The sequence below is a fragment of the Oryx dammah genome, unplaced genomic scaffold (assembly GCF_014754425.2).
Source record: "Oryx dammah isolate SB20612 unplaced genomic scaffold, SCBI_Odam_1.1 HiC_scaffold_11, whole genome shotgun sequence".
Classification (NCBI taxonomy): domain Eukaryota; kingdom Metazoa; phylum Chordata; class Mammalia; order Artiodactyla; family Bovidae; genus Oryx; species Oryx dammah.
Genome location: NW_024070195.1, coordinates 19,143,600 through 19,287,778, shown reverse-complemented (window position 1 = coordinate 19,287,778; position 144,179 = coordinate 19,143,600). Strand labels below are relative to the sequence as shown.

Here is a 144,179-nt window from a genome sequence, read left to right as displayed (position 1 = left end):
CTCTGAGAGTAAGTGCCTCCTTAAGTCGTGCATCCTAGGTGCTTCACTTGCCTCACCTCAGTCCTGCTTTTTTTGCAGCATCCTTACCCTCTTCTCATTAAAGGCTGGTAGCAACCTTCCATTCCCCACCTGCTATTTTTGACCATGAAAAATGTCTCCAGACACTGGGGGAGCACCATCGCCCTAGCTGAGAACCACTGATATAGCTGCAAGCACAAGGATTTGTTACAGACTGAGGTTCTAATCCACAGGTTGTCTGGCTGGAGGTTGGGTATAAAAAGTGCTTCTGCTCAGCAAGGAGTGACCTTATCAGGAGCAGACACCTAAAATACCCCAGAGATGCTCCCTCCAAGCAAAAGAGGGCTCGTCTTCCGTCTTGACGCCAGTAGTAGCTCAGAATCCTTAAGCTACTGCTTGATAGCTGAATACAAATCCTTGATATAGGAATGGCAATTGAAGTCAACCTTGGATGCCTAGGGTCAAGGTGTGAAGTATGAAAGTTCATTGCATGTCACAGGGTTGGGGTCTTGCAGCTGAGATGTGGGGCTTGGGGGACTCTGAGGACCTGGGTTCCAGTTCAAGGGCCTGGCATTTAATCTCTGAATCATGTACCCTCTCTGAATCTTCAATTATCTTCATCCATAAAAGAAAATAATGAAAATACCTACCTACAGAGCTCCCTTGAGGATTAAATTAGATCTCATATTAGCTCACAGGAAAATAACTAGTATATTCTTTAATTCATGCAGCAAAGTTTTGCCCTAATGGAAGCTTTCTGCCAGTTAAAAGAGGGACCAATTATATGTGTTTTTAGTATTTATTTATTCACTTATTTGGCTGCCTCAGGTCTTTGGTGCAGCATGCAGGATCTTTTGTTGCAGTGAGGGGCCAATTAGATGTTGTAAACGAATTTGTAAGTACAGCAAGTCACCTGGGCAACGTGTACAAGACATGTTGGGAGACTGTGTTGTAAGGACCACTTGACTTCCTGTCGGCTGTGTGAGCCTCATCACTCTAGCCAGGGCTCAGTCCCTCGGCAGCAAGATGAAGGGGTTGGAGCAGGTGGTCTTTAGAGTCCTCCTCCCTTCCACTGTGATTCTGTGCGTGGTGGCAGTGGACAAGGTGTCTTTGTCCCTTACACTGCCCTTGGGCAATATCTTAGTCCAAGGATTCCCCCCACATCCTTCTCTTTTCTTAGTGCCCACTTCCACCCTCCCACACTCAGCCTCCTTCCAAATCACTCCCCAGAACACGGTGAAAATGAGCCAATTTCCCGAGCTGCAGCATGCTTCTTTCCCAGCCAGAGTTCTGAGATTGATAATGATGAGACTGGCTTAGGCTTTGCTGGCTTTCCTCAAAGCCTTTCTCAAAGACTGACTAGCTCCCCTGATTCTATAACACTTCCCAATGACTCCTTTGGTCAATAACTTGAACCAACTGTAGTGCCAGGAGGGAGGAAAGCACTCACGCCCCTCCAGGTGGCTTGTCCCCAGGGTGTTCCGGGTAACAGGTGGTTACAGGGGAGGGTGATGGTCTAGAGTAGCTTCACCCCTAGACTCCCCCGAAGGACTCATCATGAGAAAAGAAGCAGACCTCAGGGAACTTCCACCATGTGCCAGATACTCTGCCCTTTAATCCTCCTTGACAGGTAATGGCATAATCACATACTGAATTAAATACAAATCTTTGCATCCCAAATCCAGAGGGAGCCAGGTACAGCACAGCGACTCCATCAAGCTGGTTACTTGAACTTATCTTCCCTGGGCTGTGGGCTGTGGACTCACCCAACGGTGCTGTACCCTGGATCATGCCTAGTTCTCCATCCTCCTTCCCCTTTAGGCAGAAATAAACACAGGGATGAGCCTCCCGTGTAACATGACTTCATCGTACATAATTGTCAGAATGAAAACCTCCTGGTTGCATATTTGCACAATGCCAGTGATTACGGTGATTAAATCAATCAAGCCCAATTTCATAATCATCAAATGTATAATTTCCCAACTCGACAGGGCCCCAGCACATGGCATCCCAGCTGTCTGATACAGGAATCAAAAACACAGTATTAAACAAAACATTTGGGGCTAGATTTAGGTAATTTGGTAAACTTAATGCCATATTAATAAGGGTGATAAGACAATAAAACTCCATGCAGATTTTGTATAATGATAATGAAATATCTGGTTTGTGATTTCCCCAGTGGTGACTTACTTCTGTAGCTCAAGTGTGAAAAATACTCCCACTCCGCCAAGAAATTGCCCTGCTGAGTGCTTTATTCCCAGAAAGAATCATTCAGTCAATCATATGTATACTTTAATTATATTATTATTGTTACCATTATATAAGGAGCTTTGTAAGATGCCTTGGCGTGGGTTGTGCAGAAAGCTTGATGGCAATCTGTCCATCTGACTTTTATGTGCTGATTGATGCCTCAGGGGTCCCAGGCTAAGATCTTGAGCATCAAGATTTCTTTAAAGCATTGAGAACTTGAGATGGGAAGCATGACTTCACAGGCTCTATTTATTCTCCATAGCTAGAGAGAAGAAATTGTACCAGAGCCAAGGGAGGAAAAAGAAAGATTATATATTGCTTATTGTGCCTTTCACCTAATCCCGTTCTGTTTCTCTACATGAGGCAATCATTTTGCTTCATGCTGCGTTGATTGTGTAAAAGTTTCCAAGTACTCAGTTTATTCGGTTGTGATCATCAGAGATCCTACCAATTTCTAGAGTCTGAAACTCTTGCAAGACAGAGGAAAATTAATTTATCCAGAATTGTGATGAGTAATTTTGAAGGTTACTGATTAGAGTAGGGAAAGGGCATATGGAGGAAGGGGTTTGGGCAGTGGCCATCAAAGTTTAACTTCTAGACCTTGGTAGAAGTTATAGTGGTATTTGCCTTATACTAATTCATTAACTATATATTTGTTTTGCATATTTTTCTTTATGTTTTATTTTACAATAAAGCAGTCTTGAAAAATCACTGATCTGCAGATAATTTGTAAAAGCATTCCCTGTCTTAACTGGATTGAATGACCTAAAGATTTCTCCCTGCAAGGTAGGCAGAATGATGGTTCCCCCCACAGAGATGTTCGTGTCCTAACCCACAAAACCTTCCGGCCTCCTCTGCTGAGGTCTCCATAGCCAACCAAGGAAGGGGTTAAATGTTGGAGGACTAGATATTCCTGCCCCAGTGGAATTTGGAGCTCAAATTCTCTCCCACCTGGCCTCAAACAGAACAAAGGTATTATGAACCATTCTTCCATTTCCAGACCACTGAATCCTAAAACATCAAGCAAATGCAGCTATTGACTTCTAATATTGCTCTTGAAGATTAACGGATGTACTTCATTCTCTAAATTGTGAGATTTTCATAGAACTAATGTGGCCTGAATTGTCACATTTTTACATCCACCCATCGACAATCTCCTGTTTTAGCTCTAGGTTACCCTTTCTCAAATGCTATTCTTTAAGTAGCCTCAAAACTTAGTACAGTAAACAAACATGAAGTCTCTTTTCTCTTACCTCTCTCAGGCAATGTATAATACCATGAAAACCAAATAAAAAGATGGACTATGAAAGAAAAGTATGCTTTCTTGAGATCAACTGCCTCCTTTAACAATTAACGATGTCTCTTGGCATGTTGAATAGATTAATTAATTAGAGATTGCAGAGTCCTTTAAAAACCACAACTCTGTATCTGTCATAAATATTATGACAGACTAGTATATTAAGCATTGTTAAATGATGCTAATATTCTTCCTTTTAGCATCTTTCAAATAGGTCCCTTAGTTTTTATTCCCACAGCCCCTGCCCTAGATACAGGCCTTATCATCCCTTATAATTAGTGCCCGCGACCTCCAAACTCTCTCCTCACCAAACCACAATTTATGTCACAAAAAGAACAATCCTAAAATAGTTTTATTTGTCTGTCCTGCAAGGCCTTCGGTGGCCACATGGAACCTATAATTATAAGTCCAAAGCAACTTATTTAACCAGCAAAACAGTAGATGGAAAAGAATTCCAGTTGCAAGATACTCTTATTTTCCTTATCTGGTGCTCAAGGTCATTACCGCACTATGCCATTGCATATTGCCCTGCCACACCCTTTGAGAACCCTCCACCTCAAAGGCCAGTTCACACAATGAGTTAAGAGCGTGGGTTCTGGCACCAGACTGCTTGGGTGGGCATCCAGCCTCTGCTCCTTGTGGGCTGTAAGACCTAAAGCAAGGAGATTCACTTCTCTGGACCACACTTTCTTCATTTATAGTGGTAACGTTAGTTGCTCAATTGTGTCCAACTCTTTGCAACCTTATGGACTGTAACCTGCCAGACTCCTCTGTCCATGGAATTCTCCAGGCAAGAAATCTGGAGTGGGTAGCCTTTCCCTTCTCCAGGAATCTTCCTGACCCAGGGATTGAACCTGGTCTCCTGCATTGCAGGCAGATTCTTTACCATATGAGCCACCAAGGAAGCCCTCTTCATTTATAAAACAAGGCTAATAAAAGCACCCACTTTCCTGGGTTACTCTGTGGATTGAATAAATTAATACATAAAGTTCTTAAAATAGCACCCCTGCCGTACAGTAAGCACCAAATATTAAATAGGACTTTTGTTACTTAGTGTTGTAACCTCAGGACTTAGCACACAAATGGGGAAACTGAAGCTTGTAGACTTTAATGACTTGCCCTAGAGCTGCCTGATGAGTCCAAGCTGGAGTTCCAGTCTACACATTTGGCTTCAGAGCCCACTCTGTTGACAACCACATTATCCTGTATCCACCTCATCCCCTGGCTTCACAGAGCAGGGACTCCTTAAACCTTGCTCCAATTGCTTACTAAAATATCTTGAACATTCTAACTTCTCACACACAGTTTGCCTGGCCTGGAATACTCCCTTCTCCTACAAGTCTCCCCAGTTTCTTACCAGTTCAAAGTGTTCCACAGAGTTCTTCTTTCTTTGAATTTTCATGCCTCTTTCACTGCCTGTAAAACTCACTGGCACTGACCACATCCTGTCTTGTTTTGTAACTTGTCTTTTTTATGTGCCTTGTTTCTCCAACAAGACTGTAAATCTATTGAGGATGGACTTTGTTTGCCTTATGGTTCTTTGTGTTCCCAGTGGGCGCCTTGCCCAAAGCAGACTCTCCTTAAATGTTTGCTGATTGATAAATGGGCACAAAAGCAGCTAGAAATGGACAAAGCATCCTCTTATTCTCACCACTGCCCCTTTCAGGGCTTTAGCACGTCCTGACTGTGAAAGGAGGAAAGGCTTGGGAGATGGAGGTTAATAACAGGCATCCTCCATATTCTTCCCTTATGTCTGTCACATCTGGTATGTTGGCACAGAGGGAGCATCTGCAGATGAGCTAAGTACATCCTTTTCTGGAGGTGCAAGAGACCTAGAGAGGCATCTTTTTTTTTTTCCCCCTCTGAATTTGGAACCATATGAAACTTAGAGAAAATAGGCAGAAGAAAATAAAAATAACACCTGTATTACAGGAAATGCAGACACATTTCCAATGTAAATAAAGACCAGGTTGGACAGTGTGGCTTAGATCTCTTGGCCAAGTGATGGGTTCATCTCCATCCGCCCTTCTCCCCAGAACTGGGCAGACTTACCCACCCGGTCATAAGCAGCACTGGACACTTCTAGCCTCCCCCGTGGGACACTGCCCTAGGACAGTTTAGTGTGTGGTAGAACAGAGGACACAGAGACAGCTGGCTCTAAAGAGGAGACAAAGAGGATGGTTGGAGCATACTCAGAGCCATCTTCCAAATTCACCCATCGGCTCAGTCACTCCTCCTCCACTGAGAAGGCTGAATGAGGGCGGGATGAGGACAGGGGCATTTCTCTACTGTGTGGCCCTCTACGTGGAAATACAGAATCAAGGGAAGGGAAGCTCCCCTGCGATAGCCTCCATCTGTCTTCACGCATCAGGTTTAACCATCATTTCCTTGGTCAGCCAGAAGTGAGGCCACCCTCTCAGGAAGACTAGTCAGCAGTCTATTAGAGCAATCCATCCTGCTCTCATAGGACCAATCCCCCATTCAGTTCAGTTCAGTCGCTCAGTCGGGTCCGACTCTTTGCGACCCCATGGACTGCAGCACGCCAGGCTTCTGTGTCTCTCACCAACTCCCGGAGCTTACTCAAACTCATGTCCATCATGTCAGTGAGGCCATCCAACCATCTCAGCCTCTGTCATCCCCTTCTCCTCCCACTTTCAATCTTCCCCAGCATCAGGGTCTTTTCAAATGAGTTGGTTCTTTGCATCAGGTAGCCAAAGTACTGGAGTTTCAGCTTCAACATCAATCCTTCCAATGAATACTCAGGACTGATTTCCTTTAGGATGGACTGGTTAGATCTCTTTGCAGTCCAAGGGACTCTCAAGAGTCTTCTCCAGCACCACAGTTCAAAAGCATCAATTCTTCAGTGCTTTGCTTTATTTATAGTCCAACTCTCACATCCATACATGACCATTGGTAAAACCATAGCTTTGACTAGATGGACCTTTTTGGTAAAGTAATGTCTCTGCTTTTTAATATGCTGTCCAAGTTGGTCATAGCTTTTCTTCCAAGGAGTAAGCATCTTTTAATTTCATGGCTGCAGTCACCATCTGCAGTGATTTTGAAGGCCCCAGAAATAAAGTCTGTCATTGTTTCCATTGTTTCCACATCTATTTGCCATGAAGTGATGGGACCGGATGCCATGATCTTAGTTTTCTGAATGTTGAGTTAATCCCCCATTACCAACTACTTTTCCTGAGTGGATACTCCTAGGACCTGTCATGGGCCTAGATTTTGTTCTGAGAACATTCGGGAATGAATAAGAATAATATATTATTATGGTTAAATTATTTCCATGGCCACCTGTGAAGGGTTGCGTTTTGTCCTCCCTTCCATCTTGGGTATTCCTTTGGAAAAGGTGTATGGATTCATTACATATTCTACTGTATTGTCTATAGATTATAAGATAAAGTCAAGCATGTATCTGCTGATACTTTTTAAGTTGACCTGTCTTCATACTTAGAAATGTCTCTTAATAGTAGGCTTCCCTGGTGGCTCAGATGGTAAAGACTCTCCTGCAATGCAGGATCCCTGGGTTGGGAAGATCCCCTGGAGAAGGAAATGGCAACCCACTCCAGTAATCTTGCCTGGAGAATTCCATGGACAGAGGAGCCTGGCAGGCTACAGTCCATGGGGTTGCAAAGAGTCAGGCATGACTGAACAACTATCACCCACTTTGTCTTCCCCAAAAGACTGAAGTCCTAACACAGTACCTCGGATGGTAACCATATTTGGAAATGGGGTTATTATAAGTGTGATTAGTTAAAATGAGGTTATACTGGAGTGGGGTGGGCCTGAAATCCATACCCTTTTAGAAGATACAGAGACACAGGGAGAGAGTGCCATGTGACGACAGAGGCAAAGATTGAAATGATGTGTCTGCAAGCCAGGGAGCACCAAGGACTGACGGGAGTCCCCAGAAGCTGGGAGGAAGCATGGACCAGGCTCCCCTCACAGTCCTGCCGACACCTTGACTTCAGACTTCTAGCCTCCAGAACCAGCAGAGAATCCACTTCTGTGGCTTTAGTATTTTGCTAAAGCAGCCCCAGTAAATTAGCCTACCTCCCTGTATCCCCAACTGAAACTCTTTCTCACCCCAAACTCTGTGCAGACACATTCTTAATGTAATTCATCAACATCAAAGAAATTATGCTCCATTAAGGCATAGATTGCATTTCTTGGGAATGAGAATTCTCAATAGCTAAATTCTGAGAAATCTTTAATTTCTTCTTTCCAAAGTTTTATTCTTTTTTCCTGGCTCTCAAAATAAGGATTCAACAAACTGGGAAATAACTAAGAAAAAGAGATTTATTTTGTTTTACTTATCTTATGCTTATAAAAGTTGCTTATTTTGGCTTTCAGAAAGAATTTTATTTCCATTTTACATGCAAATAGCCTTTTTTCTGTGCAAAAAGATCAAATGGATTTTAATATCATATTCATTTTAAGCTTTGTCAGCATCCATCCATCCTTAGACCATTTTCAATTAAGGTGTATGTGCAAATTCTGTTTTGCTCACTTCAACATTATTTAGTATGTGCATTTATGTGACTACCAGACCACAGTTATTATTTAGAGTTCTATTTCACTGTAGGACCTAGTTTATTTATCCTTCATCAGCTTCTTGGGCATTGAGATATTTTTCCATTTTTGCCTATAATAAATAACTTTGTATTTTTGTATGTATCTTTGTATGTACTTTTTTCTACTCCTAGAGTATTTCCTTAAGTTTTTTCCCAAAAGATCTCACTGGGTGAAACCATTAGCAGTGTTACCTGTTACCAAAATACTTTCACCAAAGACTGATACAGTTGACAATACTACCAGCAATGTCCTCTGAGGCAGTTAAGCATTTTAAAGTTTCATTTGGCAAATGTATAATACCAAACATTATGTGCTTATCCATAAACCTTGACAAGATTTTAAAATTGGCATTATAATCAAATAACTCTTGGAGCTAAACTACATTTATTTCCTACCCCAGCACAAGAGTAACTTCTCCCACATATCTGACACATAACATCCTTAAGGAAATTATTAGCTATTTTTAAGGAGCTTCACTTTACTTTTACGCTGAAATTCAGTGTTGCTTAGTTCTGCTCTCATAAACTCTAAAACAGTAGGACTTGAGAGGAGACTGGCTGTTTTCACAGGGAGGAAAAGATAAAGGAATGAGTTGATCTTATGTCAGAAAGGATCCCCAGCTAAATCCAACTCAACTGAAATGTTTGGATCATATGCTGTTTCTAATGAGCTACTGCTTTTTCTATTAAAAGGAGGAGAATTGTGGATTTGATGTTTTTTCTTTCTGTCTTTCGGTAATTTGGGGAAGAAAAGTATAAAGAATAAAACTATGCATGTCAAGACAATTCAGATGGGGGATTTTCAACAAATGGTGCTGAATAACCACATGCAAAAGAAAGAAGTTGGACTTTTTCCTTACACAATATGCAAAAACTAACTCAATTTGGACCTTAGCCTAAATGTAAAAGCTAAAACTACAGATTTCCCAGCAGAAATTGTAGGAACAAATTTTAATGACATTAAAGGATTTAAATCTTTTAATGACTAAAGGATTAGGCAATGGTTTCTTATAAAATACAGGTAAACAAACAAATGAAAAATTTTAATTACATCAAAATATAAAATTTTCTGTATCAAAGGACACCGTCAAGAAAATATAACCCACAGAATAGGAGAAAATACTTGCAAATCACACATCTCATAAGGGGCTTGTGTCTAGAATATGTAAAGAATGCTTACAAAGATAAATAACCCAGTTTTTAAAATAGGCCAAGAATTTGTCTAGACATTTACCTAAAGAATATCTACAAATAGCCAATGAAAAATTGCCCAACATCATTAGTTGTTAGGGAAGTGCAAACCAAAACTACAGTGAGATACCACTTTACACCCACTGGGATGTGAAGACAGACAATAGCAAGTATTAAAGAAGATGCAAAGATGCTGAAACTGTCACACATTGCAGGTGGGAATATAAAATGGAGTGGCTTTGGAAAACACAGTTCCCCACAAAGAGGTATACAGTCAGTGTTCATGGCTGCAATCTTCTCAAAAGGTAGAATAAACTCAAATGCCTACTAACTAATAATGTATAAACTAAACGTGGTGTAGTCATACAATGGAATGTCATTCAACCATTAAAGGGAATGAAGTACTGTTACATGTTTTAACAAGAATGGACCCTGAAGACATTACACTAAGTGAAAGAAGCAGACCACAAGACTGCATATTATATGATGGTATTTATGTGAGATGTCCAGAATAGAAAAATCCCACCATTTCTATAGAGAGTAGCTAAATGGTTGCCTGGGGCTGGGTGAAGTGCAAAAACTTCAATAGGGAGTGACTACTTACTGGTACAGGGTTTCTTTTTGAGATATTGAATGTGTTCTAAAATTAGGTTGTGGTAATGGTTGCACAACTCTGAATATACCCGAAACCATTCAACCAAATACTCTAAATGGGTACATTTTATGGTACACAAAACATATCTCAATAAAGCTGCAAATTTTTTAAAAATTTGCCTAATCCCACCACTAGACATAATGTACTTAACATTTGCCACATCTGTAAACTTTGCAGATCTCGCTCAATAAGGGTTTAGTGAGTGGTGAAGGAGGATGTCAGGTTGTGATTAGACTCTAGACAAGTTATCTTTTCTCCTCTGCATATTAAGTCTTGTTGTTATTTGTTGTTTAGTTGCTAAGTCATGTCGGACTCTTTTGCAACTCCGTGTACTGTAGCCCTCCAGGCTCCTCTGACCATGACATTTCCCAGGCAAGAATACTGGAGTGGGTTGCCGTTTCCTTCCCTAGGGGATCTTCTCAATCCAGGGATCGAACCTGTGTCTCCTGTATTGGCAGGCAGATTCTTTACCACTGAGCCACCAGGGAAGTCTAGTCTGTTTATTATCTGCATTTGAACCAAAGCTGTAGATGGTAATATGAGAGAATTACTAGGTTAAGTCAAGGGCCAGACTGTAATCACTGAATCCCCTTCTTTTCACTGTTTCTCTAAGCAGTGAAACAAGTTCAAGGAGTCAAACTCCTTTAGAGGAAACATCTGAATCCACCTGTTTGTTTCTCTTCATCTCATTTCTACTGCTCTACAAGCAACATCATTTCTCACCTAGATTGTTGCAAGAACCCCTTAAACAGTTGACTCTGCCCACACTCTTGCCCTCTTTGACATCCATCCTATACCCAACAGCTAACCTTTCTCTTGCTTAAAACTTCTCTGCCTCCTCTGATATTTAACTGCAGTTAACATTTCTGTAAAGGGACTCACAAGATGATGTACTTCTGTTGACCCTTCCAACCCCAGGACCTTTCACCTCCCTCCTACCCTACCCCACCCTCTATCCCAAGCACACATCATTTCTTTCAGTTTCTAGTACATAACATTCTCTATTGGTCTCTTTTCTAGGACTTTATACTGTGGCTCTCTCCAGCTTAACAATTTCTACCCCCACCTCCCTCTCCCCACTCGCAGTTCCCACCAGGAGTCTCTGTTCAATCTACTCCTCATTCTTTGGGAATCATTTGGATGTCTCTTTCTCTAAAAGTCTTTCCTGACTCTCACGGCCCTTGCTAAGAGCTCTCACAGAACCCTGTACTTCCCCATAATAAATAACATTTATTGCATTAAATGGAAATTGACTATTGACTTACCCCAACCCCCTACTTACCAGCTAAGAGACTGTAGGCAAGCTACTTAACTTCTTCATGTTTTCATATGAAAACTGGAGACTAAAAAAAAAAAAGTACCTACTTTATTGCCTTGTTATAAGGATTAAATGAGATATTTCTAAATCATTAAGAACATTGCCTGGCACATAATAAATCTAGACTTTAAGCCTCAAGAGATGTTTAAAATCTTATTTACTGTTATATTCCATATAAGTATCATTGATTGAACAAGTATAGCAATCAATTCACCAAGTTAATATACAGAAAACTCAAAGCTAGTTCAGATTTTCAAGATCCAGGAGAGATAGCAAATACTAAATAAAACAAGTTTCCAGGGAAAGCAAGAGAAGATAGAAGCAAGAACAAAAGTAGCAGTTAAATCACTGGAGAAAGGTTACTCAATGAATAAAACTTGGAGGGCTGGTTAACCATTTGGAAGAAGCTGAATTGAGAATTTATCCACAGCATATAAGTAATTCTGCACATAACTATGAATGGAAAATGAAAATCTTAAAACAACCATGTGTAAACAAAACTCAGTATTTGTCTGATTGTGGGGTATGATAGATCTCTATAAGCGTGACATAGAAAGTAATACTTCTTTTTTCAAAATTTATTTATTTTTAATTGAAGGATAATAGCTTCCCAATATTGTGTTGGTTTCTGCCACACATCAGAATGAATCAGCCATAGGTATACATATGTCCCCTTCCTCTGGAACCTCCCTCCTGTCCCCACAACCCCTCTAGGTTGTCACAGAGCACCAGGTTTGAGCTCCCTGATTCACACATCAAATTCCCATTGGCTATCTGTTTTACATATGGTAGTGTATATGCTTCCATGCTAATGTTAAAGTAATATTTCTCATTAAATATTTAACACAGGAATATGTTTTCTATAAGCTTAGAGCTCTGTAGATGAGTTGTTAGGAATTCAGCCTCCAGAGGCAGACTGCCTCCATCCAAATCCTAATTCTATTGGTTACTGTGATGTAAATTTGGATAGTGTACTTACTTCTTAGAACCTGGGTCACCTCATCTAGCAAATGAAGATTGTCATCATAATAGCAACTATACAATGTGTTATGAGAATTCTATGAGATAAGATTCATATATCAAGAATGACATAGAGTGATGCCTAACAGAACCTATTTTTTCTTGTAGTTTTACATATATGTATATTTAATTGAAGTATAGTTGCCTTACAATACTATATTAATTTCAGGTGTACAACATAGTGATTCAATATTTTTATAGATTATACTCCATTTAAAGTTATAAAATATTGGCTGTATTCCCTGTGCGGTACAACATATCCTTGTAGTGACTGAACGTATTTTAATAAAATAGACATATATAAAATTATGTCAGTTGGTTACATCTGAGATGGGGTTATAGGTATTTCATTTTTCTTCCTTTTAGCTGTACTTTCTAATTTTTCTACAATGAGCATGTACTGCTTTTAAAATAATAAAAATATTTTTTTAACTTTCAAAAATTATTATAAAATCTCATTGTAGGAGACTATTTGCAGTCATGCAAGAAATATTCATCATCTATTGTAAGAGGAAAAAGATTTATAAAATAGTATTTACAGAATAATTTACATTGTGTGAAAATACTTATTTAATGTACAGATGGTCTGTATTTCCTCTGAAATAAATAAGACACAAAGAATGACTTAAACTTTGAAATAGCTGTGGGGAATAAAAAAGGACTGATTAGAGATGTATCTTTTTATATCTTTTAAATTGGCATATAATTGCTTTACAATGTTATGTTAGTTTCTGCTGTACCATGTGAATCAGCTATGTGTATAAGTTTATCTCCTCCCTCTTGAGTAGAGATATATCTTTAAACAATGTGTGAGCTGAGATGAAAGGCTTACTGTATTAAAAAGTTTACAATAATAGTATGAACTGTTTTGGCCCTTAGTGCTCAGAAGTGCAGGTCAGGAAACAGAGACAGACTAGCCTAAGGCTGATGAGAGGTGACAAAGGAAAATATCATGCATGGGAGAAGGTCTAGAAGGTCATGCACCAAAATACCAACTCTGGTTATTTCCAGCTGTTGGGATTATGGTTGTATTTTAAATTTCCACCTTTAACCTCACTTGTCTTTCTCTCTCCTCTCTCTTTAGTTGCTAAGTTGTGTCTGACTCTTACGACACCATGGACTGTAGCCCACCAGGCTCCTCTGTCCATAGAATTTTCCAGGCAAGAATACTGGAGTGGGTTGCCATTTCCTTCTCCATGGGATCTTCCTGACCCAGGGATCAAACCTGGGTCTCCTGCACTTCAAGCAGATTCTTTACCCACTGAGCTACTGATTAATTTTTGCAAAAAAAAAAACCAAAATGTGAAATTATTAAACTGTGCAAGCAAAAGTAAACCCTCTCTGCAGAACCTCTCATCCAGAGGGAATCACTTGTTAACATTTTGGCCACCATCTTTTTCTCTAAGTGCATGTACACACATGTGGCAGGTTGTCACCTATAACCTGCTCTCTAAATCAGAATATAAACGGTCACAGCTCCTAGTTGGTTTTTTTTTCCAGCTATTTACTTAAGTCCACATATGCCACATTAGGAGGAAACCCCTTAAGTTCTGGCCAGCTTCCAAACTGTCTAAAAATCTCAGGGACTTTCTCCTTCCAAAGGGCATACATTTTGCTATCAGTGCCAGGAACTGTTGGAAGACGTCATCAGTCCAATTTATGCTCTTCATTTTGTTGCCATGTGATGTTGCTGCTGAAGACAGGGCCTGCACAGTTCAACAGATGACGCCTCTTACCTGATCACCCAGTAAGGGGTCCTTGATCGCCCCCGTACTCACCCACCCTGCTGGGGTGTCTCAGCTTGTTTTCCATTGCCCAGTCAACACCTTGCCAAGAATAACAATTGTGCCAGGGTGTTTAGGTCTGAAGACACTGAGTAGAGACAGAAAATATTATTGAAAGAAAGAGCTGCATGCTGAGTTCAAACCAACCCCACTCTGTGTATTCTGGTGCTTGTGTTGAATTCAGGTCACCACACTCTCCTCAAGGTAATTTTATTCCAGGTGGCGGGGGGTGTCTTACTGTGCTTCCCCACTAATTCTAACACCCAGCATTTCCCCTGCTGTGACACCACATCAAGTATAAGGTTACTAATTGTTTACATATGTGTACATCTTCTTTCCCAGACCAAAAAAGGCTCTCACAAAGCAGACAGCCAACGTTACATTTCTCTGTCCAGTGTCATGCTAGAGCCAACTCATGCCTGCTAGCAAAAGTCAATTGTTAAATTTTCAGAAATGTTGTGAGCTGATTGTTACAAACAGCTGTTATATAAAGTTAAGTTACATAAATGTACAATTGAATATATTGACAACAAACTTAACAATTACCCAAAACTTATCACTTCCTGCTGCTGCTGCTGCTAAGTCGCTTCAGTCGTGTCCAACTCTGTGCGACCCCATAGTCGGCAGCCCAGCAGGCTCCCCCGTCCCCAGGATTTTCCAGGCAAGAACACTGGAGTAGGTTGCCATTTCCTTCTCCAATGCATAAAAGTGAAAAGTGAAAGTGAAGTCACTCAGTCGTGTCCAACTCTTAGCGACCCCATGGACTGCAGCCTACCAGGCTTCTCTGTCCATGGGATTTTCCAGGCAAGAGTACTGGAGTGCGGGGCCATCGCCCTCTCCATATCACTCCCTAGTTACCTCCGTATAACTAAGGAATACCTACACACTTGAGGCTTTTGCATCTATTGTACCTGTAGGATTAAAACACAATATCATGGTGTGCTACCGTGTGTCACTTCCCAGCTTTGTGTTCAGTGATGCCATCCATGTTGGTAACTTGAAATCAGTCACAGTGGGAGTATTTCCACTATGAAAATCAACAGATACTGCCAATCAGCTCTCCCCTACCCCACCCAGAAGCTAGTTCTTTAACCTTTACCAGCATGTCAGTGATAGTCTGTGTTCCCAGCAGCTAGAATGGCAGGATGCCCAATGAATCTTGGGTGGATGGATCGATGGATAGATGGACAGATGAATGCATGGATGATGGGAAAGAATAATGAACAAGAGGCAAGTTTCAGAGCCTTGGAGACAGAAATAACACCCACGAGAGGATGTGAGCTAGGTGGGGCATTTAATTTTCTGCTCTTTTCCTTGCAGCCTGCCCAGCCAACAACCTCAGTTCTATTTCCTTCTTTGTTGGTTTCTCATGTTGTGTTCTTTCATATTGTGCAAAAGAGTGCAATATAGTACAGAAAATGTAGTCATCCTATTTCTGAACTCAGTGTTGCTTCACCACATTTCAAAAGAGGCATACGTTTTTCATTCTAGCTCATTCCACTGGAGACAGTGGTGTGGCAACGCACACTGCAGAATACAGGAAGCTCCCCATTTACCACTCACTACATATTTACCGCTAGATCCAGCGGAAGGTAAGCAAGGGTGGAGTCCTTTGTGGCAAGGTTATTTTTACCACAAGTTCCGTTCACATGTGCCATCTATCCCAGTGAGTACAAAGAAAAGGGAACTAAGTATTATTACTGAAGCAGAGTAGTCTGTGTGTTAGGTTGGGGCCAGTGAAAATCTTATCCAGAAAATACAAGAAGGAAGAAAGGAAGGAAGGAAGGAAGGAAGGAAGGTCTGAACTTTTTCTCACCAAAATTTCATAACATTCCCACGAAATTACTCTTACACCAGTTTTTAATATTTCTACTAAGAGTCTTTTATATAGTTTTATTTTATGGTTTAAAAAGAAGAGAGGAACCAAGAAAAAGAACTACAGAGGCATAAGCCTAGGCAAAGTGGTGAGGAATATTTATTATAAACACCTTGCTCTGGAATTCCTTATTAAACACCATGAAGGGGATCCTTTTATGGAAGTCTTACCTTTGTCAATAAAATATGAAGATGTCTCCTCCCGTGGTTGACAGGTAACATTGTGTAAGACATCTAGTTAACTGTAAAGTGCATGGATTAGCTAATTAATTTACATGAGAAAAATCAGTCCCTCTGGCACCAGGGTACAGGGTCTGCAACACAGGTTCTTCCAAATGTTCAAAACCAGATCAGGTCTTGTGTGCTTCCAACCCTGATATTGGGAAATGGGGTAAAGTTCGTTCATGGGCAGAGCTTTGTTCCCAGCCATCCTAACACTACGTGACCCAGTGGCCACCTGCTGCTCTCCCGGGGTCCTCCCACACGTTGATAGGAACCTTCTAAAATCTCTGATCTCAGTGAGATCAGAGAACTTCAAGGAATCCTTTACTCATTCATTTAGAAAATGTCTGCGGAACACTGGTTCCTGCTAGGCTTGAAATGAAGATGCCAAGGTCTTATTGACCTTTGCCCTCTGGGAATCTCCCAGTCTAGCAGAACAGACTAGATTAAAAATGAATATATGACCTACATCCTGCAGCTTCTATGCTTGTTGTGTAGTTAGCTGTGTATGCTCATTGTTGTGTAGAGCTTGTTGTGTATGCTTGTGCTATGTACTATGACACATCAGAGGTTAGCATAGCAAATGAAAGATTTCTGAGAAATCAGCCCCAGTGCAACGAACTCTATTCACCCAACTCTGTCCCCTTTGCCTGTGAGATATCTCCACAGTGGGTTTTTTTTTTTTTACTTGAATATATTTTCAGGTTAATGGAAGAGTTCAGTCATCCCTTGAAAACTTCTCTGGCATGGCTTCCCCAGTCTTGACTCACCCGTTTTTTGAAAGTGTTTTGACTTGCTCTAGCAACTCTGCCCATCACATGTGCCCTGCTGCCTAAGGACCTAGATCCTTTGTCCTAAATCTTCCCATCAATAACTTGAGGGCAGTCATACTGAACTCTCTTAATTACCTCATCAAAAACTCGGAAGAACAAGAGACAGATACTCCTCAATTCCTTAGGAGAAACATGCCTTCACTGGCATTAGACTTATCATCATAAAGAAAACCATGAGATCCTAGGGAGGTGTAAAAGCTAAAACAGGGCCCAAATTTTCCCAAGGGTGAGGAAAGGATTGTGGGTGAGGAGGGAGGGAGGAAGAAAAGAGAAAGAATCTTCCTTTTAAACACGCGTTATCTCTCCCCTCATAGAGTTACCTGGTCCAAACAGGAGCTTAACAGAATCAGTATTATCAGATAATATCTGTAATCAATATTAGTTCTTGCTTTTGCAAAAAACTTTTCTTACAGAAAGTCCAGTGAAAGAAACACTACCAGGTGCTACTCCAAGAACACCTGGTGCTTGGCTCAGCACCCTGATCCGTAGGAAAGTCAGGGACAAGTATAGGATTCTGAACGTAACAACCAAGCCCTGTGTATGAACCAGGCAGCTGGTTGCATGTGAAGGTTTTGCCACCAGGTCACATTTAGGTCAAGAAGCAGAACTTCCCCCTCTACTCCCTCTACCACACCACATGCAGTCTTTGACACCTCCTTTTTTTTTTTTTTTTTTGTACTTTGTTAAAACAATGAAATTTTATGAGAAATTATCTCACTTATCAGCTGAGATATTAACATTTTCGCAGTGGGTACCCCTCCATGAGGTGGACTGGTGCTGCAACCCCCTGCCCCCACCGAGGGCAAAGGTGACTGTCCTCAACTCTCCCTAACCTCTGGGGGCCTTTTTTCCACCTCAAGGTGGTTCAGGAAGCAGCTGCCTGTCACCCCACCACCACTCCAGGTTTTCATGATATTAGCAGACAGGAAGTTGACATTCACACTGTTTCTGCCACGTCTACACAGGACAAAGCCTACCCACTCACATCCATTTATTTACCCCTGATCCATTTTCTCCAAATTTGCTTGCTGCTTCGCTGACGGAATGACTAGAAGGCTGGCCCAATGGAACCATTTCACAAAACCTGACAGGAAGGTTATCTGAGGAGCACAGAGACCCTTTCCATTGAGACCCTTCCCCTATACTGAGGCTGAACTTTTAGGGATTTTGGTTTATAGCTCTTGGGCAGCTCAAGGTAATGGAAGAAGTCTCTAAAACCTGCAGTAGAAAATGACTTTCAGAACCTCCCCACTCATGACAGTTTCATGAGGCTCGTGTTTTCGCTTTTGATGCCTGTGTTTTGAAGGGCTGGCTGCCTTCTGCTCACCTCGCACTAGAAGCTGCTGTACCTTTTTCTTCTTGCTTTCTTTTTGCTCCTCTGGCCTCATCATGTCTTGGTCTCCTCCTCTGGTCTACGCCCTTGTTTATAAGTCTAAGTTCACTGATTCAGCTCTGTCTGTGGTCTGAGAGAGGATGGGTGGCATTTTCAACCTGTTGTCACACCCAATATAGCACTAGGGGAAAAAAAAGGTCTCATTTTGAAGAGGTAGGTAAGAGGGATTGACACAATTGTGAAGAGACAAAACAAACCATAAATTGTTTTTTAACACCTCTCAGCGGAAGAGAAATCCAAGAGCAGGAACCAGAGGGAGTAGGATGGAGAGGAGAGGAAAGGGGAGCCCAGTGCCTCAAAATAAAGGCCCCTCGGTCATGGCAAAATTTCTCCATGGGCAACCTGAACTCACAATTAAAGAGGAAATTTTTTTTTGAAATGTGCATACTGATTAATAACTGCAAATTCCTGTGTGCAATAATTTGAGAGAGCTTCCTCCTGGCGAGGAAGCTCAGCTCATCCCCTCACTGCTCCAGGTTATGACAGTGGTCACCTACTGCGCTTAGAGTCACCGCAACTTTTTCTTCTGCTCCTCCTCCTACCCCTCCTCCCCCTCCTCTCCTCCTCCTTTTATCTTTTCTCTCTCTCTCTTCCCTTCCTGCATCTTCCTCTCTCCATCTTCTCCTTCTCCTTCAGCTAGCTTTTTCTTTTAGTTAGAGGCAAGAGACTAAATCGTAGCCCTGTTTTTTCCACTGAAGTTCAGAGCGGCTCAGTGACCTATCAAGCGCCCGCGTTGGATCACCCTCTTTCTCTGCTAGCTCAGTGGTATATTTTGGGCACACTCTTTTCTGGGAGGGAAGCAGATGGCGCTACCCCACTTCTTTAGAGGGAAAAGCCTTGAAACCACTGTCAAGCTGATAGATTGGGGACCTGGAAAAAGGGTTTGTTGTTATTGTTCAGTCACTTGGTCGTGTCCAACTCTTGGCGACCCCACGGCATGCAGCACGCCAGGCTTCCCTGTCCTTCACCATCTCCCGGAGCTTGCTCAAACTCATGTCCGTTGAGTCTGTGATGCCATCTAATCATCTCATCTTCTGTCATCTCCTTCTCCTCCTGCCTTCAGTCTTTCCCAGCATCAGAGTCTTTTCCAATGAGTCGGCTGTTTGCATCAGATGGCCAAATTATTGGAGCTTCAGCTTCAGCATCGGTCCTTCCAATGTATATTCAGGATTGATTTCCTTTAGGATTGACTGGTTTGATCTCCTTGCTGTCCAAGGGACTCTCAAGAGTCTTCTCCAACACCACAGTTCAAAAACATCAATTCTTCAATGCTCAGTCTTCTTTATGGTCCAACTCTCACATCCATACATGACTACTGGAAAAACCATGGCTTTGATTATACGGACCTTTGTCAACAAAGTGATATCTCTGCTTTTTAATACACTGTCTAGGTTTTTCATTGCTTTTCTTCCAAGGAGCAAGTGTCTTTAAATTTTCTGGCTGCAGTCACCATCTGCAGTGATTTTGGAGCCCAAGAAAATAAAGTCTGTCATGATTTCCATTGTTTTCCCCATCTATTTGCCATGAAGTGATGGGACCAGATGCCATGATCTTAGTTTTTTGAATGTTGAGTTTTAAGCCAGCTTTTTCACTCTCCTCTTTCACCTTCATCAAGAGGCTCTTTAGTTCCTCTTCGATTTCTGCCATTAGGATGGTGTCATCTGCATATCTGAGGTTACTGATATTTCTCCTGGCAGTCTAATTCCAGCTTGTGATTCATCCAGCCCAGCATTTCGCATGACGTACTCTACATATATGTTAAATAAGCAGGCTGACAATATACAGCCTTGACGTACTCCTTTCCCAATTTGGAACCAGTCCGTTGTTCCGTGTCCAGTTCTGTTGCTTCTTGACCTGCATACAGGTTTCTCGGGAGGCACATAAGGTGGTCTGGTATTCCCATCTCTTTAAGAATCTTCCACAGTTTGTTGTGATCCACACAGTCAAAGGCTTTAGAATAGTCAGTGAAAAAGAATTAGAAAATGGGAAGTTTGTCCCTCCTGCGCAGGACTGCACTCTTATTCAGCAGACAGGATGCATTGATTGTCTTTCCTTTTACCAGGCTTTGTTTGCACCGATCCTTCACTGAGGAAGGAGCCTGCTAGGAAGCAAAGGAGGAGTAGTGATTTTTTCATCCGTGATTCTCTATTTTCTCCATCCAAATAGTTCAATTCATTTAGGTCTTTCTGGGTGGCTTACAAAGCAGGTCTGAAGCTCATCTAAGGTGAGTCAGGAACCTGGGAATCAGTTTCAGTGTGCCGAGGGCTTATCCAGGGCCTGCTTCTGCCCTGCAGTGTTCATATAGCACCCAGAGCCAGATTTCTGAAATTCAGGAGGGCTGACATTTCAAATCAAGGAGTGTTTTGGATATCCTCCCACAGAACCTTTTAAAAAAAAGATACAATCTGGAGGTACTTTCCTCCCCAGAGAAGAATATTCTTCCCGTAGCGTCATGCTTTCCTTTTCTTTCCCCTTCCTTCCTTCCTTCCTTCAGTGTGGTTTTTGAAAGAACTCTTTCCCCAGATTGTTTTTCTGTCCTCTGTATAATCAGGGGTCATGGAGACATATCTATTAAAGGGAAGCCACACTGGGAAGAGTTTTCAAACACATTTAGCCAAAATCAGAATACAGAAACTCCCAAATTTCAGCTTCTTACTTCTGTTGCTATCCTGGAGGAGAAGAAATTCTGAGGCTGAAGAGAAACCAGTCAGGAGATGATGAATGGGTCATAGCCCACAAAAACAGTATGTGCAAATGAATGGAGCTCCCAGGCCCTCCCTCTGCAGATGCCCAGACACCATGCGCTCCAGATTCCAAAGCTTTCCAGGGTCCTCGACGCCTGCTCTACTCATGGCAGGACTTGCACCAGCATCTTTAACTGTCTAGAAAACCCAAAGTACATTTCAGAAAACCGTATACCTTCATATATCTAAAAGATGTTATTAGTTTTAAAAGTTACAAATGATGTCATTTATATACAGACATGTCATTTAGATGATCGTTAACATACTAGACTTTTTATTTTTTTAACACCAAAAACGTTTTGTATTGGTATATAGCCGATTAGACTTTTTAAAAAAGAATTTCTAGTTTAAGGTCATTAGTATCTTAGCTCAGTATATAAGTCAGGCAGGTAGGATAAATCAATATTCTAGAAGGACTCTTTTAAAATTATTATTTATTTCTTTATGGCAGTGCTGGGTCTTTGTTGCTGCCCCAGGGCTTTTCTCTAGTTGCAGTGCACAGGCTTCTCACGGTACTGATTTCTCTTCTAAAGCACAGGCTTTAGAGCATGGGCTGGGTAGTTGGGTGCACAGGCTTAGTTGTTCCGACACATATGGGATCTTCCCGGACCAGAGATCAAACCCGTGTCCCCTTCATTGACGAGTGTCTTATCAACTGCACCACCACAGAAGTCCCAGAAGTATACTTGTCTCATGAAAATCTATCAGGAAACCGATGGCACATTTTATTAGAAATATTAGATACGTCCCAGAAGGTGCTGCTGTTCCTACCACACAACAAAGTTTTACTTCAGCCCAAGTTTGGGACAATTTCCCTTCTTAAAAATGTAATTATTTTTATACTTGAAATTCTTTTCTGATCATTCTATCACATTTCTCTGTTAGAAAAACTATGTGTACACATATTTTCTTTTTTATTGAGGAACAATTGGTATATGATGTGTGTTAATTTCAGGTATATAACATAGTCGACATTTATATACATTGTGAGATGATCACTACGATAAATCTAGTTATCATCTGTCACCACTATAAGTTATTATAATACTGAGTGCATTTCCTATTCTGTATATTACATCCCCATGACTTATTTATTTTTATAACTGGAAGTGTGTGCCTGTTAATCCCCTTCACCTATTTTGCCCATTCCTCCCACTCCAACTGCCCACCTCTGGCAATCACTAGTTTCTTCCCTGTATCTATGAGTCTGTCTCTGTTTTGTTTTGTTTGTTCATTTGTTTTGTTCTTTAGATTCCATATAAGTGAAATTTAGATTTCATTTAAGTGAAATCATACCATATTTGTCTTTCTCTGCTTGACTTGTTTCCCTTAACATACTACACCCTCTAGGCTCATTCATGTTCTTGAAAATGACAAGATTTCATTCTTTTTATGGCTCAGTTTTGGAGAAGGCAATGGCACCCCACTCCAGTACTCTTGCCTGGGAAATCCCATGGATGGAGGAGCCTGGTAGGCTACAGTCCATGGGGTCACTAAGAGTCGGACACGACTAAGCGACTTCACTTTCACTTTTCACTTTCATGCATTGGAAAAGGAAATGGCAACCCATTCCAGTGTTCTTGCCTGGAGAATCCCAGGGACGGAGGAGCCTGATGGGCTGCTGTCTATGGGGTCACACAGAGTCAGACACGACTGAAGCGACTTGGCGGCAGCAGCAAGAGTATTCCATTGTGTATATAAACCACATGTTCTTTATCCATTTGTCCATTAATGGGTATTAAAGTTGTTCCCATATCTTGACTATTATAAATAGCACAGCAATGAACACGCAGGTACATATATGTTTTTTGAGTTAATGTTTTTGTTTTCTTCAGATAATCTCTATCTTCTTGTTGATATTTTCCATTGTGAGACTTTCTTCCCATGTTTAATTTCCTTTAGTTCTGTAAATGCATTTTGAATAGATGATTTAAAGTCTTTGTCCTAGTAAATCTAATACCTGAGCTTCTTCAGGGACAGTTTCTATTGATAGGTTTTATTTTGTTTTGTGTGGATGGCTCATAATTTCTTATTTCTTTGCATGTCTCAATTTTTTGTTGAAAACTGGACAATTTAATTAATATTATTTGGAAACTCTGGAAATTAGATCCTCCCCTTTCCCTAGGATTTTTTTTTTTATATCTATTTATGTATTTGGCTCCACCAGGTCTTAGTTGCAGTATGTGGGTTCTAGTTCCCTGACCAGGGCTTGGACCTGGGCTTTCTTCATTAGGAGAGCAGAGTCTTAGCCACCAGAGAAGTTCCCTAAGGGTTTTTTATTGTTGTTTAATGACTTTTCTGAACTAGTTCTGTAAAGTCTGTATTCTTTGTTATTTGAAAGAATAACACTGAAATCTCTGCTTAGTTACTTAGCGGTCAGCTAATGTTGGACAGAGATTTTTTTTAATGCTTGAAACCAATTTAGTCTTAGTTTTCGCCAGGTGACTCTGTGTAAGCTGGGACATACTCTCAAACTCTCACCTTATAACTTTGCCTTAACATTTCCTTCCTGCTTCTTCAGAGCCTCAAGATAAGACAGGGGTGACTGTTTATGGCCTTTGAAGATCTTTTCTTAGCATGTGCACAGCCTGGTCATGTATTCAGCCCTACACATGTTTGGTCTTCTGGATTCCCAGGAATATGTCAGAGCTTTTCAAGTCCCCTATAGCCATTTGTTTCCTCAGCATTTTTTCTCCTTAAGATTTTGGTTCACCTACTGTTTTCCCACAGTTCTTTCCATCACCCTGGTCTGCTTAATTATTCCCCAGTTGTCTCTGATTGTTTTCAACAAACAGACCCAGGAAAGAGGCTGTTCACTCTGGGCAAATCTGAGTCAAATTAAATAAAGACAGTCTTATAAATGGCGTCTTCCAGGGACCCAACAGACAAGTCAAATCATGACAATTTTCTGAAAAAGGGGCTCTAAAGAAGCTCGAAGCCCATTCCCTAACCACTCCAATGACTGCCAGTCTGCTGGTTTTCACTGTATTGTAGGCTGTTGGTTTTCAAGGCTACAGCAGAGCTGGGGAAGGCAAATCCATCCAGAATTTCATTCAGCCTGTCCTTTAGACTTTCCCAGCACCTGTAGTAAGCAACCTTGAGTGTGGCTCCTACAGCTGAGAGATACCCCTAAAACTGGGAAAGGTGAACAGGAAGACTTTGAAGCCTCTGGGAGGAATGTCATCCAACAAGATGGGTATACTCTCTTGCAACATGAAAATAGGTATATTGTTAAAATCATGTTTCTTTAGTCTCAGCTCCTTATCCATGCCATCCTGCAGTTAGGCACATTTTATGTGCATTTTTACAGTCAAAGTTACCCAAAGATAAGATTATTTCTGGCTCTGTGGGTTTTTTCACCTTCTTTTTCTTTCTTGATTCCAAACTCTCCTCACAGTTTCAATTCCTCTCTCATACTTTGTTCTTCTTTCTGTTTCTAAGACGCCTAATTGTTTCAGATTCCTCCCTGCTCTGAAGTTTTTGTACCTGAAAATTAAATATTCTGAAATACTTTCTGGAGGAGTGGGAAATTCTCCAGAAATGGGTACAGAGGGAAGATTGTGAAGCTCATCCTGTATTGAAATGAAAGCTCGCATTGGATGATGACATTTTCCCATCAGTGTGACTTCCTCCTTTAAGCACTTCACATATGGTCATCTTTTTCTAAAACAGCAAATCATTCAGAAATGTTTAGTAAATAGCCAATCATTATAACTTAAATTCTTATACTACAAAATAATATGGTAGAACATGTTGATTTTCACATGTTCAACACAACACACACATAATCATTTATGCATTTACTTAAATGTTTCCCACTGTGCCTAAAATATAGTAGATGTTCATTATCAATTTTTCAAATAGATAAATGGATGAATAATTAATGAATGAAGGAATAAATGAATGAACACAGAAATGGGCAAGTAGAGTGTCTCAAAGCAAGGACATGACCTTGACATTTGCATACGTGATACACCACAAGGTAGATACCAGTTGCTCAGAGTATAAAAGCTTTGCCATATTCTGAGTTCTGTTGTTAAACTTAGCCCATGATTGAAGTTGCTCAGGCGCGTCCAACTCTTTGCCACCCCATGGACTATAGCCCACCAGGCTCCTCCATCCGTGGGATTTTCTAGGCCAGAATACTGGATTGGGTTGCCATTTCCTTCTCCAGGGGATCTTCCCAACCTGGGAATCGAACCCAGATCTCCTGCACTGCGGGCAGATGCTTTACCGTCTGAGCCACGAGGGAATCCCAGGCTGTCACAAATCAGACTTGATTAAAATAGTTGGCTCACAGGATTCACACTATGAAAGTAAGCTTCATCCTCACTTTTGTTCTCTTCCTCACATCCAATTATCAGAGCTGTTTGCCTTAGTCACTGAAATGCAAGGTCCTTTGGTTGTTGTTTCAGACTCACCTCTCACTGTTTAGTCAAAGCCACTCTCTATAACCTACACCTCAGTAAATTGACCAGCCCTGAACACCGAGTTTCCCAAGCCTCAGTCTTTTTTTCCAGGATGGATTTGAAGGGGATCAGAATATATTGCTCCAAAATGAAGATTATTTCCGCATATGTGTGTGTTAGGTCGCTTCAGTCATGTCCAACTCTTTGTGACCCTATGGACTGTAGCCCGCCAGGCTCCTCTGTCCATGGAATTCTCCAGGCAAGAATACTGGACTGGGTTGCCATGCCTCCTCCAGGGGATCTTCCCAACCCAGGGATGAAACCCAAGTCTCTTACATCTCCTGCATTGGCAGACGGGTCCTTTACCACTAATGCCACCTGTGCTGTGCTGTGCTTAGTCACTCAGTCGTGTCCGACTGTTTGAGACCCCATGGACTGTAGCCCGCCAGGCTCCTCTGTCCATGGGGATTCTCCAGGCAAGAATAGTGGAGTGGGTTGCCATGCCATCCTCCAGCGTATCTTCCCAACTCAGAGATCCAACCCCGGTCTCCTGCATTGTAGGCCGATTCTCTACCATCTGAGCCACAAAGGAAGCCCCAACACCACCTGGGAAACCCTAAAAAAATATTTTTAGCTGAAGGCAATTCAGAAATATCAGACACAGAAAGCAGAGCTTTCTCCCATTCTGCCTAAAAACAGGGCATCAGTTTCACTTTGTAAAGGCTTTCCCCTCTTCTATAGCAGGAAAAGGAAAATGACTTTTCATTAACTGAAGGTCACTTTTATCACCAGAGATGAGATGAGCCTGCATAGCATATCTTATTAAGCAATCCACGGGTAAAGAATCTGCCTGCAAGGCAGGAGACACAGGAGACGCCAGTTCAGTCTCTGGGTAGGAAAGATCCCCTGGAGTGGGAAATAGCAACCCACTCTAGTGTTCTTGCTTGAGAAATCCTATAGACAGAGGAGCCTGGTGGGCTACAGTCCAAGGGTTGTAAAGAGTTGGACACAGCTGAGTGACTAAGCATGCACACACACATATCTATCATACATTTCCTAGTCTATTTCTCACAGTTCACCTCCCCTAGGAGCTCTAACCTCCTTGCCTTCCTTTGTCTGGTCTTCCTTCTTCTAGTTGCTTCTCCACAACTTATCACTCTCTGTTAAAATAGTATATAGCCCCCAAATCTAACCACTTCTTTGAGATTGTAAGTTTTTTCTTATGAATTCCCCAGGCATACAAACAATAAAATCTGTATGCCTCTTCTCCTGTTAATCTGTTTTTGTCAGTTTAGCTTATATATTTTGTTCATTTTGCCATTTTGTCATTTATATAATTAGATTCATATTTATATTTTTATGAGGCTTTCTTAGTCAACATGATGTTTTTGAAATGGACTCGTATGGCTGCACCCGTCTGTAGGCCATTCATTCATTTTCCGCCTTAGCCAACACGTCAAGCATATACATCTTCGCTCTCTAAGGTGAGCATGAACTTTGGGAACAAGGAGCATGTTTTCTAACACAGTGCTCTCAAGGCATTCTCAGCGGCATCCGTGGCTTGTTCTTTGAGATTGTTACCTGTCTTTTTCAAATGTCTGAACTGGAGAAGAAAAGATTGGGGAGACTGCCCAAAGGGCTATTGAGATTTTGTAGTGAACATGGTGGCTACTCACTTTCCATCTGCTCTGAGGCCTCAGCCAGAGGAATGGCCCTAAGCTGCCCTGCGAGAGATTACAACTGGGTGTGTGTGGTGACCCATGTTCTATGTCAGTTTCTTTACATGAATTAGCCTTTGTAATCCTCAAAACAAGCCAAATGAGGAAGTGTGTTAGCTTGCTAGGGCTGCCATGACAAAGCACCCCAAGTTGGGTGGCTTACATAACCAAAATTTATTGTTTCATGGTTTTGGAGGCTAGAAGTCTGAGACCAAGGTGTCATCAGGGCTGGTTCCTTCTGAGGGAGGCAAGGAGAGCCTGTTCCATAGCTTCTGGTGGTTGGCTGGCAGTCTTTGGCATTCCTTGACTTCTAGATCTCTGCCTTCATCTTCACATGATGTTCTCTTTGTGTGTCTGTCTGTGTCCAAATCCCCCCTTTTGATAAGAACAGTTGGATTTTGCGGGGGGTGGGGGGCATCCAGTTCAAGTATTACCTCATCTTCACCAGTTACATCTGCAATTATCCTATTTTCAAATAAGGTCACATTCTGAGGTACTAGGGTTAAGAACTTCAACATATGGATTTCAGTTGTGGGTGGGAGGTGAGGACCCAGTTAAACGCATAACAAGGAGATATTATTTTCTCCATCTGAAGATGAGGAGATAGGCTAAGAGAGATTATGCTCAACTTGCTGAAGTAGAATGGCTGGGGACGCCAGGGTTGCTATGGTAACCAGGTGGTTCTGAGGTGGGAGAAAATGGAGGTGATGCAGATCCCCAAGAGCCATGCGGATGCCTTGGTGACCCAGATCACTGTCAGTCACTCCATAAAGCTGTTTAGACAAGAGGCAATGGAATGAGCTTTAGAGTTAGTCCAGTCTGCCACTCACTTAGCTATGTGCTCTTAGGAAAGTTATTTAAGCTTTCCTAAGCTTACAGATGGAACCAGAGATCAAATTGCCAACATCTGCTGGATCATGGGAAAAGCAAGAGAGTTCCAGAAAAACATCTATTTCTGCTTTATTGACTATGCCAAAGCCTTTAACTGTGTGGATCACAATAAACTGTGGAAAATTCTGAAAGAGATGGGAATACCAGACCACCTGACCTGCCTCTTGAGAAACCTGTATGCAAGTCAGGAAGCAACAGTTAGAACTGGACATGGAACAACAGACTGGTTCCAAATAGGAAAAGGAGTACGTCAAGGCTGTATATTGTCACCCTGCTTATTTAACTTATATGCAGAGTACATCATGAGAATGCTCGGCTGGAAGAAGCACAAGCTGGAATCAAGACTGCGGGGAGAAATATCAATAACCTCAGATATGCAGATGACACCACCCTGATGGCAGAAAGTAAAGAGGAACTAAAAAGCCTCTTGATGAAAGTGAAAGTGGAGAGGGAAAAAGTTGGCTTAAAGCTCAACATTCAGAAAACAAAGATCATGGCATCTGGTCCCATCACTTCATGGCAAATAGATGGGGAAATAGTAGAAACAGTGTCATACTTTATTTTGGGGGGGCTCCAAAATCACTGCAGATGGTGACTGCAGCCATGAAATTAAAAGACACTTACTCCTTGGAAGGAAAGTTATGACCAACCTAGATAGCATATTCAAAAGCAGAGACATTACTTTGCCGACTAAGGTCCATCTAGTCAGGGCTATGGTTTTTCCTGTGGTCATGTATGGATGTGAGAGTTGGACTGTGAAGAAGGCTGAGCACCGAAGAATTGATGCTTTTGAACTGTGGTGTTGGAGAAGACTCTTGAGAGTTCCTTGGACTGCAAGGAGATCCAACCAGTCCATTCTGAAGGAGATCAGCCCTGGGATTTCTTTGGAAGGAATGATGCTAAAGCTGAAACTGCAGTACTTTGGCCACCTCATGCGAAAAGTTGACTCATTGGAAAAGACTCTGATGCTGGGAGGGATTGGGGGCAGAAGGAGAAGAGGATGACAGAGGATGCGATGGCTGGATGGCATCACTGACTCGATGGACGTGAGTCTGAGTGAACTCCAGGAGTTGGTGATGGACAGGGAGGCCTGGTGTGCTGCGATTCGTGGGGTCACAAACAGTCGGACATGACTGAGCGACCGAACTGAACTGAAGCTTACAGATGAAGCAGATTGCTTCATCTGTAAAATGAGAAAATAGCATCCACCTTGTGAGGTTGTGCAGATTAAAGGACATAGGACAATGGGTGAGAAATGTACTGATCATCAAAACTGAAACCTGTCCTCTCATCCCAGCCACAATAAATGGAGCTCTGGTTTACATGCAGATTTCCTACATTTTGGGACCATTTTTTTGGATATAGTTAAACACACACACACATAATGTAAATTTACCCTCTTAACAGGTTTTAAGTCCACATTTTAAGTCCACATTATGCACACCGTTGTGCAACAGATCTCTAGAACTTTTTCATGTTGCATGACTGAAACTACATCCATTGAACAACTTCCCATTTTCCTCTCCCCCCAGCCCCTGGCAACTAGCACTTTGCTTGCTGTTCTATGAATTTGACTCCTTTAGGTACATTGAATAAGGGGAACGACACAGTACTGGTATTTTTGTGACTGGCTTATATCATTTAGCAAAATGTCCTCAAGGTTCATCCATTTTATAGCCTATAACAGGATTTCCTTCTTTTTTAAGGCTGAATAATGTTCCATTGTATGTATATGCCACATTTTCATAATCCATTCATCCATTAATGGACATTTAGATTACTTTCATATCTTGGCTATTGTGAATAGTGCTGCAGTGAACCTGGGAATACAAGCATCAATTCAAGCTCTTGCTTTCAAATTTGGTGGGGAGGGGGCAGCGGTGGGGGTGGGGTGCAGTGTATGCCCAGGATTGGGCTTGCTGAATCATATGGTAATTCTATTTTTTAATTTCTTGAGGAACCCCCATACTGTATTCCATAGTGACTATTCAAGCCCATTAATATAATTTAGGTAATTAATCACAATCCTTGACCAGAAAAGTCATTTGAATGGGAATTGGGGTGGAGGATGTCGTGGAAAGATTAGAAAGAAAGGGAGAAGAGGTGATCTAGAGAAAGACTTCAGCTCCAGCTATCTGCCTCTCAGGGTATTTCTCAAGGTGGGAGGGGCACTGTTGGCATTTAGAGCTGGACAGGCCTTCCTCTCAAGCCACTATCCCATGCATTGCAGAAAGGTTACCAAGACATTAAATATCAGCCTTACCCCTAGTCATTGTGCATCCGCAAACACTCACTATTTCCAAACTCACCCCAAGGATGGTCCCAGCCCTGGTTGAGCTCAGTTAGAGGTTCCTACAGGCCCCAGGCTACATATTCTCTTTGAAAACCCTATGGCAGCCAGCACAGGGGAAAGCCCACTGCTGGTGATCAAAGGATATGGAGCAATGGGAACTGTCTTTAGCAACTCTTTAGTGATGGGGATCCAAAATGGTACAGCTACTTTGGAAGACAATTTGGCAGTTTCATACAAAACTCAACATGCTTTTACCATAGTGCTATGCTATGCTAAGTTGTGTCTGACTCTGCACGCCTACAGAGCCTGCCAGCCTCCTCAGTCCATGGGATTCTCCAGGCAAGAGTACTGGAGTGGGTTGCCATTTCCTTCTCCAAGGGATCTTCCTGACCTAGGTATCAAACTCGCGTCTCATGTCTCCTGCATAGGCAGGCGAGTTCTTTACCGCTAGCGCCACCTGGGAAGGCATTTTTACCATACAATAAGTAATCCTACTCCTTTTTATGCACGCAAAGGAGTTGAAAATTTATGTCAACACAAAAACCTGCACATAGATATTTATATCAGCTTTGTTCATAATTGCCTAAAATTGGAAGCAACCAAGGTATCCTTCTGTAGGTGAATAGATAAATAAGCTGTGTTACATCAACAATGGAATATTATTCAGTCTTAAGAAAGGAAGGATTCCCTGGTAGCTCAGCTGGTAAAAAATCTGCCTGCAATGCAGAAGACTCCAGTTCAACTCCTGGGTCGAGAAGATCCACTGGAGAAGGGATAGGCTACTCACTCTAGTATTCTTGGGCATCCCTGGTGGCTCAACTGATAAAGAATCCACCTGTAATGCTGGAGACCTGGGTTCGATCTCTGGGTTAGAAAAATCCCTTGGAGAAGGGAACAGCTACCTACTCCAGTATTCTGGCCTGGAGAATTCCATGGACTGTATAGTCCATGAGGTAGCAAAGAGTTGGACAAGACTGAGTGACTTTCATTTTCACTTTCAAGAAGAAACAAGCTATCAAGCCATGAAAAGACAAGGAGGAAACTTAAATGCATACTACTATGACAAACATAAACAGTGTATTAAAAAGCAGAGACGTCACTTTGCCAACAAAGGTCCATATAGTCAAAGCTATGGTTTTTCCAGTAATCCTGTACAGATGTGAGAGTTGGACCATAAAGAAGGCTGAGTGCTAAAGAATTGATGCTTTCATATTGTGGTGCTGGAGAAGACTCTTGAGAGTCCCTTAGACAGCAAGGAGATCAAACCAGTCAATCCTAAAAGAAATCAACCCTGAATATTCATTGGAAGGACTGATGCTGAAGCTCCAATACTTTGGCCACCTGATGTGAAGAGCAGACTCATTGGAAAAGACCATGATGCTAGGAAAGATGGAGGGCAAGATGAGAAGGAGGGGGTCAGAGAATGAGATGATTGGATGGTATCAGCGACTCAACGGACATGAGTTTGAGCAAACTCAGGGATATAGTGTAGGGCAGGGAAGCCTGTTGTGCTGTAGTTCATGGGGTCACAAAGAGTCAGACACGACTTAGTGACTGAACAACAACAACTAGGTGAAAGAAGCCAGTTTGAAAAGTCTACATTTTGTATGATTCCAGCTATGACATTCTGGAACAGGCAGAACTATGGAGACAGTAAAAAGATCAATGGTTGCCAGGGGTTGTGGTAGGGAGAGATAAATAAGCAAAGCAAGGGGATTTTTAGGGCAGAAAAACTACTTTGTATGAGACTATAATGGTGGATACATGTCATTATATAATTGTCCAAGCCCAGAGTGTATATGCTGCTGCTACTGCTGCTAAGTCGCTTCAGTCATGTCCGACTCTGTGTGATCCCATGGACTGCAGCCTACCAGGCTCCTCCATCCATGGGATTTTCCAGGCAAGAGTACTGGAGTGGGTTGCCATTGCCTTCTCCGCATAGTGTATATACAACACCAAGAATGAACCTTGCTGCTGCTAAGTCGCTTCAATCATGTCCGACTCTGTGCGACCCCATAGACGGCAGCCTAGCAGGCTCCTCCGTCCCTGGGATTCTCCAGGCAAGAACACTGGACTGGGTTGCCATTTCCTTCTCCAATGCATGAAAGTGGAAAGTGAAAGTGAAGTTGCTCAGTCATGTCCGATTCTTTGCGACCCCATGGATTGCAGCCTACCAGGCTCCTCCGTCCATGGGACTTCCCAGGCAAGAGTACTGGAGTGGGGTACCAGTGCCTTCTCCAAAGAATGAAAAGATTGTAAAGCTTGGACTCTGGATGATAATGATTTATCAGTGTAGGTTCATTAGTTGTAACAAACATACCACTCTGGGAGGGAGGGGGAGATGGAGAGTGGTGGCGGTGGAGTGGGGTTTGATAATGAGGGGAGGGCTATGTATGGGGGGAAGCAGGGGATTATGGGAAATTGCTATTACTTCCTCTCAATTTTGCTATGAACCTAAAACTGCTCTAGAAAACAAAGTCTGTTAATATATATGTACATATTTTTAAAACCCTACTCAGTAAACAGAATCACTAGAAGTAAACACCTTGGGCCAATAACTGCCCACCATCATCTCTATTTGCATTTTCCGAGCTTCTGACACCTGAGGGGAGAGGGCTGAGAAACCCCTAGTGAAGTTGCAGTTCGCTCAGATTTGTGTTTGAACAGCAGTATAGAATTTAGCACACTTTGGGTGTTTCCATATGGTGATGCCAACCACTGGTACTCACGTGACAGCTCAGCGGTTACTCCTCATTCTGGGAGGAACTGCCTTCTGAGTTACATTTTCTACTTTCTGCTTTAGTGGTAAGTCTGAAGTATCAGACTGAGTCAGTATTATTAAATGGAAGTTTTTTGATCCAAACAATTTACCAAAGATGAACTGAGTCAATAAGAGTCTACATGTGCATTAAATTTGGTTTAAGTTTTGGAAAGTTTCTAATCCTCAAATTTTGTTACAAAAAAAGAAAAATGCGACTATTACTGACTAAAAGAAAAGCTCTGTCCCTCCAACGGCTGCCTAGGTCTAACAGAGAGGCTTGCTGTCCTTCCAGATAAATTGTCACTGAAGCAAAACTGAGAGAGGAGAAATGTGAGCCCCCTCTCTTTCAACACTACCCATTGTGTTCAAATTCACAAGTTGGAAAGTTAAACGCCTACCTTCCTCTTTAAGAAAATATGAAAGTTGTTGCTAGAAAATAGAATTCATTGCCCTCAGACTTGAAGTGTTATCTGTGTTCAGCTTCAACCGGATCTGCAGCCCACTTCCAAAAAAAAAAAAAGAGAGAGAGAAAATTCTTTCTTGTCAGTGGTGAAAATCACCCCACCTGGAATGCACTTTTCAAAAGGTTCTCGAAGCCTATTCATATGAATGAACCTGCTTTCTCAAGGGCAGAGGCGGAAGCTGCCCTCTTGGGGCGCTTAGGCAACCTGGGGAAGGGAAACCGCCTCTGGGGCCAGTGAGGCTGCCGGGGCTACGTGCAGGCGGCAACGCTGACCGCTGTCTCCAAGATGCAGTACCTGGACCCCGAGGAGCTGCTGATGGATGAAGAGGATGATGTTTTTGGTGAAGGTAAACATGTCTTTCTGGCAGGAGCCTTTCTGATTGACTGGTTAGCTCTGACACTGTTGGAAACTTTGAAACAACTTGGGTAAGGAACTAGAGGACTTTGACAGCATCCCGGATGGGATGATACCCAAGGAGTGCAGCGCAAAACTGGGACAAAGGAATTTAATGGGTCTTTTAAATGCTTTTTTTTTTTTAACTGATGAAAGGTTCAGTTTAGGGTAGAAAATAGTGCTGATATGCCTTTGTCCCTCTTCTATGCTCTCTTGTCTAACACCTAAGGGAAGGAAGTCTGTCTCCCTGCTCAGCACACAGCAGGAGTGGCTGGACTAATGGACCAGGGAATGTTCTCCACGGTGCCATGCTGCTTAGCTCTGCACTGCACACGGCTCCCTCTGTTCTCTCTCTACCTTTGGATCTTTCCCTCTCTCACTCTTCCTGGCACCCTGACACCCCAGATCTGTCAGCTGCCTCTCCCTTTTCCTCTCCTTCTAGGCTGGGAGGTGGCAGCCTTACTAGTTTCTGACACCCACTACACTGCCTGGGTTTCCCTAGGTAGACCTATGTGGTGGAATTTGACATTAAAGGTTGCAAATTGAAATGGCTAACCTTGTAATCTACAGATTCCTTGTTCAACTGCTGCTTATAAGACTGGGCTGCAGGCAAGAGCTTTTCAAGAATTTGGAACTGTCAAATTAATGGTTATCTGGATTCAGGGACCTCATAAATTCATTTTTATTCACAAGAACCATATCTGGTATTACCCTATCAAGTAATTTTTTAAAGGAGCTCTGGTAAAATTTTTTGCAGTTACCCAAGTAGTTCAAGTTTATTGAAGACAAATGAAAGAGTATAGCACAGTGATCTAATCATCTAAGATGCAACCATTATTGATGTCTGTCTTTACATTACTTTGTTGTAGCCTCAGAAATATTTAAAACCATATATATATATTTTAATCACAATTTAAGACAGCTTAAAGAATATCTCCCCAAACTTCCTTGCTGTTGCTTTACTTGGCTGACAGGTAGAGCCCTCTGACTTGAAGCTTGCTCTCAGGCTCCAGTCCTCTGCTTTCACTTCTACTTACAGATGTTTTCTCTGTGTATACATACTTAGATATTTACCCCCTTCAGGAATTAGAACATGATTACAACTAGGAAGATAAGCCTAAATGGGACAATTTGGTAGTTATCTACCCAACCTTCAAAACACCAAGCCACAATTTCTCCTTTGCCTCAAAGGGAGATGGTAAAGCGTCTTCCTACAATGCGAGAGACCTGGGTTCGATCCCTGGGTCGGGAAGGTCCCCTGGAGAAGACAATGGCAACCCACTCCAGTATTCTTGCCTGGAAAATCCCATGGACGGAGGAGCCTGGTAGGCTACAGTTCATGGGGTCGCAAAGAGTCGGACACGACTGGGCAACTCCATCAGTCGTGTCCGACTCTTTGCGGTAGTGAAGTCGCTCAGTCGTGTCCGACTCTTTGCGACCCGTGGAGTGTAGCCCACCAAGCTCCTCCGTCCATGGGATTCTCCAGGCAAGAATACGAGAGTGGGTTGCCATTTCCTTCTCCAGGGGATCTTCCCGACCCAGGGATCGAACCTAGATCTCCCACATTGCAGGCAGACGCTTTAACCTCTGCACCACCAGGGAAGCTACTACTACTACAGTGCTAAAGAGCGCCACCTATAGACAGATGCAACCACTGCACTATAAATTACTAAGGCCACCTGATGCGACGAACTGACTCATTAGAAAAGATCCTGATGCTGGGAAAGATTGAAAGCGGGAGGAGAAACGGATGACAGAGGATGAGATGGTTGGATGTCATCACCGACTCAGTGGACATGAGCTTACTCCTGGAGTAAGCTCCGGGAGTTGGTGATGGACAGGGAAGCTTGGCATGCTGCAGTTCCTGGGATCACAAAGAGTCGGACACGACTGAGTGATTGAACTGAACTGATAGATTAAGTGGCCCCTCTCCGAAGGGCTTCCCAGGTGGCACAGTGGTAAAGAATCTGCCAACCGATATAGGAGAGGCAAGAGACACATGTTCAATCCTTGAGTTGGGAAGAGCCCCTGGAGCAGGAAATGGCAACCAATTCCAGTATTCTTGCCTGAAAAATTCCATAAACAGAGGAGCCTTGGCGGGCTACAGTCCATGGAGTCACAAAGAGTCAGACACAACTGAGCATGTGAGCACTCTGAAAATTAAGACCTCAACGAAGCAGGAATTGAGGAGCCTGTAAGATCTTTCTCCTGAGCAGTCATGATTATCAAAGTGATGATTTCAACCTCAACAGGCACTGTAAAGAGTCAAGTTGGGAGTCAGACAAGATTCCGACTCAAACTCTCATTTTGCTTCTTATTACCTATGTGATTTAAACAAGGTAATTGCTAAACTAAACCTCTGTTTCCTCAGTGGGGAGATGGAACAATAATACCTATTGGGTTGTACAGATTACCTTCATAAGAGATTCATAATATTTGCACGGTGCTTCACAGGTGATATACTTTATACTTTTCCAGACTGATTTTCTCATTTAACTTAATCTCTGCAGATTAGAGAGAGAATCCTTACAGTTCCTGATTCTAGCATATTTTTATCTAGCTTTTGGAGTCATGGATCATGTTTGCCTATTTATTGAAAGCTTGTCTGGGTAGTTCCTTCATTTTAAGTAAGCTCCCCGCAGAATATTAGTCAAGAGCTTCGTCTCCAGACCTACACTGCCTGAGCTCTGCCACTTAATTTACTCTGTGATTTTAAGCTGGTTACTCCACCTCTCTGTGTCTCAGTTTACTCACTGTAAAATGGACTACAAACTTCCTAGGGTGGTATATGGATTAAATATTATTAATATTTAAGAAGGTGCTAAGCACTCAGTTCAGTTCAGTTCAGTCACTCAGTCGCGTCCGACTCTTTGTGACCCCATGAATCGCAGCACGCCAGGCCTCCCTGTCCATCACCAACTCCCGGAGTTCACTCAGACTCACGTCCATCGAGTCAGTGATGCCATCCAGCCATCTCATGCTCTGTCATCCCCTTCTCCTCCTGCCCCCAATCCCTCCCAGCAACAGGGTCTTTTCCAATGAGTCAACTCTAACTCACAAAAATGGGTTCCTAGAATAGGTCAGAAAGTGATGTATAAAAGGAATTCTATACAGAGTTTTTTTCCATGTCTGGTTAACCTAGTGTCTGATTAGCCCTTCAGGTTCTTCTGTGCATGGAATTACTCAGGCAAGAATACTGGAGTGGGTTGCCATTCCCTTTTCCAAGTATATTCAAAATAGGACTTATCACAGAAAAATTGGTTTATAAACCACTTTTCAGAGGTATGATAGGGTGGAAGCACCAATAGACAAGGGATTAGAAGCCTGGATTATAGTCCTGCTCCTGCTGTTTTGCAGATGTAGGAGCTTAGGCAAGTCACTTAACCTTGTTGAGCCTCATTTTTCACCTACAGTAAGAGAGTTGATTACATATTCTCTTGGATCTCATTTGGAAAGCTCCAGCATTCTATTACGTCATCTTTTCTGCACAGTGGCATCTACCTAGAGGAATTCAAGCTGCTTGGAGGCTTCCTCCATGCTTTTGGCTCACTTAAACATGCCTAAGAAAGCAGAAAGCTTTTGGTCCAATCAGTTTCCTCTAACATAAAGGAAGGAAGAGGCCTAGGAGCTTGTTACTAAGGCAACTGTATTTCCTGGTAATGGATATACTTTTAAAGGACCCTTTCCCCCTAAAGAAACACAAATTTAGGATTTTGGTCCATTTGGTTGAAAGTATATGTAATTCATTTAGATTTATGGACCACAGAAAGCTCTGGGAAGAAAAAACATGAGTGGTGCTCACAATATGTTTTTAACTGCTTTTCTGAGATCCTGTTTGCTTCAGCTTTTGTTTTCTGTGGTTAAAGAAAATGATAAAGTTCACGTAATTAAGAACCATTGGTGTGTAACTTTGCTCTTGTTCTAGGAGAGAGTTGCATATGGTTAGTGACAAAGAGAGTAGTCACCCACCTACCCACCAGAAACCTCAGTATTTGTTTCTCTCTCTCCTTCCCTCTTTCTCTCTCTCTCTTACACACACACTCACACACAGGTTGGCTTTTCAACCATCATCATGCTATTTAGAAAATGGTTCCAATCAGGTAGGCTGTGTTCTTTGCTGGGAGAATGATTGATTTGATTACCACGCTATTGAAAAACCAATAATTGGAATTAGAGAGCTCCTTTCTCATTATTGTTTCAAACATATCAAATTAAAGAGGGCTTTCATCTGTTTTGTCACTGTGCCTTCTTGACAGGCAGTCTGGTGTATGTTAGTAGAAAGAACTGGATGGATAATAATAGTAGTGATAACTAACAATTATGATGGTGATAACAATAATAGAAAAAAAAGTGTTGTGCACAGTGGAGGCCCTTGGCCAGCTTTCAAGGACAGAACAGGATTCATGTGTGTGAAGAAACAGTTCCTCAGGTGGTGGTCTACCAGTAGCTCAGCAGCCAAAATTACTCCTTGGCACAAGTCAAAGTTGCAGTTCTTCTTTCCTTAGAACCACAAGCTTTCCCTTGCCTTTGTTTGCACCCCTCTGTTGTCAAGTGCAGTGATGAGAATAATAAAACCACCACCAGTTCACAGTCATCTGTGTAAAGTATTTCTCAGACTTATATATTTCCTGAACACTTACATGCCTGTTAGGATCTTGCTTCTGGAAAGACCACTGGAACCTGCAATGTGTTTGCCAGACCTTCAGATGTTCTGGTACAATGAGGCACAGTATAGGATTACAGTGTCTAGGGAGGTTGTATCAAACTCTCCAAAGGAGAATGCTCCCAGATGGAGATAAACTGGCAGAAGGGAGTCCACTCGACAGATAGCTTCTTGTTGGTCTTAAAGAGATCAAGAGATGCTTGGGGAAAAAAATGCTACACAGTTTTGAACCAAAGCTCTCTCCTTTCCTCAAGCCAATTAAGCCAGCATTTTTCCCCCTTTCAAAAGTAACTTCAGCTCATAGAGAGCAAGGATATTGCAAAAAGTTTGTCAAAAAGAGAATTCTAAGTAGAATAGACGCCCACTTTGTCTTTCTTTGTAAACTGCTTATGAAGCCAAAGTAGATTTTTTTTTTAAATAAGTTAACAGTTATGCAACCTGTTGTAATCTGGCATGTTTTGATATTGTTTACTGAATTACATTTTCCCTTTCCAAAATTGAAAGAAGTAAAGGAAGAAGGAAAAAAGAAAGGAAGGAAGAAGAGATTAAATAAGTTTATGTACAAAACCAATAGATTCTGAAAGTTCAGGCTGGTTTAGTCAAACCCTTTATGGGGAAAGTGTTGAGAAAGAGAACATAAAGTGTATGTGCCTTGGCTAAACAGAGTTAGACTTTTTTGTTTGATTATGCCACATTTCATAGTTATAAATATAATCATTGTAATTTGGCTGTGTTAGTCCTTTTTCAAAAATACTCGTATCTGGGGTTCTCAAATGAAACCCAAGTAAGGGATTGAAGAAGGAGTAGGAAGAGTCTACTGTACTTTCCTGGGCTGAAAAAAGTTGATCATTCTTTACTTTTGCAGTTTGCTAGATCGCTTGGATCAATTTCCATTTTCGGACTCCTGGAGAAATGCTTCAGTTGGAAGTCGTTTTCCCTACTTTATTTGTCACAGAGGCCGGAGCAGACACAGACCTCCCCACAATTATTCATGCCTGTGTGACCTATGCCTTGGATTACTACAAAACATTCCCTTCCCAGAAATGTCTAGGAAGCTTGCTTTGGCTGGTGCCAAAGAGATGGTGTCATTTCAGGGGCACAAACTAAAATAGCACATTGCACTAAAGCGACGCAGGCTGTCTTAGCCACCAGTCCACCCCTTGATTTATGGCCCCTAGTGACCTCTGGGTGACCTACTTAGATCCGGCCAAAGCCAAAAAGGGGCCCAGTATCACAAATAAAGTACTTAAAATGCTCATTTAATAATTTTATGAGCAGCCAGTAAAGTCTTTTCAGGAACGATATGAGATAGCCTTGAGTATATCTTCTATAGGACTTGAGTTGAAATACAAATATATGCATAACCACTGTTTGCATGGGGGGAAAAAGTTAGAAAAAGAAAAAAGAAATGTGTACTTGTTATGACCAAAGCAGTGACATAAATTGGGAGAATTGCCCTTGCTCCTTGATAAGAATTACTTCACTCCTGAAGTCAACATATTTTTTATAAAGAGATGTGATATATCTAGTTACCTATGCCTCACATGTTTTCCTGTGCTTAGCAAATATTGGCTCATTCCACTTCTCATTTATTTTTAGATGGCTAAGTTTTGTCTATGAATTGTTTACCAAACAGTGGTGACCTTGAATGAAAAGGTTTGCAATTCAGTTGGTTTTAGAAGGGATTTTAAAGATGGAAAAGTATTAGTTGAATCAAGTTGAAATTATTTCAAGTACCTGAAGGACAGGGAAGAAGGAAAAATAATAGTGACTGGTCCCGGCAAGCAAAAATAGAAAGAAGAAAATGAAAATACCCCACTGCAGGGGCTGGTAGGGTATTGAACATGCATGTACTTCCTTGACAGAATGTTCCAGGCTGAATTGGAGTTGGAGGCTGGTTTCTGGGGAGCTGAAATGTGGATGTGCCTGACTGACCAGAAGGGTCATGATTCCATAGCATGTGTACAATCCATAGTGAAGGGATTTGGCAAGAATCTGAAGTGTTTGATCCCTGTTGATAGATAAACCAGGTCATAAGCTGAAAAACCACTGCACTTTGTGCTGTGTAGACAAAACCTATCTCATCACTTAGCAAGAATTTCCCTTCAAGAAAAATAGAACAATTTACTTGATCACTTTTAGATATTTTTAAGATAAATATTTTGACATATATGCTGGGATAACGATCACAAAGCAAGTATAATAGCCAGTTTCACTCCAGAAGGCAAATTCATGATAATTTATACTATCATCATTCTTTCACGTGTGGACTTTCCATAGCTTACACTTTTCGTGCCTTAACCTGCTAAACAGAGGCTTCAGGTAGAAGACATTTAAGATCAGTTATGGATACAAAGTAAAAGTTTTAGGTGTTAAACTGTGAAAGTAAGGAAAACGTGAACTTTTGGCAGGGTGACTTGTCTATTTTCCCAACTGTTGTTCATTTGCTAAGTTGTATCTGACCCTTTGCAACCCCATGAACTGCAGCACACCAGGTTCCCCTGTCCATCACTAACTCCCAGAGCTTGCTCAAACTCATGTCCATTGAGTCGCTGATACCATCCAACCATCTTATCCTCTGTCACTCCCTTCTCCTCATGCCCTAATCATTCCCAGCATCAGGGTCTTTTCTAATGAGTTGGCTCTTCTCATCAGGCAGCCAAAATATTGGAGCTTCAGCTTCAGCATCAGTCCTTCCAATGAATATTCAGGATTGATTTCCTTTAGGATTGACTGGTTTGATCTCCTTATTGTCCAAGGGACTCTCAAGAGTCCTCTCCAGCATCACAATTCAAAAGCATTAATTCTTTGGCCCTCAGCCTTCTTTATGGTCTCACATCTGTTCAAGATTACTAGAAAAACCATTTGTTGTTGTTTAGCTATTCAGTTGTGTCCAACTCTTTGTGACCCCATGGACTGCAGCACGCCAATCTTCCCTGTCCTTTACCATCTCCAGAGCTTGCTGAAACTCATGTCCATTGAGTCAGTGATGCCATCCAGCCATCTAACTTTGACTATAAGGACCTTTGTCAGCAAAGTAATATGCTGTCTACGTTTGTCATAGCTATTCTTCCCAGGAGCGAAAGTCTTTTAATTTCATGGCTGCAGTCACCATCTGCAGTGATTTTGGAGCCCAAGAAAATAAAGTCTGTCACTGTTTCCATTGTTTCCCCATCTATTTGCCATGAAGTGAATGGGACTGGATGCCATGAACTTAGTTTTCTGAATGTTAAGTTTAAGCCAGTTTTTCTACTTTCCTCTTCTGCTCTCATCAAGAGGCTTTTTATTTCCTCTTCACTTTCTGCCATAAGGGTGGTGTCATCTGACTATCTGAGGTTGTTGATATTTCTCCCAGCAATCTTGATTCCAGTTTGTGATTCATCCAGCCCTGAATTTCACATGATGTACTCTGCATATAAGTTAAATAAACAGGGTGACAATATACAGCCTTGACATAGTCCTTTCCCAATTTTTAACCAGTTCCAACTGAGGGAGAGAGAAAACACTGGGTCAAGCTTTGTAAAGATTGTCATTAATAGATAACCTGGTAAACAGAGATAAAATCTTCTGCTGTATTAGGAGGCTTAACCCTGTGAAATAATTATTTCTAAATAAAATAGAAGAAAGAACAAGTTGCTGCTTTCTGGAAAGTGATGAAGTTGCGGTGTCATCTTTTCACTGCAGATCTTTCCTTCTTAGTCTTTGGATCATTGGTTAAAAGTTTAAATATTTGTACTATACAACTCAAACAGTGACAGGAGAACACCAGCTGATTTCTTCTGCCTCTTGACGTCATTCTAAAATGTCCATTCAGTGTAAGAAATAATGAGCTGAGAAATAGGAAGAAAATAATTCGACTTTCAGATCACAGATTGAGTCAGCTGGCTGAGCAGTTGAAGATAATTTTTTTTCTATCTAAATTAGCATTTGGGAAACTGAGAGGGAGCAAATATGAAAGCATTTTCTATGGTGGGATTTTCTTTGCTATTTATAACAGCGCCATGAACTGATAGAATGGCGTTTGAAAAAAAGTGTGTCAAAGAATCAAATACGCAGATACAATTTGTAGAAGGCACCTTTCACCACTTTTAGATAAATTATATGGACTGAAATATTATGAAAAACAACTTCTCTCCCTTCAACTTCTGGTTTACATGTCAAAGGTTATCAAGAGACATTTCTCAGCCCCCTATTAATCTCCATTAGCATCTCTAAAGACTAAAAAATCAATGATAATTTAGAGTCTCAATGTAAAGCAGGATAAAAAGCTTTTTCAGGAAACATTGCTGTTTTGAATGGTCTGTGCTCTACAGTCTGAGTAAAAACCATATGCTTGCTCTGCACACAGTTTCCATAGGAGGACACAGGACTGTATTGAGTGCTTCACATGCAAAAATTCTAGAGCTGCCCACGTTTAATAAATCTTTGATTTTTTTTTTAACCACTCAGATTTCCAAACTGAGGGAAGGTAGCAGGGCTGAAAGAACCAAATATCTGTACTCAAAACACCTAAGTCAACCTAATAGTAGTTTGACTTTAGGCAAGTTACCTAACCCCTCAGAGGTTTCACTTCCCTTCTTCCACTTGGAGATGATGATAATTATAGTGATGATGATGGGGGATGGTGGTCACCTGCCCCCAAAATCGCTTAATATTAATGGAGATAATGTCTGAGACCATGGGAAACCAGTAAGGGCTTCCTGGTTAGTTACATTACTAACTTAATGTCAGTTGGTTTTTCATTGTGATTTTCATAGCTGTCCCACTCTCCCAAGTCTATACAATATCCCTCTTCTACTCTCGGCCTGTGATCAACAAAGACACTAGCTGATGAGAGCAGAGCTATGGAGACTGCTCACGACAAATGCTTCCCTGGGAATAGAAAGGTGCGTCTGGCTTATGAATTAACAAGCCTGACTGCTTGCTATCTGACCTCCACCATGTGACCAAGGCAGGGCTCAGAACAACCCCATCATACAAAATAAGTACATGATTTCCTACCTTTTAAAATTTTTGGTGGGAGGGACTAACCAATCTGGTCTCCCTCTAAAAATTCTTAGAGTTTTAAAATAAGCTATGGCAGTTTTCTTGCAGAGAGAGTCCCCTTTGCCTCACTCGGGAATGCAGGAGGTGAAGAATCATATCTTCAACATTATCTTTACAATATCCAGGCCCTTTCTCCAGGGTAAATATTTACCTGCAGTAAACATACCCCAGTTACTGCCTCCCCATCACTTTACAGAGTACTTTTTAAAAAGTAACTTGATAAAGGCTGGGCTTTCTATATTTGTTAAACTGTTTCTAATTTAAAGATAACACTTATTGAAACTTGCATTATGTATATGTTAAGAGCATTTTAGAATGGTAATTAAGATTCTAAAGGAAGCCTCTACAACATTTCCTCTAGTGGTGTTTTGCTTTGTTTTTACTTCCATTGCCTTTAAAGATATTTTTCAGTGGTAAAACCTCCTGGAGAAAAGCATAGTCATCTCTTTGCATGTAAATTAAGCGCATGCTCAGTCATGTCCGATTCTTTGCGACCCCATGGACTGTAGCCCACCAGGCTCCTTCTATCCATAGGATTTTCCAGGCAAGAATACTGGAGTGGCTTTCCATTTCCTCCTCCAGGAGAACTTCCTGACCCAGGAATTGAACTCACGTCTCCTGTGTCTCCTGTGAATTCTTTACCACTGAGCCACCTGGGAAGCCCATGTGTTTACAGGAAGACAAACATTAGTTCAATTGTTTAATATTAATAATTATACTTCATGGAATAGAAAGTACATCAATCGGATCTACCCACTGTGAATTAATCACCAAATCTTTATTGAGTACCACTCAAAAAGAGTTAGGACAAGGGGACCAGACTGGTCAGGCTGGAAATGGCCCCAGCTATAGGAGGGCAGACTGAAAAGCGGTCAGCCCAGATCCTCCCCACTCCTGGAAAGACAACTGCTGGTGGCTCAGAAGCATTGTCTTCTGTTTGAGAAAAGGCAACATATCTTGTCATTTATGTTATGAACTACAGTGCAGAAGATAGGAAGAGCCCTGCATGCCTTCCTAACATCAATGATACACCCAAAAGACGGACGTTTATGCCTTTATAAGCTACTGGGCAACGTTGAAAACTGCACATAGCAAGTCAGCAGCTCATTACCCACCCCTTGACCTGAGCAGGAGTTGGCAAACCATGGCCTGCAGGCCAGACACAGCCCACTGCCTGTTTCTGCCTAGGCTGCAAGATGGCAATGGTTTTTACAGAGGAGCATTTGTAATCAGTTTGATGATCAGGAACATTGACCTTCAACTCGAATTAAACAAGATATTATCACTAAGAAAAAGAATTCCATTCTTCTCCTTAGTAGACTGTGTGTGTGTTAATCACTCAGTCGTGTCTAACTCTTTGCAACCGTATGGACTATAGCCCCCAGGCTCCTCTGTCCATGGAATTTTCCAGACAAGAATATTGGAGTGGATTGCCATTCCCTTTTCCAGGGGATCATCCTGACCCAGGGATTGAACCTGGGTCTCCTGCATTGCAGGCAGATTCTTTACCATCTGAGCCACCAGGGAAGTCCCTCAGTGGACTGGTATTACCAGAAGTGCTCAATTATTACATAAAGTGCTCAATTATTATATTTTGAATTTTGCCCATGTAAAATGTGAGATTTGGTTTCCTCTCGTTATATGTATGTAAACAATTTCCTCATTTTTTACGTCTTGGCTTCCAAAGCCTAAAATATTTACTTTCTGACTCTTTACAGAAAAAGCCTGCTGACCTCTGGTTTAGGTCATCAGGTTCCATCATTTTGCCTCTTAAGGTCATTGAGAGTTTCTTAACCATTTCTCCCACCAGCTCTTCCCCTTTTCATGTCTGCTGAGAGAGTTCTATCATTTTTAAATCCCTTTTAAGAGGAGATTTGTTCCCTCTTAAATATTCTTTTTATGAGAACGCATGTCCCTCAAATTACATTGCTGCTGTAACATCAGCTGGTAGGATGATGAAAAATTGATAGTTTAAGACAAAACCAAAGACAGGAAATGCAGGGTTGGAGAGGGTAGAGACAGTAGCATCCATCAAGTAAGGAGAGAGACAGAGGAGGACTAAGGGCCTATTCTCCATTAGGTGAAAGAAGGTAACAGTTAGGAGGCGTCCAGGGCCCCTCCCACTTACACCGCTGCATCACTTCAAGGCACTGTCCTCTTCATCTGACTCTTTGGGTTCTTCGTCCCTGAGATCTGAAATCCTTGGACCTCCTTGTAAGAGATGGTTGATGCACAAACGTGATCAGTGCCATCTTCTTGGCTTTTCCACACACGTCAGCCCAAGTCTCCCAATTCATCAAGGAGTGATAGTGCCAGACCCTGGGGCATCATTCAAAGAAACCACAAATTGGAAATATCACCCCCTTTACATTAGGAGATTAGATGGGATTAGCAGAACTTTGATCATCCTCAAAACAGTGCTGGCTCTTGCCCACTGCCCTCTTCTGTAAGGCAGATCTGCCGGTGTCCACACAGCCTGCATGTTAATTTGAGGACAAGGAAGCCTTTTCAAAACAGGCATAAAAGAGAGAGTGAAAAACACCACCCCACACACCCTTGCACATTTGGTAGGCCTCTTGGCTCCTAGTTGCTAAGCATTGAGAGGAGCTGGAATGTTCAGCACTATTAGACATCTCTGAGCAGTTCTAACTTGCTGGAGGGGAAAAATATATTACTGTTAAAAAGAGTTTGGGAGCCATTATGCACTGTCAGTGAGACTGTAAAATGGTGCAGCCACTATGGAAAGCAAGTGCAATTGCTCAAAAAATTACAAGTAGAGTTAATATATGATCTAGCAATTCCACCTCTGGCCTTGTGCCCAAAAGAACTGAAAGCAAGGTCTTGAAGAGATAGTTGTACATCCATGTTCATAGCCCCATTATCCACAATAGTCGAAAGGTAGAACAACACAAGTGTCCATCAGCAGATAAATGGGTGAACAAAATACAGTGTGTACATACAATGGAATACTATTCAGCCTTAAAAAGGAAGGGAATTCTGGCATGCTCTAACCTGGATGAACCTTGGGGACATTAAGCTTGGTGAAATAAGCTGGTCACAAAAAGACAAATCACTATATAATCGTCAATATGAGATATCTAGAGTTGTCAAATTCATAGACAAAAAATGGCATGGTGATTGGCAGGGGGTGGAAAATAATAAATAAAATAAAAGTGGCAGGGAGGAAGTGGGAAGTTGTGGTTTAATGAGTATAGGCTTCAGCTTTATAAGATGAAAAGAGTCCTGGAGATTGGTTACATATCAATGTGAATGAACTTAACACTACTAAACTATACACTTAAAAATGATTAAGATGGTAAATCTTACATCACACACATTATATTTACATATATATATCCATATTAAAAAAAATTTAGGAATAGTTATACCAAGAAACAGGAAAGAACAGGCAGTTCCTGAAAGTCTGCAAAATGGTTGCTTTCTCTTGAGCTATGTAAACTTAACAGCAGGGAACTGAATTCTCATGTGAGATAGAAATGGTTCCAGGGAGCTGACTCTGGGCATATCTGACACAATCTTAAAAGGACTGTTTTCTCCATAACAGGATGTTTAAGAGTTAGATCTGGGAATTTTTCCTACCAATGTCTGCCTAGTTGGAAATCAGTTTTAGAATCTCTGAATAAATATTTTGAGGTTAGCGCTTACTGAAGCTCTTCTAAAAAAGAGTAGCATAATTAGCAGAGGCACCCCCATCAGGAGCTTATGAACTATATAGGGATAGAAGATGGATTATTTTTTCATTCATTAAAGACTATCTGGTGATAGTCTACCATGGGCCAGATTCAGCTCTATTCAGCTCTTGGGATCAGCAGTGACTATGACGAAGCCCCAGCCCTGGTGAAGTTCTGCTGGTGGTAGAGGGAGCCAGACAGTAAACAAACAAGTGAAAACACGATGTGTCAGATGGAGAGAAGTGTTATGGAGTAAAAGTAAGTGCAGGATGAGAAGAATAGAGCCTGGTGGTCAGAGAAGGCTATGCTGGCAAATGCCCAGAGGCTTCAAGGGACTGCAAGGCTGGCCTGGATATCAGAAGGGGAAGGTTCCAGCAAGAGTCAGAAGGCCAGCATGGCTGCAGCACAACATGAGCAAGACTGAGAGCAGTAGAAGATTTGATCCAAGAGGTTCCCGGGGGCTGTGTTAGGGGGATGGACCCAGCGCTTGTACAGCCTTACAGGCCACTGTAAGCATTTGGGCTTTAGCTCTATGGGAGATGGGGAACCACTGGTGAAGCTTGAACAGAGTGACAGAATCTGGTTTGCCTCTCAAAAGCATTATCTGACTACTGTCTAGAAAATAAAAATGGCATAAAGGGCAAACGCAGGGGAGCCAGTTAGGGGAAGATGGCAACAGTCCAGAAGAGAATTGGTGGGGGCTTACTAGGCCTGATAGTGATTGAATTCTGGAGGTGGGGGTGGGGAAGGCACTAAGGATGACTCCAAGACTCTGATTCCGGCTTCTGGCTCTTTATTGAGGTGAGGAAGGCTGCTGGAGACGTAGGCTTGGGGTGGAGGCAGTATTGCCCTGATGGGGAAGTAGGAATCCACTTGGGGATAGTTGAGCTATAAACAGCGGATGACTTCATGAAGTTCCTCTCCAAGTACCCAGCATAGTGGGCACTAGGAAATATCTGTTGAAATGTTGATGATAAAGCAGCATATACATAAGTGAGGATTATTCATAGATTTATCTCCAGTTTATGGAGATTGGGCTGTTCCATAAAGCTAGGAGAATGCAATACAAACTGTGCACAAACACTTAAGGGAAATTAAAGGAAAGATGGGGGAAGGGTGGGTCATCTGGACAGGCTTCTTGCAGGTGAATATTTGGAGGAGAGGGCTTCATATCTTTGGAGCGCTGTTGTGAGATACAGAATGGTGATGGAAATGCATCTGTGAACTCCCCTTCTTCGCGTGGCCTGCCTGCATTCGGTGCTAGGGTCACCATGTTCAGATGCGTGCATTTCTTGCCCTTTTGCTCCAAGGCTGTACATCCATAGCATCTCAGCTGAAAGAGACTTCTTTAGAGGTTTTTATACATATTCTCCTAATAGGAGATAGGCTAGGGTCAATCCCATTGCTAAACTCCCTGCCTTTCTCCCCCTTCCCCAAGGAGATTATCAGTCTCTGTCAGTCACATATCCAGTTAACAGTCAAGAGCCAGCAATCAGCACATTCGCTTGAATTTTATCTCAAGCCCCAAAGAGCTGTGTCTTCAATCACTTCTCTTTATTCTAATCCTAGAGGAAAATTGTTCTTCCTCCTGTAAGATAGTCTTTTGTATCCTTGAAAACTGTTAAAAGAACATATTCACATGCCAGTAATTCCCCAGACCCTGCAATAGCCAGTCAAATGTTTGTATTCCACCACCAGGCACTTGAATTGACTAGTTTATCTATGCCAACAAGAGGCCAAGTGTATTCTAAGTGCTGAAGAGACCCGAATGTCGGCAAATTAGGATCTGAAACGCAGGGACGCATGCCCCACAGCTGTTGAACTTGAATTACTCTTTGAATGCGGCACCCAGGGCTGAGAGGCACTACTCAGAGAGGCCTGTGTGCATTCGTTCTTCTAAACCCTGCCGGTGCCCAGAGCTTACATCTTCATTCAGACTTTACAGCCGTCTTGGGTACAGGGAGCAGACTAGAACACGTGTTCAGATTTATATTCCTCAAGCAACCCCTTGAGGACAGGTCAGTGAAGGAAGAGGCTGAAATGAAGCCTTCCACCCCCAGAGTTCTCGTGCCTGCCAGCAGACAGCTGTTCCAGCCGCTTCCTGCTGCCGCTCAGGAAAGCATAACTGCGATTCAATGAAAAGTAATAGAGGGTTGCTTGGAGCAGCCCCTTACTTTGGAGATTGGCTGAAACCGAGGCACTTGGATGTGTTGCCATCGCTGTGAAATTTTCACCTCCAGCAGCCTGAGCAAGAATGACCTATTTTGAACGTGACAGCCCATGACACTTCGGCGGCGTGAATAATTTAATAGGTGCAAGAGCTCTGTCAACGCTGTGATATTACAGCAGCCCTGCCTTCCTGGCTAATTATGGAGGGTGACGGCGCCCCATCCCTTTGTCACAGCTTCTGTGACAGCGAAGCTGCCAGGGACATGGATTGTGTGTGAGCAGAAAAGGAAAGAGGGGAAGTGGGGCCAGGCCTGGTCCCTGCTACCAAAGAAGGCTTTGTGGGTCAAGCAAGCCCTGCCGCAAGAGTCAGATTTCTGCTTTCCCATCTGCAAAGCGAAACTGTGCGGGGGCCCAGGGGGTTGGAGCTTGTATCCAGTATCCCAGATCGATCAGGGAGGCGGAGGCTGGGAAAGGGTGATTTAGGAAGGAAAAGAAGCACTGGACGCCGAAGCTAGCAGGGAGAGCTAATGGTTTCCAGGCCTCAGAGAGGAGATACCAGCCTTTTAAATATGCAGCTGGACTCCCAGCCCCAGGAGCAGGAATATGAGCTGAGTGGCTGCAGAGAAGAGTGAACAGCTAGGAGGAATCTCATTTGTGGCTTCAGAACCTTTCCTTTGTGTTCTAAGCCATCTTGATTCTCCCTTCAGTTCTCTCTGGCTTTGCTTAAATGATAGCGACAGCCAGTTAACCTCAGAGACCTGTTTCCGATGTGAATTGGACTGCAGAATAATGTCCATGAAGATGGTGAAGATTAACAAGCAGCGAAAAAGTTTTAAGTAAAATGGTTTCTAGGTCCGTAATTCCTCCTAAAATCACCTTCCGAAGTTAACGGTCTCGATCTCATGCATTACAGAGGGACCAGCCTTTAGGAAGATTTGTGCATTGCTGGGGGACAGTAAGGAGAAAAGAAATTGAACAAGATTATGTGTAACAACAGATCTTGCCTAAAATTGAAAGAGAAATGAAAAAAATTAAAGGAGTTACATACAGAAAAAATATTTTTAAAAATATGAATGACTGGCTAAAAGCATGTTTAAAACTTTTTTTCAGTAGTCAATAGGCTGTTATTAATGTGCATTACTTAGGGGAGTATTAGGGAATGGATGGCTGGCTCATATGAGAATAATTCCAAGAAGGTTTATTTACAAAGAGATGACTTATGGAGGTCTGAATCAGTAGAATATCGGGGAACCAGAGGGCAGAATGAAGCGAACACCACCTGGCTCCAAAGGATGGTAGAGGAAGAAGTTTCTAGAACATGCAAGGAGAGAGAACTATATAGAAAGGCTGCCTGGGGTTGAGGGGGAGCAGTCATCTTTTGTGAAAGGGTACAGCCAGCCCAATGTGACCTCAGAGGGAGGAGCCTCAGAATTAACATCCTCACCTCACTCCTTTCCCCTCATCTAATCTCTTCTGGGGCTCCCCATTGGCCAAACCCTACTGGACATCACTGGACGTTGATGTGGTCCCTCCGTGGGGAGCGCCAGGGCAGTCAGCAGGAGTGATAAAGGTGGAGAAAGAACAGGAAGGGGCTGCCTGGGACAACCTGCAAGCCACAGGAGGCCCGGGGGACACAATATAAATAAATCACCCTGGAGAACCGTACAGACAAATGTCTTCCTTTATGTTTCCCCTGATAATGGGAGAAAAAGGAAAAAGAGTCATTATGAAGTGAAAGTCAATTTAAAACCTTAAGAAAAGCCTACGCGTCAAGCACCTAGCATTGTGTGTATTCGTGCCTGGTGGTAGGCTCCAGTCCCTTCTGCATTCATGCTGCATTATTTTATCCTTCTTTTAATGTCTTTGTGCAACAGTATTTGTTAAATTTATACTACTTACCTTCAGCCTTACTGGGTTCAGAGCTATAGGAATTTGTAAAGTTAACGTTCTACCAAAATGTTTGTCAGTCTAGAGCAGAGGTTCTCAAAATATAGTCTGAGGAGCCCTCAGGTTTCCCAAGACTCTTTCAGGGTGTTTCCCCAAGGCCCTTAACAATTTTTAAAAATACGAGAGGATTTAGGTTATGTTATATAAATAAATATGAGTTTTTTAAGTATTGAGGTATAGTTAATGTACAATATTATATGTTACAATATAATGATTCATAATTTTTCAATGTTATGTTTCATTTCTAGTTATTAAACATATTTGCTATATTCCCTGTATTGTATCCTTGTAGCATATTTTCTACCTAACAGTTTATACCTTTTAACCATGTTTCCCTCTCCTCTTGCCCTCCCCACTGGTAACCACTAGTTTGTGCTCTGTATCTGTGAGTCTGCTTCTTTTCCATCATATTCACTAGTTCGTTGTATGTTTTCGATTGCACATGTAAGTGACATGCAGTATTTGTCTTTCTCTGTCTGATGTATTTCATGTAGCATAATGCCCTCCAAGTTCTATACATATAAACATATATATATATGTATATATAAACTATTAATTGGGTGGTCTAGATTACATTATTGTGTAATGGAGCTTGAGATCAAAAAATTGGGAAATGATTTTTATAAATTAATTATTGCAGAAAATGACCACTCCTTATAATATAATAGTAATATATGAGAAATCCAATCTCAAGTTGCTGGACAGAAGGGGGTTGTTTGCTACATGTAGGACACATTTTATTTCCTGTCAGCCTTGAACATTTTGCTGACTATCTTTCACCCATGCAACTTCCAGGTCACTTGGTGCAGAAGCTAGAAGTGGGGGTGAAGGAGTGGTTTAAGAATGGATCATTTGCCTGAATGCATAGGCCTGATTTCAGACCCCCTGAGGCATCCACTCCTGGGACATACTAAAATGCTAAGGGTGTTGGCCCAAGGAGTTTCCCATTGTGCAAGCAGATATGTGTGACAATGGTAAGAAAACAACAGCACGAGATGCCTGCTCCCTTGAGGACCTTATCATCAGAACCAGGCATGGACAGAGGAGGATGGGGTTCTGCTCCCAGCAGTTTCGAGAGCAGCGAGCAAGACTCAGCTGTCGTTTGTTACATTGAAACGTACTCCTATAGGTCCAGCTCTGATGTCAAAAAATACAGGCTTGTAAACATACTTTTTCCAGGGGATAAGGTGACAGAAGGCAGCAGGGACACTATGTGCTCTCGTTCCAAACATGGTCGATAGTTACTGATGATTCTCTACGCTCTTTAATATAGAAGTTACAATGCTATAAGTGGCAGTAAGCATAGTTCCCAACATCAAGGAGTTTATAAACTGATGAGGGGATGCGTACCAAATATTTAGGCTGGAAGGAAGGTGTGTGATAGGGTCTTATTCAGGGGACACACAAGGGACTTGCAGAAGGTACAGGCAGAGTGTGGAGGGCCAAGAAGGCATCGGGAAAGGAGGCAGTGTTTGAACCAGGCTTTCTGGCTAGGCAGGGTTTTTACTTTTTATTTCCTTTTTTTAAAATTTAAATTTATTTATTTTAATTGGAGGCTAATCACTTTACAATATTGTATTGGTTTTGCCATACATCAACATGAATCCACCACGAGTGTACACGTGCTCCCCATCCTGAACCCCCTACCTCCTCCTTCCCCGGGGTTTTAGAGACAAACCTCAGAGGTAAAAGAAAACATGATGGGCAATTCTCAGCTGAAAGTTTACAGGCAGTAGAAATGGCCCGAGCAAAAAGGCAGAAGTAGAAAGTATCAAATGTTAGAGCCCAAGGAAGCTTGGTGATCAAGTGGTTCAAATCCTTCATTTGACAAGTGAGGCCCCTAAGATCACAAGGGTTGAGATTTGTCCCAAGTTTACAACCCACGTGTTTCAATTCGAAGTCCAAACACTTTTTGTAAGGCTGTTTCCCGGACACTGTCATGATAGGAAGAGCCAAGGCTTAGACTGGGTACTGTGGAGAGATGGGGATGCAGCTGAAAGGCTTCTGGAAACACACTGCAGTGCCACGAAGGCCAGGCACCTGTTGGGACCTTACCCAGACCCGTGTGTCCCAAAGTACGTTCTGAGACAACTGTAGCAGAATCGTCAGCATGCTTTTTCAAATGACTGAATTAAAAAATCAAAATCTGCTTTTTAAACTCCATCCCAGAGTGATTCTTATGCACTCCATAAACTAGAAAAACAGAAATAAAGGAGGGGAGGAGGAAGGAGCGGGTGGGATGTATGGAGAGAGTAACATGAAAGCATATACATTACCCATATGTAAAATGGATAGCCAATGGGAATTTGTTGTGTGACTCAGGGAACCCAAACCAGGGCTCTGTAACAACTTGGAGGGGTGGAGCAAGGAGGGAAGTAGGTGGAAGTTTCAAGAGGGAGGGGACATAGGTATACCTATGGCTGATTCATGTTGATTCATTATCCTTCAATTTAAAATAAATACGTTTAATTATAAAAAAAACATAAAAGGGAATAGAGAAAGATTGGTTATAGCGACGAGTGAAACGTTAGTAGAGGTGAGCAAGGGGGGAGGGTAAAGAGTTATAGTAGGAGAGAGGAGTTCTAGCATCTTCCTCTTTCATGGCAGCATTCCCAGTCATGATTTGGCCTTGCAGTTGGGTAACCAAATGCCTATGGGGGAAGGTTATAAGAGTAGACAAGGAATTGCAGAATCAGGATGTTAGATATGCTATCCACCTGGATATTAAACATCATAGTTCTGAAGAAAGATTCGATCTCAGCTCTATCTGGCTACCTCTCTCCAGGACTCGTTAACTAGATGGAGAGTAAAAGCCCAAATGCACCAGCATCGTAGGCAGAAGGAATACATAGAGAAATACAAACGGATAGAGGTGCCTAGGTAAAAGCCGATCTCTGGCACCTTGCGGTTAGAGCACTCACTTCACTTCATAATGGCAGTAGGTCTTCGGACATGTTCTGAATCCTGCATTAAATATCTGACGCTCTAAATCAGGAAACAATTGGCGGCACTTCAGATGCTCTTCTGCTTTCTTCTAATGAATTGTGCATTTACTAAGACTGATTGGTGGTGCAAAGAACAGAGCCTGGCATGGCCAATTCCGTCCCCTAAACAAAATCTGGCCTTAAAAATGCCCATGAGAGGAAAACAATGAAATTTGGTTTTCAGAAAAGACCCTTTTCAGTGCTGCTGAAGTTCAAACACCCTGTTTTATGGCACCAAAAATAATCACAGTTCCCATAGCACCCATAGTACTTCCTCTTTCATAACACCCACCGCAGCTATTTACAGCTGTCCTTACAACCAGGCTCCTCAAGATGGGTTCCATGACTTTCCTATTTATCTCTGTGGTTCCTGCCCTTAGCAGAGTGCCTGGCACCTGAGTTGAAATAATAGCTATCATTTTTCCCTGCTGCTGCTGCTGCTAAGTTGCTTCAGTCGTGTCTGACTGTGTGACTCTCTGGACTGCACCCCACCAGGCTCTTCTGCCCATTGAGTTTTCCAGGCGAGAGTACTGGAATGGGCTGCCATTTCCTTCTCCACCATTTGTCCCTTGGGCTGTTAAATTAAAATTGATACATGGATAAGGACTAGGGGTGGGGTGGGGGACTTGTGTTAAACTGTTAACTGCTTTGGAAAAAGTCATTTCTTTCCATTGGTGTGAAAGCATGACAAAGTCTCACACTAGAGATTTCTATAATATCCCCACCACCAATGCCTAACAAGCTCTGGGCTTCACTGTTTTCCTGGATGAGGTTTCCAGGGCTACACCAGTGTATCTCTGAATGCTTCAAGTGGTGAAGTTTTCAAGACAGAATTAGAGAGCTCTCACCAGAAATTAAATCAGCCAGAACTTTGATCTTGGGCTTCCAGCCTCCAGAACAGTGCGAAAACACATTTCTGTTGTCTAAGCCCACCCAGTATATGGTATTTGTTATGACAGTCCTAGCAGACTAATATAGTGGGGAAACAGAAATCTACTTCTCTTTAGGGTGGGTGTTAGACCCTGCTCTTCCCCCTGGACTTTTCCTAGGTAGTCTATTATAATCTAATCTGGTTAGTAATAGACTACTAATGCTAGTAATAGACTACTAATGCTAGTGATGCTAATCTGTAGTAGCTATTATTTCTCCCAAGACTTTTCCTGCATAAGTGTACTTCTTTCCAGGCTTCTTTCTCTAGAATGAGGTAAATGGAGAAATGTTTGGAACCACTAGACTCTACATAATTAACCATAATACAGAGTGGCAGTTGCCCAGCATCTCAGGAGATGTTAAGATCCAAGATGCTGTGAAAGTTCTGAAGTGAGAATGCAGGGAAAGAGGCAAGAGACCTGGGGGACACAAATTCAGACTAGAGTACTGAAAATGGATCTTAATGAATAGATGTGGCTGTTGGGAAATGGGGTGAAGGCTATGGGCATGGAGATAGGCTGGGGGTGGGGCTGACAAAGGAAATAAAAATATCAAGGTAAGAGTCCAGGTGAGCTCCAGAAAGGCAGAGTTATTCATCTTTCATTCACTAATTAGTAGTTAAGCTCTTGCTCTGTGCTGGGGATACCACAATATATAAGACAGAAACAGTCTCTACCCTTATGATCTCACACTGCATACACCACCTGGGAAGCTCTATGATCTCACAGTTCAGTGAAAAAGAGACCAAGGACAACTAAAAAGGTAAAGAAAACCATTTCAATTTACAACTGGTGCTATAAAAGACACAGCGCTTTAAAAAAGAATTGAGGGGAAGAATATACTTGAAGATGTAGGTGGTCAGGGAAGACCTCTCTGAGAAGTGATTTGGCACATTTAGGGAACTGAAAGAAGGCCCTTGTGACCTTAGTGACCTGAACTTAATAAGAGAGAGGCTGGAGACATAAGTAAGGCTGAAAAGGATTGACTCACCAAGATCTTCTAAGCATTGTCATGGATTTTAGATTTTATTTTATAATAAGTGAGAAATAAAGGCAGAGTTTTAAGCAGGATAATGACCACAACGTAATTTTTATTTTTAAAGATTACTCTTTCTGTATTAGTTATCTATTGCTACATAACAAATTGTCACAAATTCAGCTGTTTAAAACAGCACATGCTTATTATTTCACAGTTTCTGTGAGTCAGGAGTTCAGGAAAAGCTTCAGGCTGCAATCAATGTGTTTTCTAGGGCTAAGGTCTCATCTGAAGGCTTGACTGAGGAGAGATCCACTTTTGAGCTAATATGAATGATGGCAAGATTCCATTTCTGTGAGCTACTGAACTGAGGACCTCGGTTCCTTGTCATATGAGAGTCTCCAACGTGGCAGCTTGCTTTATCAAAGCCAGCAAGGGACAGATTCAACTAGCAAGATAGACATCAAAATCTTTTATCATCTAATCATGGAAGTGATATCTCAGCCCATTTGCCATATTCTATTGGTTAGAAGTAAGTCACTAGGTTCACACTCATGGGGAAGGGATTACCTGAGGGTGTGAATACTAAGGGGTGGGAATCATTAAGGACCATCTTAAAGTTGTCCTGCCACAGTGAAGAATGGATTCTAGGGAAGAGCAAAGTGGAGTCCAGGAGATAAGTGACACAGGCTAGAGATGAAGGATCCCAGAGAAGGATGATGGTAGTAGAGCTGGAGAGAGGTAACCAAGAATGAGAACTGTCAGAGACAGAGCAACAGGTTTTGTTGGTGAATTGAGTGTGGGAAGAAAGAAGAGGCATCAGTAACGACTTCCTGATTTCTGGCCCTCTAGCAGGGGGTTGGATAGTGGTGCCCTTTATTCTATTTTTAACTAAGATGGTTAAAAATAGAGGAGGATCAGTTTTGGTTTATGAGGAAGAGAATCAAGAATTGGCCAGCAAGAAATTAACAGGAATTTTAAATAGGTACTCGGATATCGGACCTTAGAGGAGAGTTCTGAGTTGGAAATGTAAATCTGGGAATCTTTTTTCTTTTTTTTAATATTTATTTCTTTTGGCTGTGTCAGATCTTTGCTGTGGCTCACTAGATCTTCATCGAGGCATGCGGGATCTTTCATCACACCATGTGGGCTCAGTAGTTGCAGCGTGGGAAAACTGGGACTCTTTAGCACAAGAACATGACTTAATGCCCTGAATGAACAGATGAGACCCCACTGCAGGGCCTTGAATACCCAAATAAGATGTTTATGTGTATTTAGAACTCCACTTAGTTCTCTGTAAAGTGCCTCAACCTACCTTTAGAACCACTTTTTGCTTGCCCTAATTCTAATTCTCTTTTAAGGAGGATATCCAGGTTCCATCCTCTCCCTCCTGCTGGTTTTGCTTACTTTGGTGGGAGGAGGGAAGAGTGTATCTTCTGATTTAATCCTACCTGTCCTTGTGGTCTATTTCGCCATTGTCTTAAACAATGTCATTCAGTTCCCATACTTAATTGAGTTATCACCATTTAGGTTGTAAACTATTTGAGTGGGGCATGAGGAGAGCATTCTTTCTTTATTTCCCCATCCTTTTCTCAGATCTCCACAAATGTTTATTGTATGAATGAATGTTTCAATAGCAGTTTTATTTATGGCCATTGTAGTAGCTATCAAGAGGCCAAGAAATGCTGTAGGAGTTGTGGAGCTGTTTGGACCTTTGTGACTCTCAAATTTATTGAGGCTGGAAAAGACTGGGGGTGGGGGGTCATTGAATAGGTGAAAGAGAAAGGAGGTAGAATAAGGAAATATCTGCAAAACCTGGGCTCAGTTGTCAAGTGTCAACAAGGATACAACAGGGATGAACCCAGGTCCAGGCTGAAGGGAACAAGGATGTATGACAGACAGGATGGTAGGGCCACCATTATCCAAGTTTGCAAGTGTCAAAATCCAGCTCTTGCACAAGTATCTAAAGTTTATTCAATTGTGTCACCTTGGACAAGTCACATTAACTTCCTTGAATCTTGGTTTTCCCATCCATGAAATGGGAGAATTAATACCTAATACAGACTTATCCGTCAGTTCAGTCACTCAGTCATGTCCGACTCTTTGCAACCCCACGGACTGCAGCACACCAGGCCTTCCTGTCCTTCACCAACTCCTGGAGCTTGCTCAAACTCATGTCCATAGGGTCGGTGATGCCATGCAACCATTTCATCCTCTGTCCCCTTCTCCTCCACCTTCAATCTTCCCAGCATCAGGGTCTTTTCCAAGAAGTCCTTTGAATCAGGTGGCCAAAGTATTGGAGTTTCAGCTTCAGCATCAGTCCTTCCAATGAATATTCAGGACTTACTTCCTTGAGGATTGACTGGTTTGATCTCCTTGCAGTCCAAGGGACTCTCAAGGGTCTTCTCCAACACCACAGTTCAAAAGCATCAATTCTTCAACTCTCACATCCATACATGACTACTGGAAAAACCACAGCTTTGACTCGATGGACCTTTTTTGGCAAAGTAACATCTCTGCTTTTTAATATGCAAACTTATAGTCAGGAACAAATGATACAGTGCTTGTAAAGTATCTGCTTCAGTGAAAGTCGCTCAATCATGTCTGACTCTTTGTGACCCCATGAACTATACAGTCCATGGAATTCTCCAGGTCAGAATACTGGAGTGAGTAGCCATTCCCTTCTCCAGGGGATCTTCCTAACCCAGGAACTGAACCCAGTCCTACATTGCAAATGGATTCTTTACCAGCTGAGCCACCAGGGAAGCCATCTGCTCCAGAGTCTAGGGTATAAGAAGAAAACCAATGAACGGTAGCGTTCAGCATCCTAAGGATTATGTCAAGTCAAGCTAATTCACTAGGGACACATATTAACCAGAATACCAATTATTGAACACATACAAGGAATAACTTGCCAGGAAGACTGGAATGTCCGTATCATGTGGTCAACACATTTTCTCTTCTGAAGGAAAGTCTCTTTGGGAAAAATGAGTGCTGTTAGGAACTATTTAGTCAGTTGGAAGAAGGACAGAGGGAGGTGGGTGTGTGGAAAAATCCAGCTGTCATGAAGCGTGCAGCCTGTCAAGGCACTCACTGCTCAGGCTGCCCTCCATGGTCTAAGGCAGTGACCTGGTGACCAGGGCTTGCTCTTGGGTGCCCTTTCTAGGCATCAAGCACTCTCTGCTCCTCCTGTTGAATCCTTAAGTCAGCTATGATATAGCTGATTAGGCTATGGTTTGGGTGTCTCAGAGCCCAAGTGTGAGGATGCAGTCTCATCACCACTGGGTAAGGACACAGTGTCCTCAAATGTTCTCTTTTGGTCCATATCTAAACTCACCGAGTCTCATCCAAGTTGGGAATAGGGATACACCATTGTACTTAACATACTCTAGGTACAGTTCATTCAGGATGATGAATTTACAGATAAGGAAACTGAGACCTAATAAGGGATTTCCTATTTAAGAAAAGAGGCAGAGACTGTCTCTGGGTCCTTGTACACTCCCAGTATTGGACAGTTTCCACTTCAAAGACTCTTTCCATGGAATATCTTTGCCTGTCAGCTCCACACTTTCCTAAAGAAAACAGATTATGTATAGTTCTAATCTGCCAAAACAAAACAAGACAATTCCGTTTCTCCCCATTGTTATGAGATCTCGCTGCTCAAACAAGCTCTAGCCGAGAGCCCACACAAAGGAAACATCAAGGGGGCTCTCCAACACGACTCTTGCCAGGGGCAACCAACTACACACTCACACACACACACACGCACACACACACACACGCACACGTCACCGATGTAGCCCCAGCGCATTGTTTCGATGCACAGCCTCTCTTCGAAATCCCAAAAGGTTAGCTGAAAGAGCCTTTGCTGGCCTCGGCTGTTCTCCCGTCTCCCTCCAATGCCCTCGGTCCCCTGCGCGAATTCCAGGGATAACTCCAAAGCGGTGACACCAGCCCGTGCCAAGGACCTCGGCGTGGCGGCGATCAGCTGGCCGCCGACAGCAAAGCGCAGCCTTTGGAGCTGGGCTGGAGTAACTGTCAAGCAGCTGGCTCCCCCGCCCCCTCCCCGCCCGGGCGACGCCGCGGGCCCCGAGCCCGCCCCGCCCCCGCGCTCCCCGCCCCCGCCCCCCGCGCGGCCACCGCCGCGCTCGCTCGGCGCGCAGCCGGCCCCGCAACTTCAGCCCGCGCCGCCGCTGGCTGCCGCGAGCTGAGGCTGGAGGTCGGCCGCCGGCGCCGGGGCCTGGACGCGCGGGGCCCGAGCGCGTCCCGCGACCTTTTGTCCCTTCCCCCGAGTGAGCGCGCTCAGGCTGTCTGCAGAGCCGAGGTGCGGGCGGCCCCGGGCGTTGCATTGGCACGGAGGCGGTTATTCTAAGCCGGAGACCTCAAGTGTCCCCCTGTCATGACAAGGAGCTTTCGTCTTTAGGTATGTGCACCTTTTTATTTGTTCTTTTTTTGCTTCTGATCTTGCTGACAGTCCGGGTGAGGTCTGTGTGGCGAGGGTGTCGTCGGCTTGAATGAGTGTCGCCTGTTAAGGAGCCCCTTGGGACCGGAGCATTCGGGTCTCTGATGCCCACAGGATAGAGACGCTAAGTTGCTGGGCAGTAAGGGGGCACAAGCACTTTTGCAGGCAGAACGGAGGGGTGCCCAGGAACGTGGCAGGACCGGCCCAAAAGGTAGTGAGGGGCCCGCGGCAGTGCCCGGGGACTGGAGCGTTGTTTCTGGGGCGAGGACGCGCGTGGCTGGACATTAGATGTCCGGGGAGGGGGCTTGGTGCGAGCGCTTCGGGATGCAGGTCCTAAGATAGTGGTTGCCGCCGAGCGACTTCCGGCACTGTCAGTGCCCACGGGGAGACCAGCTCGCATCTGGCATTACAGCCTCTGGGATGCTAACTTGCCCCCAGGCTGCCTGGATTCAGCTTGGCTACGAACCAGCTTCATCCCTCCAAGTCTGGAATCCAAACCGGCAGTGTGGGGTTGGGGAATGAGAACTGGGCGGGGAGCAAGAAGGAGAAATGTGTGGCACTGATGCCGACCAGCGTCTAGAAGAATGAAGGGTAAGGGGTGTCGATGCACCTGATGAGGAGCACCGGTTCAAGTTTCTGTGGTTTGGGAGATGGTCTAGGAAAAAGAAGCATGTGCACCTCCGTTAGCGCAAGACTGTAACCTCCTGTCCCCCTCCCCCAGGATGGTGGGGAGCGCATAGAGAGCCTCAGTCTAGGAGAAGGTAGCTGCTGTTGGAACTGAGACGAGCGGAAGCCATCCAGATGTTAAGGTGGGAGAAGCGCTGGGCCGTTCGCTCGCGCGAAGTGACAGCTCCCGCGGGAGCCAGAGAGCAAGTGGAAAAGCGAGATAACTGGACGGATTTTTATTGGGGGGAGGGGCGGGGGTGGTGCAGAGGGGATGTTGGCAGCGTCGAGGGTTCTTATCCTGAAGATACCAACGTGTTGCTCGAGTGAGTGACAGAGAGGAAACGTCTAAGCTCGGGGGGCCGGGGGAAACAACCATGATTGTCTTGGAAACCAGTCTGGATCTGTCTTTTCTCCTCCCTCCTCACTTGCTCTCCACTTGCTGCCAAGTTCTACGACTGTGACCAATTGTCCCCCACTCTTAAAAGAGACTGTACTTGTGCTCTGTATGGGACTGGGCATCTCCTTTGAGCCTTTGCCCCTGTGTTATTTGACACGTGATCACTTCTTCCTTTTTGTTTCCTGTCACGTTTACCTGGCTCTGAGTATGTTCCCTAGTCCTAGCCACCCCCAGTTTAGTATATTCATGCTCACTTACTTCCCCTCTTCCTCTTGCTTCTCCAGCCTTTTCGGAACAGCCTCTGATTTTTCCCTCTCACCCCCACTGTCTGCCTCCTTTGTGTCTCCATCAGACTGTTATAGCTGCTGTTCCAAGCAGGGGATGTCAGCTGTGAACACTTCAAGAATGAACATCATCAGGCTACTCTCCAGTGGTTAATTAGGAAGCAGCCAGTGGCTAACCTGCTGTAGGAACAAACTGCAGGGGTGTGTCTACTCAGGGGAAGAGCCACTAGAGGAAAAGGCCTCCCTGCTCTTCCTTACCCTTCCTAGCCCAGCCTTTGGGGTCAGCCTCTTGTGCCCAGCTCCCCCTGCCACAGAGATGCTGCCAAATCCTGGCTTTTCCCCGGGAAGCTGATGCATTTGTCTGTCCAAAAATCTGCTGCGTGCAAACATCTGAAAACCTGAAGAGTGGAGATCTGTTTAAGTAAAACGTACTGCATATGTTGCTTTTCTGAAAGGCCCCCAATGGGTGCTGCTTCTCTCTTCCTCTGCCAGTCCAGTGTGAGATTTTGGTTTTGAATATTTTATCTTCAGTATAAATATAAAGAAATACCAAGCTAGAGTGAGGAAAAACTAAAAGCCTGCACTGGGGACTTGACTTGCCTAGAATTCTGTGTACTTGAACACAAATGCTGGCAATGGCTCTCTTCTTTCTTTTGACTGCAAAGTCAGATTATTTCCAGCAGAAAAGGGACACATACATCCCTCTTCAAGGGTGACCTGGAGAAACCAGGGGGCCTGGGAAGGAGATATTTATGTCTGTGGGTGTCACTTCAAAATTCTACTCTTTAGTGTTGGAGTCCATTGACTTGGGGCCCTTCTGATGACAGTCAGCTGTCCTACCCTAAGCCTGAGGTTGCTGGGTGGATACATCCCTAGTGTGGTAAAACCCCACAGCCCAGCTGTGATACCAACCATGTGCCCAGTTGTGACTATAACCAAGTCCCTTCTCTGCTGTACTTTGGGTTAATTCATGTATTATTGACTCACCCCTCAGCATCAGGAGACTAAAACACAGACAGAGGCCATTCTGGAGGGTGAACAGTGCAGCCTGCACTTTCCATATTAAATAGTAGAGTTGGGTGAAAAACCATCCCTTGAGTTGAAGTGTTTGCAAACCAGTGTTTTATTTTACTGCTCATTGCATTCAGTGAGTTGGGGGAAAAAAGATAAAAGGCTGTCTTGTTTCTGTTCTGAAAAGAAGTCAGAGGTCTAAATTCAGTTTCTTCCTTTTCTTGGGAGGAAGCGTGGTAGAAGTGAAAGTCTTGTTTTGTTTATACAGTGGGTTCTCCTCGGGGCAGTGGCAGATATTTGACTTTCCACGTGGGCCTCCTCCGCCCCGGTGGCCAGGGGCCCGGCCTCGTGCTTCTGAACGGCTCCTTTACCAAGGTTTTTTTCATCTGCCAAGCCCAACTCCACCGAGTTGGAGCAGATAGACAGCTTGTGTTTGTGGCCATTCAACCAGAAAAGAATACCAGCTGAAAACAGACAATGAAGCAAGGGAATTGGGGGTGGGGTGGGGAGAGGAGGTACAGATAGGCCAGCAGCACATAATTGGTTCCCCAAAGGCAAACCTAGACACGGGATGGCTCCGTGAAGCCGTTGTCATATAAACACCCCATAGTGCCATTATTAGAAAGATCTGTTCAGAAAAGGAGAGCGATTATGACTACGCGCCTTTTCCTCTGGAGGGAACCCTCCTTGGCGTCATTCCCCTCCACTTTCGAAATCATATCCTTATAGACAGTTTCTCTGCACATTTTCCCCCTGAAAATGAAAACCTCCCCCATTGTGCACATGGAGGCCTTCCAGCCGATTCCACGAAACAAAAGCACTCAATGCACAGATCCTGAATGAATTAATACCGAAACACCCACACGTCCTCCTCCCTCTTCCTATCTCCTCTCTGAGGCCACCAAGTTCCTCGCTGGGGAAATGGCCAAGGTTTGTTGTTATTGTTGAGGGGTGGTGGGTTGTGGGGTTTTTTTGGTTACAGTGTACTCATCCCACTTTAGTTGGAAGTATTCCCTAAAAATAATAGATGTTTTTCTCGAAAGTGGCCAGTTACCTAGAAAAGATCGTTTTACACATGGCCTGATGCCGGGTGCCCTCCCTAGACACCACCGAGAAAAGAAACCACTGCGATTTATTTTCTTGTGCCCATCGTTTTACATGACACTGATGAGCACTGCGTGGAGGAGATGAATGTTTTCACACGTCCATCACACTAATTAAAAAAGAAAATTAGATTTCTTTTCAACAGTGAGAGCAAATGAGGTGCAATGTTTCTGTGTTGTGTTTCATAAGCTCAAAATGAGCTCTCTGCCAGATGGAGGATGGCAGTGTCTTAGACAAAGGGAATGTTTTTCACACCATTTAGCATTCAAATATAATAAAGTGATAAATATAATAAGTATAATAAAGTGATGAATAATCATTTTTATTTCTGAGATGGATTGGAAGTCCAAGTCCTAAATTACAGTGTTCTGTAATCTAAGGGAGCACTGGGATCTGGCCAGAATTAAATTTTTCATTCCATATAAAAGTATAAGATACCGATTATACCTTCTAGGAAGTGCACAGTCTGGTAGAGAAGGAGGAGGAACCCAGCTGTGTTGGACAGAGTGCCGTCCGCCTGTCTTGGTTTGCCCTGCTTACATTTGTTGTCTCAGCATAAGCATAAATGTTAATAGCACCCCTTTCACTCAGAAGGATTCTGATTGGTCACCCTAGAAAAGGGGCTATGGGAGGTCAGAGGAAGGCGAGGAAGGCTGTGACTGGAGTAATCAGTGAGGACTTCATCCATGCGCCTTTGGTAAGATTATAGATAAGTGGAAGGGAAAAGAGAAGACTCACCAGATAAGACTAGGGAGATTGTGAGCTCTCTGAGGGTACAGAGGGCCCATTTTGTTCATTCCTGGATCCTCACGGCTTACATGCTGCCTAGCAAGTCATAGGCATCCAGTGTGAACTCACTGCCTGTGACCTAGATTTAAGATCAAGATGAAGGTAGAACAGTTCAGGACAGCAAAGCAGTGTGCCTGGGAAAGGTCACATGGGCACAATTAGGAAATAAGGCTATTAATAATGGCAATGGTATTAAAACCAGGCTGGTGAGACCATCCCAAAAAACAACCTGTGTACAGAACAATACCTTACAACCTTTTCTTGTGTAAGTCACTTGTCTTTGGGGTTTAATGCTGTGGCTTTCACCTCTAGCACTGGAAATGATCTCTTTCTCCTCCAGCAAATTGTTCAGGAAGGAACTGAAGGAACAATGACTCCATTCACTTCAAACTTGTCCCCTTCTGTCCTTGTCTTCTAGGAGGACTTTTGGAAGAGAGTCAAGGGCGGAGTTGGGGGGAAGGTACCTTACAAATAACAAAAGCAACACAGATGAACACAGAGAGCACATGGTTTTTCCTTCCTCTAGTAGGGGGAATAAATCCACAGTGACAGTTTCCTGGAGCAAGTGTAAATTCCCGAGAGATTATTCCTGGGACAGCATTTACTTTCCCTACTTTTTGCTGTATATGAAGGCCTGGAGAGACTTGGTCTTGGCCTTAACTGTGACAGTCCACCTTCTAATTAATGTCCCCCCTGCTGTGATACAGAGGTTCAAGGTTAATTACCCCAAATAAATATTCCAGGATAACTACCAGTAACCCTTGAATGGCAATGCCATACTTTTCTATTATAAAGTTACTTAGCAGCATTTTAGCCACTTTGAAATGAACCATTTCTTCCAAAATTATAATACAGTTTAGTTGTCTTGGTGATGGTTCACCATCAGAAATATTTGGAGCTTAGAAAAGAGAAAGATAGACATACACAGGGATATAGCCCTGAGAATGTGCATCGGGATTCTGTTGCAGACAACAGAATCCACTCAGCAGAAAGAATGTAAAATAAGATGACTTACAAAATTGTTGGGTCAGGAAGGCCAGGGAAACACACTGTACGTCGAGCTTTCTGGAACAACTTTGAAAGTCACATTGTAATGGAGTCACTGCCTGGTCAAAATGTAGACACTGCCTGATGATTTAGGAAGCTGCTCTCTCCAGAAGGAAGCCGTCACTGCCATGGTCAGGAAACAGATAGCCAGGAAGCCACCACAGAAAAACCAGGTAGTGCATGAAGGTGATTCCCAGTGGTGACAACAGAAGAGAGGGAAGTACAGCAAAATAATGTCCCACCCCCTCAAAGATGCCCATGGCCTAATCCCCCCAAACCTGCGAATGAAGATGTTACCTTCCATGACAAAAGGACCTTTGGAAAGATGCTAAAGTCAAGCTCCTTGGGATGATCCCAGATGCTCCACCTGGGCCCAGGCTAATCTCATCAGCCCTTGAAAGCTGTGGTCATGTGATTATGGAAGATGGCCCAGAGAAATGCAGCATTGCTGGCATGCTTAAATGTGGAGCAAGAAGCCCCAAGAGAAGAAATGTGGGTGGCTTCTAGAAGCTAGAAAAGCCAGGGAACTGGGTTCTTCCCTAGAGTCTTCAGAAGGGAACACACCTGTGCTGACACCTTGATTTTAGCCCCATGAGACCCATTTCAGACTTCTGACCCCCTGAACTGTCAGATAATAATTGTGTGTCACCTTATGCCACTGAATTTGTAGTAATTCATTACATTAGCCATAGGAAGCTTAATACCACAGCCTCCCCTTCAAATCTTGTGGCAAGCACACTGGTGGAGGCACCCTGTATCATGTGCAGAATCTGAGCTACAGGGGATTCTGGGAAATGTAGTTTTCTGCTTCCAGGCTTCATTACTGGAAGTCACCAAGATGGAACTTGGAATGACGTCCAGTGCCAACCACAGATAGCCGCTGCAGCTGCCACGAGAAGGCATGGGGAGCCTGGAGAGCTACAGTGTACATGCACTGCGCCCTGAGGGACGGAGGCGTGTGGACATGGCAGAACAGAATTGGATGCCTGAGATATTTAGGAAGTTTAACAAGTGCTATTAAGTCATTAAGGCACAAGGAGGAGAGGAGGAGAGGGCCTCAGAACAGTTGCCTGTTTTACTGAACTAGAAGTTACTAACTGGTCTGTTAGCTATTGCTGGCAGGGTGGTACTAAGGAGAGATTATACATAAGTATCAGTATCAAGGATAATTATTGACATATAGACAGTCTATATGGCAAACTGTATTTTCCAAAGATGGCCTCAACAGTATCTCCCACCCTATAAGGCCCTTCCTACATAGTGACTTTGATACTGTTGCAATTGAGAAATGAGGTTTTTGTTCCCTTTCCTCAAAATCGACTCATAGAGAATTGACTTCCAAGGCTAGATCACAAAAGATTACTCAGCTTCTTACCAGTTCTTGAAGCTATCAGCCACCATGTAAGCTATCTGACGATCCTGAGGCTGCCATGCTGTGAGGAAGCCCAAACTAACTGACCGCAAGGAAAGGCCTGGGACCACCGGAAGAAAGAGAGATGCCTGGCCAGCCCTCAGCTTCTCTGGTCCCTACTACTCTGTGTCCAGCCACCATCTGACTGCAGCAGAGCCCTTTCCAGCTCCTGACTCACTGTTGTTGTTCTAGTCCATACTATCAGATGCAGAAAAAAGGTCAATTAAAACCATGATTTTTTGTTATTCCTATCACATTTCTTCACTGCAAGGTAAATAGCATGACAGTTGTCAGTAGTAGAATAACCAGATCTAAAGCCTACCTTCCTCTTGTTGAATATTGGCCAGAGAAACTCATTCTTAAAATAGATATTAGAAGCAAACAGAGGTTGGTTTGTTGGGGGAGGATTTAGGAAAAGGGGAATTGGTAGCCTTGAGACAGAATTTCAAACTGGCTAATACAGCAAGTGAATAAGCAAGACTCCCAGTAACTTCTTTTGAAAGTAGAGTTGTCTCAGTGTGGCCAGTAGAAATACCACAAGTCTTTACTTTAGGGAGTGTTGTCAAATAGGGACCTACTTAGGAGATGGAGAAAAAGAGATGAAACATAGCTGGACAAACCCATGATCAGTACAGCTTGCCACCCTGGCAAGCCCTTCCTCACCACCAGGCTGACTGCTCTTACCACTTCTTTTTTCCACACGCCTCCTTCCTTGATACCTAAAGTTTACTTCTGAGGTTCAAGGTGTCCCCTGGAAATAGTACATAATATTAATAATGCATTAGTCTAAATAGCACCTTCTATTACTGTGGGGTTTTGCAGTTTTCAACAACTTCCAGCACACCTATTGTCCTATTAAACCAGAGAACCCCATGATGTAGGCAAGACTAACATTAATAATGTCCATGGTTTCACCAATTAGGAGACAAAACAAAAGGATTAACTGGCTTGTGTAAAATCACGGTGCTAGCATGTCTAAGAGGCTGGGTTAGTAGTGCCTAGCCTTTCTCACTCTCATTCGGGGTCTGCCACTCCAGAATATCCACTCCATTCGCCTCGGTAGCAAAATCAATGTTAAGCTGGAGAGAGGGAGGGATGATTTGTTCTGCCTGCCCACACCTTCAGGCACCAAATATGGCCTGCTTGAAGCCTAATTCATTGAGAGCCTGAAGCACAACTATTTTCTCTTCTTACCTGACTAATGCTCTCAGTTTGATACCATATTTTGCAAGTGGAAACCTGTCCCGATAATGACACAAGAAAGGTCAGGTACTGCTCCCTTTGCAGGCTCCCGTAACATCCCTAAAAAAGCTTGCCCTTTGAATTTTGTCAAATAGTCTTTGGGCTAAAATAGGACAGAAATGACATGTGCTGTTACTCTTTAAAGGGTTATTTATTATTATTTCTTTTAGATCCTCAAAGTGTGTTTCTTCTCATTAAGATATTTTCCAGATGTAATTTGTTTTGGCTCTGAATGTTGCAAAATGGCTACTTTGCCACTAATGGAAGAAAACAGCCAGAGCCAGAAGAGGCTGAGGGGCTGCGTTAGCTCAGGGAGCTTTCATGTATGTGAATATACAGTGACCAAGCTAGAGATACGGAAACAATATTGAGAGAACGTGTAGTCTTAATTTAAGGAATGAGTATCTCTCCTTTACAGTCCAGCTGGGGGGAAATAGCTGCAGGTAGACCATGCACATGGGGCCTCCTAGGTCGCTCAGTGGTAAAGACTCTACTGCAGTGCAGGAGATGCAAGACATGTAGGTTCGATCTCTGGGTCAGGAAGATCCCCTGGAGTAGGAAAGAGCAACTCACTTCAGTATTCTTGCCTGGAAAATTCCATGGACAGAGGAGTCTGGTGGGCTCTAGTTCCTGTGCGACGGAGCACACAGCACACAGATCTTGCATGCAGATTCTCTTTTCTCTTTGAGTAAATTATGCAATCCTGAATGTAGACACAGGGGAGTCTGAAGTCTTTGTAATTTAAAAAATAACACCCTCCCCCCCGAAAAAAACAAGCCCAATTTCTGAATTATAGATGTGTTCACTTGTATCTCATATTGGATGTAGACATTAAGCTCCTCTTCCGTAGCGAAGCATTGAATCTAAATTAAAATGTTTTGTGTAATATTAATAATAATAGCTATCATTTAATAGCATTTCCAATATGCCAGGCACATGCATTCATTACCTGAATTCTCATAATGACCCCAATGTAAAATTATCATCTGTATTATAGATGAGAGAACTGACACTGAGCAAAATTAGTAAAGGCAGAGTTCAGTTTTAAATCTGGGTAGCCTGATATCAAGTCTGGATTGTAGCTGTGGATGTAAACATACAAAACCCCCAAATTCAGAGTTCCTATGACTGCCAGTTAGTAGCGTGTTCCGTAAGCCTGAGTTCTCCCATAGAACTAAGCTGGCTTGTGGTTCCCAGATCACTTGGCTTAGTCACTCAGTATTCAGATGGTTCATGTGATTTTCAGGTTGAGATTCTTAGTTGATATCAAGGCATTAATGAGACATCTCAGGATTCTATTGTAATCACTGAGAAGTTTTCCCGCGTTATCCAGCCAAAAGATTCATCAGTCCAGCTAAGTAGGCATTGTGCCTGCACTGAGAAGTACCTGATCATGAGGAAACAGACATTTTTCTACTGGATAAACGATCCATTCTGATAAATGACAGTGTCAGTGATAAGCCTTCCCCCCTCCCCGTTACCAGCTTTGTTCCTTACAATGCCTCAGAGTTCTGAAAATCCCACAAAAGGAGAGGGAAATGGAGAAAAAGCAATTTTGTTGTTCTATCGCTAACTCGTGTCCGAATCTTTGTGATCCCATGGACTGTAGCCCACCAGGCTCCTTTGTCAATGGAATTTTCCAGGCAAGAATACTGGAGTGGCTTGACATTTCCTTCTTCAGGGGATCTTCCCGACCCAGGGATTGAACCCACTTCTGCTTGGCAGGTGGATTCTTCACCACTGAGCCACCTGGGAAGCCCGACTTGAGAGAAAAAAGGAGTCATTCCTTCTCTTTTAGAAGGACCATTGTCTAATCCATACCCACATGTAGAGTGTCTCTTGATCAATTTTGTCTCAATTACTGAATGTAGGAAAACAAGATCATTGTTAATTCATACAGTTTAATTTATGCATAGGAGAATTATGCAGGGTAATTACCTGCAGTTGAAGGAAATGAATGGTGTCAGATCTGGTTAATCCATGCATGTTTCACCCTTCTATCCCTCTGTTCTCAGAGAGGACTTAAAGTGGTAACCAGTGTGTGATATGAAAAATTGCATTGGTTTGTTAAACAGAAGTATTTTTTGCCTTTGATTTGCATCACAAATAGAGTTCTCAGATTTGGACTGACTACATTTGAATATAATTTTCAGAACAAAAGCTTTGATTCACTGTCTTAACTCCTGTATAATCTTTTCCAGAAGTGCCCATTTTTTAAATCAGTGCAAGAGAAATTATCTTCATGCGCCCTGTGTTAGCCTGAATAAAATTTCCTTCGTGGGAATAATTCAATGAGAATGATGATTATTTTGTTTATCAAGAGTTATAGGGGATTTATAATAATGATTGCTAGTTCCCACATTGTCCAGAACCTCTGAGATCTAATGTCTTCCAAAAACTAAAACTGAAACAAGCAGCTGGAACAAATTATGGGACAGTGAGTGGACAGAGATGGAAATAGGCTCATGACTTTTGCCAAGCAATAGGTTAAAGCAAGCAAGAGCTGTTAAAGCCTCTTTGAATTCATCTATGGTAATTGGGAGGAAAATAAGATTTGGTTTTTGTTGATGTTGTTCAGTCATTAAGTCACGTCTGACTCTTTGCGACCCCATGGACTGCAGCACACCAGGCTCCCCTGTCCTCCACTATCTCCCAGAGTTTGCTCAAATTCTTGTCCATTGAGTCAGTGATGCCATCTAACCATCTGAACCTCTGCCGCCCCCTTCGCCATTTGCCTTCAACCTTTCCCAGCATCAGGGTCTTTTCCAATGAATTGGTTCTTCACATCAGGCGGCCAAAGTCCTGGAGCTTCAACTTCAGCATCGGTCCTTCCAGTGGTCAGGACTGGTCTCCTTTAGGATTGACTAGTTTGATCTCCTTGCAGGCCAAGGGACTCTCAAGAGTCTTCTCTAGCACCACAATTCGAAAGCATCAGTTCTTCAGTGCTCAGCCTTTTTTATGGTTCAGCTGTTACATCCATACATGATTGCTGGAAAAATCATAGCTTTGACTAGATTTGGTTAAAGTTTATTAAAAAAAAATTATTCTTTGTAACTTTTCAAAAACTTGAGACAGGTTATAATATCATACAATTAAAAAGAGAATAAGTATAAAAAGGAGGAACTCATGAAAATCAATATCCTAACTTTAAAGAATGAATGTTTATGCTATGATTGAGCAGCAAGTTTTGCTCTGAACTTCCCTGTAGCCAGACCAAAACAAGTATATACTAGGTTATCACTAAAGTTACTACTATCAGAAAGATGGACTTGGAGCAATTCCCTGAAGGGCAGATTACCCCAGCAATGAATTGTAAAAGAAATGTCATATGTGGGAGCTTAGACGGGGTGAAATTGAGCTCGTTAAACCAGAGCACTGCAGTGAAGTTCAGAAGTCAACACTGCACGTTGACCTTCACTCTTATTCTCTAATCCCTCCATCACATTCTCCTAAAGATACAAAAGGAACAATCAAAGTAAACTCCATGAAGAGAAAAAGAAATATGTATTTTTGGCCTTCAGTTGCTCTGTTTGGGGGGACAAAAAAGATTCAACTTTTCTAAAGTCAAGTTACATGCAGTGATCAGATTTTTGTCTTCAGACAAGGTTAACAGAAGGTTGAGGATGACTACTCCCTTCCCCACGCGCCCTCACAGGGGAGCCCAGCTGAGTGCAACTTCACGATAATCTTATTACAGCACCAGATTTCAGCACTTGAGATCTTGGCTTTTAGCAAGACCAACTCGATTAGCAAAATGAAGCAGAGCATAAAACATGAAACTTTCATTGTTTAGGTGAGGCCGTATGTCTTTTTATCCTTGACCTTGATGATAATGATGACGGTGATGATGGTGGTGGTGTTGGTAGCAGACATCTGTTTTACTGAGTATGTACTCTCTGCATTATACTTTACAGGCTTGATTTCCCTTAATGATCACAATAACTTAATGATGTAAATGTGTAGGGATGAGGAAACTGAGCAGAGGTCTTTGTTCCAAAGAGGATATTCACACCAACTGTGTGACTGCAGAATGATGGTCTAGCCACACACCGTAAACTTGAGGTGTCTATATGTGAACGTATGTGTTTGAGCTTCTGGATCCTGCTGCTTCATTGTTCTTACTTGCTGCTTCTCTCTGTTGCTTACAAACACACTGATGCAGCAATCTCTAAGATTCTGTCTCACCTAAGACCCTCTTTTAATTAGAGCTATGATGGCATGACATCGTCTCTGAGTTGACTCTCAGGAAATATGTAACCTATATATGCATGTGTTACGTTTAAGTGTACTCTCATTTACTAAGACTAATGCTCCCACCTAAACCATTTTCCTTGACTCAGTAAGTCCTAACAGAAACATAACTGATAAATTTGATACTGCCCTTCCCTGCTGAGAACATTAATTGTGACACACAGCATGGCCTGAAATCCAGCTCTGGAAGGCAGCAGAAGGGTAGGGGGTGCAATGACTGGCTGTGTCCAGCCACCTGTCCACGCTGTTGCCCCCCTTTTCTCTTCACCCTCATACCCCAGGCTGAACAGTTGGAGGGCGTCTGCTCTTGGGGCTGAAACACCCGCACTGCCGACTCGGAAACAATAAACCCATACTGCCGAATGATATATTTTTGGTGCAGAGAAAAATTTTGTCCCTCCTAGGGATCAAAATACATTCTTACATGAATGCATGTCATTTTTTCTTAAAGACATTGCCCAGGTCACATTCCAAATTCTGCCCATCCCATTGGATTGTACTCAACACCCACATTTAACGTTCTCTGTACTTTCAATTGCAAAGTCTTGAGATGAGGTTTGAGAAACACAATGTGAATGACATCCTTCAGAAGAGAAAAATGTTCAGAGCAGCTGGTTGTCTGGAGGGAGTCCACTGAAAAGCTCACAAATCATACGGTAGAAAATCAACTCTTACAGATGCCTGCTTGGTGGTAAAGTATCCTAGGATCTTGTGCTGTATTTAATACCGACTGCATTTTTTTTTATTTAGGGGGAATCAACTTTTTTTCCACCATCTCTGCAGATATTATATAGTCTCTAATTGAAGCCTAGCTCAGCTGATTCAACTTTCAAGAGACTTGAGAATGTACAGTACTTATAAATGAGCTCCTAGGTAAAGTATAAAACTCATGAAATCAGCTTCCCAGTTTTCTCTGGGAGATGCACAGGATGTCGTCATCTAGACCTCATTAAACTGGAGACAACTTGGTAATACATCCTCAACACGGTAACAATCAGAATAGCGCCTGCTCTTCACTCCTCTAAGCACTTGAATTCATTAGCATATTTAATTTTCACAGCAAACTGGGAGTCTGTTTCTTTTCCCACTTTTACAGATGAGGTAATTATGGTCTGGAGAGGTCAGGCAACTCATCAAGCCTGCATAATATAAAGTGTTTTGGCCAGGCAGGCTGAATTCTTTGGTCTCCACAGCCCTGACATGGAAGGCTTATATTTTGTCATCACAGTTGGGAAACAGAAGATTAGATGACCATGAGTTCCAGTCCTGATAGGGAGTTACTTTTGTGTCTTCACACAGTGGACAGTTTTTCTTTTAAACCGTAGGATACCCAAAGCCATTCCTTTTTTGCCATTAGAGAAGTGACGCAGTTTTGTCCTGTGTTTCTGGTGAAAACTGGCAATGCCTTTTCCAAATTTTTTTTTTTGTATCAGAGTTGGAATCAAGCAACTAAAGAACATTAATAACTCAATTTTTTGTGCATTGAAAGAATAGGAGGTAGATGTGATCAAGATTATGGCATACGGTGTGCAGAGAAAAAAAAATGAAACCCCGGGAAGATTTTATGTATCTCTGGCAAGGCTCTACCCAAATCAATTAAATTGAAACCACTGGGGATGAGGCTCAGACAATCACATTATTAAAAAGCTCTCCAGGTAATTCTAATATGCAGCCAGGTTTGAGACTCTCTAAACTGTATTATGTTCTTTCTAAAGGTTATTGATAGTTATATCCATAGGAAGGTGCAGAGGCCAAAATATAGGTTAAATATTTATTTTAATGTGGTAAATGTCTTCAAAAAAGCCCAGCAACTCAGTTTCTAACAGTGAACATGACTTTCTGGATTTAGTCATGAATTTGTTACTCCTGAATAGCAAGGATTACCCACTTGTATTTGTTGACTCTAAAATGCTGTTATTATTGTTATACTGCGTTATAATGAGCATCTCATTGTGGCAAATGGTTGAGTGAGTGAATTCATGAGTGCTCAGCCACTCAGCTGTGTCTGACTCTTTATGAACCCCTGGACTGTAGCCTGCCGGGCTTCTCTGCCTATGAAATTTTCCAGGCAAGAATACTGGAGTGGGTTGCCATGCCCTCCTCCAGGAGATCCTCCCGATCCAGGGACTGAACCTGAGCCTGAGCCACCTAAGAAGCTCATGGGGAATGGTTATGGCATAAGAAAATAAAAAATAAGAGTAACAGTGAAACAAAGGTCAGTTGTTTTTGAACTCTCTGAGCACCTGATCAGTGCTAGTCAATGATGTCTGTGAGGTCACAGGGCGTTCTGAGTACTGGTGACCCTTCTCTCCAGGTTGATGGAAAGTCATATTAAGAAACAGGCAAAAAAGGGAATTCCCTGGTGGTCTGGTGGTTAGGACTCCAAGCTTTCACTGCTGAGGGTTGGGGAACTAAAATCCTGCAAGGCTCATGTCATGGCCAAATTTGAAAAATAAGAAGGCAAAGAAAACTGGAGGAGGAATTCTGCTTTCTCAACTAAAGGAAAGTAGAGATGGGTCGAAACTCTGATTCTAGAGCCAGTTCTGCCAACAGTCTTGTTAGTACAGTTGTCTATAGATCAGTCTCCTTACCTATGCAATGGGAATCAGGACAGTTGCCCTACCTTATTTACATGCTGTTGTCAGAGTATAGATGTCAAAGCATTTGGAAAGGACCAATCCGCGGATTTGAAATGTTATTATGAATCTCCTCACTCGATGATAATAGAGATTCAAACAGCTGTGTGGCCACCAAAAGATGCACCATTCTCTTTATTTTTATTCCCCAAAGGGTCACCTGTTCTAAGTTCTTTTAACTTTGGCATCAGTACTAAATTCTTTAGAAGCCCTATATGGTGGAGAAAATGAAAGTGTGAGTTGCTCAGTCATGTCCGACTCTTTGCACCCCATGGACTGTAGCCCACCAGGCTCCTCTGTCAGTGGAATCCTCTAGGCACGAATACTGAAGTTGGTTGCCATTCCCTTCTCCTGGGGATCTTCCCAATTCAGGGATCTAACCTGGGTCTCCTGCATTGCAGGCAGAGTCTTTACCATCTGAGCCACTATATCTACCTCTATGGTGGAGAAGGCCTCTGTCAATTGACTGGAAAACTGAACTTCCCTATACAGAGATTATTTCATCTTTTCATTTTTGCATGACTAATGATCCCAGGCTCAGCGCTGCCAGTTTGCTCAGAGCCTGCACTTGTTCAAGTCCTGACACCTCAGACCCTTCTGTGGCCCTGTCCATGGTGAAAGCCTCGGACTATTCCCACACGCGTTTCCCAACCAGCCAGAGGACAGAGGCGAAATCTGAGGCTCCCGTGATCCCACAGCTCTGTTCCCTATTGACCTGCTCCATGGCCAAGAGAGGTGGTCCTAGTTCGGGGTTTCTGTGTTTACACAGATGTTGGTCCAGGAGGAGTGGAAAGTTAGGTGGGTCTGGAACTTATTAAAGCCAGTTAATTTGACCTCCAGTGTGGTCAAATTATAGGCTTCTTGTTTGCTTTGAAGTGGGATTGGGTCAGCCCACCAAGCAAACAGGCTAAACCAAATCTCCTTCTCCTTCTAGAGAAAATAGACAAATTTCCTTTCTCTCTGACTTCCTCTTTATCTGCCCTGAGATTCAAGGAGGACAGAGATCATCATGTATTGCATTCATGCTACATCCCCCATTCTTACATTCCCTGTGTTCTGAAGTGTTCCATAAAGGGGCTAAAGGCCAAGAAGTAGTTTCTGACACAGTACTTGACTGCTTCATGCTAGATGTGGGCCCTGACACCCATTCACTATTCGGGATTGCTTTCTTATATCAATGCTGGAACAGTAGACGCATTAAAATGTTCAAATGTGCACATAAATAAAGCAAATGGAATAACATATTCCTAAAAACCCATCAACTAGTGCAATGATTGTCAAGAATTTTCCATATTTGCTTCATATATCCCTCTTGTTATTGTTGTTAAAACATCTTAAAGCAAATCTAAACCATATGTCATTTCACTCCTACAAACTTCCGTGGGCATCTCAAAAGTGTAGACATATTTCTGCATGATCCTAATTCCATTTCACACCTAGCAAAATGAACAATATTTCCTTAGTATGATCTGAAGTCTAATCCACGTTAAAATGTCCCAAATATCTCAAAAATGACTTTTTTCAGTAGGTTTGTCATCACAATCAGGACAAGGTCCACACATTGCATCTAGATGTATAAGGAGGAGAAAGGACAAGATAGTAAGCAAAAAGTCCATTTAATCCTTTAAAATACTGTTTGGTTGCAAAGAAAGAACAAATACTTATGGATCCCACACTGGACCCATCAACATATGGCAGACTCCCCAACAGTATATTTCTTGAGTATCTTGTCCTTTCTCCTCCTTTTTTCCCATGAATAAATGATTTACTCAGCAGGGAGTCTGAAGCCCTGTGAAGATCTTAACCTACTTTATTTCTCCCAGACTAGCCAGAGGGACAAGGTGTATGGAGACAGTGGGTAGGACCCAAGAAAATGAATGAAAACCATTTTCTTGCTAGTGAACTAGAGACTAAATTTAAAACCCAGAGCCAAGAGAAGACCAAGCATTTCAGAGTGAGATTTGAGTCCCAGAAAATAAAAAATAGCCCTTCGAACAATTCTAATGTGACCAGAGGATGGAGTAAATTCAGAGGGAAGGGCCTAGAATAGGGTTGAAACTGGTAAGTCAGGTGATGGAATGGTGTGGTGGGGGAGACAGGTTGTCTTGGGGAAAGTCTTCCAACCCCTCTTTTTCCTGCTTTTGAAAAAGGGATCTGACTCCCCTCTAGGTGGATTGGCTAAGGACATGAATGGGCAAAGAATTACAGACGGCTAAGAGTGGAGATTAACTTGCTAGCTGACTGGGGGTGTCATGCGATTTTTTGGAGTTACGTGGGCCTCTGTGAGGGGAAGTATCCTGACAGTGCCTTTGGGCTCAGAATCCAAGTAATTCGGCATTTCACATGTGTACAAATAGGCCTGCAGTGTATTCTTTTGTCTTTGCTGTTGGGAGTCTGCCATATGTTGATGGGTCCAGTGTGGGATCCATAAGCATTTGTTCTTTCTTTGCAACTAAATTGTACTTTAAGGATTAAATGGACTTTTTGCTTCATTCCTGTTTTTACAGCTTCAAATCTTCTGGTTGGAGGAAAGAACAGTAAGAAATTATTTTACCCTCTTAATGTATCATAAAAAGGAATGTAATTCTGCTTTGTTGATAATCTGGGCATTTGCACATAGCTATACCTAACTGCTTTGCATTCTGTTTATAAATTATTTGGTTTTGGCAACCAAAAATAACTCAGCAGATGTTGTTCATATGACCACCTTCTTGGTATGCAGGAGCAAGGACCAGTAATGAACCCACTATTCCCTTTATAGTAGTTTAATTTGCTAAAATTACCATGCAGAGAACATGTGTGCGGGCCTCTGGGAAACCACACAGCTTTGAAACTGCTGGCATGTGATGGCACTTTCAAACACAGCCTTATGCTGGTTGAACCACAGAGTAACTCTCTGACACTGGTTTCTTCTGAAATGTTATCATTTGCATCCTCCTTTTTTCACCTCTACTTTGTTCAGTAATAATTCACATGACTTCAGACAGAACACCACAGGTGTAGGGAGACCAAGGTCACATTATCAGGAAAAATTTACTCCAAGGCAGGGAGAATTAACAATAGAGATAAAATTCTCCCTATTAATATCAGGTTGGCCAAAAAATTTGTTCGGGTTTTTTCCACAAGATCTTAGAGAACTTTTTTGCCAACCCGACACATAGTGATCGGAAAGTGCCAACATTCAACTGGCTCATTTCCTTGGTAAAAACATCTTTTTCTTTGTATGTTGCTTTTTAAAAAAATGGTGCTCACTTCAGCAGCAAGTATACTAAAATTGGAACAAGAGTGAGATTAGCACGGCCCCTGTGCAAGGATCACGTGCAACTTTGTGAAGCATTCTGTATTTTTCTATTACATGTAAAATAGATAAGCAATAAGGACTTGCTGTACAACACAGGGAACTATTTTTATTTATCCTGTAATAACCTATAATGGATAACAATCTGAAAAAAAGAATATAAGTGAATCATTTTGGTGCACATCTGAAACTAACAGATTGTAAATCACCTGTGCTTCAATTTAAAAAATTAAAACATAAGGTTTAACAAACATTTCTCTGCTTTTACCAGACTATAGTGCAGACACAACAGGTCATTGCTTCCTGCTACAGATTCATGCTAAATACCACTCTCCCCTTATAGATTATTAATTTTCATAATGTCTATGTTATGAGAACTTTTTCTATAGAGCTACAGTTATATAAATGAATCACTCCAATAGCTAACAATAAGCTCTTGAAGTTGATCAGAATACACCATCACTTATAGACTTCTAAAAAATCCATGACGCAGGCTGTAATCAAGAGTATCAGAATAGAGCCTGTGAATAATAATGCATATCTTCCCACGTAAATTCTTTCATCTTCCCTCCTCTGGATGAGCCCTCACTATTTTTTTACATAAAAAAGCCAAGTGAAGGAGCTTCAGGGGCCAAAGCTGAAAAGGTATCCAGGTGTTCTAACTGTGCATCTCGACTCCTTCAAAACCCCTACGAGCTGCGCTTCATACCCTCGTGTATTATATTCAAGTCTATAATAAGATGCCTGAATGCTAAGCATTTGAAGTACTGCTTTTAAAAGTGTTGTCATAACAACAGAAATAAAATGACGAATGTAACTTGAGTTTGAAAAGACTGCCTTAGCTTTAAGTCCATTGCTTTACCTAAGCAAGGCTTAACTGTCACCTCCTAGTGCGAACGAAAGCTGTGATCCTATGGCATTACCATAATTGAGTGGAGGTCTTTAGCTGTAAGGTGGCTCAATGGTAAAGAATCAACCTGCCAATGCAGGAGACACAGCTTCAGTCCCTGTGTCGGGAAGATCCCCTGGAGGAGGAAATAGCAACCAACTCCAGTATTCTTGTCTGCAAGAAACCTTGGAAGGAGGAGCCTGGTGTGCTGCAATCCGTGGGATCACAGAGTCAGACCCTACTTAGCAACTAAGCATGCATGCATGCCATCACATAAAATTGTCAGTCAACCCTCTGATAATTCCACTTAATTGCTCTGATGGCCAGAAATAAATTAATTGATCATAAGAAAAATCTATTTGTTTGATTGTGTAGGCCATATCTAAAAAGCTTTAAGATAATTCATCTCCTTTCTCTGAGATGAGCTATATCATATAGCTTAATTATAAGGTGCAGTTCCATATGCTACCTGACTCTCATGCCCATGAACAAATGTGTTTTAGACACACATGCTAGGCAAAGGAACCATGCATGGTGCATGCTTATGCTTCCCAGCACACTGCTGGGGACAATCTTCTAGAACCAAAGGGCTTTTTCTCTTTAAGGTGGCCAAAGATGTAGCTCCGTTCTAGTGAAAATAATAAAAACTGTGAGCTTACAAAAAAAAAAAAAAAAAAAGGTGATTTAGAGATTTCTCCGGTGGTTTGGTGACTAAGACTCCAAGCTTCCTCTGCATGGGGTACAGGTTCAATCCTTGGTCCAGGAAGTTCCGCATGCCAAAAAATAGTAAATAAAAAGTAAAACTGCTCTAAAAATAAAGTACAAAAAATTGTAATTTCAAACTTCTTGAGTCTTCCATTTCTTAAGATAATCAGCTTAATCCACATGCAAAATAGACACATTCAGAGATGGGAAATTTTGCTTCCCTATGCTCTAATGGTAGACAAGTCATTACACATATTCCCATAATCATAGGATGTAGAAAACCAAGAGTGAATCCTAATGAAAATTACTGACTTTGGATGATGGTGATGTGACAATGTAGGTTCATTGACTGTAGCAAATGTACCACTCTGGTGGGGGTTGATAGTAGGGGAGACTGTGCATATATAGGGGCAGGGAGTATATAGGAAATTTCTGTACCTTCTGCTCAGTTTTGCTCTGAGCCTAAAACTGCTTTAAAAAGTAAAGCCAATTAAAAAAAAAACTGTAAAAAAATGGTAATTTTAGTAAAATCAAATAACAGCAGAAGATGTTAGTACCAGTTTGGTGTATTTTGAAGTAAAGAAGCAATAGTCACCATTAGCTAGAAATGAGTTGCCAAGCTCTAGGGGTAAACAGGCTACATGCAAAGAAAGCCTAGAAGAGCTGATAACACCAGGCATGGGGCCATTTCCTTCATACTGGAGCATTGTTTTTGAATCTGATGATCAAATAATGAGGATTTGTGGTGGGTGGACTTTTTCTCAGCAGGATCAGCCAAGCTGTCTATGAGGACAGTGTTTCCAAGAAATTTCCCCTTTTGATGTGCATGGTTTTTACCGTTTTGTGTTTTTTTTTTTTTAATTAGTAAATTGACTTATTATTGCTAATAGCTTCAAGCTTCATTTAAGCACAAAATGTTTTTTCCTTTGAACCAGGAAACAGTTGGTCCTGTTTTGATGTCTACTTTGCACCAAATGAGGGTCTCTAAGTGTTTTTGACTTTGCATTTTAAAATGAGTTATGACAACATTAGTCAAAATCCATTCAACCCCCCTTGACATTTAAGCAAGTTTTAGGTCCTGAATCATTTCTCTTCTAATTATCGTGAGGCCAGCTGCTCCTCTCTGCATTTATTTAATCCACCAGAATGGAAGAAGAGAGGGTTTTCATTTTCCTCAGGCTGAAATGGTGTCAATTATATAGAAGTTCTTACAACTGACTGTTCCAGTGAGTAGACATGCAATTAACGTTTCTTCTTTACTCTTCAAATGGTTCTGCAAGACGCTGAAAATAGCTTCACAGTGCTCTGCTCTCATTGGTTTGAGGGGGGAATAAAAGAGAAAGAAAGAGAGGAGCAATAATATCAAATTTCTTTATTTCTATATATCTCTTTTGGCTTCCCTGGTAGCTCAGTCAGTAAAGAAACCACCTGCAGTGCAGGATACCCAGGTTCGCTCCCTGAGTCAGAAAGATCCCCTGGAGAAGGGAATGGCGACCCACTCTAGTATTCTTGCCTGGAGAATTTCATGGGCAGAGGAGCCTGGCAGGCAACAATCCATGGGGTTGCAAAGAGTTGAACACAACCAAACGACTAATACTATCTCTTTCTCTAAAAAGTATGTATGGTTTTATAATTAGTGCATTCTATTTGATGGATAAAAGTCAGATATACCTTCTAAGGGCTCATTCTAGACATTGATAGTAGAAAAGAAACCATTATTCCACACTAAGATTTTTACATATGTTATCTCATTTTCTCCTTGCAACAGCTTTGGTAACTTAGGTCTTATTATCCTCATTTTATTGACAAGAAAAATTGGAGCTCAGAGAGAACTTGAGTGAAACCTGAGTTACCTGGCTCCAGAGACAATGCTTTTCTATCCTACCCTGAGCATCAAAGAAGTTGGTACAGATAGATGGTACCTATGCTCAAGAAGTTTGTAGCTTGTTAAAAGAGGTGAAACATTCAGGGAAATAATTATAAAACACCGAGTCCCTGAGTATGTTAATTCCCATCAATAATTGGAAGTTTTGTCAGAAATAGAGTCACGGATGTACAAAACAAACTTATGATTACCAAGGGGGAAAGAGAGGGAGGGATAAATTGGGAGATTAGAATTGACATATACACAGTACTATATATAAAATTATGACCAGCCTAGAACCTAGACATAAAAGTTATGACCAACCTAGACAGCATATTAAAAAGCAGAGACATTACTTTGCCAACAAATGTCCATCTAGTCAAGGATATGGTTTTTCCAGTAGTCATGATGTATGGATGTGAGAGTTGGACTATAAAGAAAGCTGAGCGCCGAAGAATTGATGCTTTTGAACTGTGGTGTTGGAGTAGACTCTTGAGAGTCCCTTGGACTGCAAGGAGATCCAACCAGTCCATCCTAAAAGAGATCAGTCCTGAGTGTTCTTTGGAAGGACTGATGTTGAAGCTGAAACTCCAATACTTTGGCCACATAATGTGAAGAGCTGACTCATTTGAAAAGACCCTTATGCTGGGAAAGATTGATGGCAGGAGGAGAAGGGGACAACAGAGGATGAGATGGTTGGATGGCATCACCAACTCAATGAACAGGAGTTTGGGTAAACTCCAAGAATTGGTGATGGACAAAGAGGCCTGGCATGCTGTGGTCCATGGGATCACAAAGAGTCGGACACAACTGAGCGACTGAACCGAACTGATATATAAAATAGATAACTAATAAGAACCTACTGTATAGCACAAAAAACTGACCTCGATACTTTGAAATGACCTACATGGGAATAGAATCTAAAAAAGTGGATATATTACATATATATGTATACATATATATGTATAATTGATTCACTTTGCTACATACCTGAAATACAACATTGTAAATCAACTATAAATCAATTCAACTACACTCCAATAAAAAGTAATTGAAAAAATCAGTTAAATAAACACCAAACTTTGAAAACAATAAATAAATAGATAAGATAGAAGTGCAACCAAAAATACTGGAAATATTGTGGTTCACACAGCAAGATCCTCTGGTTGAGCTGGTTGATTTGCTCAGAAGATGCTTCAGGAAACAGTTGACTTTTGCATCAAACAGTAGTAATGGATCAAACCCACTGAATAAAATAAGAATCCATGAGTCCATCCCAACAGACCTGACAGTAAATAAAAACAAATAAAAGGATTCAAGAAAGCTCTTATAGTACAAAACAATGACTGAGTTCAAAGCATACCATTTTGCCACCATCATAATGATAATTGATTTGGGAAAAAATCATCAATGGTTGCTAAAACTTCTAGGTTAAAGAAACAAGATACTTGCATAGCCTCAAAGTACCTCCTTACCAACCACTTACCAGTTACAAAGGCAAAAATAGAAACTTTCCAGGCATCCAACACCTTAACCAAGGGATCAAAGTTGACATCAACGTTGTTCTATAAGTTTCTTCATCCATTCACATCACTTGTCTCAGTTCATCAGTGTAATATCTCATGCATGTAATTTATCATTTGGTTAGTAAACAGAAGCTGACAACTGAGAAGCAAATATTAGCCTTGCCTTGATTTATTTTAAGACAGAACACTACAAAAAAAAAAAAAAGCCAATGACTCAAATATATCCACTTTTTTTTTAAGATTAGTCAACTGTTCTGTAATAGGTACCTTGCAACCATATAATACATGGACACCTATTTTTAGGATTCATCTTAAATAATCATTTAGCATAGCAGGCTATTCACATCTGGCCCACATGCCTCTTTCAGACGGCTGAATTATACTTTTGCTCTTGACCAGTATGTGGGGGAGCATAAACAGGATGGCATTGTTAGGAGCAGGGAGTGGAGGAAGACAACCTGGGCATGATGAAATGAGTCAGGAAGCACAGTGGGGCCAGTGTGCTGTGTCTTATGTGGTGCCTACAGGGAAAAGGATCAAAACATGAAAATATTCAGCTCTCAGGTGGTTCCTTATTAATTGAGCTTTTCCTTTTCAGGTCCTGATTCCTTGGGATTTCCTCTTGCAGAAGGAATGATGACTTTTTCTGGAAACTGATAGAGATTTTCCAACAGCTTTATTGATGTAAAATTACGTATCATAAATTGAATTCATCTTAAGTATATAGTTTGAGTTTCAGGAAATGTATACAGTTGTCCAGCAATCATCACAGCAGTTTTTGAAACACTTCCACACACATATACCCACACAAAGTTGTCTCATGATCCTTTGCCTGTTCCCATCCCTGGCACCAAGCCAACACTCAGTTTAATTGTAGAATTGTCTACTTTTGCCTGCATGTCACCCCAGCAACCTGCCAGCTGACCTGCTGGCTCTTGCCTTATCACAGAAGATTAGTCTCAGTCTAAGGTGGAGACGGTATAGCTTTGTAGCTATACCACTATTGATTTCTAAGTTGACATTTTCCCCCCATGAGAAATGCTTCAGTGAGAACTAAGAAATTCTTACTTTGTTCTGAAATCACAGATGTCTCTTATATTTTCTGTCAGTAGTGGGGATCTTCCAGAATTACCTGTTTGTGTTGTGTATTGGAGAATTCAGCTAAATGAAAAAGAAGGGAAACAGACCATAAACACCTTTACTTTTGCAGGGTGAAGAGAGTGATGTCCAGCTGTTGTGTGGCTGTTTTTTAAATTTCATAATACTGGATGTCCTGCATCTCCAGCATGTACAAATGCTAATCTGCTCCTTCCTTTCCCATAGGGAAATCATTCTTGCAAGGATACGCGTTGCCTTTGACCATGTCTTAAAATCAAAAATAAAAGGCATCTATAATGGAGACTGGATTTTCCTCGGTGGCTCAGTGGTAAAGAATCTGGTTGCTAATGCAGGAGACACAGGTTCAGCCCCTCGGTGGAGAAGATCTCCTGGAGAAGGAAATGACAGCCCACTCCAGTATTCTTGCCTGGGAAATCCCGGGGACACAGGAGCTTGGCTGGATATTCTACAGTCCATGTAGTCACAAAGAGTTGGACACAATATAGCAACTAAACAGCAGCACCCTGATGCAGACTGAATGGATCCCCTTTATCATCCAAAGGAGCACCTGGATTGTGGGTCGACCTAGTGTGTGTTAGTCGCTCAGTCACATCCGATTCTTTGCAACCCCATGAATTATGGCCCACCAGCCTCCTCTGTCCATAGAATTCCCCAGTCAAGAGTACTGGAGTGGGTGTCATTTCCTTCTCCAGGGGATCTTCCCAACCCAGGGATTGAACCCTGGTTTCCTGCACTGTAGGCAGATTCTTTACTGTCTGAGCCACAGGGAAGCTCCTAAGTACCTTTTAAAAGGTAGTTGAAGAGAGAAGCCAATTATAAACCATAAAACACAGTTCTAAAAAAAAGAATATGATAGAAAAAGCAGCATACACAATTTAGTATGCACTATGCTCAAAATTATTGAGTTGAAGAAAATTGTATGCACCAAAATTCTACTGGTGGTTGTCTTTGGGTGGATAGAAACTATATGGTTCTTTACTCCCCATCCCTGCCCTAACTTCTTTTTACTTCTCTGTATTATCCTAATGCAGCAGAGTGCTTTTATGCTTGGAAAAACTAAAAATAACCTAAGGATTCCTATTTCCTTCCATGAGTCTCAGTATACTTAGTAACATTCCTTCTACTGACTGGTTGCTTTGTCCAATTATGGTTAATCAATGCTTCTAACACGTCTACTGTGAACTTGTTCATTTGGAGATTTGTGCCTGAGAGGTGATGAAAGGAGCTCACCCTGTCTTACCTAACCTTGAGGGTCCCCAAAAGGAATTGTTCATACCTGGGGAGAGAGGCTTGCTAACTCAGGCTAATCAAATTCACAAGAAAGTATAAACCAGAATACCAGTTTATAAAAATGTAAGGGGAAATGGAACTGTCACCTGGACTGAACTTTCAAAGCATTTTCCTTCTGTTTTTGCTGTTTCTGCCGGAAGCACTGTCAGGAGCTGCATGTTAGGATCTGCTGCAGAGCCCTGCTCTGTGATGGATGCCCTTCATTGCCTGTCCTCCAAGCAACTCTCCAAGGTTTACCTCTGTCATTCATTCATTTATTCTTAAGAATCAGGTTATCTTTGAGTTATCCAGGGCACTGGCTAGTTCCCCCTCTGAACTGTGCTCGTATTGGACCTTTTATTTTTGGTCCAAACAAGGCAAGAAATCTAGTGGGGTGAAGGGGCAACCTCTTGATGCCTTGATCTTTTTTATCTGCCTCACATCCACCCTCCCCAGACCCTGCCATTTCCAGACTCAGTGCTCTTCCCAAATTGCCTGGTGATTTGATAAGCTACCTTCTAATTTAAACAAACTAGGAACTTCAGGTCACATGCTGGCCCATCACACCCACCAAGGCCCAGTGTACTTGTCTCACCGTGTCATATCAGAACACGTGAAATCCTGTACTCACTTTATATCAAAAGACTCTGTTGTGTGTTCACTTGGATCTTAGCATTGCATAGCCAGGGAGAAGGCAGCGGTTTTCGCTGTATGAAAAGTGGAGAAGAGAAACAATTGTGGCTTTCTGGCTTCTGTGCTAGGAGGCTCAGCTCAGAATGGTAGGGTTCATTCAACTCTTAGTCAAAGTGCTTGGGATTCCTCCAGAAAGTCGATGCTTCCCAGGGATTATGGGAATTGTGGGGCAGGGGTGGCCACATGGTATAACAGCCTGGGCTTCCTGGGACAAAGCAAAGTAAGGAACAAACCATAGCAGCTTCACTGTTTGCCTAAGGTTCGAGACCTTTGATTTAATGCACATAAATGAATATTAGTTCTGCTGGCATTTTCAGAAAGACCAGGTGAGAAGTCAGTAACTTGAGAACTAGAAACATGTCTAGTTTCTAGAGCTAGAAAGCTGGAAAGTTTCAAGTAGCAGCAGCCCAAGAAGAGTGTTATTTTATGTGGAATTTCTTGCTTATTAGGCATGGTATTTGGTGAGTCTCAGCAATATGTACTGGGTATAGTACGTCTTACCAGGAGTCCAATCCCATCTCTAGAAGTCCTTCAGATGAAAATAAAGAAGTTGGTCTATAACTCAAAGCTCATCATGGGAACTTCATTGAGGAATCTGAATTATTAGCTTTAATCAGAATTTATGAAACCTAATACCTTATTTCTCAGAAATCATATTTCTCCTTTGCAGGACTTACAGATATAAACAACTGTATAAATAGAGCTGTTACCCATCAAAGTTGTCTTATATGTTCTTGTATGTGAGATCTCTCTCCTCTCTAGTCCCAACTCTGCTGCTGCTGCTGCTAAGTCACTTCAGTCATGTCTGACTCTGTGTGACCCCATAGACGGCAGCCCACCAGGCTCCCCCATCCCTGGGATTCTCCAGGCAAGAACACTGGAGTGGGTTACCATTTCCTTCTCCAATGCATGAAAGTGAAAAGTGAAAGTGAAGTCGCTCAGTCGTGTCCGACCCTCAGTGACACCATGGACTGCAGCCTTCCAGGCTCCTCTGTCTATGGGATTTTCCAGGCAAAAGTACTGGAGTGGGGTGCCATTGCCTTCTCCAAGTCCCAACTCTAGACAACTCTAAATGTCTGCAGTTTCAAAAAAGTATTCGGCATCATATCAATCATACATAAATCCATTTCCTTTACAAAAATTCAAACAATATAGAAAAATTAAAATGTTTCTGACTGCCACTCAATCGCACCTCTCCATGGACTGTCTGTGTATACTTTCAGAACTTTTCAATTCATGTACATAATTTTTTATTTTGTTTTCAACATTCCTGGTATCATACTCTAATTTGTTCTGAGGTAGGGGGGTCTTTCTGTGTGGGCATATTGTTATAACTGCTCAGGTTATGCCATAATATATTAATCATTCCTATAATGATTAATATTTATATCATTTCCACTTTTCTCCTATTACAGAGTTGACTGTCATTAACTTCCCAGTATATAACTTTTTGTGAAGTTGAGTATTTCTACACAGGAGATAGCAAAGAGTAGATGTGACATATTGAAGGATAAATGTGTTCTACACGTTAAATAGAAGATACTACCAGTTGTCTTCCAAGCTTTGGGTATCATTTTATACCGCTATTAGCAGTGATAATGCAATTCTATTGATATTAGTATATCAGTCCTTTCTTTAGGGGAAGGTATTGCTTCAAAGAAGCATCTGCTAGTAAAATGCAAATGACAAGAAACCAGTTTCGAGTCCTTGAAGCCTACAAATGAGTACGTAGCTTTAGGGATAGTTTTGCTGGAAGAAAGCAGGTCTGTGAGTCTAGGAAGCCAGTGAGCAGCTTGAGGACTTAAGGCTCTAGGAGGTGGGAGTGGTGTCATCAAAAAGATGATAGCAGAGTTACAGAGTATCTAGCCACTGGGGAATGGCTGAGGCTGCTGTAAGACTAGTAGCCAAGTAGTCACCCCCACTTCAGGGTTAGGGGTATGGGCAGGGGGATGCTTTGCGCACCCTTACCCATCATCCCTCCAGCTCTTCCCTTTCTCAACCTACTCCTTTTTCTCAAGAGCCTAACTTTGTGCTGAAGCCCTCAAACTTATTTTATGACTCTCCTTAGGCAGTGAGTCAGCCTCTAGGGGAGCTGATGGCAGGATAGGGATCTCAGCCTAAGCCAGCTATCAGCCAAATTCTTCTCTGATAGATAATGATCATTTCACAGACCAGATAGGCAAAACAGAACATTCACAAAACTGCTTACCCCTCTTTCTGTTCCCAGCGGGCATCCATTCAACAAGTAACTGTAATGAAAAGCGTCTGAGGACATCCCGAAGCAATTTACAAACTCAGAATTCAAGACAGACATTTTTGTTCTCAAGAAGTGTGCCTGGAGACACAGAGTTTTTTGAGGCAGAAGGCTGGTGTGTCTCCCTTTGCCTGGCAAAGCAATAAAGCCTTTCTTTAAAAGAAGAAAAAGCAGCTTTCTTACCTGGTACTGAAAAAAGGGAAGGGAGAAAATTATTTCACTATCCAACTCTAATGTTTAATTCATTAAACTTTCCAAAGAGAGGCTTATTTAAGACTCTTTTTTAAAAGTTGGATATTTGAGAAATTGTAGCAAATTGTTTTGTTTGAGTTTGAAAATTTCAACCAATTCAGCATCATTCTTTTTTTCTTTTCTTGGCTGAGCATCAGAACCACCTGCGGTCCTTTTCAAAATCCCAGTACTCAGGTCCATATCAGTTATATCAGAATGCCTAGGAGTCCATGCAATTACTGATCCAGTGGGTAAGAGGAAAAAAAATCTTTTTTGTTTAAAAACGTAATCTCTAGGAAGTCAAAACAATAACACAGTTAAAATATTTCACACACTTTTAAGTCTTTGTCCCATGACCAAAGCTTGCCAGGATGCAACAGACCTATTGGACAATAATTGAAAAAATGAGATATGAAACTGATTAAATTTGCCAAATTGAGACTTTAAGGTATGTTTTATATAACAGAATTATTGAGTACAAAAAGAACATGTTTTCCTGATACTTATTAAATTTTCTGGAACTTTTTCTTGATATTTATTATAGTTTCTTGATATTTGCTATGTTTACGTGTGATGCAAAGATAGCACAGGCCTGCTTTATGAACCTAAGAAGGTGTTTTTAATGAAAATTGGACAGACTTCTTAGTAAGCAACAAAGAACACTTAGGAGGACCTTATTAAGGATTTATGTGTAAATCATGGTTATTTTTGAATGTTGGGGTGAGGAGAGGCAATCAGAGAGTCTATTTGCACTACATTTTGTCCTGCCATTCATGCATTAGATATTAATATTATTGAATGTGCATACTTCTACATCTTCGCTTTTAAAATTCTGGAGAATGCTCCCAAATTTCAGCTTCCCTGCCCCCATCCCTAGCTGGAATGGATGGGATGCCTGTCCCACCCAGATCAAAGAGCAACCTGTTGCTCACTGCAAAGCCTCTTGCCCAGTGAGTCAGCGCCAGTGTGCATGCAAGAATGCATGCAGCCCAGAGCTGCTTTCTCCTTGGTGGCTGTGGAGGAGGGCATTTAGGAGCCTGCAGCCTCATGGGGAAGGGGCTGTTCTTTTCTCTCTGCGGAAGCAACTCATTCAGACCTCCACCCGTGACTGACCTGCTTCCAAGAGCTCTGAGCCGGTCTCAGTGATATTGGCTTTTCCATCACGTTTAGGTGGACCACAGGAGCATTCTGCTGCTGTTTTTCAGCTTTGCTTGCTTGTTTGCTAGATTTTTTAAGGGCAACTATTGATGCTGTTGGTGTCTGCCCACTTTGGAAGTCTTTAGCCTGGAGAGGGGCTGTGTCTCCTTCCTCCTGCTTGCCCGTCCCCCTCTCTGGACTGAGGTTACCTGCTAAAACAATGGTATGTGTTTTGACTCTTCTTGATATAAAAGGAATAGAATTACCTAACTGTTGTAGGGCAGTCCTTTGGGGAAACCAATCTTAGGCTTCTGTCCAGCTTAAGTTTTGCCTTTTTATTAAACATTTATTTCTCTTATTTATTTGGCTGTGCTGGGTCTCAATTGGGGCACATGGGATCTTTGATCTTCATTGCGAAATGCGGGATCTTCAGCTACGGCATTGAGACTCTTAGCTGCGTCACGTGGGATCTAGTTCCCTGACCAGAACTCGAATCTGGGCCCCCTGCATTGGGAGCTCTGAGTCTTAGCCACTGGACCACCAAGGAAGGCCCTGAAGCTGTGTTTTGACAACACATCTTGGTCAGCGGTGCTGAGTCTTTACAAAAGGCGAGCTTGTGCTTTCTGCTGTATTTTCCCCTTTACCTTCCTTGCCTCTTCTCATGGGTTCTTATCATAACCTAGATTATCACTACTCTTGTGAGTACTCCCTGGGCGCGTCTTTTTTTTCTCACTGCCACAATAGCTGCATGATCTGACCTTTCAAAATATACTTAAGTATAGAAAAAGGGAGAACAAGTTTAAGTAAGTTCATCTCTCAGGAAACCTAGTGTTTTTTGTCTTGTGACTTCCAAGTGTAGAATTCCACCCCAAGACTGAGCCGTGCTTTGAATGTGACGCAGAGCCTGTCTGAAACTTGACTTGGCCTATTTGTGTGCTTCTGCTCTTGTTATTGCTGTTCTAAATAGAGGGAAACATTACAGAGTTTTCATGATTTGGAAGGTACGGTTGAACCTTGTTTAAAAAAAAAAATCCCTGAAGGAACCCTAAAGTAACTGATAATGGTGTCTAATTTATATTTATTTATGTCTTTGAGCATTTCTTTACCTAAGAACTGAACCCTTTGGGTTAAAAAGAACATGTCATAGGAAAGAAGTCTTACAAGCATCTAACAGCAATGACTCACCTTACCCCATGTCACCTCCTATTATCGTTGGCAGGCTTAGCATGTTTTCTGTTTGAACCTGCCTGTTATTTGCCTTAATCTTTCCATTGTCTTACAGGACTACCAGCCAGACTCCCAGAAACCATGTTGGTAGGATCCCAGTCCTTCTCGCCTGGAGGGCCCAATGGGATCATCAGGAGCCAGTCCTTTGCGGGGTTCAGTGGCCTTCAGGAGCGGCGATCCAGGCAAGTCATGATGGTTCTCTCTTGGGACACAGCTTGAGACGGATGCGAACCCTGATGCTCTGAACAAGGTCCACGTCCGTGTGGCCTGGTCAAAACACACACCTGTGCTATTTTAATCTCTTTCATGAAAAAGATGTAATGTTCCCCAAATTTCTATCATTTAAGAATTGCTCCTGCAAAGGAGATGGATGAAGATTTAGGACAAGCTAGCATTACGTGTGCGTAGCTCTCCCTACCCCCACTCCACCCCCGCCCCATGTTTTTCAGATCTTTTGATACCTGTTGCTAAAGTGCCTCCAAATGTTTGAGCCCATTTATCCTCTAACCAGTAACAACAAATTTGCCTTTATCCACACATCTGCTGATACTGAGCATTTTCTAAAAATCTTTCTCAGTCTTTTAGATCATCCTTAATTGAGGTTAAATGTGTTTTCATAAGTTTACTTGTCTTCTGTCTTTACTTTGGGAATAACCAGTTCATTTACATGCATTGCCTATTTTGAGGGTGGACATTTACATATTTTCTTACAGAATAGTAAAGGTTCTTTATATACCCATTTCAGCACCATCTATGGTAGTCTTTTCCTGCCAATTTAAATTGTTCTCTTTTTTTCTTTTCACCTTTTGACCCCCTTGGCCCATTTCTCCTACCTAGCCTTCAATCCCTGCCTCTGACAGCCACCAATTGGTTCTCTGTATCTACAAACTTGGTGTTTTTTTTTTCTTTTAGATTGTACATTTATCTGACTTACTTCCTTACATATGATGCCATCAAGGTCCTTCTATGTTGTCACAAATGACAAGATTTCATTGTTGTTTATGGGTGAATAGTATTCCTTTTATTTTGTTGATGGTTTCCTTTGCTTTGTAGAAGCTTTTCGTTTTTTTTAGTTTGATGTAGTCTTCCTTGTATATTTTTGCTTTGGTTGCTTTTGCTTTTGGTGTTTTATTTAAAAAGTCACAGCCAAGACCTGTGTCAAGGAGTTTACTGCCTATGTTTTATTTTAGGAGTTTTATGGTTTCAGGTCTTACATTCAAGTCTTTAATCCATTTTGAGTTAACTTTTTTATATGGTGTAAGAGAGGGTCCACTTTCATTCTTTTGCATGTAGCTGTCCAGTTTCTGCAGCACCATTTATTAGAGACTGTCTTTCCCCCATTGTATATTCTTGACTCCTCTGTCATAAATTAATTGACCATATATAGGAGGGTTTATTTCTGGGTTCTCTATTCATTGATCTATTTCCAGATCAATTCATTGATCTCTACTGTATTTGTTGTATTCATTGATCTCTATTCACTGGTCAAAGTCTGACCCGTGCCAGACTGTTTTGATTACTGTAGCTTTATAATAAAGTTTGAAATCACCCCATACCCCTTTTTGAAGCACATTTCCATTGTATTTGGGGGATTTGCATTGTATTTGTAATTGGGGGACTATTTTTGGTATGAAGTTATGCAGTGACTGCCTCTGCAGACTGACTCTGAGGGGCAGATGTCTGTCATTCAGACACAGGCTTGGGAAAGTTATTCTTCACTTTCCCCAGTATCTCCCCTCATCTAAAACAGAACCTAGGGGAACTCAAGAAAGAAAAGACAGGTAGTGAAATAAGTAACATGGAATAAAGTTGGTCCTCAGGTTGTCTGACGTGATAAAGGTCTTGCATTCTTAGGGGGTTTATGTGTTCTGACATACATTGTCCCCTTTGGTACACACAGTGATGGCAGAGGGAGGTAACTAAGAATTAGCATGGAGGGTGCCACACTCAGAGGTCATGGCTTTCCACTTGACAGCTGGGTCGGTGAGTAGTCTGGCCTCTTAGCTTCCTAATCAGATCAGTAGTTTGGGGTTAAGTTACCATGTGTCCATCTTACCACTATAGGCTGCCTCCCTGCCACTAATAGAGATTTTGAGTTTCATGTTATACCGAAACAAAATTTATTCCATAAAATAAAGCTTAAGGGGATTCCCTGGTGGTCCAATGGTTAGGACTCAGTGCTTTCACTGCTGAGACCTGGGTTCGATCCCTCATCAAGGAACTAAGATCCTGCAAGCCTCACAGTACAGTCAATAAATAAATAAAGAATCAATAAAACTTTTAAAAAAAATCTATCCTCAGAGATACTGCAGGTTTGAATCCAGACCACTGCAGTAAAGCAACTATCATAATAAAGCGGGTCACGTAAATTTTTTGGTTTTCCAGTGCATATAAAGGTTACATTTATACTACACTGTAGTCTATTAACTGTATAATAGCATTATGTCTAAAAAAAAAAAAAGTGGACCTACCGTAATTAAATACTTTATTGGTAAAAAATGCTAACCATCATCTAACAACACAGGACTGCTGCACGTCTTCAATTTGTGAAAAAACACAGTATCTTTGAAGTGTAATAAAATAAGGTGTGCTTGCCTATAGAATTATCCCTTTGTCATGCTCTGACCCTTATTTAAGATGTATTCATTCACATCTCAGTTGAATTTGCCTTCTTTTTATGATTTTATTTATTTACGTTTGGCTGTGCTGACTCGGCTGGTGTGCTTTCTCTAGTTGCAGTAGCAGGGGCTGATCTTTAGTTGCAGTGCTCAGGCTTTTCATTGCAGTGGCTTCTCTTGTTGTGGAGCATGGGCTCAAGGCATGGAGTATGGGCTTAGTTGCTCCTCAGCATGCAGAATCTTCCTGGATCAGGGATCGAACCCATGTCTCCTGCATTGGCAGGGAGACTCTTTACCAATGAGCCACCAGGGAAGCCCCCCAGTCAAATTCAGTAGATGCATACACCTGATGTCACATAGTAAACATATTTTTTTAGCTGGATTATATCCTTCTGCCTGTTCATTATTTCTACCTAGAAGTGTCTGTCCTTGGCTTCCCATGAGGATTCAGTGATGTGACATGCTTTCATTCAGAGTGTACATTACCTACAGCCAGGCTTTGACTCTGGGTAACCACTGCCCAGCCAAACTTCCAGATTTCAGCAGTTAAATCTAATACCACAAAACAAAATGTAGGATGGCTCAGATCTATTAATATGCAAGGAAATGTTGCCTACCCCAAAAGACACTAATGCAAACACAATCTGATTAAAAGGCATTTCTTTGATCAGATCACTTTGGCTACCAGAAACTGAAGCCATTTCAGCTTTTCTTTTCTCTTTCCATAGATGTAACTCCTTCATTGAAAATTCCTCCGCTCTCAAGAAGCCTCAGGCCAAACTGAAGAAAATGCACAATTTAGGACACAAAAACAGCAGCCCTCCCAAAGAGCCTCAGCCTAAAAGGGTGGAAGAGGTCTACAGGGCTTTGAAAAATGGACTGGAGTAAGAACATCAAACCTAATGATACATTGAAACCTTTTTCCTTTCTAAAATCCTCAGGAGGGTCAGAAAAGCTAGTCTTGTAAGATAATTTTAGAATGTCTATTTCTGTAGCATGATTGCACCATAATTGAGGAAACCTTAAATGAGTCCGAAAGATAAGAACTCTGTCTGGTTTCCATCATAGCCAAACATTGAAAGAGATCTGAAAAAGTAATATATTTATATTTAACTCAGCATTGAATTTCACTTCAACAATGGTAGACAGGCATATCTGTTCTAGAGACTGCTAAAGAAGGGTTCTAAAACCTTCCCAAGTATGTTATAGCAATGGTTTGTCCAGAATAAAACTTCCCTAGTGTGTGGTGAGATGCATACAGTCAATGTCACTTGGAACTTAGATGGGATTCCGTGAGCCCAGACCCAAGACTGACTCCATAGTACTCACCCCTCCCTCTTCATTCGTTTTGCTTTCCTGCACTGCCAGCCTCATGGGGTTCTCCTTTTAGACCATGTGGATAACATCAGAGGCAACTGCTAGAGCTTTCAAAATGTGGAGAGTTTGGAAAAATGCAGAGCCTTTCCCTCACCAGCTCTGCACTCCACAGAGTAAGGTTCAGGTTCTTAATCCTCCTGTTCAGGTCAGCATCAGCACTGATTCCACTCAGTGGTCATGGAGTTCACGATCACATCTCTCTTATCTTTACAGTGAGTATCTGGAGGTTCACCAGACAGAGCTGGACAAGCTGACAAGTCAGTTAAAAGATATGAGAAGAAACTCTCGCCTGGTAGGTACTAATCATTAAGATGTTAACGCAGTGGGGTTTTGGGGTGGGAGAGGAGGCGCTGCTAAGTACCTTGTCTTATTGGATGGGCATAGGATGAGGAAGAAGCTTCAAGAAAAGCAGATCCAAGGGGCAGAGTACCATCTGCTTCCGGATGTGTATCTTAATGCTTTATTCTTAATATGTTCCAGTATTTTCCAAGCATATTTATGCAGACAAACTTTGTAATCAGGAAAAAAAAAATACTTAAAAAAACTCCCTATACCCCTCCTCCCAAGTAATATAAGGAAATGAAAAGTTGGGATTTTCCTCTGGGAGATAGTGATGCCCAGGGAAGCCTGGCATGCTGCAGTTCATGGGGTCACAAAGAGTCAGACACAACTTAGCCACTGAACACCACCACCACCATATTTTTAGTGTTGGAATTTGGAGCCCAGAACTTTTGTTTTATCTCCAGTTTTTAAAAAGTAATAGGTGAGTGATATCAGAAAGGGGAAGGAAGCTCAAGAGGCCATTGTTAGGAGAAATCAGAGGAGTCCTTGAACCGTTTTAACTACACATGGTATTGTTGGAGATTCTTACACATTTCCTCTATTCTGAATCTGTGAGGGCTTCTCTGCTTGAAGAGTTGTTTCTAATGATTTTAAATGATTCTGTTAAGTCCTAAATGATATGCCTTAATGTTCCAAGGCATCAAAAAGCCTGGGAAAACTCTACATACACAAGGTACAGATATACATGAATAGCTGTTATCTTTTTTAAAAGATGTGCTAAAATGTATATTTTTGTCCTGAAAAGCCTGAAATATGCAGGCTTAGGGACTTCCCTAGTGGCTCAGTTGGTGAAGAATCGGTATGCAATGCAGGAGACCCAGGTTAGATCCCTGAGTTGGGAAGATCCCAGCCCACTCCAGTAGTCTTGCCTGGAGAAATCCATGGACAGAGAGGCTGGGTAGGGGTTAAATTCTTCACAGAAAGTTGAAGTTTTATATTCTAATGATATTAAAGGATAAAATGTTCCCATTTATGTGGAACTCACTGTGGAGTGGCCTTCAGAGTTTTTGAATGTCCTTGAGAGTCCTCAGCGGCAACAAATGTTCCTCTTTGGAGAACAATGGTGTGCGGATGGAGGAGCTTCCAGTGGACCAAGTGTTCCATAAAAACCCTTCTGATGGGGGCTGTGGGTTTAGTGTACTGATGCTCCTGTGGTATTGTGACCGAGGAATAAACATGCTTTAAAGACAATTTGTGGAAAGCCTGTCACCACTCTCAAGGACTCTTCTTAAATATCAATTTTTATGTGTTTAAACAAGAAGCCAAGTCTTTTTTTAACACATATATCACTGCTATTTTTCATGCTAACATTAAAAAAAATTTTTTAAGTGAAGATGAATTTCTGTGCCCCTCACTATGTAAGAGAGGAGAGCTCAAAGCAAGTGAACATTTTACAGCTCCCAGGGGGCAGTGAGGACTGGGCAGGGTTCTGGAGACACAGAATATAAATAAACACTAGCTCTTAAAAATATTCTTAGTGGTATTTAAAATAACCCAGATTTTTGCTCTTTTCAAGCAAATGTAAAAAGTCCAACAGAACATTTTGGGGTTGATCATTATTTCACTGATAATGCAGAAATGCAGACAAAATCCTTCGATTCGTGTCAGTAATGGTTTTGAGGGAACTATGTTTTAACCCGGATACTCTTTTTTTTTTAATTTTAGGGTGTGCTGTATGATCTAGACAAGGTAAGTTATCGTTCTGTGTTCAGGGCATTGCTGGGGGAAAAAACCCTTTATCTTTGAGAAGTCAGCGATCTCCTCTTAGGTCCAGTTAAGGTCCTAGAGAAAGAGTTCATGCTTTTATCTAATGAGGATGGTGTAAGTACTATGATCTACAGACTCAATAATGTGTTTAAGGTCACTTTTGTAAAAATGCCACCTGGTTTCAGGGCTTCTCAGTGTGTTAATAAGTTTAAGAATTTTCCAAGGGTTTAAAGGTCCATACCTGTGTTCTCTCTAAATGGGAACTATCATATTTCATCAAATGGAAGACATCTGTGATTGGAAAATACATCATTATCTTATGTGCCACTAAGAAAAAGAGTGATTCCAGTTAAACTGTGACACATTCCTTTCTTTTCACTTAAAAAGTGTATTTTACATTTAGTGACAAACTCTCTTAGACCTATTTTAAATGAACATATTTTTTAAAGTTATATACAATGTTGTCTCTTTCCATGCCTTTCTGTATATTTGAGACCTTTGATGCTGAATCCTAGTATAATCTGCAAATATTTTAAAGGGTAATTAAATTTAATATTTATAAATCAAATGGAAGAGGTGACACATAACCAACTATGATTATCTTGAGGCAGGCACAGACAGCAGCAGTTGTAAAATGCACCCTAATTTCAGAAACATTAAAATGGGGGTGAGTTCATCTTTGAACTGATAAAATGTCATTATGAAGGAATTTAAGTATACTCCAATTTGATACTGTCCTGCCAGAAATCCAGGAAATTCAATTTGTTTGGCCTCCCTTGATGTTAAACATAAGGATTCTAAAAGCTAGCTCAAGTTCATCTTTCAGCGTGTGTATTCAGTATTTTTAAAAAATACGGTCTAAGTTGATACTAGAGAATCTTTTAAAGTAGTAACAGAGAAAGGAAGAAAGGGGAAATAGTTAACAATTTCTGGTATTTTTGAGTATGAGATAATAAAGATAGCCACACAGGGCTTTCCTGGTGGCTCAGTGGTAAAGAATCCAGCTGCCAATGCAGGGGACACAAGTCCCATCACTGGGATCCCTGCTCCAGAAACCCCCCACATGCAGTGGAGCAACTGAGCCTGTGCAGCACAGATGTTGAGCTTGTGCTCTAAAGCCTGGGAACTGCAACTACTGAAGCTTGAGCATCCTAGCACCCATGGTCTGCAACGAGAAGCCACCGCAAGGAGCAGCCCTTGCACCACGACTAGAGAACAGCCCTCACTTACTGCAACTAGGGGAAAGTCCAGGCAGCAGCAAAGACCCAGCACAGCCAAAAATAAGTAAAGTTGTAAAATAAAAACCTTTAATAAATAGCTACACGTGTCTAATCAGTGAAACTGTAAATGTCTGTACTTTTTCAAACTTCTTCTTTTAATTCCAGCAAATTAAAACGATCGAAAGATACATGAGACGCCTGGAGTTTCACATCAGTAAGGTAATTGACATTCCTCTTGTCTTTGCCTGTTTTTCAGTTCTCAGTCACTAATCAGTGTACCTTTGGCCTAAACGTAGCATCTAGTCATGGAGAATTTCTTATCTAATTGATTGCTAGCCTGATTAGCAGTTAAATCCTCCAACAGACAGTAAAGTTGGAAGGAAAAAATAAGAATGGAGAGCCTGATGATCTAGCACATTTTGCCCTCTGCTTCAGTTCAACAGATATTTAGTAAGTGTTTCCTGTGCCGCGTGCCCAGTGACTAGTGTAGAATTCAGCCTCAGTGTGGTCTGGTCAGAGATAAGATTGCACCAGACTGACCCTACGAAAATCTTCACATTTGCTTAACTTTACACTTAGGTCCCACATATAACGGTTCCGTATCCTTCCATGATAAAGAAGGAACCAAATACTTAACCACAGCTGCAGTATAGCTCCCTTAATCTTTCTCATGCTTACTTAAGTTTCTTCCACTCTTCTTCACATGGCTTGGTTTCCAAGTTCCTTTTCATCCTCATTGCTTCCCTCTGTGTACTCCAGTTTGTCAGGGTCCCTGATATCCATCCCTGAACCCTACAAATGGTTGACTGATGGTCCCACCACCCTAGCATGGAGTGGGACCATCCCCCGTCATTCTGGATACTGTCGGCAATATTGGCATAACCTAGAAACAATTTCCTTTTGAGGGCAGCTGAATCACACTATCAGCAATTCCTGTTCTCATCTGCACCCATCAGAGGCACCCACTCTTCTTCCAAGTGTGGAGACTGGAGGTTTTAGCTGTTCTCTCTACTAGGAGTCAGAAATCTCGGGTTTACTTCCATCTCTGCCACATACTCACTGGGCTGTGTCATCTAGGTGGACCTTGACTTCCCACTCTGTGTAGTGAGCCTGGAGCTGCACGTAGTCAGTCTAGATGACCCGAAGAATCCTTTCCAGTTTAGAATTGTGTGATGATTTATATGTCTGTAAACGTGTGTATGGGATACTGCCTTTGTACATTCCTACTTTGAAAGATATTTATTACCTTGGTAAATCTGAAATTGCTCCTATTTCTGTTCAACTCAATAAGTAAAACAATGACATCCATTAGAAGATATTTATGTGGCAGGTGACCTTTGAAATTACTCTGTTTAGTTGGGAAAATAGCAAGAAAACAGAATTAGTATTAGGAAAAAATGTATTTATTCATCTCATATCCATCATTGTAAGACATAACAATCTTAGTGGTTATTAAAGGTTAGTAACCTCCTATCCGTGGCATCTTATGCATGGATGCCTAACAAATCCTAACAAGTTATATTTTATTGACTCCATTTATTTGATGAGAGGCACTGCTAACTTACAGGACTTCCCTGTAGCTCAAACAGTAAAGAATCTGCTTGCAGTGCAGGAGACCAGGGTTTGATCCCTGGGTTGGGAAGATCTTCTGGAGAAGGTTATGGCAATCCACTCCAGTATTCTTGCCTGGAGAATCTCATGGACAGAGGAGACTGGTAGGCTACAGTCTGTGGAGTCGCAAAGAGTCAGACGTGACTAAGCGACTAACACACACACACACACACACACACACACACAGCTAACTTATAGGTGAGACAAATTCTTGCCTACAGCTTCTGCTTAGGTGAGTGCAACCACCTAAATCCACCAACCCCAAAGATAACTAAACCCCTGCTTAGTTATCCTTTATGTTAACTCCATCCTAAAGGTTAACTCCATTTGGCTAGGATAGACTAATATTTAAATGACAATAAATATGTATAACTGAATCACTTTGCTGTACACCTGAAACTAACATTGTTAATCAATGATACTCCAATATAAAATAAAAATTAAAAATAAATAAAAATAAAGTATTTTAAAAGTAAATGAAAACAAGAATAAACTATTCTTTAAATGCAAATAGTATACTAATCATAAGGGCTATACCAGTGGTCCAGTGAACAGTTTCCTTATTAAGAGGATTACAGTCTCAGTGTCTTTGGAAAAGAGGCTGAAGGGCCAGTCCCTCAGGAGGCCACACAGATGAGGCAGCCAGGCCTGCATCAGAAGAGGTATCAGCTCCTGTGTTTCTTAAGTCTCCAGGGGACCAGCCACATTAGACAATTTGCACCGTTTATTTAAATTTTCAAACTCCTCGCCCATCCCTAACCTACTAAATCAGCGTCTCAGAGTGAGGCCTTGGCATTAACATTTTAACAAGTTCACCAACTGAGTCTTAGTTTGAATGTATGGAAACCATCCTCGATGCCAGTCACCAGCCAATGGATCTTATCATCAGATATGCCACCATCCCTTGGGTCCTATACCTCCCTCTTATTCAGGGACAAATCCACCAACCCCAAAGATGAAAGACTGTTGTTCCTTACAGAGTTTTGACGATTCCTCTCAGAAAAGTGGAGTGAATTGTCAAAGAGCAGCAAAGAATCCTTTAACCAAGAGAATCATTTTCAGTCTCTCAACATTCATGTACTCAGCTAAGCATCACTGACATCTGTATAGAGAGAGAACTATGGAAAATTACACCATTAACAGGTAGTAGTAGTAATGCTTTTTAGTGATTAGCCAAAAGTTGGCCTTCAGGACGAAAGGGGAATCTTAAATGCTGAAATCCATCATATTCATCTCCACCTTCTTCTGAATCCACAGCTATAGCCTCCTTTTAGAGAGAACAAAGTTTGTACTGAAATGAAAAATTCAAGTAGTCCTAAGTAGATAACTGCCTCCCAGAACATAGAATATCTTGTGATATCATGCTTTTTAATCTGCATGAAAATTTCTATAGTTAACTGAGGTTGGTGTATTGATAACTGAAAATATTACAAGAGACTGTAGAGGTAAGTATCTGGAATAACTTCAGGTTTTCTCAGTGTAGGCACTGTTGACATTTGGGGATAATTCCTTGCTGTAGGGGGCTGTCCTCTGTGATGGTTAGCAGCGTCCCTGGCCTCTACCCACTAGATGCTAGCAGCACCTCCCAGATGTGACATTGGAAAATGTCTCCAGATATTGCCAGATGTCCCTTGAATATCACAGTCACCTTGGATTGATGGAGAATTACTGCCTGAGAAGTATTAAGTGACTGTCAGGCTTATCTAATGAGTATGATCAATAACCACTTGCAAAGAGTATATTATTACTTAGAAGCCTAAGCATAGAGGTATTGCAGAGAAATGTTCATTTCCATTCCTCCCATTTATGTTTTTAATTGTGGTATAATTTACATGCCAAAAATGTCACAGTTCTTATGTTTAGTTTGATAAGTTTTGACAATCACGCTTCACTCTAATTTAAAAAATAACTTACCATTGTTTTCTGTCTTTTGTTGAGCCACATCTTTACAAAAATCATTTTCGATAAATAGTCTCAAGTTCTTTTTAAAAAGAATTCTAAATCGGGATGTGTGACTATCACCTGGTGATGCTCTAAAATAAAGTGATAATAGCCCAGGATATGCAAGGTCTTCACATCAGTGTGATACTGTACACACTCTTCCAGTGTTTGTTCCTTGTGTAAAAGACTCCTGTCCTCATTATCTAAACCTTATCTCACGCGGTCCACCAATGTTAAGTTCATTTTCATTCCATGCCATTTGAAAAGAAAGCTCAGAGTAAAATCTGGTTTGAAGTAGAAAATGGATCTGAGTGGCTGAAACAAAAATGATGGGTCTGTCTAGAAAGGATAGCACTTCTACAAGAGTCTCCTTTTGAGTTCAGAAACATAAAGTATCTTGAACTCTTAGCAATGGCCTGTGTTACTTCCTTCAAGTGTGATAAATATTGATCGTGTTCTTGTTTTGTTTTGATTCTGGCAGGTAGATGAGCTCTATGAAGCTTATTGTATCCAAAGACGCCTCCAAGATGGTGCCAGTAAAATGAAGCAAGCCTTTGCAACGTCACCTGCCAGCAAAGCTGCCCGCGAGAGCCTGTCAGAGATCAACCGGAGCTACAAAGAGTACACAGAGGTATGTGCCAGCCTGCTCAGCTGCTGAACTCCACCTGTCCTGACCTGAATTGAATTGTCAAGAACCGTAGGGCTTCCCAGGTGGTGCTGGTGGTAACGAACCCAATGCAGGAGATGTAAGAGACACACGTTCCATCCCTGGGTTGGGAAGATCCCCTGGAGGAGGGCATGGAAACCCACTCCAGTATTCTTGCCTGGAGAATCCCATGGACAGAGGAGCCTGGCGGGCTACAGTCCATCGGGTCGCAAAGAGTCGGACATGACTAAAGCGACTAAGCACACAAACATCCCGAGAACCAGGCAGCCTGCAAGCTCATTTCACTCTTTAGAGAGAGAAGTTTTGCTGTTTGCATGTCTTGCATTTTCTTGAGGCCATCAGTGCAGTTTTTAACAATGTCTCTTGGGTGGTATCATTCGTGGTATTTTGATTCAGCGCCTTCTGTAAACTCCAGAGCATGTGACTGTCTTCGTCTGTGAGCTTCACCTGTCAGGCACACCCCCTCCTGGTGTCGTTGTAATAGGAGTGTTCATGGGCGTGCAAGTACATTCTATGCACAAGTAGACGACAAAGGCATGTTAAAAATGTCAGCAAATGAATGAGCCACAAATGTGCTGGTTCTGCTCATTGAAATGCACTTCCAGATTCTCTGAGGTGTACAATCCATTCCAGCTTTATCCCTGCAAATTGAACAGACCTTGTGGTTAAGATGGCTGCCCTGGATGTTGGGTTCACTAACCTCCTGCCTATGATTATTTTATTGTAAGAAATTTCCGTTCTATCATAAAGGAGGGAAGAAAGAGTCATGAACAGAAGCATGCTTTCCTGCTTTCTGACGGTCTCTGGGGCCCAGACATATGACACAGAGAGGGCTTTGCTCCTCCAGGGGTCACCTGATAGCAGTGTCTGAGATGAAATGACTGAATTATTAAAACCTTCTCACTGTCCCATGTGTCTTTGTTCAGAGATCCAATGTCATGAATGAAGTCATCAGCCTGATGAGGGTCTACTCGACAGTTCCCAGGTCTGAGCATCTGTCTCAGCCCTGGGACAGAAGGGATGTCTTAGATGACTTGCCACAGGATTATTTCCTGTGTAACCCTCCAGGCCTGCCTCTTGTCTGAACCAACTTTGTCTTTTTTCATGGCTTAAAGCAGGGCTTCTTCACCTAAGTTCCCCTTTTGGGAGAATGCTTTTTGAATGCATGAAATAAAGCCCATAGTAATTCAAAGCAAGCAAATGATATTGAAATATAGTTAATTCAGTATTGTCAGCACAGTGATCAAAATATTTTTGAAACCAAATGTGTGTACAGTACAAGACTGCTGCTTTACAAACACATCAAACTATAAGATTTAGCAACGGCTCCAATAACTACTGAAATTTCAAAGTATTGAAATGATTTCTCAGGATGCCTGCAACAGTTGATGTGACATAAACGTAGACTTTTACCAGGTCCCAGTCGTACGGCTGTGGCTTGTTTTCTCCATTCATGATATATAGACATACTAGTCAGTTAGAGGTTAGTGGAAATAGCAACATGACTTTTTCTTTTTTCCCCCATCCAAGTTGATGGAGCACAGGCTAAGAATCTCTGGCTTAGAAGCAGCCCTAGTTCAGGAGACCTCATTTCCACACATCTCTGAAGTCAAAAGAGCAGTTTGCAGTGAGAGTGGCTATTCTCAGTACACACGCCAAAGACAGAGCAGCGGCCTGTGCCTGTCCCAAAACTTTTGTAGGGTGTTGCAGAAACACCCACCCATGAAACCCTGCTCAGTGTTATGTGACAGCCTGGATGGGAAGGGAGTTCAGGGGAGAATGGATGCTTGTATGTGTATGGCTGAATCCCTTTGCTGTCTACCTGAAACTATCACCGTTATCGTTAGTTGGTTATACCCCAATATAAAATAAAAAGCTTTAAGGGAAAAAAAAAAATAACCACCCCTGGTCAGGTGCCAAGACACGACATCATATTTGCTCACAAATTCAAGGTTGTGTAATTTCAGCAAGACAAGAAGGAAGGCCAGGACATCGGTAGCTTCCTACCTCACTTGACATCAGGTGGATTTGTGTCTTCACATAACCACAAAAAACAGGGATATTATCACAAAGAGGGTTTAGGAATTGATGGTTCTGGAAGCCTTTTGCAATGGCAGCAGCTGCCTGGGGGAGACAGAAGACAATTCTGACTGTGGGTGTCCTCAGCTGTTAAACTAGCTGTCCTTTGCCCCCACCAAGTTTCCTAAAGACTCTGGTCACAGTCCTGACATGTACGATAACATCATTGATAGATTTCTAGAAACAGTAATGCATTCCTTCCCAGAGACATCCAGTGCTCAGGGGAAGAAAATTGGTTTACAAAACTGAGACTTTGTTTTCAAAACTTTCCAGCTGCACAGAGTTCAACCTCAGGAAGTTTTCCCCAGCTTTGCTGAGCTATTTGAGGTACTGACGTTTAAGAGTCAGAACCCCTAGCTTGCAAGTCAATCCTGAAGCCCTCTGCAAACAAAATCCAAATGGAAGCAACCCCTCAGCCAGGATGGGAGGGGAGTTTAGGGGAGAATGAATACATGTGTATATATGGCTGAATCCCTTCACTGGCCACCTGAAACTCTCACAACATTGTTAATCAGCTGTACCCAAATACAAAATAAAAAGTTTTTAAAAAGGATAGCATATGGACCTGCCCAGGCCACAGGCCCGAGCCCCCAAAATGTGATGGGTGAGGAGCCTGCAGATGCTGCCCCTGGGTGTCTGTGTGGGGCAGGTGGGCCGAGAGCGTGTGCAGGAGGCTGGCACAGGGCCTTCTGCTTAGAACACCAGAGGTGACAGCTGTGTGCTGTGCTTAGTCGCTCTGTCGTATCCAAGTCTTTGTGACCCCATGGACTGTAGCCCACCAGGCTCCTCTGTCCATGGGATTCTCCAGGCAAGAATACTGGAGTGAGTTGCCATGCTGTTCTCCCAGGGATCTACCCAACCCAGGGATCAGACCCAGGTCTCTTGCACTGCTGGCAGATTCTTTACCGTCTGAGCCACTAGGGAAGCCCAAGAATACTGAGTGGGTAGCCTATCCCTTCTCCAGCAGATCTTCCCGACCCAGGAATCAAACCGGGGTCTCCTGCATTGCAGGTGGATTCTTTACCAGCTGAGCTACCACCCAAAGCTTAAACTGGCCACTGCAGGAGGGCCTCCATGGGGGCAGCCCCCGGCCACAGCGCTTTTCCTCTTGATTTCTAACTGTAGCTGCTCTGTTGTTTATGTCCTCAGACACTGAGGAAGTAGGCTGGGTGGTTAGACATCTAACCACAGGCAGAGATGGTGTCGCTCCTTTGCCTCCACTGTTCCCTCAACATTAGACAAGGAGAGGACGTTTGTCAAACCCAAGAGTCATTTTGGGGGCCTCCTGGCACGGCAGCAGGAATCCTGCCTCACTCACTTGGAGTACAGTTGAACTTGTCAGCTCGTTTGACTCCAAATTATTGTAAAGAAAAATTTCAAACCTACAGAAAACTAAAGACTAGAATGTCGACCGTCATATTACTTTATTTAGACTTACCAGTTGCTAATGTTTTGCCATATTTGCTTTCCTTCTCTTGCATTTTTTCCCGTTTTTTTCCCTTTTTACTAAGTCATTCGATGGTAAGTGGTAATGTGACATTTCACCCCATAAATATTTTAGCATGGATGCTTTAATGAGAACCTGTATAACACATGTATTCTTTGCATAACCACACACCATTATCACAACTAAGAATATTAATTACCAGTCATTGAATACAATGATCTAATATCCTGTACATTTTCAGATTTCTCTTATTTGGTCCAATAATGTCTTTCATAACTCTTTTACTTTATTTACTTTCAAATCAGGATGGAATCAGAGTTAACACATTACATTTGGTTGTTATGTCTCTTTAATCGCTTTTAACTAGAATTTCTATCCCATAGTACTACTGCCTTTTTATATAATCCAGGCCAGTTCTTTTAGAATCTCCCACATTCCAGATCTATCTGACTGTTTATAAGTTAACTTGGTCTCCTGTGCTCTAAATTTCCCACACACTAGAAGGCTCATTTAGGCTTAGGTAAAACATTTTGTCAGGATTGCTCCATGAGCAGGGTCGTGTAACTCATCACAAACAGGTAAATGCCTCCGGTTTGAGCAGTGGTTGTCCACTGCTATGAGAACATGGTGTGCTTTGAGAAAAGTTCTAATGCTGGTCCCCTGTGCTCTTTCTAGAACATGTGTGCCATTGAAGCGGAGCTGGAGAAGCAGCTGGGGGAGTTCTCCATCAAGATGAAAGGTATCCTCCCCTCTGTTTAGAGAGGCAGGCGTCAGCCCTGCAGAGCTCCTCCAAGTGTCACATCACGTACTCTATTGTCCTTGTAAAGATACTAGGCCACCTTCTCTTAGCCCTCCCCACTTAATTTATTGATGCTCCAGAACCTTCTCATCCTGAGCCTTGCCTACACACTTCAATATTTACTATGACAGGATCTCAAACATACACAAACATGGAGAGAATATTACAAGAAACCCCCATAGACCCATCACCTCCATTTAATAATTGGCAAGGTTTTGCCGCCTTTGCTTCATCTGCTTCCTTGTCTTTGTTTTTCCTTTGATGAAATAAAACTCATATGTGGGAGTCTCCCCCTGTAGACTGCAATAAGCCTCTCTTAAAGAACAGGGACATCTTGGGACCTCTCTGGTGGTCCAGTGGTTGGGATTCTGTGCTCTCAGCGCCGAGGGCCCAGGTTCAATCCCTGCTCAGGGAACTAAGATCCCACAAGCTGCGTGGTGCTGTCGGGGGGAAAAAATAATAGAGCATCTTACATCACCACGTGCCAAGTATTGTCACTTCTAATAAAATGAACACACCTTTGTTATGGATCCATTCCATTGGCAAATGGCCCAGTCATCTTAAAAGTGAGTTGTATAGTCGGTTTGTTCAAATCAGGATCCACACTAGGTCCACACATTATCACTGGTCATCAAGTATCTCTTTTTAGTTTACTTTTTATCTAAAACAGACCCCACCCTGTTTTGTTTTGTTTTGTTTTCTTACCGTTGACACTACGTTGAAGCCACTGTTGTACAGAATATCCCACTCTCTAGACTTGTCTTTTGGCTTCTCGGTGTCATTGAGTTTGTTCATTTATGCTCTGCTGCTGCTGCTAAGTCGCTTCAGTCGTGTCTCAATCTGTGCAACCCCATAGACAGCACCCCACCAGGCTCCCCCGTCCCCGGGATTCTCCAGGCAAGAACACTGGAGTGGGTTGCCATTTCCTTCTCCAATGCATGAAAATGAAAAGTGAAAGTGAAGTCGCTCAGGCGTGTCCGACTCTTAGCGACCCCATGGACTGCAGCCTACCAGACTCCTCCATCCATGGGATTTTCCAGGCAAGAGTACTTATGCTCTACTTTCCTGTAAAGTGAAGTCTCTCAGTCGTGCCCGATTCTTTGTGACCCCATGGACTGTAGCCTACCAGGCTCCTCTGTCCATGGGATTTTCCAGGCAAGAGTACTGGAATGGGCTGCCATTTCCTTCTCCAGGGGATCTTCCCAACCCAGGGATCAAACCCGGGTCTCCTGCATTGCAGACAGGCACTTTACCATCTGAACCACCAGGGAAGCCCTTCCTGTAAACAACATACCAAGTTCTTCATTTTTAAATGCTTTTTAACGTTAACTCTCCCAGAGGACTGTGCATTTTCCCACCGGCTTTCTGGTATTGACTCCAGAAAGTTCTACCCTAGAAGCAGTGTCAGTTTGCACCACTAGCATCTTCAAGACAAAAAAAAAGCTCTAGTGTTAGAAAACAGAGCATCCCCCAGGTGTCAGGCCAGCAGTCCAGTGCCATCAGGGCTCTCAAACGAGCAGCCATCACAGCAGGCCCTTCTTCCTTCTGAGTCTGGGCCCTTCGCCCACTCACCGCGGAGAAAATGGCTGGTGTGTGCGCCTTTCCTCTGCTGAGGTGTCTTAGCAGCTGCATCCTGGGTTGCTAGTGGGGATTTAATCACTCTCTTGTCTACTTTTTGCCATCAAGGGAGTAGGAAAGGGGCGCTTTTTTAAAAAAGTGTTCAACAGGAAAGCTTCATTTTCCAATGAGTCACCTATCTCAGGAGAGAGATTTTTCTGTCAAGTTTGATGCCTGGAGAGCTTCTCTGTATGAGTATACCTGCCAGTCCACACGACCTTGACCCTCAGCTGCCCACACGGCTTTGTTCTTCTCTCCAGCAAATCCCACTGCCAGTCAGTCTGTTATTCAGTATGAAGTCTCAACGCTTACTTCACTGCTGACGTGCAGCATCTGTGCTTTTTCGGATTTTCGGTCCATCCTCTCCATTTTGAGTCCTCACCTGAGCCAGTGGTTCTAAAGCCACTCGGGCCCTGCCCCCCTCTCAGCATGTCAGGGCGGGGCCCTGGAATGTGTGTATTTTCCATCCTCAGGATGAAAACTACTGTCCTGGGTCAGCATTTCGCAGAGAACACTTCTCTCTCCTTCCAGCTCTCGAGGCACCAGCCACGCAGGCTAGCACCATCTAGGGTCTCACAGCTGAGAGAAATTCCCGTCACACCCATCATCGTCTCACTGTTAACACAGGCAGTTCCATATATCCTGACACTGTTATCAAATGCACCAGTTTGGGGTGGGATGGTAATTTCCCCATTTCTGCCATGGGGAACAGGGTTAAGTGACTTGTCCCCAAAGTCGCACAGTACTTTATTTTTTTGCTGCAGTGGGATCTTAGTTCCCCAGCCAGGGATCAAACTCATGCTCTCTGGAACAGAAGTGCCAAGTCTTAACCGCTGGACCATCAGGGAAGTTCTAACACAGTTGAGCAGATATGACAAAAGATTGCTCAAAGAATGTTCTCTTCTCTGTGGGATGGTCATCCTCCACCCAGCACACAGGCATCCCGGGAGAGGTGTGGGAGAAAGGGGATCCCACCCACCGGAACTGGACCTCAGGCCTGGTGGTCAGTGAGGAGGCTGTGGGGACTCTGCCATCCACTGGGGGACTGGCTGCCCAGCCGAAGAACAAATCCGCATTATGACGAGTTATCGTGATGGACGGACTGAACTTTCTGCTGGCTCCTGGTCTTCCATCACTACCCTTGACTTTGTTCTCTCCCCCTACCCAATGGGCTTCCCTGGCTTCTCTCTGGGTTCAGGGATCAGTCAAACCTGCAAGCTCACTTCCGCTTTCCTAATCTAACATGAAAACTTCAATTATTTCTATGAAGCCTTTCAAGGGCAATATCCCCATGAAAATCGTCCTTTCTCTTGATAAAAGGAAGCCAGTCACTTGCACTGCCAAGAAATCTTGCATCTTTGCAGTTAGCTACTTTATCTGTTATTAATTCTGGTAAGAAAAAATTACGGCTCCCAACATACATAGTGACATAAACTGAGGATCTTTCATAACATTCTCAGACCTGGTAACTCAGCTTCTTCCTGCCACACCCTTCCCCACTTCCTTTTTCACCCCACCCCAACCCACAACAACAAAATCATTCTGTGGGGCTTTTGGTGGGGGTGGGGTAGGTGATGGTTAAAAGCAATTGATCAAGTGCTCACTGAGCTGCTGTTGGCCAGCTGCATCCTGGTAAACAGTCCCTGGCCTTGACTTCCACACAGTCTACTGGAGAAAATGGATGCATGAGCCAGTCCAATTCAGTGGAATAAACAACCTGCCTAACCAATAATGTGGCCAATTGCTTAGAAGCCTGGCAGGGAGGGGTGAGAAGGGGGACAGAAGCAGGAAAGAGAAAGGCTTCCCGGATGTAACTTTTGTGTTAGAATAAGAGGACCTTGGGCTTCCCAGGTGTCACTGCCTTCCAATGCAGGAGGCATAAGCGACTCAGGTTTGATTCCTCAGTCAGGAAGATTTCCCTGGAGGGAGGGTATGGCAACCCACTTCAGTATTCTTGCCTGGAGAATCCTATAGACAGAGGAGCCTGGCGGGCGACGGTCCATAGGGTCATACAGAGTTGGATACAGCTGAGCAACTCCACTCCAGTACTCTTGCCTGGAAAATCCCATGGATGGAGGACCCTGGTGCGCTGCAGTCCATGGGGTCGCTAAGAGTCGGACAGGACTGAGCGACTTCACTTTCATGCATTGGAGAAGGAAATAGCAACCCACTCCAGCGTTCTTGCCTGGAGAATCCCAGGGACGGGGGAGCCTGGTGGGCTACCATCTATGGGGTCACACAGAGTCGGACACAATTGAAGCGACTTAGCAGCAGAGCAACTGAGCAAGCAGGAAAGGTCCTTGGGAGGAGAGTTGTGGGGCTCCTTGGTGCCAGATTTTAAAGAGGCTCCAGTGCCAGGCTAAAGAGGGAGTGTGCAGAGCCATCCACCAATGTGCACATGAAAAGATCTGGTCCGTTACTGAAATCAACTTCTTCTCCCGGTTATTACCTACTTCGAATTAAGTTCCAGGCAGTGTGTATGTCCAAAAGTCTGTCCTGGCCCTTGCAGCTTTCAGGGCAGGTCCAGTCCAGGAGAGGGGACATCTACAAGGGAGCCAGTATATCTGCATTATTTATGCCTCAGCATAAATCTGTCAGGCCTGTAATGGGAGCTCCCAGCTATTCAGCTATTTGGCTGTTTTCCTTGGAGTAGAAAGTGTGACTTCCTTAGCTTCAGAATGGCTCCCCCCAGTGCTAAATTTTGTTAAAATTGTCATGAATTTCCAACCAGCCTTTTCTCTGTGTACGTGCTGCCAGCCAACATGTGTGATCCTTTTTATCTTTGGAAAAGAATATCCTTGTAGATCCTTGTAGAACTAGAAAAAAAAAGGGATGCGTTCTTCTGGTAGAATGGCCCTTGAGCAAAGGAAGAGCAGGGTGGGTGACTGCTCACTGTAGTACCTGGGGCTTCTGAAGGAGGTTGTGGGAGAGCTGTTTCATCAGTCAGTCGCGTTTATAGTAAAGCATCCACAAGAGGCAGGAAGACACACCATGGAGGTAAAAGGCCCCTCAGCCCCTCACCTCCCATGTCCTTCTCTGGTGCTGACCCCTGTGGTGGGTTTTGGAGTGATCATCATGAAAGTTCTGTAGACAATGCTGCATTCATCCCTAAACCACTGAGGGACAGGAAGCTTTCCCCAGTTGAAAGTCCAAACAGGCATCAGAGTCTGAAAGAAACCTGGCCAGGTTGAAAGGATACTCACTAGGCAGTAAACGCAGCTGTTTCAGTTATGCCGTCAGTACCGTAATGGCTTACATAAGCGGACAGGACTTGAAGAAGCATAGCATAGCCCCAGGCCTGTTTTTACCTACCTACTGCCACATGCCATGATATGGTGATAATCACAGTATCAGTGTGATGGAACTACAAGCAATTCAAAAAAACTTTTGCTTTAATAACATGAGCTGAGAAGCTCAAAAACATCTGTACCAAGTAGCTTTCTCCCATTTGGATAAGTTATTCCAATACAAAATTTCTAGTGATTTTGAGAGGGGGAAAAAAAAAAAACCTTCAAAGGATTTTCACCTTTACTCTCCTTTATCCAGCAAGGATATCAGATCATTTTTTTAGGTTTTGTTTTGTTTTCTTTTCTTTTTTAACCAGGCCTCCACTGTAATTACAGAGGTAGGTAAACAGGCAGTAGATGAATTCTGAATAGTCTGTAGAGGTTTTTAGAGAGTGTTTAGGATTTTATTGGAATTGGCATGTCCAGCCAATTTGGATTTATAAAAACAAGTTGATTGTGCTTTGCTTCAGAAGTACTCAAAATAAAAGACTAGTTGTCCAGAAAACTATTAGTGAAAATTGGCTTCTTTAATTCTGCTCTTATTTCAGTAAATCTTTTTAAGAGGCTTGTTAATGTTCTTGTTAGAAACTGGTCCTCAATGGAGTGATTCTGTGGATGGAGAGGTGTGAGGAACTGATAAGTTGCTGCCATCTACTGACAGAGAGTGGTAACAGCAGGTGCTTTTTGAGGCCTCCATGGACCTTCTCTATCTCAGCCCTGGCATCACCCATGGAACTGGTGGAAAGCAGATTCATCTATCTCACAGTCTCACGACTTACCGGGGTTCTTCATAGAGGAAACACCCTTATCTGCCTGGCAAGCATCTTTCCCATCATCCCAGCAAGGAATGTCCTTTCTCGCTGAGATAGGTGGAATTCCCAACAATAGCTGTGCCCACAGAGGGTCCCCAGAAGATATTACATGAGTTTTCAAAAAGGCCTGACACTTTTTTATAAATGTGCCAGTGAGGGTTTGTAAAGAGGAGAAACTGACTTTGTGTCTCTGATCCCAACTGCTTGCTTACAGGTCTGGCTGGCTTTGCTCGCCTCTGTCCTGGAGATCAATATGAAGTAAGTATGGTGTCAGTCTGGGTGTTGGACTTGAGAGACAAGAGTCAGTTGTCGTTATTTTGCTTCTTCAATTGTCTTTTTATTTGTATTTTTTTCGTTTTGAAAAAGAAATTTGGGCCCATAAGAAAGTTTAGAGATTAGTATAAGACCTCTCATATATGGGTCATCTAGACACTAATTTTTAACATTATGCCACGTTTGCTTTATTATTATTACTATCGTTGTTGTTATTTTTCTGAACCATTGTAGATTGATGCACAGATATCATGACCCTTCACCCATAAATTATTTTCCTGAATACAGGAAGACATTCTTTCATATAAACGTTGTCCAGTTCTTGACATGAGCAGACTTGGCATTCATCCCTTAGCTTGTATCGTTAGATATGAGATCTACAGTCATGTTTTTCCATGCCTCAATATTGTCCTCGATAGCAGCTTTTTTCCTGACCCAAGATCCAATCCAGGATTATGACTTCTTGTAAGTATCAGGAGTGAAGAATCGTGAAATCTAGATCTTTCTTTATAAAAAGTATACTCCATAAAGTAAAAAAAGCTTTTTATCTTTTTCCTTTTCAGAAGGGAACCTGCATAATTATTTCATCTAACCGTCACCTCCAGAACCTTCTCTAATCATTCATCTTGGTGGGAGGTTGGGGGAAATGTATCTTCCTCTAACCAGTAAAGCTGTCTGCCTGAGGGGAGTCTGCACACCCTCTCCCCAGAGAGTGTCAGGTTTCAAAATCCTTGTCCAGCTCCATCTCCCTTTCCCAAAAGGAGGATGTGTTATTTCTTGCTTCTGGCTGCTGAGTAGATTTTAGCTGTTGGCTCCTCGTCTCTCTGAAGGGGCTGGGGAGTGTGCAGAATTAATCCAGTGGTTTTTCTACTGAAGCAGAACTGAGGAAAGAAAGAGCTGGTTGACCTGAGTGAGCTGAAAGGCTTGATACAATAACCTTTTTTTAAAGGAAGCCCTCCGCACTGGGCCCTAGAGGAGCAGAACTTAACTCCCTTTTGAAAGTCTTTCCCCACTGGTCCTCTGCTCCACCCACTCCCACCCCGAGAACTTTAAGAAGTGACAGTCAGGATGTGGTGTGAGGATGCTGGAGAAGGGGAGGAGCGGTTGTTACCTGCCTTTTCGATCCTGGTGTTTGGAGGGGAAGCGGGTGAGAGCAGCGGAACCTGAGGACCCTTTGGCGTCTTCTCCCCAGATTTTCATGAAGTATGGCCGACAGAGGTGGAAACTGAAAGGCAGGATAGAGGTAAACGGCAAACAGAGCTGGGACGGAGAAGAGATGGTGTTCCTGCCGCTGATAGTCGGGTTCATTTCCATCAAGGTACGGGACCTGTCCCCAAGACCTCTGTCTGCTGCCCCTCCACCCCCCAGACCGCTGTCTGTGCTACAAGCACGTCCCCAGACCCACCCTCGTGTCAGAGCGGGCAGTGTAAATGTGAGACGGGCTCGGGAAACACCCACCTCCAGCTTCAGATACGATTCTGCAATGCCTGCCCCGGCCAAGAAAAACAAAGGAGAGGGGCTGCCTTCGTCCAGCGCTGTCCTGTAAGGCCTTTCTCCCTTCCCTCTCTCACCAGGTCACAGAACTCAAAGGGCTGGCGACTCACCTCCTGGTGGGCAGCGTGACCTGTGAGACCAAAGAGCTGTTTGCAGCCCGACCTCAGGTGGTGGCTGTGGACATCAATGACCTTGGCACCATCAAACTCAACCTGGAAATCACCTGGTAGTAAGTTGCCCTTTTTTATATCATCGCAATGAAAACACGTGTCACACGCTCGTGCTGTTCCCGGGGGGGAGAGGGGTGTGGACCATCAGAATCACCAAGGAGCTTGGCATGAACGCTGACTCTCAGGCCCCACCCCAGGGCCCAGGAATCTCTTTAATAGGGTTGCTAGGTGTTCACACATGTTAATATCATATCACTACTCTCCTCTTTGACTTTCTGTTTTTAAACATTTTATCCTGCCTCCATCCCTCCTTCTCAACCCTTGAACGTATATAAAGAAATGTATCTCTCAAGTCAACTGATGTGAAGGAAAGAAATGGTCCAGTATGAGATATTTTGTCTGCAGAAAGATCCTGATGCTTGCTGTGGTGTCTTAATTGCTTAACCCTCTTTATCTCAGACATCATACAGTGCTTTGGAAAGCTTTGGATATCTTTAGTCTCTCTACACTCTAAATGCTGAAATAGAATATTTCCAAAGGGCAAGAGAAATCTTTTGTCAAAATAAGGAACTTAAAAGTAGTTTTCTGCTAAGAGGGGTGGGGGGTGGCAGGGAGGCTCAAGAGGGAGGGGCCATATGTATACTTATGGCTGATACACGTTGTTGTATGGCCGAAAGCAACACAACATTGTAAAGCAATTATCCTCCAAATAACAAGTGGTTTTCTGAAGTCATCCCATGGGAAAGGTCTTGCTAAGTTATGAAACACTGGTTGCTCACAACAGTTGATCTTACGCCCATGTTACCAAGTAATGAGGGCCTGTCGAATATTAACATCTGGGCCCCTTTACGACACAGAGGGTCAGGCATGGAAGCAGCAAAGACGTGTAACCTTGTCACTGAAACAGTGTCCACATGATTTGCCTAGCCCGTCTCTCCTCATAATTTGTAACCACTGACATCTCAAATGCAAGCCCCTGCTGGATGAGCCCATGGCAGGATGACTAATGGCATCCTTGTGAACAGACTGTTGTCCTCTCAATCACGCAGCAGGCGCTGGGTGAACTGAAATGAACAGGAGTGTTTTCTTCAGAACCAAACAATAATCTATTACTCTCCTGTATCATTAAAGCATCCGTCCTTGCAAAGCTCCAGGAATTTTTACAGACTTCTTAAACATCTTGTGTTATGCTAAGTCACTTCATTCGTGTCCAACTCTTTGCAACTCTTTGGACTGTAACCTCCCAGGCTCCTCTATCCCTGGGATTCTCCAGGCAAGAATACTGGAGTGGGTTGACATGCCCTCCTCCAGGGGATCTTCCTGACCTAGAGATCAAACCCACATCTCCTGTGGCTCCTGCATCACAGGCAGATTCTTTATGTTTATGTCTCTAATATGAATGGAGAAGCAGATTTAATTGGTATCCAGGTGTGCTCATAAATTGTGCTTAAAGCTGTGATGATAATCTGTGGTCCTTTGGGTGAGTCTAGACTTCTTTTTCTGCTCCACTTTTTTAAAATCATGGTTTGTTTGGTGACAGACCAATTCAGCCAAAACCAGCCCAGCTCTCCAGCTTCCCTGGTGGCTCAGTGGTAAAAAATCTGCCTGCCAACACAGGAGACACGGTTCTGTCCCTGGGTTGGGATGATTCCTGGAGAAGGGAATGGCAGCCTACTCCAGTATTCTTGCCTGGACAGAGGAGCCCCGCCGGCTATAGTCCAAGGGGTCACAGAGTCAGACATGACTTAGTGACTGGACAACAGACAGCAAGCCCAGTTCCCACTGGCTGAGTTTACATTAGTATAATGAGGTGCTTTCTTGGCCTGCGGTCTGGTGATGATGGGTGATTTTAACAAGCATGCGTTCATGGGGTCCTGTTGTTTTGCAGTCCGTTTGACGTGGAGGACGTGACCCCATCCTCGGGCGCTGGGAACAAGGTGGCCGCCCTCCAGAGAAGAATGTCCATGTATAGCCAGGGTACTCCGGAAACGCCCACCTTCAAAGATCACTCCTTCTTCGTAAGTTCTGTGTGCTTTCTGGAGGTGCGGTGATGAACCTGAGGCGGTGCTTGCATTCAGCCTCTGAAATGCCTAACGTACAGTGTTAGGGAGTCTCAATAATTCTTAATGCAGTCACCCCTCTGTATCCTCTGGGGTTCGTTCCGGGAACTCCCCTTTGATAGCAAAATCCGAAGATGCTCCAGTCAGTCTTTTATATGAAATGGCAGTGTTTGCACATAACCTTCACATCTTCCCGTGTATGCTAGATCATCTCTAGATTACCTATGATACTTAATGTAATGTAAATGACACAGAAATAGTTGTAAATACAGTGTAAATGCTATGTAAATAGTTGCCAGCAAATTGGCAAATTGAAGTTTTCCTTTTTGGAACTTTCGGGAATTTCTTTTCCATGGATGCATAACCCTTGGATACAGAGGGGAGGGCCGACTGTGATGTCATCTTCAAGTTCACCCCAACCCAGTGGTGACTAAGGGAAGCACATGCCTAGATGCCCGTGGCCACCGGTGCCCAGGTGGTCAACCCACTCTGTCCCCGCTCTGCTCCCCACCCCCACTTACCTGTTACTTTGATCAACGCATGTCAACTTTTCCATTCATTCTCTGAGATCAGCCTTTTAAAGAAGTAGATGTAAATAAGGGCCCCTTGTTTTAATCAGCAACGCTTGCTTAAGAGCTGACAGAAACATAGTAACCTGCTACTTTCCACTAACTCCCCATCTTGCTTTGACTTCTGAAGAGATGGTTGCATCCTTCACCCGACAAGCCAAGGCTGTCTGTCTTGAGTGCCTTGCAAGACTCTTTCTTTGCCAAGCTGCACCGCAGCCGCTCTTTCAGTGACCTGCCCTCCCTCAGGCTGAGACCCAAGGCCGTGCTAGAGTTTTATGTGAGTGTGGGTGGCCCGCCGGGGTGTGACGTGCTTGCCTTTGGGGGCTGGTGGCATGTATGCTTCGGCATGCCTCTTGCTTTATCTTCGCTCTCATGCTCACTGGCTAACGGTTACAGGTCTCCTGTCTGCAGGGTGGGAAATTTGGGCTTGCATGCACCTTTGTGAGAGAGGCCGTTTGTCCTTCCCTTCCCATGATCTCTGCTTTTGTGCTGTGACTTTTTTCCACTGTGGCAAAGATATCCATGGTAACAAGATTGTCATTTAAAAAAACACAGTCACACATGAAGTCAAAGAAGTTTCTCATTCACAAGTTAAGCTAATGTATCACTAATATCAATCTTTACAGTTGTAGCCTTCAAAAACTGGCATTTGAGGAAGTCAGAAAGATTTAAACCAATTTTCCTGGAGCTCTTTTTATTGAAAGAGGTTCTTAGCCTTAGTGTGTTTTATACTATCATAGTAAAAGAGGCTCTAATTTTCAGTCAAAGATGTAATAAGTTACCTACATGATACGTGTTGCCCTTTATGTCACAGGAGAATACACATACACACATGTATGTACATACATGGCGTGTTCTGCCCTTTACAGACATATAAATAATCTTTGAATGTCCAGAGAGGAGGAAAGGGTGAAAAGTCTTCTGGTTAATAATAATAATAACCTCTTATTCACTGAATTAAAATAAAAAACCACCAGTAAAATGGATGGGGCTAAATGCCAATGAAATTTACAAGGGAAGTGGGAAGACGATATGGGAAAGATAAAGCAGGCACCAGCCGATAGAGTAACTACCAACGCCAAGCGTATATTCATGCTCATACAGTGTGAGTCAGAGGGCTGAAGAGGGAGTTGGCAGCGATTTTAGTCACATCATTTAAACAAGAGCAAGATTAGAAAAAAAATGTGATGGCTTCCTATAGCCTTTTGAACTATATGTTCATAAAGCCTTTTGAACTTGATGAACACAGACTCCTCAGAGCAGCCAGTTCCCTTCCAGCCCAGCTCTCCAGGCCCACCTCCCATCTCTCCAGGCTTCATTCTCTGCCCAGCGCCCCGCCTCCCCATGCACCCTCCCTCTCAGGATCTCCCGCGGACTGTTGTTCCTTCTAGAACACACTTCCTCCCCCTCCTTCCTTTCTTCTCTGTCTTCCAGGGCTGAGTTCCAGGTTGTCTCTCTCCCAGGCTGCAGCCACCCCCTTGCTCCAGCGCCCACATCACCCGTCAGTTACAACATCCCAGCCCTCCTGTGCCTGTTTGTATGCTCGGCCCCTTGGCATCTGGTACAGCCGCTTCGGCAGGCAGCTCAGTCTAACTCGACCTTTGCCGCTTAAGTCCGAGCAAATATGGGCTTGGGAATGTGAGGCTGCAGAGAAATGGCTGAAGTGGAGTTTGGAGTTTAAATAAGAATCGAGATCACCCAGGGTCCCCCGCCTTCCTTACTTAGCCAAGGCCTCTGCCTCCCTCAGAGCTGCTGGAAGTGTATGTTCTGAAGGCGAGTTGAGGCTGGGCCAGACAGCTCACAGGACCAAGGGTTCTGTGAGATGCCCAGGGGACCCCATGGAGGAAGTGCCGGGAGCAGGACTCAGCCTTCCGCCATCTCTCCCCAGAAGCTTCCTCTTTCATTGCTCCCTGGAGGCATAAAGCCTGTTTGTGGGGGGATGAGAGGAGGGTAGAGATAGAGGAGGAAGGAAACTGAAGTGAAGGAGCTGGCAGTAGTAAGGGGAGCAGCGGCACCCCCACAACGGTCCCTGCAGCTCCCTCCACCCCCTCCCCATCCCGCCCCGCCACCCCTACCCCCTATCCCACCCCCCCCCTGCTCCGAGTCTGGGGAGCACTTTTCAGTAATCACTAATCCAGGAAAACATTCTCTGTTTTAGACACAAAGAAAGTGAGCTTGCAGAGGTCACTTGAGGGTCCCAGTGACACATCCTGAGGTTCCAACCAGACGAGAGTGGAGAGTTTGGATTGAAACTGCAGGTGTTGGGACCAGGGACATTGCTGGAGGAAAACGGGGAGCCACTTTCTGTCTGTTCCCCACTTCACTTGCTGCAATATTTTTGTTTCCTGGATGTATTCCCAGCACTGTCGTGATCAATTGTTGTTGTTGTTTTAAATTTTTTTTTATTTTTTGTCAATGCCACATGGCATGTGGGATCTTAGTTCCCTGACTGGGGATCAAACCTGTGCCTCTTGCTGTGGAAGCACAAAGTCCTAACCACTGCACCACCAAGAAAGTCCCTCATTGTTTTATATAAAATTAAACTAGGTACTTATATTTACTTAAACAATCAAATCTGGAATCCAAGAGAAAGTATTCGTTTTGAAGGAGTCGATCTCAAATAACTAGAAAACTTTTCCCACTGAACAGTGTTTGGCACTTCAACACTATGCAGACCACAGTGTCAGGAAAGATGACTTGGAGATTGCTAATGCCTGCATAAATGAATTATCTTGGTTACCTGGGTATTTCTGACCTCTGTCTTCTGAGTTCTGCTTCACGGATCACAGAGCTGGGGCTGTCCAGCAGAGCACCCGGGGCTTCCAGACACCCTGGGAGCTCTGGTGTTTGCAGCCCTGGAACACAGTTATTTAGTTCATCAGTCTTTTTCTCCTCTTTTTATAGAAGCTCTGCAAACATATTTCTGGCCTTGAATTATTTGTGGCATGGTTCCTGAATTAATAAAACATTTTCCAGGGCTTGGGATTTGTGGGTAGAGATTTTCAAAAACTAATTTATGAGAAATGAAGCAGAACAAAGCATCACATCTTTTGAATGAACTAGCATGAATGCTGGGAAGCCCTTTAAGATCGATGCCCCCCCCCGCAAAAAAAAAAGAACCGGTGGTGTTCTTAACTATGGCTGCCAGATATTGTGAGATCCTGGCATTTAGGAAACAAGCATCCAGCTTTTTTGTTTCAAAAATTTTAAACCTGAGACCAGTACAATGAACTTTTACTTAGGTTCAACAATGGAAATCGAGTTTTTAAAGGCTTGTTTTGTCTTGCCATGCTTGCAGACACACACACACACACACACACACAATCAACAAATACAATGTTAATATCGTGAAAGGTCTATTTCTTTTTAATTGTCTTAGATTTTGTCTGGAAATGAACAAGGCCAAACACATCCCTTGTTTCCAAAATCATAATGATTTGCCTTTTATCTACAGTCAAATCTACCTGATGAGATCTTTGAAAACGGGAAGGCAGCCGAGGAGAAAATGCCACTGTCCCTCAGCTTCAGCGATCTGCCCAACGGGGACTGCACCCTCGCCCCCGGCCCAGCTGACTCTCTCCCTGGCGCGTGCGCGGCAAATCCAGAAATCACCATCACCTCCGCAGAGCTGCCCGCAGGCAGGCAGTCCTCCCAGAACGAGGGCTTGGAGGACTCCAGCTCGGCCTCTTGCAGCAGCTCCTCGAGAGAAGGCTCTGAGCCCCGGCCCCACCCCGAGGGAGAGACCCAGGGGACGGGGAAGGCCGAGGGCTGCCGAGCGGCCACTGTTGCCGGGCCGGAGCGCCTGTTCCTGCAGAAGGGAGTTGCAGAGGTCCTTTTGCAAGAGGCCCTTCTGCAAGAGGCCTCTGAACTCAAGCCCGTGGAGCTGGACACTTTTGAAGGAAACATCACGAAGCAGCTGGTCAAGAGGCTCACCTCGGCGGAGGTGCCGGCGGCCACGGAGAGGCTGCTCTCGGAGGGCTCGGTCAGTGCAGAGTCGGAAGGCTGTAGGTCTTTCCTGGATGGAAGCCTAGAGGACGCCTTTAACGGGCTTTTCCTTGCGTTAGAACCACACAAAGAGCAGTATAAAGAGTTTCAGGATCTGAACCAAGAAGTCATGCACCTGGATGATATTCTAAAAGTAAGTACCTTTTCAGGGAAATTGGATTAGTTTCCGAGACAGTCTCTTAAGCCAACATTCTATTTAAAATAGACTATCTTTTTTTTTTTTAATCCTTCCCTATCACAGGATCAGTAGATAATCAATATGTAAATGACATTGATTTTTTAATACTAGTTATTTAGTTGCTGAGTCGTGTCTGACTCTTTGTAACCCCAAGGACTGTATACTACCGGGTCCTCTGTCCATGGGATTCTCTAGGCAAGAATACTGGAGTGGGTTGCCATTTCCTTCTTCAGGGGATTTTCTCCACCCAGGGATCGAACCGGGGTCTCCTGCATTGCAGGTGGATTCTTTACCGACTGAACTTCCAGGGAAGCCCCTAAACCACCACCAAATGGCATTTATTTTTTAATACTAGTTGTTGTTTAGGTGCTAAGTCATATTTGACAGTTTTTGCAACCCCATGGACTGTAACTCCTCAGGCTCCTCTGTCTGTGGGGCTTCCCAGGCAAGAATACTGGAGTGGGTTGCCATTTAATACTAGTAGCATATATTAATTTTTATTTTCCTGACAACGGATCAACTTTAGGAGAATGACTGGGAGTTAAATTAACAGCTCTAGAGGATATCTAGACTCCCTCAGCCCCAGAGTTCATCATTCAGATCCCAAATGTGAAATGAATGGTGGCCTTTTGAGCATCGTATCTCATTGAGATGTTACTGGAGAGGGTCCCTCTTGGGGTTTCCAGGAAGCAGGAAGGCCCTTCCCTGGTTGAAGACAGAGTTGGGCAGCCAGGATACGAGGACCACGGGCATCTCTCCCTGCCCCAGGCACTACCTCCTAGAAGATTCCCTTCTCAGCAGTTGGCCCAAATCAGTGAATTAGAATCCCAGATTAATCACTCACAAATAATCTAGAAGCCAGAGGACTCTGACTCCACTAGAGATATCTTCCTCTCTTGTTCCCAATTAGACCACTCAGGATAGACATGGGACGAGAGGATTCAGAAAGGTGATTTCCTCCTAGTCAGGAGAGCCTCATAATGAGTCATTATTGCTACCCCAGAATGTATCTGCCTCCACTTGGTAGATAAAATTTAATAAAGATTAAATTTTTAAAAACGCGGCACAAGAAGACAGAACTGGATCCTCTGTCCTGAAACCCACTGCCGCTTCTTATATTCTTTGCTTTGCCACTCTGATATCTATTGCCATAAAGAAGAGAACTTGGATCCTTTCTCCTGAAAGAGCAGTTCTTTGGGGACCTGTTCTATAAGATCATTTTGAAAATACAGTGCCAGGGGCCAGCAGAGAGTCAGCCCACAGAAGTCTGTTGCATCCCTCGATATGACGGTTTGAAAATGTGGCCTTCCCCGTGGCATCTGGAACTAGCTTCCCAAGGCTATTCTGACAGTTGCGGTCATGCTGACCTGGCTCTGGAGGGCATGTCTGCCCAGGGCAGAGAAGAATTCAGGCTCTGAGTCTCCACATTCTCTATTGCTCCTGACAGATTGATTCTGCTGTAGGTATAGCCTCTTAGCAGCAGGGAAGGGCACTTTGAATCTGCTTCCCGTCAAACATAACTCCAGAGCATCAGCTCAGGACTCATGGATGGAGGCTGCTTGTCTAGTATCCCAGGGAAAACTTCTTTGATCCCTTCAACAAGTGCTTATCTGCACAGTTGACCAGCTTTGCTTAGTGGGCAGAAAGGTGTTAAATGTGAAGAGCCAAGACACAATCCACCTAAAATAAACGCCTCAAAGAAAGCTAGTGTGATGGCAGCCCCCATTTCCAGGCATCTAGAGTGCGCAGTCCACCAGGAAGCACTGAGCAAGTCATCCGTTAAGTCTTCTAAAAACCTGGGGGCTGTCAGTTTCTTTCAAGATTTTTATTCCAATCTGCTCTTGTTCCAAAACTGTCCTAAAATTCTTAACTTCCCCCCTTTCTTTCTTTTGATCGTATTTAAACACATCCATACTGTGCACGATCAGGTTCTGCAGTCTAGCTTAGGAAAGAAGACCCTACAAGTGGGTTGAGTTGGGAATGGCTCCTCCTCTCTCTCTGAGATGGAAAATGACGTTAGAGTCAAGGTCTGGGGCAAGTGGCTTTGTCTCCAGCCAGGATTAAAGCATCTGCTGGCAAAGCATTCTCTTTTTTTCCTCCTTCACACTCCTAGGATGCTAAACACCTTGACGATCAGAAACTAAATGGTGCTGCCTCTTGGACGGAGATCACTGAGGGCGAATGAAACAACTCTGATTTAAAAGACTCAGACTCCTGCCAGGCCCTTCCGACCCTGTGTAACGAAGTCAGCAGGGAGTGCCACCTAACTGGATGGAGGACATTTAGCTCCTTTTACTTGCAGGATTTGTCCCGTTCGATCCCTCCCAACATCCTTTTGACTGTTTGGAAGAACTTCTCCCCATCTCTGTGCCCAAAGCAATGGGCATTATCCTGTTTGTAATGTTTCTGTTTAACATCCAGAAATACAGAGTTCTCCAGGTCATAGAATGGATTTGCTCACATAATTCCAGGGCCCAGTCAGGGGAGAGATGGAAGTTGTTCCTTCAAAGACAAAGTTGTAAAGGAAGCACAGCTACTCCTTGTCATGCTCGTGCCGTTTATTTTCTCCTCGATGCTCAAAGGAAAATTACATGCTGTGAATGTAAAATTAGTATTTAAATCTACTTAGAGAGTGTGCATGAGTGAGTAGTTTTCTGTTTCTGAGATTTGTTTTGTGAACCCTTTAGGACAGGTGCCTTAGTTAGCTCGCCCTGTCTCAGGGCACAGACCACGTTGCCACTTGGAGTTAAGAGATCGGTTAGTAGTTGACATTGACCCTTTAGATTTGTCTGCCAGTTCAATTTTATTTGGGGTTGAGCAGTATTAAGAGAGAGAATAGCCATTCTGTTTCCCAAGACTTTCTGATTGTAATATTTTTAAAACTTTTGATTATAAATATTTCAAACAGGAATAGAAAGGATCAAATAATAGATCCTAATGTGGCCATCAGCACACCTCCACCATGATCAATTCATGGCCAAACTTGTCTTTCTCTACCTGCTTCCTTCCCTCCAGATTCTTTTGGAACAAATCCCAGATACTGTGTCACTTTATCCACGGTTGTACTTTTTTATAAGAAGATTTTTAAATGAATTTTTTTAATGCCAACAAAAAAATAAAAATAAAAGCTTGAAAAAAAAGAAAGTGTCGCATCTCCCATTGGGTGTCTTTGTTGTGTTTCTCCTTCCGAATATGTTGATATTCTCCTTGGTACCTTCTGCCTTTGCAGTGCAAGCCAGCAGTAAGCCGAAGCAGGTCTTCCAGTTTAAGTCTTACTGTTGAAAGTGCTTTAGAAAGCTTTGATTTCCTGAACACCTCTGATTTTGACGAGGAGGAGGAGGATGGTGATGAGGTTTGTAATGTTGGAGGAGGTGCTGACTCAGTATTTTCAGACACTGAGACTGAGAAAAATAGGTAAGTCTTGAAGTCAGCATCTGCTTCTCTTTCCACTGTCATTGCTGGTACAGCAGTTATTTATTGCTACCAGATAGGACCTGCTACACATCTTCAGGAAGATAAAACTCTCTACCTGAATTGGTTTACAGATCCTTTTCACTGCCCTGTACAATTTTTAAATACAGTTCACCTCTTTTGGTGTTGTTTAAGAAAAATGAAATTTTACTTTTTATAAATGAAAGGGAAATTTTTGTACAAGTATACGTACACTAATGTATAAGTATGGATGTGTACATATCCATCTTGTAATAGGCTTCAGTGACTACAGCTTGGCCCCAGTGTAATGAATTTCAAATTAACTTCACATACTGTGTTTCTGGAGAACTCTTACTGGATCATCAGTCTTGACCTGGTTCTCCTTGATTTGCATCTTATTCCTAATTTCTTCATTTTGTTAGATTTTGCTTTTCCAATCCCTTATCTCTCTATTCCTTTTGGCTATTGGGTCTTTGCAGTTGATTAAGCTCATCAGTACCTGTTTCAAAACCAGGCTTAAAACCCATGGCCCATATTTTCCTTAGAATGTAGAAAGGGATGACTGATAACTGATATCTGCCAGTGGATCTACAGGCCTCTGGGGAGAGACAGTCGCCTTCTTTAGGATGGAGATGAATCAGGGCAGTGGGAAAGGAGGATAAAAATGAAATATTATCACTTTCTTCCTGGGCTTTGTTGTACCAAACCACATGCTTAGAGCTAGAGCCTGGGGTCCATTCTGTAAGCACAGTGAACATAGGTCCACCAATTTGCTGAAAGAAAAAAAAAAAGCAAAAACATTTTCCCAAAGGAAAAGGTGGATTTCCATCCATCTTTTCTTTTGACATGTTATATGCACAGGTTTTCAAATTACAATAAGCTATGACTGTTCAACCTTCACAGACTCCTCTGAGTGGTGTTAATATTTTGAAGTTGTGTTATTCCCGGAGGGTTTCTTCTGCCAGAATGAAACCAGGAAAAGAAAAAGGGAGAAATAGAATTTATCGCTCGAGCAAACTGGCAGTGTAACAAAGAGAATTTATGAAGTGAATGTCATGTTTAAGTTATCTTTCTGCATTCTGCACTGAGATTTTCTAACTTAACTGCATTTGTGAAATGCTTCTTAAATCAAACCTCTTCTTGTATACTTGTTAGCTGAAGCTATTACATAATAGATCAAGGTTTTTCTTCTTAATATAAGCATTTTAAGAACAAAAATATCATAGCCTTCGTAAATTCTACAGAACATTCCTATTAAAGAAGATGGCTAATGTGATCAGGCTTACTGTGTGTTATCAGATGTTTAGGGTAAATGTGTGTGTGTGTGTGTGTTTTAAATGTGGATTGACGACAAGCTGAATGTTTTCCTCTTGGAATCAGGGTAAAGCATTCAATGCCTTTAAACTGGTGCATGATCTTTTTAAATTGTGGAGACTGGGGAGCATGAAACTAGAACCCAAAAATCACCTAGCTGTGTGAACTAGGGTGCTGTAGTTAACATCTCTACTGGTCATTCCTTCCATGGGTGAAATGAGACTCTTCTCTCCCTCTCTCCCCCCTGCACAGATTCATTTTAAGAATAAAATTAGATAATAAATATAACACACTTCTCTTTAAATGTAAGTGCCCATCATGATACAACTTTAGATATTTTAGTAGTGTTTACACAAAGGTTGCAAAGCAGAAGAAAGTGATGCAAATGCCCCTTTTTGCGAACACCCTGTTTCTTCCCAGTGGCTTTGCTTTCTCTTTTTCTTCAAGTGGCAGTTGATTCAAGGCCAGGAAAAAGCCTTGACTGATTATTTTAATGGTATTGCTCTTGGGAAACCACAAATACAGAGGACAGTTTTATCCCAGAAATTTGGCAAATCACCCCATCAACAGAGCACAAATATGCCCCCAAATGAGGTCACATTTCAGAAGACTTCTTGGTGAGACGACTTTACAAATAGTTCATTGTGCTTGAGAAGCAGAGAACTCTGGAAGCAATCTATTTGTAGGATCTTTTTAACATTAGGCAAATTGGTGACCAGCCTTAGTGATAAAGTAGTATTTGAAGGGTATCTCAATTTTTTGAGGTAGGAAATGCAAGACTTTTCAGTGGGTGCTATGGGGGCCTGACACAAGCCACGTTGAGTTTTGACCTGTGGTCTCCGTGCAGAAAGAAACAGCTAACGTTTCGCTCCCCTTCCTGCTTCAACAGTTACAGATCGGTTCACCCAGAAGCCAGGGGGCATCTCAGCGAAGCCCTGACTGAGGACACGGGAGTTGGGACTAGTGTGGCAGGAAGCCCTCTCCCGCTGACCACGGGGAATGAAAGCCTGGACCTTACCATCATCAGGCACCTCCAGTACTGCACCCAGCTCGTCCAGGTAGGACTGGCGACTGAACCGGGTTTTTAGAGCCCAGGTTGTTGATGCACCAAGAATGTGTGCTTCCTTTTCTTTTCAGTTTTCCCAAGAAAAGGAGAATTCAGGAATGTGAGAATAATCATCTACGGCCAAACCTCCCTGAACGTGCCCTATCTCATCTGCTTTGATTTGAACTCAAAAACTAAATTGCATGGCCATCTTCCTTCAACCCTGGGTTTTTCATCTTAAAATCTAGGTCTCCAGGGACCTCCCTGGTGGTCCTGTGGTTAAGACTATATACTTCCACTGCAGAGGGTGTGAATTCCATCCTGGATGTGGAACTAAGACCCCACACGCCGCACAGCATGGCCAAAAAAATAAAATAAATTCCTATAAATTAAAAAAGTCTAGATCTTCAGATCTTAACAGGCAGTAAGTGACATGTGGTGAGCTCTCGCTTTCAAATTATTTGATAATAGGTGAGAGTAATGTGATATTTAAATTTTAATTATTTGGTCACACTTCACAGCATATGGGATCTTAGTTCCCTGACCAGGGATGGAACTCATGCCCCCTGCAGTGGAAGCGAGGAGTATTAACCACTGAACGAACCACCAGGGAAGTCCTGTGATTTTTTTAAAAAAGGAATTTGCATTCTGCCATCTACAAACGGACTTTGAAAGCCAGTATTACTGAACTTATGTTAACAGAAACACAACAAATTAGTTTTCCATCACCTGGACAGCTAAAGGCAAAATGCTACAGAATATAACCACAGTTTCCCAGATTGCAAATAAGTACTAATTAGCAATGAGAAAGAATATTTTACAGGCCTTATCCTCACCAGTTCATTTTCATTCTGGGACACCCTGGGGCTCATTTTTCTTCTTATATCAGGCTGGTTTACCACTTAAGATTTTGCCACAGTTGTTGCCGTTCAGTCACTCAGTCATGTCCAACTCTTTGCCACCCCATGGAGCACGCCAGGCTTCCCCATACTTCACTTTCTCCCAGAGTTTGCTCAAGCTCATGTCCATTGAATCAGTGATGCCATCTAACTATCTCATCCTCTGTCAGTCCCTTTTTTTCTTGCCCTCAGTCTTTCCCAACATCAGGGTCTTTTCCAGTGAATCAGCTGTTTGCATCAGGTGACCAAAGTGTTATCAGCTTCAGCATCAATTCTTCCAATGAATATTCAGGGTTCATTTCATTTAGGACTGACTGGTTCAATCTCCCTGCAGTCCAAGGGACTCTGAAGAGTCCTCTCTACCACCACAATTCAGAAGCATCAGTTCTTTGGTGCTCAGCCTTTTCCATGATCCCTCTCTCACATCCGTACACCACTATTGGAAAAACCATAGCTTTGACTAGATGGACATTTGTCAGCAAAGTGATGTCTCTGCTTTTTAATATGCTGTCTAGGTTGGTCATAGCTTTTCTTCCAAGGAACAAGTGTCTTAATTTCATGGCTGCAGTCACCATCTGCAGTGGAACAACTGTTTTGACATTTTTTTGTTGCAGCGAGGGTTTCAGCTGTCGAACAAAGCACTTTCCCCCAAGCATCTGCATGAATGCTTCCTCCTCTCCCAGAGGCTGGTCTTTTCCCAATCTTGTTCTTCTGTCACCTTGCCTCATTGTGTGGGAATCAGGAACAGAAAGTGAAAGCAAATGTATAATGGTTGTAAGGGGCTGGGCCAGGCAGGAAGAGTGCAAAAAGAGGAGAAATCATGCTTTTAAGAGCATGTGTTCAATTGGAAGCCTGAGGCAGGGTAGGGAGGAAGGACCCAGGGAGGCTGGGAATGGGTTAACATTGCTTTTTCAATAACACACTCATGACGAGATGTAGAAGAATCTGTTTCTCCATGAATAGAGACCCTCAAAGCCGCCTCAGACACTCACCTTCTGTGGGAAGCTGGTAGGCAGTTATGACTCTTGCACTAGGTTGGCCAGTACCCCAGTGGATCTCTTTTGTTGAGTGTTTAATTTACAAGCCAGGTATTGACAACCAGTCTGGCAGACAGTGCACATTTTTTCTGACCAAAATGAACAAGGATTGTTGTTGACTTACAGCTATTCTCTATTCCCCAAGCATTGGAATAAGATGGTGTTCACAGCCCTTTGTCCTTGGTGAGCCCGAGACTCAGCTAAGCAAACTCCCTGTTCACCTTTCAGACGTCAAGTCATTACTTCGTGAGACATGGGAGAATTCTGTTCCATCAAGGGACGGATGTGTTCGCTCAAAGACTAATTGGCATGCAAGAGTCAGTGCAGTGTTTCTCTCTACAGTAAGGCCATGGTTGTAACAAATTCAACTCTTCCGTGGGGAACAACTATACTAGACACAACAAGAGGGAGTAGTCCCACCTAGTCCATTACTACGTGGTACATGGGACACTGCCCAATTCATGAATTGCTTAATAAAGCAAATTAGATCTTTAAATTTAAAAAGAGAAAAGAAAAACCAAAGAGATAGACATAAAGGTGTAGAATAAAGTAGAAATCAAGGTAGAAACCTGGTTTCTAATTCACAAGATGGTTGGATGGCATCACTGATTCAAAGGACATGCGATTGAGCAAGTTCTGGGAGATGACGAAAGCCAGGGAAGCCTGGCGTGTTGCAGTCCATGGGGTTGCATAGAGTCAGACATGGCTGAGCAGCTGAACAACAACCTGAATCAGTAAGCTTGCTTATTCATTTGGTATATAATTGCAAAGAGATAAAAATGGGTATTCCATAAGAATTATAATAGCTATAATTATGTTTAAAATAGAGCAGTTCTTTTCTATTCAAGTTTTTTTACATGAAAGGCATTTGTATATAACGCTTGACTTTTGAATTTGAAAAATTCATTTTGCTTTAGAGCCCAAATGCTTGAGACCATACAGGATGATGGTACAGGTCTGCGTCCTGCAGCCATGCCTGCCAAGTGAAGGGGACAGAGGCACAGAAAGGACTAGAACCTTCAGACAGTGACTGATTTCTGTCCTTTCTCCTCTTAGATCTCTCTTTATTCTCACGACCTGCACACAAATGAAATCACTTGCCATTAATGTTCTCTTGGACAGGTTGCTTAACCTCTCTGTACCTCAGTTTCCTCATCAGTTAACTGGTAAATCAAAAGTACCCACTTCTGGGTTGCTGTACAAAATAACATGAGCTAATTTATGTATAAGGCCCAGACCAATGCCTGGTACATAGTAAGCACTCATTAATGAGATAAATTTTTGTTGTAATTATGATTATTATACAACACGCTCTTAATTTTCAGCTTGAAAACAATGATATGAATCCAGGCCATGAAAAATAACTACACTTGTAAAACAAATGTTTTTTCTGCTTCCACATCAGTGGCAACCTAAATATGCTCTTCAGGTTTCAAAGAGGTCTTATGGACAGTACATACAGAAAGGCAACTTTATAATAACCTTGCAGCCCTACTACTGAGAAAACTCTAGAATTTGCCCAGGCATTAAAAAAGTTGAAAGCAACAAAAACATGTCTGATTTCATCAGATGTTGTAACCGGCCTGGAATAAGGAACACTATACTGGAACAGAAAGGTGTATGAGTTTAACATCCCCTCTTCATTCAGAAGGATGAGGCTGAGCTCTATTGACAACAATAACTGACCGAGTGGTTTTGTTCGTTTTATCAGCAAATTGTTCTTTCAAGTAAAACCCCATTTGTGGCCAGCAACCTGTTAGAGAAGCTTTCCAGGCAAATCCAGGTGATGGAGAAGCTCTCGGCCGTCAGCGATGAGAACATTGGAAACATCAGTTCTGTCATTGAAGGTGAGCCCCTGCGGTGATACCGCCAGGTTCTTACAAAATGTAGCACCATGAGCCTTCCACCCACCCCACTTGCCCCAGTCCCCACCTGCATCCATTCATGGCTTTGTTAGGATGGCAGAGAAGCACTCTTGGGCTGTAGAATAGAGGAAGTTTGCCACGTGAGTGTGGTCATAATTAACAATCTGCTTCAGAATCGGAGTCAAAGCAGCAGACGCCTAGCTTTTTCTAGAGGGGCCTCCACCTCCAGGAGGCAGACTCTAGTGTATACAGAGAATCCCCTCCTCCTCTGCTGGTGTGGTTCCCCCTGGGGACAGGTGATCAGGATTGCCCCTGTACAGTGGAGCTGGCTGAGACAACCCCCATAGCGGTTGACGGTCAAAGGCAAGATGCTCCCAAACCTACTGTGGCAGAAATACAAGGAGTCAAAGGCCTTCAAGAGAATCCCTGGTTCAGAATTTTAAATAGAAAATTTGACGATACCTTTGAACTTGTGTGGTCTGGCTACAAGACTAGTGCCTAGAGACAAGAATTTGTGTCTTTTTTTCCCCATCAGATAGTGGAAAGAGTGGGGAACTAGGATCTTTTGGATTATCTCCAATTAGGCTTGAAATTCCCTGTAGGTTCTTTCTATACGTTGCTGCCTCCTGCTTCCAGTCCTCCCAGAAGCAGGTGACCTTGACAGGCCTCTGAGAGATGTGAAAAGCGGCAGGACATTCAGGCTCCTGTCCGCTCCTCCTCCAGCCCCTTGGCTTGATCAGAGCCTCTGGAGTGAAATGCTGACTGTGGCCCATGGCTCTTCAATCATTTCAGTCGGAGAGCCACCTGGGAAGGGTGAAAAACTCCTTCAGTCACCCTCTTCTCTGTTCCCCCGCTGCAGAAAATCTCCTGGGGTTTGATTCTCTGATCCTGCACAATTTTATTTGCTAAGTTACAGGAGGTGAGGGGATTAGACTTTCTCCCAAGGGTAGACCTGCTGTTTTCTATCACAGAAAGCAAACAGTTTGCTTTTGCCGCCTTTTCTTTAGTGCCCAGGCTGGATGAGCTCCTCATCTCCACTTCTTTGCCTTCAGGACCACCTGCCAACAATCCTGTAGTTCTGATTAAAAACTGGTCTTAAAAAAAAAAAGAAAAGAAAGAAAGGCCCCTGGTGATGCCTGCCCCACCCCACCCAGGTCCATCTCTGCATCTGCATCTGTTTCACTGAGTCGTGGGATGGGGGGTTGCTCTTCTATTCCAGCTATACCAGAATTTCACAAAAAACTGTCTTTGCTGTCCTTCTGGACCAAATGCTGCACCCCGATTGGGGTCTACCACAGCTCCGCGGACAGAGTGATTAAGCAGCTAGAGGCCAGCTTTGCCAGAACCGTCAACAGAGACTACCCCGGGCTTGCAGACCCAGGTACAGGGCAACAGGAATGAGAGAAATATTTCTGTCTTTTGGGTTGAAAGTAGTAAGCGGTGGTGCAGTTCCCTCAACACTCCTCGCCACAGCTAGCCCAGAAAAGAGGCTTCCCCTCCAGAGAAAACATCATCTACTCAGAAAAATCTAAGAAAGAAAAGACAGGGAACATGTTTTCATTCCAAATATCAGCAGTGACTTTGAAAAGGACCATATGTCTGTACTGCTATTGAAGTATGTAGCCTTTTCTCATTAAAAAGTCACCAATACAGGAGAGTCAAATGACATAACCACTTAGGAAAAACTGCTTGGCAGTTTGAATATGTATACTCCTACCCTATGGTCCAGCAATTCCACTCCTAAATATGTCAAGGGAAATACAAGCTTATCCTCATTTTTTAAGAGGACATGTATAAGAAGGTTCTTAGCAGCTTTATTCGCAGCAACCAAAAATGGAAACAATTCAAATGCCCATCTACAGGAGAAGGGATAAATGGCAACATTACACAGCAGTTTTCAAAAAGACTAAATTCACTGCTGCAAGCAATAATTTGGATGAATCTCACATACTTTTTGAACAAAAGGAGCTAGATTCAAAAAGTACATACTATATAGTTTTATTTATATGAAGTTCAAGAACAGATAAAGCCAATGTATTGATAGAAGTTTGACTATTATTGATAGTTGATAGAAGTTTGTCCCTATGGTTGGAGCATACTGGGAGGGGGCACAGGAGAACGTAATGGCATCCCAGTGATTTCTGTATCTTGATACAAATGATAGTTACATGGGTATATAAATATGCTTTACACCGAACTCTACAGACTTCACGCCATCGTGTACCTCAATAGAAAGACGAATGAGAGATAGATGAATGAATGATTGTGTTTCTTAAAAACTGCTTCATATCTCCCCCTTCCAAATAGTGTTTCACACCCTGGTGTCCCAAATCCTGGACCGAGCTGAGCCCCTGCTTCCCGCCAGCCTGTCCTCCGAAGTCATCACTGTTTTCCAGTATTACAGTTACTTTACGAGCCACGGCGTGAGTGACCTGGAGAGTTATCTGAACCAGCTGGCCAAGCAAGGTAGGACGTGTGCTTTGCTCACACTGCGTGGGGCTCAATCTGGCATAATCTTTGGTGTCTTCAATCATAGTTTTTAGTGATGATAGCTTTTTCTTCCCCCAAGTTAACAGCTGGGCTAAGATTTGTCTTTTAGATGGCTCCTGGACTTTTAACATGAGTGAGCCCTTTGACAATGAAACAAGAGTTTGCTGAGCATACCCTTTTTGCTCAACAGGGGTGTACCATTAACAGGAAGCTGGTAAATGATTTAAGGCCCTGCTGAAGTTTTTGTCTATCATTAATATATTTGCCCTTTGTAGGATCGAGCCTACAGGCAATGCTGTTTTATAGTGCCATTTTGGTGGCGCTTTCATAATACTAAGCAGAAGTGAGGTTCCATAGAAGCCAATGGGGTGACGCATTGGGAACGGAAAGGAGGGAGAAACGAAAAAACAAATCTAAGGCTTCATCTTCAGGGGCTGAAAAAACAGACAGCAACACAGAGAGCAGCAGTGAAGCTTGTCATTGCCTTCTCGTGTGACACTCCAATTATGAGGAAGAGAACCAGCTTCTGCCTTGAGTGGAAACCTCTCCAGGAGTGCAGCCAGGCTGTGAGGGGCTGGTTTCTGGGTCCCAAGTTTGTGCTGTTTCTCCACCCACGCTTGACAATGGGCGGCAGGAGGGTGAGGCGAGAGGAACCAGGTGTGTTCTTGGGAGTAGGTAGGTTGGCTCAGTGCTAGTGGCGGAAATGCTTCTGACCCTGACCTAGGTTCAGGCTCGGTCCTTCTCTTTAAATCCCGAGACACCATGTTCAGCACGGTAATTGGCATCACAGGAAGAAGAAAATCTTCCTCTACCATCACTAATCAGAAACATCGCCTTTCTCATATGCTAGTTTTTCATATATTCTTGGGTCTTTTATTAGGTACATCCTTGAACCTTGCTCGTATCTGTAATGAGCATGCTACTTTGCCAACAGAAGGTGACTTCTGCTTTCCTCTCTCCCTCCAGTTTCGGTGGTTCAGACTCTGCAGTCACTGAGAGAGGAGAAACTGCTCCAAGCCATGAGTGACCTGGCCCCCGGCAGCTTCCCGGCCCCGCAGGAGGAAGTACTCAGGACCCTGGCTCTGCTCCTAACTGGGGAGGACAGTGGAGCTAGTGAGGCCGTGATGCTTTACTTGACAGCTGCCTCCAGAAGCGAGCATTTCAGGGAAAAGGTCGGGCATGAAATGATGGACGGCAAGGCAGAATCTTGTTTAATTTTATGCCATTTACTGTTAATATTGTGTCATCTCTTCCTTTGTAAAAATAATTTTCTTTCTCCTGTTTTTTAAAATTAAAAAAAAAATTGTGTGGCCCTTATATACTGAAAATAGTTAAGGTCCTGTAAGTCTAGCCCCCAGAGAAAACTATTAATCACTTAGTGAATATTCCTTCAGATCTTTTCTATGTATATGCTAACAAATATAATTATTTTTTCTTAAATGAGATCACACTATCTTATTGCACAAATGATTTTTTAAATGTAATATATCATGGTTATTTTCTTTCCATGTCAGAACATATTGATCTACTTTATTCTATTTGATACATGAGTGGCATCTCAGTATATAAATAACCTGTTATTTTTGTATTGCATATTGATGAGCATTTGTGTAGTTTCCAACTGAAAAATATTATGATGAACATACATATGTGTGTTCACGCACACGTATGTTTTATGAATAGTTTGCAGTTAAGTCATAAAACTGTTGGGTCAAAGCACTAGAATACTTTTTACTTTAAAAGCCATCTCTCCTGTTGCTAGGAAGGAGACAGTTTACCTCTCTCGGCTTCAATTCAACAGTCATCCAAGTGTAATAAGCATATGCAATTCAAGTACTTTGGGGCCTAGTACAAGCGGGCACTTTACAACCTGAGAGCCCTTTACAACCTGAACCGTTCAGTTCAGTTCAGTTCAGTCGCTCAGTTGTGTCCGACTCTTTGCGACCCCATGAATCGCAGCACGCCAGGCCACCCTGTCCATCACCGTCATTCTAAAACCTACATCCCATCGACTTTCAGATCAGTTAAAGAAAATAAAAGTTGGCCCTTCTTGTCCTTGGGGTGGGTCCGCTGTTGAACTCGGAGAAGAGTTTGCTGAACCTTCCTAAGGCATTATCTAATTATCTAAGTTAGTGTGTGGTGGGATGTACTCCTGGGAAGATATTCCATTCTAATACATTTTGGCCCAAGAACATGAACTTCATACTGTTCTTTCCTACAAAGCTCCAGTCTTTTAGGAGAGTTTGCTCAAAATGCTCTTCTGTGGGCCAAATACCCTAACCCACACTGAAAGATCAAGACATCAGAGGCCATGTATTATGCAATGCCAGTCATAGAACAGAAGGCATGGATGGATTGGATAAAAAGATCAAGCTCTTTTAATCAGTATGCATTCTAATGGATTTTTTTTTTTTCCCACTCTGAGGGTCGTGCAAAATGTCTCATTTTACCTGTAGCTTATATCAGGGAGTAAAAATGATACATAGGTCTGAAAAAAAAAAAAAGTGAAAGTTATACAGTCATATCTGACTCTTTGCGATCCCATAAACTGTAGCCAGCCTGGCTCCCTTGTCCATGGAATTCTCCAGGCAAGAATACTGGAGTGGGTTGCCATTCCTTTCGCCAGGAGATCTTCCCGACCCAGGGACTGAACCTGGGTCTCCTGCATTGCAAGCAGATTCTTTACCACCTGAGCCACTAGGGAAGCCTGAACGTACAAACAAATCAAAATGTCTTCATGGTGTCCTTCCTTCTCTTTTAGGCCCTGCTCTATTACTGTGAAGCCCTAACAAAGACTGACCTCCGGCTCCAGAAGGCAGCTTGCCTGGCCCTGAAAAGCCTGAAGGTAAGGCCCAGCCTCGGAGCCCCTGGGCAGGTCAGCTTCGAGCTGACTTTGGCTTTGAGACTAAGCCAGGTGCTTAGACAGCTTTCTTTCCATATTTGGAAGTACCTGCTTTAGCAGCCTTTCTCCTCTCCTTTACCCTGTGTATTAGTTGGGGAGTCCTTTTTGTCTTCAAATAGTGCCTAAATGTGACTTGGTTTTGTTAAAGTCAATACTTTTTGGAAAACAATTCCCTTTTTCAGTAGCTCACAGGAATCAATTTGCCTCAGAGCCACTATTAGAAAAGTGTCTCTCATGCCAAAAAAGAGATGACATGCTGATTTCATCAGTTTTTCTTGTGTACAGAAATATGGCAGACAAATAAAATTGGTGAAGAAATACTAAAATCCAGTGTGCCAATAAACTTCCAAATCCTTCCCTGGAAACTCTTTTACTAAGCATCTCGTCCATCTTCATTGTGTCAGAGGGCAGAGAATTGCCAGTGTTTTAAGGAGCTTGCCTTTTAGTAGTCGAGATTTAATGTCTGACTGACCTTAATCAGAAAATATAAGATTAATCATCCTTGCGAAAAGAATGAAAAGGCCACACCTTGAGATCTGCTAAAATCTTGGATGCGTGGGAGGACCTACAGACCTAATGGGACGTGAAAGGGATTAACACCTCAAAAGAAAAAGTTAATGACCTGTGAAGAAAATCAGTTCTGGGAAAATTTGCCTTCCTTGTTACTTGGTCAAAAAATTCCCTTGAGGTGGCCAAAAAAAGGCCCACAGTGGTTGCTGTGCATTTGGGTGCTGTCCTGATAGTGACAGGTCAGCGATGATGGCTGGGACACAGAGTTAATGTAAAGTAAGACGTAAGGATATGTGATTGGCACCAGTTTTTGTGGATTTACATGCTGTGAAGGTTTAAAAGCTACAGTTTTAAACTCCAGCATGTCCAGAGTCTGGGAGCAGCAATTTCCCCCCATTATTCTTTCCTCCTAAAGCAAAGACCTCTTTCTAAACCATCCCCAGCCCTCCAGCTCTTGAAAGGGGCTCCCAATAGCATGATGTAAAAAACACAGCACAGACCCAACCGGTCAACTCTCATTAACGTGTCAAGAGAAAAAAAAAATTTTTTTTAATGAATGACAGCAAACAGACATCCGACATATTTCTTTCCTAGTACCATACTGGAAACAAGCTTGAGAGGTCAGGGTTCTCAAATGCAATTGTAGTTCCCCCATCTGTCTCACTGGGCTACACAAACCCAAAGAAACACCTTCTTGCTTGCTTCCATCTGTTGTCTTCCAGTGCCCAGCACCACCACCACTCCATAAGCCTTTCTTCCAAGAAAGAAAACCATAATGTGTTATTCATCATCAACTCTTCAAAATCACTGGAAGAGCATTTTATTCACAGCAGGCCTCTTTTATCCTCCGGCCTTTATCATTGGCGCTCATGAACACAACTCTGCTGGGCTCTCTTCTCCTTCTGTGTGCCCTCCCTTCCGTGGCTATGCCTGTGCTAATAACTCCCCATGTTTCCTGTCCATGCCATCCCTTCCATCTCTGATCCCGCTTGCTCTTAGGTGGCTTCCCTGGGGAGTTACCTCAGACTCCACCCACCTCACCCCTACTTCTTGTCTCCGGTGTGTGAGTGGATTGTTCAACTTCTTTGCAGGAGCTTAGGCCAGAAACCTAGGAGCCATCAGTGACCTGCCCTTGCCCTCAGCCTCCACCTCCAGCCAGCCTCCTCATCCTGCGTATCCCACTTCCTTGGTATCCGGAATCTCTCTCCTCTTCATCCGCATTCTGTTCACATGGATTCCAGCCACATTTCCACCAGTCTCTGCCTCCTTGTAGTTCATCCTCTCCTCTGTGGTTAGAAAGCTCAGAATTAAAAAACAAGTCCTAGTTAAACCTCTTACATGACTTTCCATGATCTTAGAATGATATCTAAAACTGTTAATATGGCTTATAAGCCTCCCCTTGATTTGGGCCCTGTATTTCCTTCTCCACACCCCCAAACACTATGTACACAAGTACACACACACACGCGCGCGTGCACACACACACACACACATCTTTACCACATGCCCAAACTTGACCAACTCCTCTAAGATACACTTCCTCCAGGAAGACTTCCCTGATCAGACCACTCAGCATTTCCCAGTCATGTTTGGCCCCAGCACCCTGACTCAGCCTGTCACTCAGCATAATAATTAGTTTACTTATTTCACTGTCTGTTTTTCCACCAGACTGTAAATTCTTAAGGGTCAGGACCATGTCATGTTCATGGCTGAGTCTCCCAGGCCCTCTGAACCGCCTGGTTCACAGAGTGCTCAGTAAATGTTTGTGGAAGAAACAGATAGACGAATTCCCATCCTTGACCTTTATTCATCTCCTCTATTTTAATATATAAACTAAAATTAGGAATTCTTAAATTAGAACTGTTTCGGAAGGAATGAGATACAGTAGAAATAAGTAGGAGAAGTGGATTCTATTCTGGAAAAGCAGGCTGGTCATTTCCCTTCTCTCGGCCTGGAGTCCCCTGTGAAATGAGGACCTTCCCTGGTCATCAGAGTTCCCACAGTGCACATCCTGAGCTCCATCCAGGAGGTTCTAATCTGATGTGTCTGAGTAGCATCAGGAATCTGTACTTTTATAAGAGCTCCCAGAGTGATCCTGATACTCAGCTGGGTTTGGGAAGACCTGGGTGGTTTTTATGGAGAAGGCAATGGCAATCCACTCCAGTACTCTTGCCTGGGAAATCCCATGGACGGAGGAGGCTGGTAGGCTGCAGTCCCTGGGGTCGCTAAGAGTCAGACACGACTGAGCGACTTCACTTTCACTTTTCACTTTCATTCACTGGGAAAGGAAATGGCAACCCACTCCGGTGTTCTTGCCTGGAGAATCCCAGGGATGGGGGAGCCTGGTGGGCTGCCGTCTATGGGGTCACACAGAGTTGGACACGACTGACGTGACTCAGCAGCAGCAGGAGGGTGGTTTTTAAAGTCCCCACCAGCTGTGAAAATGCTAAGTCTCATGTGGTCCCACACCTAAATCTCAGAACACTGTTTTAACTCTTTTCTCTTTGTAGGCTACTGAAAGCATTAAAATGCTGGTGACATTGTGTCAGTCTGATACTGAAGAAATCAGAAATGTGGCCTCAGAAACTCTCTTATCTCTTGGTGAGTTTTTTTGTTTTTGTTTGTTTGTTTACTTCTGACACTCACAAAGGTAATGGTAAGAAGTGTCCTGTGCCTTGTTTGAGCAAGTTTTCTCCTGTAGGCTATCTGCTCAAGCACTTACACACACACACACACACACACACACACACAGTATGAGGGACTGATCGATTAATACCAACTGGTATTAATTTATTATTCTGAGTGATGAATAAACATGTTAAGTTCAAACTGGTATTTATTTTTGGTGTTCTGTATCCAGGAGAAGATGGGCGGCTGGCATATGAACAGTTGGACAAATTTCCTCGAGATTGTGTAAAAGTTGGAGGTCGTCTTGCAAGTGAAGTTGCCACGGCCTTTTAATTACAAGCTGACTCTGCCTAACAGCTGTCTTAATAAATGGCCCTGTTAATCAAGATGGTGCTGTGACTTAGCTGGAAGCTGTTGAGGTTGTCTGAAAATTTTAAATGTTTTGGAAGGAATCCGAAGTCCAGTTTCACAGTGCTTATCTATTTTTCCTTTGGCCAATAGAATAGGGCTATGTGTATTTCAGTAGATTACATCACTGATTGCAGCTGACAAAACTTAGTAGAAGAGTCTGTCTTATCTAGTACGTATGGAATTTTAAAACAGCCATCTTTGTACTTTTTTGGAAGTTCTTCTATAAGCTTGAAATAGTCACATGATACTTTGATAAATATCATATGCCTTGCAGTTTTTCCTCTGTTGTGTTCTCAGGGTTGAGTGGCCCCTTTAGGTACCTAATTTTACCTTAAATGTGAAGCAAAAAAAATAAAAGGATTTCTTCAAATACAAGTTTGCCTGCAGAACCTGGTAAAAGAATACATTATAAGATTTTTTATTTTCATTTTTTCAAGCCGCCACAATTTCTTTTGTTTCTCTATCGTGAAAAATCCAAAGGCATGTTTCCAGTATATTTAAAAAAAGGTGGATTAAAAAAAAAAAAAGATGGGTAGATCACTAAAAATTACCTTATTAAGATTATACCATACTCATTTTTAAGAAGATACTCAAAACTTAAGCTTTTTTTAAAAAATAAGAGCCATTTTTTAAATGATACTTTTTATAATAGAAGTATTTTGCTGCTAAGGCAGATCAAAACCAGAAGTTTTCAGAAAGTTATGATGCTCCTTGAAGAAGAACAACATAGAAGCTGGAGGAATCCTAATGGGGTGAAAGAGGCTTCCCTGGAGGCTCACGGTCAAGAATGTGCCTATCTAGGCAAGAGATGCATGTTCATCCCTGGGTTGGGAAGATCCCCTGGAGAAGGAAATGGCAACCCATTCTACTATTCTTGCCTGGGAAACCCCATGGTCAGAGGAGCCTGGCAGGCTGCAGTCCATGGGGTCGAAGAGTCAGACACGACTTGGTGACTAAATGACAACAGTGAGGTGAAAAACAGAGGATCAATAACAGTGGTCTTTGCTTTTATAGAAAATATTATAAGGTAAGGAAGAATGCCCTGAATGATGGTTACTGCCCTAGAGGAATCATTCATCACTGGATAAGCACCTTTGGCCAAATAGTTAAAACAGTTCCTATCATTGCTTTCGTATCAGGGTAGTAAGTCCTTTAAATAAAATATAAGTCCATTCAGTAACTCTTATTAAATAACTATTCTTCCTCTTAAGAGTATATAAGGTGGGATATGCCAAGATATCAAAATAATATGTGTGAGTGTAATTTAAACTGTGGAATATCTACTATTCTCTGAATGTGGTTGTATAATCATTTAGATGTTATTTGAAATATTTACATTTTAGCAAGACCTTTAAAAACAATTCTTATTTCGTTTAAAGTGTAAATTGTTTATCAGGCTTCCTGGTAGATAAGTTCATTCAACTGTGAAGTTATAATGTATATATAAATTTGTAAATTTATAAATATTATATATATGCATATCTTCCCTTTTAAAGGTACATTGTACAGCCTACAGTTAGTATGTATAGTCTATAGTCCCTGTCAAATGGTTCAAGTGATTTTTATAGAAAGTCAAATCACAAATGTCACAGAATTGTTTTGTTGTCTGGGTTTTTTATTTTTTTGAGTATTGCATGAATAATTAATTCTATACCTTTTGTATTCACTTCTGCATTTTATTTTTGGTTGAAAGGGGTGCTTTTAGTTTTGTGGCATTTGCATTCATCACTCTTTCAATCATGTAAGTTAAAATAAAAATTATTTTTGAATTACTAGTTTCATGTTCAGAGTCTGCTATATTTTTTCACATGTTCTTGTTGAGTTGGTATTTATACAACACACTACACTTCATTCTCAACTTGAATTTATTCTTATCTTGAAATTCCTTCATCCATACATAAGAATGATGTTTACTTCTCAGATGTGTTGTAATGCTAACTGGAGGAAAAACAGAGCTACATTTTATCTGATTCCTTCATCTGGAACACAGTCCTGTGCTGCCCCATTTTGTCTAAGTTGCTATTGGTATATTTTAAATTTATTTATTTATTTTTTGGCTGTGCTGGTCTCGTTGCTGCGAGACATAAAAATTCCTGCCCTCACAGGGCTCATATCCTGGAAAGAGAAGACAATAAGACAGAGAAAAGGAAGGAACTCCCTGGTGGCCCAGTGGTTAGGACTCCGCGACTCCACTGCCAGGAGCCCAGGAACTAAGATCCCACAAGCCATGTAGTGTGGCCAAAAAAAAAAAGACCAAGAAAAGGAATGTAACTGCCCAAGGCCAAGGCTGGGGATACGAAATGGGATAGGGCAAAGATCACAAGTTTCAAAGAGAGTGGTCAGGGCAAGCCTAAGAGAAAATGACTTTCAAGGATGATCTGAGGAACTGACAGACGAGTCATGTGGATATGTGGATACCCCTGGGAAGAACATTCCAGGCAGATACAACAGTAAATGCAAAGGCTTTAAAAAGGGACCATGCTTGATGTTTTAGATTTTCTAGTAGCCACACGAAGTAACAAGAACAGGGGAAGCTAATTCTAATAATATGTTTTATTTAACCTAGTATATCCAAAATCTTTCAATCTGTAATCAATATAAAAATTATTAATAAAGTATTTTATGTTCTTTTTCTCATACTTTGAAATAGAATTATATTTTACAATTATGGCACATCACAGTTCAGATTGGTCACATTTCAGGTACTCGGTAGCCATATGTGGCTAGTGGCTACCATATTGGATAATGCAGGCTCTATGTTTCCTCAGTTGTCCCAGTCGTAGCCTTTATAGAATATACGCACATACACATATGCTCATGCACATACATGGACACATGTTTGCAACCATGGGTTCAAACCATGGGTTACATGTTTAATTGTCATGCCTCTTCAGGTTCTTTTTTAATTGACTTACACTGTTGTGTAGCTTCTGAATCAGAGCAAAGTGACTCATATAGATATAAAAATATTCTTTTTAAAATTCTTTCCCATTATGGTTTATTACAAGATATTGTCATTCCCCGTGCTATATAGTAGGACTTTGTGGTTTATCTATTTCATTTATTTATAACAGTTTTTATCTGCTAATTCCAAATTCCTAACTTATTCCTCTCCCAACTCTCCCTTTGATAATCATGTTAGTTTGTTTTCTATGTCTGTGAGCCTGTTTCTGTTTTATAAATAAGTTCATCTGTATCATATTTTAGATTCCACGTATAAGTGCTCTCATATGATATTTGTCTTTGTCTTTCTCCGTAAGACTTACTTTACTTAGTATGATAATCTCTTTGTCCATTCATGTTGTTGCAAATGGCATTATTTCACTCTTTTTATAGCTGAGTAGTA

The 144,179-nt window shown here is 42.6% G+C and overlaps 1 protein-coding gene and 1 non-coding gene across 6 annotated transcripts; both read left to right on the top strand.

Moving 5' to 3' along the window:
* The first annotated feature begins 33,402 nt into the window (after nt 1-33,402).
* Nucleotides 33,403-142,608, top strand: RIPOR2 (RHO family interacting cell polarization regulator 2). Of its 5 annotated transcripts, XM_040249943.1 has the most exons (23): nt 33,403-34,062; nt 92,083-92,209; nt 95,374-95,529; nt 96,236-96,314; nt 98,030-98,053; nt 99,457-99,510; nt 103,325-103,474; nt 107,712-107,775; nt 113,766-113,809; nt 115,017-115,142; nt 115,399-115,547; nt 117,377-117,506; nt 118,248-118,394; nt 121,572-122,255; nt 125,530-125,714; nt 127,936-128,104; nt 131,739-131,874; nt 133,112-133,273; nt 134,200-134,358; nt 135,349-135,554; nt 137,144-137,227; nt 140,305-140,395; nt 140,655-142,608. In XM_040249943.1, the coding sequence occupies exons 1-23, from the start codon at nt 34,002-34,004 to the stop codon at nt 140,753-140,755; spliced, it is 3,288 nt and encodes a 1,095-aa protein (XP_040105877.1). In that variant the 5' UTR covers nt 33,403-34,001; the 3' UTR covers nt 140,756-142,608. The 5 variants fall into 5 exon arrangements, with proteins under 5 accessions (XP_040105877.1, XP_040105876.1, XP_040105875.1 ...); XM_040249939.1 differs by lacking the exon at nt 118,248-118,394 and having other exon boundaries at nt 33,407-34,062; XM_040249940.1 differs by lacking the exons at nt 33,403-34,062; nt 118,248-118,394 and adding an exon at nt 60,746-60,938.
* Nucleotides 79,060-79,163, top strand: LOC120870622. The gene has a single exon (XR_005722829.1). It is a non-coding gene; the product is annotated as a U6 spliceosomal RNA (small nuclear RNA).
* Nucleotides 142,609-144,179: the final 1,571 nt, after the last annotated feature.

Coding starts and splice junctions, on each gene's coding strand:
- RIPOR2 (XM_040249943.1), top strand. CDS start 34,002: ATGCAGTACCTGGACCCCGAGGAGCTGCTGATGGATGAAGAGGATGAT. Junction 95,530..96,235: donor GCTTTGAAAAATGGACTGGA/GTAAGAACATCA, acceptor TTATCTTTACAG/TGAGTATCTGGAGGTTCACC. Junction 117,507..118,247: donor TCAAAGATCACTCCTTCTTC/GTAAGTTCTGTG, acceptor TGACTTCTGAAG/AGATGGTTGCATCCTTCACC.